Source organism: Molothrus ater, chromosome 26 (assembly GCF_012460135.2).
Source record: "Molothrus ater isolate BHLD 08-10-18 breed brown headed cowbird chromosome 26, BPBGC_Mater_1.1, whole genome shotgun sequence".
Lineage (NCBI taxonomy): Eukaryota > Metazoa > Chordata > Aves > Passeriformes > Icteridae > Molothrus > Molothrus ater.
The window spans coordinates 141,829-268,151 of NC_050503.2; the positions used below are offsets into that span (position 1 = coordinate 141,829).

Genomic DNA, 126,323 nt, shown 5'->3' on the forward strand with positions numbered 1-126,323 from the left:
AAATTCTGTCAGTCTGCTCTTCTTTGTCATGTATTGGTGGAGACTGCTTTGTAACTTGATTGGAGGTCAGGTGTTGCCATGGTGCACCTCCTAAGCGCCAAGCTTTTACATTCCCAGCTGCCCCATGCAAGGGACACGTGCAAACCTTCTTTTTACTTATCCTAGACAACCCAGGCTGTCTGATGGCAACAATACGGGGTGGGAAAGGGAACTATGGGGAGAACAGAGGACATCTAAACTACAATAACATAACTATTCATCACTAAAGCTTTTCTTAATATTCACACAATAGTTATCTTTTAATTGCAAGAGCCAATCATCTCATTATCCATCTATAACAAGTGGGAGACCCAAATAGAGAGAAAGGAACCCCAGCTTCCAAAGACAGAGACAAAGAGAGCCCTTGCTTCCAAACTAGAGCAGCCTATCCAAGGACTGCATGCCTTGGATGAGTGACCCAAGCCACAACAGTTTTGGGATGATTGTTTGCCCATGGGAGGGACCCCATGGCATAGCAGAAAAAAGACTCCTCTCCCTGAACAAACAGAAGATCTTGAGTGACTGTAAGAGACAGTCCTAAGTTTCCCTCATTCGCCTCATGACTGTTGCAAGGACAGAGACTAAGACCCTGAAGACCCCAATTGTAGTTCTGGCTCGGTTGAGGTGGATGCTTGCCAAGTGATTATTTGCAGGTGAGCTTGCTGTGTCACCACGGTAGACTGCTTTGAGCAGAGACTGGCAAGGAGCGGCTTGCCCTGTATGATTACACCTGCTTCATGATCCCCGCTCAACACAATAGCCCATGAATTTCCCCACCTCTTGGCCAGATGCCACTTGCTTTAGAGAAGGTAACTGGTGATTCCCCATGGAAGATCCTTCATCTGCCTCAGGACTGCCGTCAAGGACAGAGATTGAAGCCCCCCACCAAGGACTGAGACTGAGATCCCTATAATTCTAACACAGGGGTGCTGGCCTGGCTGAAGTGGGATGTCTGCCAAGTGTTGCCTGCAGGTGTGTTTGCTGGACCAAGACTGGTTTCCCATGGGAACCAGTCCTGAAATAACAGGTCCTGGTCACTGCTGGGACTGGTTTGTCCTGTTTGGAACTGGACTGTCTGTACTTTTTCCCAACAGACTTATTCTCTACTGTTCTGTAGCTGTTCCCTCAACATACCACCCTGTTCCCAACCCCTGGCGGAAGACTATAAAAGACCTCTGAGTTAACCAAAGACTTTAAGATTCTCCCCAGTGTGACAAGACAGATCTATTGGCTGAACAACAAGGATTTAGTCTCTCCGTTGGTAGCTATTTCCCCCCCCCCCCTTTTTTCTCTCTCTCTCTGTCTTTTATCTCCTTTCTAATCCTTCTATCACATTTGCTGTGGGCACTCAATAAAAAGTGCATTTGTTTTTATTAATACTGAAAGTCCCCCTTCTGTGCATCTTTTGCACTCTGAGATCAGTAAAACAAACCATCCTGACCCCCGCTTATACTAGGGGATCGTGACAGTGACAAACTGACCAAAACCCCCACATCCTGTCTCCCTCTGCTGTTGGTGGTAAGGAGGGAGGGGCTGGGGGAAAAAATGGTGTTTTAAAGGCTTATTTTACATCTCATAACCCTCCTCTGATTCTGCTAATGATAAATTTATACCTTTAAATTTGAACTTGTTTTGCCCTTAGTGTTTTTTTCCTCCAAGTCCTTATCTCAACTCATGAGCCTGTTGTTCATCTTTTTACCTCTCCTTTGCCCAGCTGTAGCAGGAGAGGGTAAGCGAATTACTTTTGCGGGTGCCTGGCATTTGGTCAGTGTCAAACCATGACATATGGCAACTTAACCTTCAGTACTACCTGCTTCTGCAATGTTATCTGCACTCGGTTGTTGGACATAACAAGTGCTACATATATCATTCCACATGCAGATAGCATTGCAGATCCTGTCACTTGTGTTGATAGCATTGCACAATTCTGTGGAGAGAGCAACATTATTACAGATATACACACTTAACACACCAGGGCTCAGCACTGCTCAGACCAAATATACACAATACCACACCACGTATGGTGTTTGCCCCCTCCATACCCACATATTCCCCTCCTCTTTAGTACTGGAGGGACATCAGCCAGTAGGGGACACTGCTGCAGGAGAACGGTGCACAAGCACTCACCGCCCAGGGAGATGCTAAGGGCACAAAGCACCTCACCCTGGGCAGAAGGCTTCAGGGATCTACACAGTCCACCAGGGGGCTTCAGCCAGACTCTTTTTTTCTGGTAGCGGCAGGAGGACACGCCATGGATCACAGTGGAGAGGACATACCCAGCAATGCCCTTCCAGCCTACTGCTGGCCTAGCAGCAGCTCCAGCTGTAATGATCACTAGAAGACACTCACAGCCCATACTGCATTTGTTGAACATTCCCCAGAGAAATCCATTCATTGCATCTGACACTCAAGCAGCTTCAACATGGACCTGACTACAGCTTTACCTCACTCTCTTGCAGAAGAGGATAAGGAGCCACCAACAACTGCAGTGGAGCCAGTGTTTGTATCTCCAGACCCCACTGGAGAACACACTCTGCAATTCCTTTTTGCAGTGACACCACTGTTTCAGCAGTGGGCAAACAGATGTGAGCCAGGCAACATATAAAACCAAAAAAACAGGGGCAAGCCAGTTTTACTTATCAGCATGCTTCTGCTATCTTTCTGTTACTAAATGCCCCAACATCATCAGGATAAATAAAACCCTCTAATACTGTCTTTTCAGTGTTAACAAGTAAGGCATTACTTTATCCTTGGTCCAGAGGTGTGTGTATGGCCAACAAAATTCCAGCCTCCATACTGACATCGATGCAAAACTTTTTCACTTATTTATATGTTGTTAGCAAACAAAGAAATTAATGATAATTTATTCTAAATTACATAACTCTCATTCATAATTACTATTCTATCTTCTATTGGCCATTGAATTCTTGCTTCTTATGCTAATCAGTCCTTATTTTTAGTCTTTTTGGTATCTTTTTCCTCCAGTAGGGACTTTCCAACACATATGCTGAGTCTTTGTTAGCCCTTTATCTTCTGGTTTCTGTGAAAAGGTCCTTATAGTCCATAATTTCTGCATTCTAGATGTCCAGCTTCAACAATATATCTCACTCTCCCCAGTTTTGTTCATTGAAGCTTATCTGAGTTAGTTTAGCAAAATGTAAAGTTTCAGTAATTTTCCAAAGCTGTGTTCCCATTAAAGGAGCATATGACAACTTTACTAAATGCTGGCTAAAAGTGATTTAAGACTAACACACTACCTACCTACTACTATAACTTACATACTGGTTATGATTAATTTTTAAAAATAATTAGAAGATAATTAAAACCATTAATTTAAAAATTAGAGAAGTTATATAATTTCCAACATTTGGGTCTAGGAAAGGGAGCAGCCAAAGCACACAGGTGTATCTGACTGTAAAAATGAAAAGAAAAAGAAGGAAAAAAGCCTGGGGAATCAGAGGCTCTAGTTAAAATGATACCTCCTGTCTCAATCCCCAAAGACTCTGACCATGTTTTTTTTGTTTGGATGAGGGAGAATAAAGGGAGAAATAAGAGAATTTTAAAAAGAAAAATAAAATTAAAAGAGGGCAAGAATATTATTAAGAGCAACTTATATTCCGAGCTTAAGTAACTCATATGTTGTAGGCAGACACAGATGCCATTGCAATTACTGTTGTAAATGTAGGTATCATTTCAGACTTCATTTCTTCTGCAGATGCCATTATAGATTAAGATTCCATAGCAGAGGGAAATGCATCTGCAGATGAGTACCCCAATGCAGTTAACATCACACATACCATTCATAACTTGCATCTAAGCTCTGTCTTCCAGCAACCAGGCATGTTGTGTGACCACCTGCACAGGTTGAACATATTCCTCCTACCTAACTCCCAAGGCAGAATGGTGGACACTCCTTTGAGAGCAAAGGCTGCAACTCCAACGCAGAGGTCTGCACCATCTACCCTGGCTACTGCCAGCTCCTCCATCCAGACAGAGCTGCTAAAAGGAGAAGCTGCAGTGCGGATCTCTCATTGCAGGAAGTGAATAGATCTTTCTCTAGGGCAGGAACAGGCAGCAAACTTACCTGTAAAAGGTGTGCCCAGGTGGAGGACCAGCCGTTGTTAAGAAATGTAAGAGGCAGTGAGAGGGCTGTATAGTATCAGGAAGGCTGAGAAGGAGTTCTTTCCCAGGAAGGAGAGAGTCTGCTGGTTCCAAGCACAGTTTGCAGTAGACCCACAGCCCAAAGCCAAACAGCAAGAGACTCCCCCAGCGACACACATAGAAGGGAAGAGGACCAAGAGAACACACAGAAAGGAGAAAGGCTGGTGTGGAAGAATGGAAACTTGGAACAGCAAGGACCTGCAGTAAGAACAGTCTTCCCCCAAAGCCACAGGTGCTCTTGTAGAACCTTTCCAGAAAACAGAGGTGCCCTTGCAGAACCTTTCACTGATCTGTAGAAAAGACTCCGCAGGAGAGGCACTGAAGATGAGTAAGGCAGCCTCATCTACTCCCCATATAACAACCAGTAAGGCAGCATAATCTGTTCCCCATATAACAATCAGCACAACTAAGAAGAGGGTAACAGTAGGAAGAGACTCCCTTCTGAGAAGCATGAAGGCACTATTTACTGGCCTGCTGCATTCTCCAGATTATGCTGCTTACCATGGACTCCTAATAGATTTCACTGAGACACTACCATGCCTCGCACAGTCCACCATTACCTGCTGCAGCTGTTTCATGTGGGTGCCAGTGAGAAGCATCAAGGAGGATTACAGATCCCTTAGGAGCAGCAGTAGCTGCTGACTCTGGAGCACAGGTAGTTTTTTCATCAACCTTCCCAGTCAAAGCAAAGGGGTTTGAAAGAGCCAGTCTAATCTGAGGAATCAACAAATGGTTACAGGACTGGTGCCACAACCAGGGGTTTGGCTGCTTAGACCATCAGACTTGCTCTACTTGCTCAGATCTGGTCTATTGAGGGCAGATGCAGTCCATCTGTCAGAAAAGGCAAAATCATGTTCACTCACTGACTTGCCAAGCTAGAGAAGAGGGCTTTAAACTACAGCTGCTGAGAGAGAAGAGCTTCAGTCCATCCCACTCCTATCACAGACAGCAAGAGACATCCTGAGCCTCATGGCATCCTGGTCCAGATGGGCCTGCCTGCATCCAAATGCAAGGGCTTCTCCAGCAGCATGGACATGGAGTCATTTTGTTATCACCTCAGCCCCTTCTCAGAAGCTGTGGCCAATGTTCCTGCCCCTTTCCTCTCCAGAAGACAACGGAATTATTTTCTGCAAGCACTCCTGCAAATCATAAGGGGAAAACTGTCTTGAGCAGCAGAACAAGCAGGATCCAGTGCAGACTGCAAGACCTTTTGCTGCTGGGGCAATGCCTGCTGATCCTCGACATTTTGCAAAGAGAGATGGTGATGTGGCAGTGCAGCCAAAGCAAGGGCTTTGTGAAAGGACAGGAGATGGGTTTGGCTGCTCAGGAAACCACAGCTCCCCTCCCACAACTGCAGGTGCTGATAGAGAGCTGGGCAGCTCCCCACCAGCACTGTCCCAGAGCACTGCCTGGTGTGTGGGCAGGAGGAGGCAGAGCAGCAGGAGAGCAAACACTGGAAGATCTGCAGGTGAGTCAGAGTGTTCACAGGGGCCTGGTTGCTCATGGAAGACACATCTGTGCACAGGAAGCTCCTTTCTCATGTTTCATGCTCCTACCCTCCAAATCTAACAGAGGGCTTAGCTGGGTAAGAGCATATTCAGGGAGATTCTTCCAGCACATGATTTGTCCGGGTTGAGCTGAGTGTGGGTATACTGGGACACAAACACTGCAGAGGCATGGCTTTTACAGTGGTGAGGGCAGCAATGCTGCCCCAGTGGAGAAGGCATTGCTGTGAAGAGGCACATCAGTCAGATTCTCCCCAATATGGAAGAGAACAAGGAGAGCAAAAGGGCCAAAATATCATCTGCTGGCCTCCAAGGACAAGATGGCAGTAGGTGTGGAATTCATTTCTCCCTTCCACCATCCCAGGGAGGAGCTGCAGAGCTCAGAGGGTGCCGGAGGGTCTGGTAGGGGATATCAGTTTTGCTGTAAATGCTGCTTGTGTGGGAAGAAAAGCAATGTGTAGATGCATGCCTGCTTGTACCCACACCCCTTGGTTCTCCCCCTCCAGGTGATGGAGGTCCTTGCCCTGACCCTGGTTACACTTCTGGCTCTGCTGCCGCCAGCCCAGCCCTGCTCCTCAGAGATGAACAAGGTCAAGGACCTCCTGGAGGTGAACTGCACGGGACAGGCTCTCAGCGCAGTGCCCCCAGACCTGCCTGCAGACACAGGCATCCTGCTGCTCAGTGACAATCGCCTGGAGTCCCTCTCCACCACTGCCTTTCTGTCCCTCACCCAGCTTCAGGACATTGACCTGGCCAACAATGGGCTGGTGGCTCTGCACACAGGGCCGCTGCTGCTGTCCCTGAAGGAGCTGACCCTCTCCCACAATGCACTGGCAGCCCTACCTGTCCTGGAGGGCCTGCCTGCACTCACCCACCTGGCTGTGGCTCACAACAGCCTGGAGACCTTGGCCCCAGGGGCTTTCCGCACAGTGCCAGAGCTGCAGAACCTGGACTTGCGAGGGAACAAGATGCAGCAGCTGCCCCAGGAGGCCTTTGCAGGGCTGAAGGCACTCAAGGAGTTAGACCTCTCAGACAATCTCCTGAAGGAGCTACCCAAGGAGTTGCTGCAGGACCTGAAGAAGTTGGAGACCCTCTGGCTCTCAGGGAACCAGCTGCAGACCCTGCCAACTGACTTTTTCCCAAAGGGGCACTTCTTCATGTATGTTTTCCTCACTGAGAATCCCTGGCATTGCAACTGTGACCTGCACTACCTCCAGACCTGGATCCAGAAGAATGCTGACATTGTTTATCAGCCAGAGCGGGGTCTGGAGGAAACAAAGGTGGAGGTCGCACCTGAGAAGGTACTGTGCCACAGCCCTGCTGAGCATAGGCAAAAGCCCATCATTCACTTTAAGCTTAACTGCAGCATTGTGGAGGATGCGGATGAGGAAGGAGGGGATGAATATAATTATGAGGAAGAAACAAGAGAGAAAGCTACCATGACCACCTTCCCCCCACATCCATTCATCCCCAAAGAGCACACTACCATGCCCTGTGCTATTACCTCATCTTGCCTTCCTACCCTTACTACCACAAGATCTCCCCTCACCAGACCTTCCCTCAGCACCCCTTGTACCTCCACCCTTTCCCCAAACCCTTTGCTTGTGGTGCTGACAAGCATCAGAGCTCCCGGCACCACCATTCCTGTACCAGCCAGTCTCACTATGACACCCACACAGACCCCCAGTACTGCCACCATTCTCACGGCTGCTACCACCATCACCCTGCACAGACCTGCCACCTTTGACAATGCCCCTTCACTGCCAACAGCTATGAGCAACAGCCCTTCTAGCACCAGTGGCCATCCCCAAACCACCCTTGCTGCCAACAGTATCTATGGCAGTCTCGTGGGGTCCACTGGAACATTTCCCACCACTTCCACAGCAGTGCCTTCCACTGCCATGCTAGAGGCCTCTTCCATTGTCACATCTCCATGTCCAACTCTGATGTCAGCCAACACCATGCTTTCCACTCATGCCCCAACACTACCACCTCCCTTGGACACCACACACTTCACCCAACCTGCATGTTCCCCCCTACCTGCTCCTCCTCCCCTCTGCCCATGCTCCATCCCAGGACAGGCTGTACCTGTGCTGCGTTTGCAGGCAGGTGGGGAGGCTCTGCAGTGGGGGCAGTGGGTGCTGAGGCACTGCTGCCTGTTGCACTGGGTGCTCTATCTGGCTTCCTTGGCTCTGCTGGTCCTGACCATGCTGGCTCTAGCAGGTTGGCTGACATGGATGTGTCTGGTGGGACAACCCTCCTGGCACCAGTCCCTGCAGACCCAAGAGGTGCAGTATCCATTGCTGGAATGGAGGGAGTCAACAGGAAACCCTATGATGCATCTCAGCAGCTTCAAAATCCCCCTCCAGCAACCTAAATTCTGTACAATCAAGGAAGTGGAGTTGTGCCCTGAGGTTACCTACTGCACAATTAAAGATCTGGGGATACAGCGCAGTTGTCCTGCAAGCTACTCCTTCTGCACAACAAAGGAGTTGTGGGTTCACCAGTCCTCTGCATGCATTAGTCAAGCCTTTCTCCAGGAAGCTGATGGTCACAGACCTTAGCTTCCTGTGGACCCCATCTGCTTACAGCCTAGACAGGGGTGTTGAGACTATCGGTGATGTCAGAGTGAAATATGCAGGTAACACCATGTAAATGTGTTACACATATGTGTACACTCAGAGAAAGAGATTGAGAGTCATGGCTCTGTTTTATATGCTTTGTTTTACAAGGGAAAGTTCTGCTTGCCTAGGAGGAAGCTATCTAGCTCCTTCCTCTAGTATTCTCAAAACAACCTGAAGTTTCCAGAGCTTGGGTATTTGGCAGAGGAAGATAATGTCCTAAACTGGTCATTGATAGTCCGGGGCTGCCACTGCCTGGTTTTGGGGTGATTGAGGGCAAGCAGAACTTATGTTGTGCTCTGTCGCAACTGCTTCTGCTCAAATTATACACACAAAGATGCAATACACTTTCCACTCAGTGCCAGGTTCTTAATCACATAATAAATACTCTGTGTCTGAATTTAAAAGGGGTGCTGGTTTGATTTCACTGGACCTGCCACAAGTCCTGGTATTTGGAATAGTGAAGGCAGGGAAGAAAAGTCCATGGAATGTCAGAATCCTAGAATATCCTGAGTTGGCAGGGTCCCCTGAGGATCAAGTCCAATTCCTGGCCCTGCACAGACACCACAGCAATCCCACTCTGTGCCTGAGAGCATTGTCTAAACGCTCCTGGAGCTCTGGCAGCCTTGGAGCTGTGACCATTCCCTGGGGAGCCTGTTCAGTGCCTGACCACCCTCTGGGGGAAGAACTTTTTCCTAATATTGTTTCATTGGGATGCCTCCATGAGGGGGGCACATGAGGGTCCTGCCCCAGGTCCCAGAGAGCAGAGATCAAAGCTGGCCTCTGCCTCCCCTCAGGAGAGGTCTCCATGATGAGGTCTTCCCTTGATGTCCTCCAGACTGAATATGTCAAGTGCCCTCAACTGCTACTCATACCCATCCCCTCTAGACCCTTCCCCATTTCTGTGGCCTCCTTTGGATACTCTTTAACAGCTTTAGATGCTTTGTGTATTCTGGCATTCAAAACTGCACACTTACACTCCTATTCCTGACTTTGGCCCCAAACCCTGAGGTACTGAATCACACGGGAAAAAGCATTGCACTGGCAGGTAATAAGGAAAGTGTTGATGCTTCTGCATGACCCCTTATGGGATGGCCAGATATGGAAGAATAGGGTGGGAGGCTTTGAAGTGCAACAGATTGCAAGGGATTATACTTGGACAAAGCACTCCAGAGCTGGCCAAACTTTGTGACCACCTGTCTAGATGTCATTCTAACATTTTGGGAGGTGTGAGAACAAGGCAACAGTCACCATTGGTGGGGGTCGAATGGCTCACTCCAGAACTCATGCATAAATGCAGCAGCTGGATCCTATGAATCGTTTTTCCAGCCTGAAATGCAGTTCCAGTTCTAATTGCCCCAAACATATTGTCAAACTGCTGTGAGTCAGCGTGGCCTTCTGCTAGATTAACTGCTGGAGTGTCCACAGGTGGGAACATGTGCCTGTGCTTGGCCAGCATGAGTATGTATGCTGGTGAAGGTCTGGTGTGCAAGTGTGTCTGTGGACATATACATACTACGTTTGTAAGGAGGCACTTGTCTGACTGTTAATCCTGTCCTCTAACCACACCATCCTCTCTATCCCTGTTCCCTGAGAAAACAATGAGGCAAGCAGCTCCAGTGCTTGGCACAGTTTGAAGGCCCCAAAAGTGGGGCACAGACATCTGGGGAGCAGACCTGTGGAAAAAAATCTGTGTATCTTGGTGGACAGAAAGGTGAACAAGGTCCAGCAGTGCACCGGGCAGCAAAGGGAGGGCAACAAAACTTGAACTGGGTTAACAGAGACAGGGCCAGCAGGCCAAGGGAAGTGATTATCCCCTTCTCCTCAGAACTTTTTAGACTACATTTTTTTGTCTTCTACACATCTGAAGCCACCCAGTTCTCTCCCCACAGGCATTACTGGTATCCCAGTATTTCTCAGAATCCCATTACCTTTGTCTCTCCTTGCAACTCCTCCCTGGAATTCTCCCACCTCTTCACACAACAAGCACTCCAGGTCACTCAAGGAATCCAAGACCTCTCAAAACCACCTAGGAACCCCAAAGCCCCCAGAAACCCCTATTCTACCCCACCATCAACCTCCACAAATCCTGGCACCCCCAGGACTTTATTCCCTCAGGATCCCCTATGCACCTCAAGACCCCTCTCAGTTCTGAGACACACATAAACGCACTCATGCCCAGTGAACGCAGGCACACAGAGTCCCAGTGCCCAGCATCACCTACCCAGGACACTCAGGTCACTGGTCTCCTGCTCTCCCGTACCTTGTGAGAAGCACCTGGATGTCTGGGTTCTCCACCAGAAACAACAAGACCCAAACCCAGACAGACAGTTCAGGAAGCACTTTTATTCAACCCAAGTGTGGGGGGAAATTGAGGGATTCCTAGCTCCCAGTGAAGGGCTCAGACAAGGGGATTGAATATTCCTGGAAGCAGATGGCTTCATGTGGGGAAGCTTTATGTTCCACAGGTTCACAACAGTCTAGGTCATGTATTCCTGAGGGTGAAGGGTTGCTGGAAACCACAGAAGGTACCCACTCTGGGAGGGGGATCTGGACACTTTTGTCCCTTAGAGGTACCCATGGATGCTACCTGCATATCCCATGGGGTGCAGAGAGTATATCCTAAACATTATTGGGAGTTTCAGTTGATCTCAAGGGGTCCTTAAGGCAGCTGGGGGCACGCAAGGCAGAGGGTACAGTGAGAACACAGGCTTGTAGGTCAGTATAGGCATGGGGCAATGTGCCTCGGGTGATCCAGCGCCGGGTACCCGGCTGGTAGGCGTGGATCAAGTGTGTGTCCTGGTAGGTCTCATGACTGTACCCTCCCAGTACAAGCAGCTCCCCTCCCAGCACAGCTGCACCCCCAACTACGTGTGCACGGGGGAGAGGGCTAAGGAGGACCCAGATGTTCTGCTTGGGGCTGTAGACCTCAAAGGTCAGCTGGTCCTTGTAGCCAGTCTGCCCAGCCCGCTGACACAGGCCCCCAGCCACATAGAGCTGCCCACCTGCCTCCTCCATGACATGGCCAGCTCGGTGACCATTCATGGGGGCCAGGAGTGTGACAGGTGCACCTGGGACATAGCGGAGCAAGGATGCCTGACACTGGTATGCTTCATCACACCCACCCGACACGTAGAGCTCACCATCCAGGGCACACGCCGCATGCCCACACAGAGCCATTGGCAGGGGCTGGCACCTCCTGGGCAGGGAGAGAGGGAGAGGTGAAGGACAGGTTAAGCAGGGCTGTCCTGCAGTGACTGATTACTTAGGGGTTCCCTGGTAAGCCCTTCATTGACCACTCAGCAGGCAACACTTGCCGACACCCAATGAGCCTCAGTGGACAACATCAGCTGACACAGAATGGATGCCCCACAGATGGGGCCATCACTGTTCAACACTTTGTAGTCGCCACACCATTGGTCAACCATAGTGGGCTCCATTAATGGGCAACATTGGCCATCAACCCATGAACACTATGCCGATGAGAGGAATCAAACTACTTATCTCATTGGCAGATGGCCAACAAGACCTGCAATGAACACACTGCCGGTGTGTTCATTGCAAAAAACTCATTTGCCACCCACTAGGTAACACTGGCCAACACCCAGTCCCCAAAGGACGTGGTTGTTCAACACCCAGTAGACCTCTCTCAAATACCACTGCAGGTTCATTCTCCACCAGAGGCTTAGTGACACAAAGCACCCAGTGGGCACCATGGCCAAGACAAGGGGCTCTGAGAAAAAAGGAAAACTAGGTGTCAGCTGGAGCAGCCTCACCTCCAGGTGTCATTGGCCAGGTCGTAGCACTCCACAGTATCTGTGCAGTAGAGCTCTCCTGAGCTGCCCCCCAGGGCATAGATGAAATTACCAAGTGCCACAGCAGCAAAGTAGCTCCGTCCACATGTCATACTGGCCAGACGCTCCCAGGAATCATCCATAGGCTGGTACCTGGGTTTGAAAGGCAAAGGGGCAAGAGACTACCTGTTACCTACAACACCATGAGCTAATGTTGGCACTGCTGAGGGCAACAACCCACCTACAACTTGCCAGTCCCATAATGCCTTGGGACTTGGTCACATGGTCACCTTGCATGGGAATATCCCCTCCTTCTGGACAATATCAAACCCGTAATGTCCTGGGGCATCTCCAGATAGAAGCCTCCCACTCCTACTCCCAAAAAGCCTGTAATACCCCAGAGTAGGAGGACACCTCTGAGTCCTACACCCAACCCTTCCCAGAATGTCTTGGGGCCACTTGACCAGCTGCAATGCCACAATGTCTTGGATCCATGGGGCAGCTCTAACTCTTGCTCTAGCAATACGTCCCACAATGTCCAGGTGCCACATGCCAAGTCCAAGTCCTCTGTAGCTCTCACCTGTAGACACTGGCTAAGGTGTCATGGACCCCGTAGTAGTGCTTTCCACCCAGGATGTAGAGGTTGTTGCCCACCACAGTTACAGCATGACGGAAGCGTGGGCCATCAGGAAAGTGTCCCAGTGCCCTCCACTCAACCTGCTTCACCAGCCCCACAGCACTGAGGTAGCGGTCTGCAAACCAGAGGTGTCTGCTGGGCTTCCGGGCAGTCAGGTTGCTCTTTACTTTGTCTCCACCACAAACCACCAACACCTCTTGCAAGGAACGTACCCGGCATGGCAGCTGGGCCGTGGGGGTGAAACTTGCTACCATGAGCTCGCGAAGGACCTTTGGGTCAGCTACCCCTGCAGTCACAGATGGGACCTTCTTCAGCTCCAGGCTGGACATGAGGGCAAAACGAACAGATGACAGGATCTCTTTGGCTATATCCTCCTGGCCATCTCCATTGGCCATAAGCCACCGAGATGCTGCTTCCAAGGCTTCCAGTTCATGGAGGACATTGAGACCATCAGAGCGGAGGAGGCGGATGAGAAGATGTGCAGGAAGATCCAGGAAGGCTGGCGTAACCACCACACAGGGAAAGGTGGCCAAGATGTAGTTCTCTGCTACATGGACCACCTCATCCAACCCATAGTCCACAGCAAAGGCCAGCACGTCAGGGACAGTTTCTGGGGTCAGGCCATGGGTGAAAACATCCAGGCAGAGAGTGAGGAGCCCCCAGGCCTGGTAGCGCAGGGAGGTCTCAGCTGCCTCCAAGACCATGGGCCATGGCCCTGCTACAGCTCCTGTGTAGGCAAAGGAGAGGAGGAGACGCAGCTCCGCTGGGGACAGCCCCGTGACCAGCGGGTTGGCAGGGTCATGGGTGGCTTCTCGCATGGGGCAGGTGAAAAGGGCCCGGAAGAAGTCACAGGAGCAGCTCAGGGCCAGTCGCTGAACTAGGAGGAAGGAGGAATAATGGTGGGAAGCAGCAGGGAACCCTCTGCAGTGTGCAGCCCCTGGAACTCAGGTGTCCTGGTCCCATGCCCATTAAAGTCCCAGCTCTGCCAAAGGGAGCAGCCCTGCAGGCACCTCTAGAGCCTGATCCCCACCTGGAGCTACAGTCCTATCATCCCCACCAGAGGACTTGGCTGTCCCAGAGCACCCTGTCCCACTCCTCAACCCTTCATAGGGACCCCCACCTCCTGCCCACCTGGGATGACCTCATTCCCTGCCTGGAGCTGGAGGTCACAGCCCACACCATTGGCATGGAGCTGCTCCATGGCTCTTAGTGTTTCCCACTGCTCCTCCAGGGGCTTAGGACCTTCTTCCTGGTGGTCAATCTCCAGACGCAGGGCACAGGCAGCCACCAGCCGGGGGGCACCCAGGGCCCGGGCAGCCTCCTCCACCTCTTTCACCTTGCCATGGGGCACAATTCCCCCATAGGCAAAGGTGAGCACAGCCCGCCAGCCCCACAGTGTGGCCCCAGGTGGCAGGGGAACATGGGGGAGAGGATCTTGGCAGACTTGTCTGGTCCTGCCCTCCAGGAAGCGGTGGAAGAAGGAGCTGATAGAGGCCAGGACCACAGCATGGGCCATGTCACCCTCTGGGCCCACGGTCACATCCACCAGCTGTCCTGTGGTGCGGAGATGGTCAGCCACAGCCAGGAAGTGTCCAGCATGAGCCCCATCCCGCAGGTTCCACTGGTCTGGGGCTGGCCCCTCTGCAACCCACATCTCGCCTGTGGAAATGTATGGAACAGGGTGTGAGGGAGCTGTCTTACAGCTGGAGCCTCTGGCCCATGGCAGGAGTACTGGATGGGGACATGGGGTCTTGCTACTGGCACTGCCACATAGCAAAGCCACCGGATCCACCACCAAAGCCTCTACCCCACAGCCAGGGCCACCATGCTCTGCTACTGCTCCATTACTGAATTTGATGCTTCTTGGCAAAGCTGCAGCTCCATAGGTGAGAACAACATCCCATTTCACTGCCCCATAGCTGAGCTTGATCTCACCTGCTTCATCTCTGAACCATTAGCATGAAGCTACTGACCCACAGCCAATGCTGTTGCCCCACATAGCTCAGGCCACTGTCACCACTCAGAGCTTCAGTCCTATAGCACACACAACCACAGCCTTCCTCAGCCATTGCCCCATAGCTGAAACTACTGATGGTCCAACAAGCAACCAAGCTGCTGGCCCCCACTGAAGTGCCTGCCACTCCTGCTCGGTGCATGGTAGTGCCTGCTGTGCACTGCCTGTCGTGTGTCACACCGTCTGTCACACATTGTGATGCGTTATCCTGCAATGTTGTCTGCAATCTCACATGTCATGCTCCCCTGCACTGCATACTGTCGAGGTGTGCTGATTATCATGATATTACTGCCACCCCTTGCCCCCACCGTGTTGCTTGTCCTCGCTCAGGCCATGCACTGCAGCCCTGTGAAGCGCTTGCTGTATTCCGTGCCCCTGCATTACTGTGTGGCCTGTTAGGCTGTGCCATGCACTTGTCCCCCTTACCGCCTGCTGCTGCTCTGCAGAACTTCTGTGACCCCTTAGGAATGTGCCTGGGTAATTATAGACTGGACAGAACACGTGGCCGCAGCCAGGAGCTGGGAGAGGCTCAGACGGAGGGAGGTCCAAGGCCCCAGAGTCCCCAGGCTGGGACAGTGGTCACTGAATTCTCTGAGGACAGGCAGCAGGGCCAGCTGAAGCTGACAGGAGCTCTGTAAACCCCGTGCTACCCTGGGCAGGTACTGGTGGGGACCCCTGGCCCCTCAGGCCCCTCTATAAACCTTGATCTTCTCCAGAGCACAGGGTGAAGCAGAACCCCCTCACAAGCCTTCGGGTAGGAAACAGACAATTGCCTACTCCCCCACTCCCATTACAGGGTAGATAGGTCCACCACCACCTGCTGTGCTCCTGAGAGCTGTGCTGTGTTACTGACTCCCAAAGAGTTGGGGGTCTCACGTCCAGGAGGATACCAGCCCCTTGGCTCAGCCTCAAGTGCCCCCAGGAGCACCCCGCAAACACCCAGGACCCCAGCAGCCCACACAGAGCACATACCAGAGGAACACAGCCTGCCATGGCTGCGACTGTGTCCCAGTACCACCGTCCCTCCCTCTGCTGTCCTCTAGTGCTCCAATCTCATCTTGTCCCCTCCCCTCGGATCCCATGTTCCCCTCTCCCATGTACCTGCGGCTCCCATGTCCACATTCCCCATCTCTGTAACTCATGCACCTATCCCCTAAAGTCCCATCTCTGTACCACACTGTTCCCACATGTCCAGTTGAATTCTGTGTCCCCAAAAATGTTCTCACATCCTCTACAAGTCCATTTTTGAGCACTTACCTATCGTGCTTGCGATTTTTTTTCTATCTAGTTGGAATTTCCCTATCTTGTTATTTCTCATCCTTCACAGCACACCTGAGCCTCCACTTTCTGTAGCCACAAAGTAGTGAAAAAGTGCTATCACATCAAATCTTGACCTTTTCTCCAGGCAAAATGATCTAGTTCTCACCTCTCTTTGTGCATCCTGTGCCTCCATGCTCTCCATCTCTGTAGTGGGTTTGCAGGACACACTTGTTTGTTCATAGAAAAGTCAACCAGATATAGCTATAAGCAACCTGTTCCAGTTCTCAGCTGGCATTCAGGGGTCCCTTCCAGCCTCAGATATTCCTCACTTAGACCCTGAAGCACTTAGCTCTAGACCTTCTGAAATGCTTTTTGGAGAAAGACTCCAGGCTCTCAAACGCATTGTGAGCAACCCACGACCTCTTCCCTACCCCACCTTCCCTATCTTCAGCTCAGAGCCAAGCACTTCTGCAGAAGCTTTGGCTCCAGACCCTCACTGATGGGCTCAGTGCAGTGTAATTCCACACCTTGTCAAGAAGCCCAACAAGGCCCACTTAACTACAAGAACCTCACCAAAGCTACAGCATAGTGCTCACACTTGAGTACCCAATACTGAGACATGGAGGCCAAGTAACTTGTGCACAGAAATCGCACCCAGACCAGAACATGCTGCTTCCTCTTCAGCAGCTCCAGCTTTCTGCTCCTCAGCCCAGATGCCAGGAAAAAGCCGCATGACACCACCATGTTGTGACAACTGCTGATTGGACCAAATCTTTATTACATGACGTCCTAAGTACATACAGCATTTGGAAGCCAGCTCACAGGGGGAAAGGTGGCATTTACAGCTTGGGAGGTCCTGTCAGTCTCCAGCCCTCCTTGTTACCGATCTTCATGAGAGCTGCAGTGATTCCGAGCCCCAGACATGCTGTGGTGCCAGTGAGGTAACTGTGAGCTGAAGAAAACACATCAAACCAGAAAAGATCCATTAAGGCACAAGTCCTTTGCAATAGATCTTGATACACTGCCATTTTTCATAAATCCTTTGACCATCAGCAACATTGTTTGGCCAGAGGAATTGGAAAAGTGACCTTTTTATAAAATTGACTTCTCATGCTTATGGCTTGCAATTTGAAATATCAATTTCAGTAATCCACTGCCCCATCCCCTTAAGTGGCAATCTTAAATGGCTCATTTGAGTGATAAAAATAGCAATCACTGCTTTGAAATCTCATCAGCTCACAACCAGGACAAGTAAAGATTAATTAAAATAATTAATTAAGTAAAGATTAATATTTCACCACAATTACAACTTTAAAAAAATCCCTCACTTCTTTAGGTTCGAGGATGAACGTCTAAAGAAAACAGAGTTGTGTCAGTATCTGCAGGAGCTGTTTAAGCCTTACAAAGGGCTATAGGAGCAACAGCAGCAGGACACAGTTTGTCCCTCAGACTATGTGACGAATTCACAAGGCAAATACTAGATTGTACTTGCTGTCTAAAATAAATCACACTTGTTGCCAAGAAAACATGGATTTCTACAACTATATTTTTCCTATCCTGCTATTTTAAGGTACAACTGGCAGCTCTAACTGGCAGTACTGAGCAAGCTCTCCTTTCATTCTGTGTATCAGTTCATGTCCCATTTGGTATCCTCCTCTCCTGCAGCCATATTTATTTTAGCAGGCCCACACAATACCAATGAAACTGGCATGAATAGAGGCTGAGATGAATCATTACCAAAGAAGCCTGACATCAACATTCTCTAACATTTTTCCCTGATTGAAAAGTTTCTAAAGCCAGCCAGGGCACATTTCAATGCAGGCATTGTCCACAGTTACCTCTCACTCCCAAGACAGCTCCTGATGCACAGCCGCCTACGAAATAGTTCAAAGGATCCTCTGGCTCTTCCCGGACTTGGGCACTGAGACAGGTACTTAAGCCAAACACAGCTCCCAGTGTAGCTGTGAAGAAGTAAAAAAATAAAATCAAAATCCTCAAGGACCAGAGAATTCACACTGAGCACAACTTCAAAATTCACAGTGACTACAATGGCAAATGAAGATCCATTTCCCAGGGACATCCTATCCCAGCTGCTACAGTGAGACTCAGCATTCACTCAGTCCTACCCAGCTTCCCTGGGTTTCTCTCCCTACACCGCTCTGAGCTGGAGCCTCAGAGCACCCCACACCCACTGCCAACAAAGAGCACCACATGCTGACAGGGTATCACCTAACAGCCCTTCCCAACAAGGCATGGGGCAACCCTGACAGCTGGGGGTAATGGAGGGGAGCAGTGGTGTCTGTGCAGCCACTACCCCAGCTTTGCCTGGACTCTGCACTGTAACTCAGCCCTCAAGTCCCTGTGAAGCCACCTCACAGCACCAGGCAGAGCAACCCCAAGGGCTCTGCTCTCCCTGTACATTGCTAGTCCTGGCACTTTCCTCCTCTGCCTGCCTGGGGCTCACAATGATTACTGGATAGCAGGAAAATGAATTGAGTTTGTAAATTATTCTTGTTTGTAAACTGACTTTGAAATGAAAAATTTTGAATTGAACTAAGAAACTACAAAGTAAAGCACCCTGTCCACTGAATTACACACTTCATCCCATCAGACCCTACACTGATATAATTGCAAACTTTGGCAAAGAGCTGTGTCAAGAAAAGCTGGGTTTGTATCTAATATAAACTCTTGACCATGAAGCATGAATCTGTCTACCAGTCAGCATCTGCAGATTTCAATTCATCTTTCTTGGGAACAAAAAAAATATCCAGGTTAAAATTTTTCAATCCCTATATAAAACCAGCAGCTCCTGTTACAAACCTATGCAGAAAATTAATTATGCTGATGCCAAAATCAACTGAAAAGAACACTGCAGAAACAAAACCCCCAGACCTAGGACTGCATTTCAACTTTCCTGTTCTCCCTGCTTTGGACCAAGGCATCTGTAGGCAAAATGCACAGCTTGAGGCCATGAGGTGTGGCTCCTGAACAGCAGGCAGGACAAACCCTTCCTCAGGTATGAAACTGAGGATCCAATATGCCTGTTTAGGATTAAGGGATTTATTGAAATCACAGTTGATTACATGATCCAGTGCCTTCATAACGATCTCAGCTCATTAGAGGAGATGCCAGATCCTGGTTTAGAGTCAAACTACTCAAAAACGCAAACCTGGACTCACTGTGCCCCATCTCAGAGCACCAGCACTTGGGGAGAGGCAGAGATGGCACATTGAATTAGACTGAAAAGCAAAAGTCTGCTAAGAGGAAAACAGCACTTGACAAGGGACAGAGTGAGCTTCAACCATGCAGACCCTTCAGCTCCCTGCTCCTCTCTTCAGCATCCACTTTCTCCTCCAAAGACAATTCAAGACAACTGCATAGTTTCTCCTTGTCTGTAGAACATGACGGGGAAAACCCCACGTTTATTTTCCTTTTGCCACCAAAAATATTACATTGTTCTTTAGCAAATGCACTTTATTAAATGCAATGCCTAAATATATTAAGCAAAAACCTAAATTTGCTTATACTATGTTGTTGCCCACAAACTGAGTATTCTAGAAGTACAAAAAACTACAATGGACCTTTTACTCTAGATTGCAAAAAATATGTTACCTCACCTGCAAATCAAGGATATATCTTTCCATTTCACTGTTCTGCCTCTTGGCTAAACAACGACCCAAGCCCAGTGGAAGAGAGAACCACCGAAACCACGCAGGGGCAGAGGCAAAGGCAAAAGTGAGGGCGCAGCCACACCGGGCGCAGGCGAGGCTGGCGTCCCTGCGGAGTTCCATCCTATAGTTACACTGCCGAGGGGCCCGGCCCTTACCCATCGTGACACTGTCCGCCGCTGCCGTCTGCAGTGCGGCCAAAGCCGAGCCGGGCCGCAGCAGGATGATGCGATACGCCGCCCCGACCAGGCCTGCAACACAGCACTGCGCGTCACTGGCCGGGCCTGAGCCCAGGCCCCGCTCGGCCACCCCCCCGTGTGCCTCCCTTTCCCCGGTGCCCACCCGCGGCCGCGCCCACGCGCGTGGCGAGCCAGGTGCGCTGCGGGCACTGCTGCCCCTCGGGCCCGTCCCAATAGCCCGCCATGGCGGCAAGGGCACGACCGAGCTATCGCGAGAGGACAGCGGGGCCCCGCCCCGCAAGGGGGCGAGGCCAGGGATCCTCCCACGGGCACGCGCGTGACGAGTGCAGCGGCCCCGCCCCGCCCCGCCCCGCGGGGAGCCGGGACCCCTGGCTGGGCCGGGCCTGTGCGCTCTGCGCCAGCCGGGACCCCCGGGACGGGCCGGGACTTTGCGCTCCGCGCCGGCCGCTGCCCGAGCACACCCGCGCCGTCACTGGCCTAAGGGATTTCTGCCTGGTGTTCCCAGGTGCCCCACCCGCGGCTCCCAGCTGTTTGCCTAATCCCGGGGCTGTGACCCTCCCTTTTGTCTTTGGTGGCTGCTTGCAGGGTGGGGAGATCAGTGTGGTTTTGTTTTGTTGTGGGTGTTTTGCGTTTTTGTGGGGCAGGGGTTGTTCTTTGTGGTTCGTTTTTGGTAGGGTCTACAACTCTTACTTATTGGCGCTTGAAATATTTTTAATGAATTTTCAAAGATTCTGATTTAATTCGCTGTCTATGTCTATACTACTGTATGGTTCCTATTTCCTGCCGAGATAATAAACATACTTTGACACAGGTTATAGAGATGCTGTATACATTGATTTTTCTAGTTCATAGTACACCAATGAAAAGACGACTCTCTACTGTGCTTCTTGGTGATATATGGAAAATCACATAATGAAAGTCCAATGTCCATAAAGGAGACTGAGGAGTCCTGCAATTTTATTTGAATAAAGGGAGAAGATCCACTGGGACACACGCCCATGGCGTTTTTTTCTCTCAAGGTTTCAGGGGACGCAGCTTCCTTTTATCCCAAATTCCCGGTCGCATGTTGCCCTCTTCCTTTTCCCATTGGCTGAGGTACGAGGAAGGTAAAGCCTTCCCGAACCGCCTTACCACATATTCCCCCTTGAAGCTGTCATTTTACCCCAAAGTTCAGAAGTTCAGGTTTGTCCTCCACTTGTCTGTTTCAGAAGTTGGGCTATCTGGGCTCGGTAACAAACTTGCTTGAAGTTAGTAGAGAATTTAAGAGCCATTTCAAAGACGTTAGCACCCATACCCTCGCCCATTGAATAGGTTTGTAAAGACATAAGCATGCATTTCCCCTATCAGTGACATCCCTTCAAGCAAAGCTGTTCCAGTTGTTTTCCCGACTCTTGAAATAACGCCAAAATCTGAGTGAAGAAGTCTACAACTGTATCTTTTTTAGCTCAAGCCTTCTCACCTCCCTACCTCTTTTCCCTGTATGTGATTTCTGCATTTTCCAGTATGCTGAGTCTCCCACAGTATCTCTTTTCAATAGGAGCTCAAAACAGCTGGAGTTGGGTGCTACTGTTCCGTTATCCAAAGGAATTTTTTGTAGTGCTCTATCCTGCTGGCAGTAAAGTTGGGGCTTCACGAGCCCTGCAGCAGGAAAAGGAGAAGGGACATTACTGGGGTTCGGTAGCTGTGCTGTATCACACCAGAGATGTGCTGGGGTGTGCTCACAACACTGCAGGCAAACCCCCTCCATTCCAGAGCTGTCTCAGGGTCAGAAGGAGTGGGTGTGGAGTGCATTCACAACACAGGGCTTTCCACTGACCCTCGGCTTGGGCACTGCTTCCTCTGCGTGCTGGAGAGCTAGCTGTTCTTACACACAGAACCAATGCCACCATCAAGCACTCACTGGTGCTTTAATAAAGGATGCATTTTTTAGAACAGCTTTACCCCTTCTCCAAAGCTCTTCCTAAGTGTAATATATGGTAGAGATAATTCATGCTATATAGATATATATATGTGTGTATAAAATATTGTGAAGGTCCAAAGTTATGCCTTTGACCACTCTGGCTGGGAGCAGAGTTCTATTCTCATTGTAACCAGTTCCCGGACAGCGTTAAGATAATATCAGGTCTGTTACCGTATGAATGGGACAGTCCCGGACCATCATGGATGATTTCCTCTGGCATCTGCACCTGGGAGGTAGCATCTAGACCTTCCTGGACCATGATTAATGGAATGTCTCCAGAAACCCACAAGACCTGCACCTGGGCATGATTACATCTGCAGTACTCAGGAACTGGTATCACTCTACTACATGTGAATACAGCTTCTGCCTGAAGAGACACAAAGAAACGTGTGGTCATCTCTGCCTCAGGTAGAATAAACTGTATATAAGCTAGCCACTGGAAGCACTTGGGGTGAACTCCTGGGGAAACGCTGTCACTTTGTCACTGGACCCTAGTTCACCCAGTGCCTGCACCCAGAGCTGACGCTGTCTTGGCTGTGGTGATTCTTTTTCGAAATTCTATTTTTTGTTATCGATCCAATAAATCTTTGTTAAATTTTTCACAAATTTGGCTACCGATTTGATCATTTATAACACTAAGAACACCAGATGAAGGGCTGTGTGACCCTTCAAGACAGCAGGATGGAGAAAACACTTGCCTGCAGGGTGGCAAACGCTCCAAATGTTCTTTCCCCAATAAAAACCATACAGAAGCCACTGAATCTTGCACAGGGCAAGACTCTACACCATTAAGTAACAAATAGTTTTCGAGGATCCAAGCAGCTGTTAAAAGGTCTTCTGAGACCATATGCCATGCAGCAAATTCCTAACGCGTCTTCCACTGACAAGGGAGGCGGGACAGAGAATTCTCCTGCTTTGCAGCAGGTACAATGCCTGTAGCTGCAAGACTCAGCACACTGCTGTCTACAGCTTTCCACTTGCCTCGTGGAGAGACTGCAGCTCACCTGCTGCACACTGCTGGTAGTGGTTCATTCAGCAGATACATATCCTTGTGCTGCAGACCCTCCCTGGGCAGTCAATGCTGTTAAGAAAGCTACAGTAAGAGAGAACAGTTACCTTACTATAAACAGGCAAGTTCCAGGGAAAGCAATGCATAATTAATGTAACATTATTCCTAAAAGACTAACTTGGTTCCGAATGATTTTACTGCTGATAAACTTGCTGATACAGAATATTTGTTCCCTTAAACAGGGAGAGGGGTGTTGCAGTGTGTTTTGTTAAGTTATTAGGTTGGTTTGTTCCAATCCCCTTCTGTCTGAAAATGGTTCTGCCCCAGTTCTCCCTTCCCGCCTTTGGAGCTGTCTGTCTTCCTGGCTCCACCCCAGCCAACAATGTATCCCCTAAACTCCGCCCTGGTTTCCCTGGGAACTCTTGTATTTTTTTCTTCTGATCCCTCCCCGGTACCCCGCCAATCACTCTCACTCCCCACCCTTACTGCTAGAATGTTCCAGCAGGGGAGTTCGATGGTTGGCTGAGGAACCGGGGCCCCTCCCCAGAATGTTTCCTGTTGGTGTTGCCCACGTGTCAATCCCTTGGACCCCCATTGGCCCAATGCCTGGCACCTCCCTACCCCTTAAAACCTGTTGTCAGCCCTCCCCCCCTTCTCCTGTCGGTCCTTCCGGGATTCATTAAAGCCTGGATTAAGCCACAGTTGGAGTCCGCCGTCTTCTTTCCGCTGGTTGCAGCCTTTACCAGACTCCGTCCTGCACAAGGTGTGCCTACAGCCGCAAGCTGGGCACTGCCTTAGGCGCTATCCCGAAGCCAGCTCTCGGGAGAAGTGCCCCCTCGTGCTGCTAGCAGTGCTGGAGCTAGCCGGACGCTGACAATTGAGAGCCACTGCTGCAGAGGGAGTTTCCATCGTACTACAAGATGCAGATAACTGTGTTATAGATGAGTAATGCGATGGTTGACTCTCACAATTAAAGAGCAAATACGATGTATATGTTAAGAGAAGTTTTGTAGATGTATTGTATGGTTATGTTTCTCCCCCCTTGCATTGTTACCACAGAATGGCCTGGGTAGTGGGACTTTTGGGAGGGTCAGCTTGTTACTACGTGTGAAAAATGCATATTATAGGATTGGCTCTTTGCAAATATTAAAAGGAATGCTATATGTGTTATGTTGGAAAGTTATGTTGTATTAATTTTGTAGTACTGTATTAATTCTTGTTAAGTAGTGTGTAAATATAGTTTTAGGCTCTAACATATTATTAAAATAGAAACTATGTGATGTAAGATACTTTTTGTAACTAGCTCAAGGAATGGATAAGATAATCAAGAAATTCTTCACAGAGATAGCAGCAACAAGACACCAAAATTTCAAAAGAAGAATTACTGCCTCCCTATTGGGAAAAACCAGACTCCTTCCACCTCCTCCCGACTCTGAGGGGCCAAACAATGATTTACAAGATGAAGGGGGGGAAGTTGACAATAAACAGAAAAATCCCTAGCTTGAAAGGAATGTTGGCATCATGTATGAGATATATGAATATGCAACAGGCTATTGCTTTTAAGGGTTAATCGTTTGTTAGTGGTTATGCTTTTTGAGGGCTTAATGCCCGGGAGGCATCCAGATGTCTGTAACTCTTTGCTTTTTTGTTGTCCTTTATTGTCCTAACTCTGATTGTCCAAATTCTTACTGCTCTAATTGTTATTATTATTTTTATAACCATTTTATTACTATTAAACTTTTAAAATTTTAAGACAAGTGATTGGCGTTTTTCACACTATGGTAACATCTGACCTCCAATCAAGATGTAAGAAAATGATCTCCACCACTGGACAGCGAAGAAGGAGTTGATTGACAAAACTTTGGGAGTAGCTAACGGGTTGAAAGATGGAATATCCATTGTGTGGATGAGCAGATGGTGATAGAATCCTTTGCTCCTGGTGCGCTGTATTATTTTCTCTATTCAGTCTTCTGTTGTATTTTTTAATAAGGTTTTAATAAACTTCCTAAATTTTTTGAAAGTGAGTATCATTTCTCACAAATGGGGACTAGTCCGTGATATACACCTTGCCCCAGTGGCCCTAGGACTTTTCAAAAAAGACACACCCCTGCCACAAATTTGGCAGATTCTATCAGACTTTCCCAGGACTACTGGTGGTCACAGGTTGGAACCCCAAAGAAACCAAGAGACTGAATAAAGAAAAAGGGGAAGGGGAGGTGAGTGTCTTCCTCATAACTATATTTGCCCAGATTGTAATTCCGTAATGCCAATGTATAAAAGTCAGCTTCAAACAAGTAATACATGGGACCTGTCCTGGTCTGTCGAAGCTTCAGGATATTGGACAATCAAAATGAAAAAACAGTGGGACACTAGGGGGGAGGAAAAAACAGCAGGACACATGGGGGGGGACTCCATGGAGACTGACACTGTGGCTGGCGGGACGTGTGAGATTGAAGGATTTTGGGGGCTTGGGAGCGGGGCAGCCGCTGAAGGGTTTGCAGCAGGGGTTGCCCATCAGGGAAGACTGTGCTCGTGTTGGGACGGGGCTGCAGCTGAGCAGAGCCAGACAGGGCAGGGAGCAGAGTGCAACTGTGGGACCAGATCATTGAACTGAGGAGGAGAGGAACAGCAAGTACCAACCTGGTGATACAGAAGTCACTGGATCTTAGGTGGTTTTTTTTACTTTTTGGAAGAGAGGTCAAGTTTTTTACTCTATCTTCCCTTTCCTTCTCTTTCCTCCTTTCCTTGTTTCCTCCTTACCTTTTCCTTTCTTAGGAAGGTGGGCCTTCCTGGGAGGGCCTGTGGTTACCTGTTGAGATGGGATTGGGAACAAGCAGGGAATTCCCCAAGGAGGAAGGAAGAAGCGAGGAAGTACCAATAGGGACACTCCCAGATAGCCCCCTGGGAAGGAAACTAGCCCGATGGAAATGGTATGACCCCAATACCAGAGATAAGGACAAGCTCAAAATGATTCAGAACTGCATGGTAGAATGGACTAAAAGGGAAATTAGGAGCGATCATGCACACTGGCCAGGATATGGATCAGACGAAGGAAGGATATGTTGGGCTTAGCTCTGTGTAAGAGCTAAGAAACCTTTCAGTCAGAATGAGTGTGACTACGCTGCCTGCTGGGAGGGGGAGACTTCAACCTCGAAGGTGAGTGTGTTTAAGGTATCAGGAAATAAAGAATGGGAAGACATTAGAAAACTTGGCCCTCTGCACCTCCAGTAGCCCCAGCTGCACCTCCCTTGCCCCCTGATGGGTCTAGCCAAAACACTAGGAACAGAATGGCACAATGAGAGGAAAGCAGATCAGGGGATGGGAACCAAGCAATAGTACTATATCCTCTGAGAAAAGTACCACTGGGTGGGGTGCAGGGAGGAATTGGATTTGTAACCGTACCTCTCAATTCCTCTGACGTGAGAATGTTCAAGAAAGAATTAAAAGAAAGAACCATCTAGTTCAGGTATGACAATTCCCTATTGGATTAGTGGAACAGTTTGACCAGTTTCTGGGGCCCAATATTTCTACATGGGAAGAGATGCAATCAATAATGACCACGTTATTCACACCAGAGGAAAGACAGATAATCCAGGCAGCTGGGATACGGATATGGGAAAGGGAGCACATGCAAGGACCTCCTGGGGACCTGAAAATATCTGTAGTGTGCCCCAGTTGGGACCACAACAGCCCTGGGGGAATACAAGACATGGAAGAGTACAGAACATTAATTATAAGGGGTATCAAAGAAGTAGCTCCATGAAATCAAAATGCTTGTAAAGCTTTCAATGAGCAGCAAAAGAGGGAAGAAAATTCAACAGAATAGCTAGAAAGTTTGAGGAAATATATGAGGTAATATTCAGGGGTTGACCTGTAGGAGTCCTTAAAATCAGAGGGTTTTGGGAGAGCTGCAAAAGACAGGCCTCAGAGATAACAGAACTGCAATTAGAGCTAAGCAGTAGCCATAAGATTTGTCAGCAGAAAAATTATATAAGTAGAAAAGTAAGGACAAATAGAACAATGGTCTGTGTATTAACGCTTGTCTAGAATAACTCCCTAAGCTAGAGAAAAGTATATCTAGCCAGATGTTAAGAAGTTCTAAGCTTAATAATGGAGCTCTGTGCATTGTGTTTTAAGGCTTACAAGCAGTTGTATTCGAAAGATGCAGGCATTGTTTTAACAAAAGGTATGTGTGCTTATAGTGATTGGATAGAACTACTGTCAATATGCTTTTGCTTTGGGTGATTGGTCAAAAAACTTTTGAAGTAAGTTGAAGTAACAAAGAACTTTTGGAGTAATTGAAGTAACATTCTTTGCCTGCTGCTGGGGACGTGAGCTGCTGGCATTTCCCCATTGTCATAACCATGTAATGAGACTGATGCTAGAAAATAAACAACTTGAGACACGTTCCTCAGCAGTTCTGTCACATTCATGATTTGTACACAGACCCCTGGCCAGCAATATGACCCTGATACAATGGCCAGACAGATCTTACTAAAGATAAATTTTGTCAGTCATGCATGGCCAGATGTACGTAAGAAGTTAGAAAAGTTAGATGGATGGCAAGAAAGGAGATTAGAAGATCTTTTAAGAGAGACACACAAAGTGTATGTAAACAGGGATGAAGAGAAGGCCAAGGCGAAAGCCGAGGTAATGATAACCACCATTAGGGAAGGACAACAGCACGTAAAGAACAACCCATCTAAGGGAGGGGGACCCCAAATGTGAGAAAACGGAGGGGGGATGCAGCTCCTTGGGACTGGACACAAAAAAGAGAGTTTGGGAGATGGGGGAACCTAGGACCAGTTTGCTTTTACTGTAAAGAGAATGGGCATATCAGAAAGAATTGCCCCCAAAGGGAAAAGGACCTGAGAGTCTATGAGACTGAGCAAAAAGGAGAAGCAGAAGATTAGGGGTGTCAGGGGCTCTACCTCCTGGGGACAGAATACCATCCGGAGCCCTTGATAACTTCAAAAATGGGTCCCCAGGAGGAAGAATTGGAATTCTTGTAGACACAGGGGCTGAAAGAACTTGTGTTTGTAGATTCCAAAGAGGTGCAAAAAGGGTCAAGATACCATGCAAGTAGTAGGTGCAAAAGGGGAAGGGTGCAAAGTCTCATTTATAAAGCAAGTAAAGTTTGAAGGGACAAATAAAATAGGGATTGGGAATGTCCTATAAGTTCCAGAAGCTGGGTGCAGTTTGTTAGGATGGGATTTACAGGTGCAGTTGGACATTAGAGTACTCCCAGAGGAAACAAAAATGGTAGTTAAGCTTCTTCAATTAAGGGAAGAAGATAAGAAAAAAATTCATAAAATGGTATGGGCAAAACTGAAAAATCGAGGTAAATTAAACATGAAACCTATGGTAATAAAAATAGTTAATGAAAACCATCTAGTTCAGGTATGACAATATTCACTCTCCCTGGAAGGGAGATGAGGACTACGGCTGGTGATCCAGGGCCTACTTGAGGAGGGGACCTAGAACCATGTATGTCCCCCCATAATACACCCATATTACCAGTAAAGAAGTCAAATGAGACTTACAGGCTTGTCCAAGACTTAAGAAAAGTGAATAAAAGAACAGTGGATCGATACCCAGTAGTGCCTAACCCCTGTACACTACTGACATCCCACCAGTGGTTTAGTGTGATAGACCTAAAATATGCTTTTTGGGCTTGCCCACTAGCAGGATAAAGTAGAGATACATTTGCCTTTGAATAGAAGGACCCTGATTCAGGGAGGAAGCAATAGCTTTGGTGGACTAGCTTACCCCAAGGGTTTTCCAAATCCTCAAACCTATTCAGTGGTCAAGCACCAGGAGAAGTACTACAACTTTCTCCATCAAACCTGAGTTAAAACTTATCCAATATGTAGATGATTTGTTTCTCTCAGGACAGGAAGAAAAAGAAGTTTGGGAATCCACCATGGCGTTAAATTTTCTGGGGGACCAAGGACTTCAAGTATCAAAAGGGAAACTCCAATTTGTAGAGCAAGAAGTAAAATACCTAGGACATGTAATTTGTCAAGGGAGCTGGTGACTGAACCCTGAGAGAATTACAGGCATAGTGTCACTTCCACGGCCTAAAACTAAGAGAGAAGTCAGAAGGTTTCTAGGCTTGTTGGGATATTGTAGGCTACGGATTGAAAGATACCCGCAGGCCATCAAGTTCTTGTATAAAAAGTTAGTAGAAGAAGAGATTAGGTGGGAAAAAGAAGATGAGCAAAAGTTTGAAGCTTTAAAGCAAAACTTAGTCAGTGTACTGGCACTGAGTCTTCCTGCCTTAGACAAACCCCTTTATCTGTAGATATAGAAAAAAAGGTAGCTCATGGAGCACTAGCCCAAGACTGGGGAGGATCCAGGAAACCAGTGACTATTTATCAAAATTACCAGACCCTGTTAGCTGGGGATGGGCGACCGGCATTCAGATGGTGGCAGTGACTGCCCTACTTGTAGAAAGCAAAAAATTAACCTTTGGGGGAAAATTGAATATATACATCCCACACTCAGTTAGGAGTATCCTGAGCCAAAAGGCTGAGAAATGGCTCACTGATTCCCAAGTGTTAAAGTATGAAGCCATCTTAATAGCTAATGATTTAGAAATAATCGTGAGTAACCAAATCAACCCTGCCCAGTTTTTGTATGGAGAACTAGATGAGGAACTAATACATAACTGCCTAGAGGTTATAAACTATCAAACTAAAGTAAGAGAGGACTAACAGATCAACCACTCCAAGGAGGGAAATGATTGTACATCGCTGGATCTTCAAGGGTAATCCAGGGGCACCAGGTATCGGGGTACGCTCTAGTGGATGAGGGGTTGGAGCCATAGAAAAGGGCAAGTTACCTTCCAACTAGTCAGCCCAAGCATGTGAGTTATATGCCCTAAAATGAGCTCTGGAAATATTAAGACAGAAAAGAGGAACAACATATACAGACTCAAAATACACTTTTGGAGCAGTGCATACCTTTGGAAAAATTTGGAAAGAAAGGGGGCTATTAAATTCAAAGGGAAAAGAACTGATTCACAAGAAACTTATTTAAGAAGCATTAGAAACCTTACAATTACCAGGGGAAGTAGCAGTAGTATATGTTAAAAGACATCAAAAAGGGGTGACTCAAGAGGCACAAGGGAACAATTTAGCATATTTAGAAGCTAAAAATGCAGCTGAATCAGGGACAGAAAAATTAATGATGATATTACCCCCATGAGAGAAATGCAAGAAGTCCCTGTATTCAGTGGGACTGAAGAGGAAGATCTCCTTAAAACAGGAGCCAAGAAAGACAACAACGGGAAGTGGAGATTAGCAGATGTGAGGCAAATGTTGAATAAAAAGTGGACTTTACCGAACTTCCCCAGGTACCCTGGTGGAAGCTTTTGCTAATGATAGTAGGTCACTTGACTCATTGGGTAGAGGCAGTACCAACTGTTAAAGCCAATACCAATGTTGTGAGTAAAACACTTCTAGAATCAATCATCCCCTGATAGGGGATGCTAAACAGGATTGATTCAGACCAAGGAACTCATTTCACATCTAAAATATTGCAGAAAGTTGTTTGAACACTGGGAGTAAAATGGGAATTACACACTCCATGGCATACGCAGAGTTCTGGTTGTGTTGAGAGGATCAATCAAACTCTTAAAAGAACTCTAGTTAAGCTGTTGATTGAAACCCAGATGTATGGATAAAATGTCTCCCTTTAGCCTTGTTACAAATTAGAACCCAGCCCTGGTCAGATCTGGGGGTCTCAGCTGATGAAATGATGTTTGGGTTACCCTTTTTGACCTTGCCCCAGGAGGTTGCCTGTGAGGAAGGGGAAGCCAATGCCAAGAAATATGTCTATAGCACAAACCTTAGAAAGGCTAAGACATAAAGGGGCAATTCCTCAAACTACCACCCTGGATTTCAGAATCCTTAATATTAATGCTGGAGATTGGGTAATGATCAAGTCATGGAGAGACCAGCCCCTAACTCCTCAGTGTATCAGCCATGCAAACTGCAGAGCGGGGATGGACTCATGCTAACAGAGTTAAAGGCCCAGTAGAAGAACCCAAAGAATGGACTATAACATCCAGACCGGGTGAAATGAGATTGACTCTCAAGCAGAGACCAAGAGAAACAACAAGATGCCCAAAGAGTAGAGTCAAGTTTCCACCAGCCAGCTTGAGAACTGTTTTTGTGTTTTAATGGGCAAGAAATTACAAGCATCTGTTGAGGGAAAGTACACAAGGGACCACAAGAGGTAATGGGACAGCCTCCTTAAGAACAATAAGTAAAGTAAGACAAGGAATGGAGGGCAAGACCAGGTTGGTCCCTTTGTTCACTACCAAGAAGATTCCATAGCCCTGATGTGGGTAGCAACCCCATAGGCATGGTATGGTAGGGGCAAAAAAGGCCATACTGGACCTTTATTATTCCTCAGTTGTCTTTTAATACAAAAGGGATTAGAGGGCAAGACCGAGTTGGGCTCTGTACTCATCACTAAGATTCACCTACTCTGGGTAGGAACCCAATAGGCAAGGTAGATGGGACTCAAAGCCATACCGGACCTCTGTGATGTCCTTTTGTCCATTCCAAATAAGTGTGTCTAGGAAAAACCTGAGATTTTTTCTCCAGTTCTCACTGTCCTTGCCCACATCAATAGATGTTAGTATGACTCATTCAAGAGAAAAAAAATTTTTAAGTTAATTGTTTGAGCCAAATGACTTATAGAAAAGGAAAAGGGGGGTTTGTTATAGATGAGCAATGTGATGGTTGATTCTCACAATTAAAGAGCAAATATTAAGCATATGTTAAGAGAATTTTTGTAGACGTATAGTTATGTTTTTCCCCCCTTGCACTGTTATCACAGGATGGCCTGGGTAGTCCAGACACTTGGGAGGATGGACTAACGTGTTACTATGGCAACACCTGACCTCCAATCAAGATGTAAGAAAATTATCTCCACCACTGAACAGTGAAGAAGGAGTCGATTGACAAAACTTTGGGAGTGGCTAACAGGTTAAAAGACAGAACATCCATTGTGTGGATGAGCAGATGGTGATAGAATCCCTTGCTCCTGGTGCACTGTATTATTTTCTCTATTCAGTCATCTGTTGTACTTTTTGATAAGGCTTTAATAAACCTTCTAAATTTTTTAAGTGAGTGTCATTTCTCACAATTGGGGTTCCTATTATCTCAAAAACCTTTTCAAAAATGGCAGAACCATCCATCATCAAATTGCATTCAAAACATTATCCCATCCCTCCCTCTCAGGAGCTTTCTGTAGGGCCTTGTCCAATAGATCTCCTGGCTGCAGCAGAATTTGTGCTCTGAATTCTCTGAAACAGGAATCTATCTTGTCTGCTAAATGGGCTACAGACAGCAAGCTGCTTTTCAGAGGACAGGGTACAGTCAGCACACGGATGCTCAGTTACCAGCAGCAGACACCCTGCAGTGGGGGCTCAAAGACACCTCCTCGTCTCTGGAACAGAGGAAATCAAACATAATATCAGCATTTGGCTTTTCCAGTTCCATTAGAAGCTGAAGGTAAGCTACCAGAATTTGATCACGAGTGGTTCATTTAAAATAACCCCACATTTAATTCACAGATAACCCTGGAAAAAAGGCATTCACTGCACACCCATGCAACAAAATTACCAGTGTTCGCAGTGACAAATTCAGCTTTTGTATCTTTATAATAGGACAAGTTTTGGAAAGGAGTCTTTGAAAGAAGGTAGCCAAAAGGGAGCTCTGAATACTACCTTCAAATGAGACTTTTATTTACAGAAATTATCTGTAAGCATTTCTTAATGAGATACCTGTACTTTCACCTAGCAAAAAAGAATCAAGGCTGACTGTCCAATTTAGCAATTCTCTCTTGCACCTGTGTTGGTCTGTGATGATTTCACAGGAGGGAAAAAAAAAAGAAACCCTTTAAAAAAATTAAACCATCTTTGTAACATCCTGTCTGAAAATCTGCTACCCACAGAATGGACCAGAGTTCAATTTAAGCCAGTCAGTGGACAGAAAGACCAAGTAACACCGGGAGAAAAAGCACACAGTGAAAAGTCAGTTTAATAAAATCTTGTATGACAAATTATAGCAATTATCATAACTGGAATTCCTAAAACTAGAGAAGATTATGGGAAACATGGTAAATTTTGAAATATGTAACATGTTTCTAGAAAGTAAATAAACCATTTTATACACTCACTGGGAGAGCAAGAGACCAGTTGAACTGCATAATGGGATGTGTTAGGAGCAGTCATTTAATGGCAGTAATATCCGAGCAATGGCATCAATTGATACTTCAGGGAACAAAGAGGAGCCATTACAAAGTTGGACGGTTTTTATTCCTGCAGGCTTCTAACAATCTGGTCACCTCCCACCCTAGTTCTAGTGCAGGATGGCTGAGGACTCATTTATTGAGATCATTTCCTGCCCTGTCTTTTCTAAAGCAGTGAACAAGGAACGGGACTACAGAAAGATGTTGTTATGACAACATTCTCTTACCTTTATGTTTGTTTCCTGTGGGTGTCTTTTTTTTTTTTTTTTTTTCATTTTTTGCCATTTTATGGCTAAGAGGCTTAGTTCTGGTTTCAGTGACATCACCATTCTAACAACATTTTCATGGAATCACAGAGCACGATGAGTTGCAAGGGACCCATTAGGATCATCAAATTCAGCTCCTGGCCCTGCACAGGGCACCCCACCCTATGAGTGAGAGCACTGTCCAAATCCTTCTTGAATTCAGGTTGGTGCTGTGACCACTGCCCTGAGGAGCCCATTCCAGTTCAAAATCACTCTGGGTGAAAAGCTTCCTGATATCCAAGCTAAACCTCCCCTGACTCAGCTTCATGCTGTTTTCTCAAGCTCTGTCATTGGTCATCAGTGTACAGACTGGTACCTTCCCCTAACCTCCCCTCATGAGGTTGAAGACTGCATTGAGATCTCCCCTTAGTCTCCCCTTCTCCAAGCTGAACAAACCAAGTGCCCTCAGCAGCTCCTCATACATCTTCCCCTCTAGACCCTTCCCCATCCTTGTGGCCCTTCTTGGACACCCCTCTACTAGCTTAATGTCTTTTTTATACTGTGGTGCCCAAAACTCACCCCAGAACTCAAGGTGACGCTACCCCAGTGCAGAGCAGAGAGACACAATCCCCTCCCTCACCCAATTGGCCTGATGCCCCCCCATGGACATGGTTGGCCATCCTGGTTGCCAGAGTACACTGTTGAGTCATCAGCAAGCATGTTCAACTTTACTACACTCTTCAGTATTTTTTTTTCCACTTGGAAACCTGAAAGGCTGTACCTGTGTGGGTCAGCAGCCAACAGGCTATAAGGAATTGTCAACACCACACAAAAGTTAACAAGAGGCCTAAGGGGAAAGATGGAGCACAAGCACGATCAAGGGGAAGATCTGTAAGGCAGCAGAGCTCGTCAACATTACCCTCCCCTCGAACAGCCGCTGCTTGGTACAGGAAACACAACGCAGGGCTCAGGGTGTTTTGTTTGCTTGCTTGCTGATACAGGTTTTAATGTAATTCCCATGTACATTTTGATATGACAGTCTTACATAGATCTTTTGAGACACATGGGCATTATCCAGTTTTGCCTGTCACTGGCTTACTAAGGCTTAAAGCAGAGAGCTAAGTCAGGGTTTTGCTTTGGCTAACTGTATCTTGCTGGGCAGGGCCTGAACTCAACCCGCTGCCAATTCTGTTGGGATGCACAGCAACACAATTCTGTCGGGATGCACAGCAACATTTCTGCCTTCACTGTAAACATTTATGCAAAGCTTCTAGCTAAAAATAAAATCTACATCAGTAAATAGTTGCCAAAATTTTTAGAAAGCTGTAAGTGATTGTGTACCATCAAACCCCAAAGCAAGCATGCTTATTCAATATTTCTGAATCTTCATGCACCATCAATTGCATGTTAGGTAAAACACTTCAAAGTGAGACTCAGCATGGACGCCATAGAGCCTGGGACCAGGAAATAATGCCTGTTTTCACAAAAGTAGGCCATGCAGGCCAAGACACCTTATTACTTTCCCTTATGAACAAGCTGCTGACAAGAAACAGCTTTACGGTGCAAGGGTTTTTGAAAAGAGTAGTTTAAATCTGAGTATCTCAACAATGTAAAAAGATCCCAGATCGAAAATGCAGATCACTTACTCTAAAGTCCCCAGACCTTGTGATGCAGAAACAATTGTGTAGTGGGTAATAAGAAATCTGCCATGTTCCTGTTGAAGCATGCCAAGAGTAGGGAGTGCAGCAACAGGTCTGTTCATTGGTAAAAACCCCCATAACCCTAAGGAGGAAAAAAGAAAACCAAAATGCAAGAAGGCATGAGCAGACAATCCAGAGAGCTCAAGATGCAGTGGCACAGCTTATCATTAGCCCTTTCCAATTTCCACAAAAGTAATCACAAATGTTCCTTCAACTGGCTATCAGGAAAAGGGAAAGCACCCTCTGCCCCAACAGCATCTGTCTTCAGTGATGATTAACAACAGAAAACAGGGGAAAACTTGTTCTTGACTGCCAGTGAAAAGTGTGTTTCATTAAAATAGAAGCAATATGGACTGCTTTACTATTTGAATACAAAATTTCAAAGTTGATTTTGTGCTATAACCTGGGTTTCTGTTTTCAATTCATGCTACATCAAATGCTTCTTCCCCTTTCATTTTCTTTTAGGTGATGCCATTTTAGATTGTTAACCTACAAAAGAGCAAGCATGCGAGTCAGAAATTATCTATCAGCAAACTATTTATAAAGGAAATAGAACAATTTGGGGAATTTAAAGCGAAAATGACCTGGTGACTACCAAATTCCAACCTTGCTGGACAAGAACATACCATAGGTTTCAATAAGAAAATAAAACTCAACTTTCACATAAAAGGCTCAAATGATTAAAAAACACCCAAAGGAAGGGGAAAAAAAAAAGTTATTGTTACAGTAGGAGTACTTCAGAATTGCACACAGAAAACCACGTTTTTGCTTTTATTTGTGGTGGAACAGAATACAATAACCTTCAGCCCAAACTACTCAAGGCTGGGAGTATTACCTTTTTCTTCATGCTGCAAGACTTCAGGAAATGGAACAGGGACAAAAAGGGTTTAGAAGTTAAATTTTCTATTTAAGGCCATTAATTCAGCAAGATTTAAAAAAATGTCCTCAACTTTAAGCATGAAGAGTTGCATTGACTTCAGTAAGATTATTCACATACAGTTAAGTCAGGCAAGTGCTTAAATGGCTTGTTGAATCAAGCCATTAAATGAGAGCTGCTTTATTATACAGATTTATTTTAATGGCTGGCAGAGCTCATTACATGAGCCTATTTTATTCTTCCAAGGGCTAACAGCTGTTTTGTCATTAACTTTTCTGAAGGTGTAACCTGTATGCCTCCTGCACTTTACTGTAGCCACAGAAACAAAGTTTTCTAAGAAAAATTGTATGCAACATCTATCATATATAGTGGCTTAGCTCTCCCTTAAATAGTAACAGAAAAGAACAGTACAAAACAATAGTTTCACTTTTTTAACACACAAGAGCATCTTATTGAAAAACTAAAATAAAAAAGTCTCACCACAATATAAATCCCCAAAAAATAATAATGAAATGGGAAGAAAAAAGGAGTTAGCAAAACGTCCTGCAGACTTTAAAGTCTCTTATCGCATTAAAAAAGCTTTTCTGGTGAATCACAATGTTTTGTTTCTTTCTGTTTACAAACCCACTAGACAGCAAACAATGGTGTCCACATCCACAACCTATGTTGGGATTAAAAGGTAAAAACATAACCTGCCCCATCTACAGTCCAAAAAAAATAAAGAAACCCAAAAGGGCAGCCAGTGAGCATAGGAGCTAGTGAGGACCGGGTTTCCCTGCGTAAAGGGGAGTAGGGGTTATAAAAGCAGAATTCGAGTTGGAACCATATCGAAAAGTTCTATCTTGGAGACCTGCAAGACATGAACTATTGAAGAAACAGCCAAAAGGTCCCAATGAAAAGCTGTGACGTGACAAGCTGTAATGTGCCATTTTAATTACAAGGAAGAGGGGAAATGGTTGGGGGTGGTTGCATTTTGTGTTTATGTTGTTTTGGGGTTGGATTTTTTTTTTTTTTTTTTTTTTTTTGCTCATCAATATGATGAGCTTTCAACGTCCCAAACCACATTCAGGTAGTTTCCAAGTCTGCTATTTTTTGTGTGGAATCTACTGATCCAGACCAAAAACCCAAACAAACAGAACAGAGATGCACAGTTCTTAAGTCCTGGAGCTTTCAAAACCGCCTGAAAGAATTGCTGGCCTGGGGTATCCAGAGATGCCTGCAAGATGGTGTTCATAGCAGCCTTGCAAGCAGATCGGCTCACATCTGCTATGTGCTGCCAACGTTCTGCCCATCACCTTCATCATTAGGACCTGAAACAATAAAAGTAGTTCTTGGTCATAAGAAATATCTTTTGTTTCTTGCCTTACAGTAAGAGACCTATCCCAAGTAGCTTACGTAAGTCTCAGATTCAGGTGTTCAATGAGAGATGAAAACCGTAGAATTCCTCCTCTCCCAACTTGCATATGGCCTTCTCCAGACTAAGATCTGTCTACTGTAGAATTTTATGTTCTTGACTAATCTAGTTCAGGAATCCCAGCAGCATCCAAAAACCTAAAAGCTCAGTTTCCAAGCTCTTCAATCTTCCCACTGCTTTTGTTCATATTCATTCCTCTTTTTTTCCCCTTCTGTGAATCAGGATGGAGGACTGTCAAAGGCTCTATGTTCTCAGCCACAAGAAAGATGACTTCCAAGTTGAGAGTACAAAAGGAAGCCTTCCTCAAACTGAAGACTAGTATTTTTCTTAAATTATGATCTCCTCATGCGCAATAAAAAAAATTATACTCCTTCCATGCCCCTTTGTAAACCTTCTGCTTTCCAAACAGCTCCCTACCGAAAGGTCATTCTGGATGCTGTCTACTGATTCTGAGTCAACTCAGGTTTCATGTGCAACTCCTGGCCATGATGAAAGTAAAAATGAAACTCAGAACTACCCTTAGAAATCCTGTAAATGATAAAAAGCACAGAAAACCTCTACTAAACTGTAGGATGTAACTCACAGGCAGCACAGGGGCCTTTTACCAGTTTGGAGAAGAAGCAAGGAGTAGTTGTGCTCAAAAAGGAAAGCCATGCAATAGTCCTACTCCACAGACATACACAAAGAGCACAGGCTGCCTTAAGAAATTACACAGAAGAATGCATGGTAAACAGGAAACACCATTGTCTTTCTTACTTACCACTTCCAACTGATCCTGAAGGTGCAATGACATCATCATCATCACTGTCTTCCTCATTTGACTGCGTTACCTCTGGCTCAGGGGCTACATTCTTGACTTCTTGCTCTTGTTCCACTCTACTGCGCAAGGCCAAGATCCGATGGTGCAATGCAGCATACAACTGCCCTGTATCTTTAGAGCTTGCCTGCATTTTTTAATATTCAGAAATAAGAAAAAGGTGCATGGAATTATAACACAATAAAACACTGCTGACATAATACACAGCAGTCATGCCAAATTTCACAATATACTTTTTAGTTTTCTCATAAAGTGTTTTTCAAACCAGTCAGAATGGGCTGTGCTACACACAGCAGGACATTAGATATACAGAACTCTGGTGGTGAGAGTATATTCCTCTGCTTAGTTACAACTTTCTTTGGCTAACATACCCAGTATTTGCTGATCTCATATAGCCTTCTTCACACAGAAATCACATAGCTTTCTTGACACCTCCCAAAAGCTCATATTAAGAAGACCTTCAATTAAAATCTTGCAGATTTTTGCTGGCCTGTCAATAATTCAACTTCACACATTAGTTAATCATAATCAAGCCAACTGTTTCATGAGGAACTGGCATAAAATCTCAATATGAGATATAATGAGAAAACTCAATGAACAGACAGGCAATTATTCAAAAGTTTTTGAACAGTCTCTGTTTCAGAGGGAAGCATTTTTGACAACCTGTCAAATTCTTTCATAAGAAATAGTTTCCCCAAATTCTTTAATAAAAAATAGTTTCCACCCCATCTGACACTTGGATGCATCAACTCTGTATCTGCAAAATTCCCCTGCAATAAACTGAAATGAAAAAGTAATTCCAAACAAGACACTTTATATCAATACTAAAATCAAGAGTGAGTAACCTGATGACAGATTAACTCAAAACATTCAAAACTAGAAAAATATGGAGAAAAACTTATCCAATAATTTCACTTATTTTTCTTCATCAATGCATATTTGATATCATTAAGTTCAATTCTGGGACTCCAGATCCCAGGCCTACAAACCTAATGTCACAGGGAAAGCTGACCATTTGCTGATGCTCTCAATTTCTGATCCCTAGGAACACTAATTCTTTTGCAAGACACTTGTTCTCTTGCATCTTGTGTAAAATCAGTCTAAATCAAAAGAGTGTTCTCAGACCTCTCCAAATATGTTAGTGCTTTAGCCGGCATTAGGAATGACCTTTCTCCCTTGCTGACTGCATGATCAGATCTCAAGTGTTTTAGTAATTCTGATTGCGATTGCTGTTCCCCATTTAGTAAGCACAGAAACCACTTTCACTATCCTGTTACTGCTTTAATACACTGCATCAAAGGAAAATCAAATTTAAAATGTGTAAACCTTAAGTACTAAGGTTTGTTCCTTAGTGTTTCCTTTTCAGTGGGCACCTATTCATCCTCCCACACTGCAGACAATGACAGTTTCCCTGTGCTGAAAGTTCCACTAGATCTAATTTTAGTTAAACTACTGCATAAAATCTATTAAATAATGCCAATTTTTTTTTAATTCAGAAAAGAATCTGCATGAAACAGTCTCAGTATGTGTGAAGCAGATCCCCATGACTCCATGGGCAATGCTTTGAACAACCTGGCTTCCTAGGGCAGCCTTTGATGTGGCATTTGTTCACAATTAGCAAGACTTTTTAGACAAGCAAATCTGCCAAGTGTCTTGTCTTTGGGGCAGGGGTGATGTTAAGACAGTGTAGGGTGCAAATAAAAATGGAATGCTACCTCAGCTACAGTTTAAGTAAGCACCAACTTTAGTATGATGGTTAAGACATATACAGTACTCACTGATATAAGAAAAACTTTAACTCCTTGGTCCTCTGTATCCATGGCGGTGATCCGGATACTCTTTTCACTGGCTTTATCGATCTGCATCTGAGCCCAGAGCTTGGTATTTAAGATTAACCTGAGACTCCCCTGAGTCCTCATCACTAAAGCCAAGTTAGAAGATCAGTTAGGTGGAAAAAGACACATCAGGAAGCTCAAAACAGTCAAGACACTTGTTACTGTACAAGGTTTCAGTGTTTTTACAAATAAGCCCTCTTAGGCTTTTGTCACAACTGTAAATGAGGAGAATGTAGGCTTTGTGTGGGTTTTGGCCGGGGTAGAGTTAACTTTCTTTCCAGTCACTGGTATGGAGCTTTATTTTGGGTTTGTGCGGAACATACAGCTGATATTATAGAGGTGTTTTTGTTACTGCTGAGCAGTGCTTGCACAGAAATAAAGTCTTTTCTGCTTTTCATACTACTACACTGATGAGGAGGATGAGACATTATGGTCATAGGTTGGAGACAGGTACAATAGAAATTACCGATGATCATGTGACAAATAGCTCGGTTTATTGCTCAGTGTCCCCTTTTACAGGAGGTTCCCATGCTTGGACAACTGATTGGTCGGGATCTCTGCACTGCCTAGCTGTGCAATTACATGTCTGCATTCAGGATTGAATGGAATTGGCTGGGATTTTCTGTTTGAGTTCAAATCTATCCTATCATTGCTCACCTAGGGACTTTTTTTCTCTAACCAACCAGTCAAGCCGAATTCAATCTCTGTTTATGGGCAGATTTATCTGTCCAGCTACATACCAGCTGTGCTGTGACAAGTATGTGGGAGGTTATGAGCAGGCACAGCTGGGACAGGTGACCCAAACTGACTAAAGGGATATTCCAGACCACAAAACACCATGCTCAGGATATAAAGCAGGGGGAAGAGGAGGAAGGGAGGACATTTGGAGTGATGGTGTTTCTCCTCCCAAGTCACCATTACACATGATGGGTTCCTGCTGCCCTGGAGATGGATGAACATGTGCTTGCCCAGAGGAAGCAGTGAATTAATTTGTTTTGCTTTGTTTGCAAATTGCATGCACCACTTTTGCTTTCTTTATTGAATTGCTTTTATCTCAACCCAGGAGTTTTCTAACTTTTATACACTTCCAGTTCTCTCCCTGATCCTGCTGGAAAGAGAGAGCAAGAGGCTGCATGGGGCTTGGCTGCTGGCTGGGCTTAAACTGCAACGAGGCTATTGAAGATTATGAGTCATATCTAAAGCTATTTAGTCTGAAGCCTTATATGTTAATACCTTAAAGTTCAGCAGTGGTATCTGAGCAGATAATCTCAGGCTAATGCACATTCCTGCCAGCCTGAACAACTGTGCACTATTCAAGCAGACTTCCCTCATCACAAGCAACCCATCCAAAAGAGCCAGATCTGAATGATGTTACCATAAATTTCTAGGCAAATATTCTAGTTACTAAATATGGCTTGCTTTTATTGGGGAAAAAGTAACTGGAACATCTGCTGCAATAGAAGGGTATGAAGATACTCTCTTTGGAGGCAGTATTCACTAACTGAAGCAAAAGAAAAGGTCCAAACTGCTTCTGAGTTGCTGGAGCTATTAGAAACTTAACTGAGTGTTGCTGTGTGTCAAGAAAGAACCTTATGAAAACAGGATGACTGTCATCCAGTATCTCATTTCCCCTGGTTCCTCTTACCCAGCCGAGACTGCAATGTTCCATCATCTGTTGAGGCCATATCATTGAGTCTCAGGAGTCCTCGACCTCTTTCCACCCAAGACTGAGAGCTTTTATCAAATACAAACAGCTTGCACTGAATCTGTAATAGAAAATATGTCTATGGCATAGTGGTTGATTGAAGTAATAATATATTTCTTAGTCACCTACAGTTGAGTAAAAAATATTCAGATTTCATACTGGAATTTTTAATTGTTTATAGCTGTGGAAATCAAAACAGTCATCCTCTCTTTTGCAATAAACTTCTCAAAATATGCTGTCTGTTTTCATCAAGTTTTACTAAAAGAAGCTATACATTCTTAAAGAATAAGAGAGTTCAAAATCAAAACAACAAGTAATTTTCAAGTAATATATAAATTTTCACAGAGGAAACCTAATGTCATAGGAGACTGACTTATATCAGTCAATTCTTTTAAAAGCCTTAGGTACACACTGCACCACTGAATATGTTATTTGTTGCTGGGGAGACCCAGTAAATATAATGAAAGCAAAGCAAAATTCTTCCTGTAAGGAAGAAAGGATGAACAAACATGCTAGCTCATTATCGATTCATTATCAAAGCCTGAACAACACAAAGTCATTAATAACTGAGGTTATTAACTGAGGGTTCAGACGTTATAAAATTTAAAAGGTGTATGTATTTTTTCCAACAGTAGGAATACTGAAGGATCTTGACCTACAAGCTCCCTTTTTCTTCCATGCCAAACATCTCTATATCGCCCTCTCTAATCCAATTTCACTGTTACTGCTGAGGTTTTATACCTCAAACCATCACCCCTCAAGCTCCCCACAGATGAGCATGCACTAAGTGGAAAAGATACTTCCATTTCCATTCCCTCCATTTCTCATCTCCTTCACGCCAAAACATCTAGCTCTGTATGTTTTTGCAACATTAACATAGTTCTGTCTGTACAAGTCCCACTTGGAATTTTAATGCATTACATTTCACAAGAAAAAAAGAATTAAAGTTAAGCAAGAGGTCTGTTAAATTACAACATATTCAGGCAAGTCAGTCCTCTATTAAGTATACAACTGCCAAAAGTTGTAGTTTTCCTAAGTGAAACAGGATTCTTATCTCTTCAGTGTCTTGTTCAATTATGTGAAGCACCCAGACATTTCTGAATTAAATAGAAACAGAGATGTACCAGAAGAATCATTTAAAGACCATTTATGTCTGGTAAAAAGAAGTCCAAGAAGGTAAACATTATAGAGTACCATTTTGTAAGGTAACTGATAGGCATTAGATACTGATAGTGCAACTGTTTGGTCTCAGAAGAATAGTGCATTGTGTCTGTAAGAATAAAAAAGTTATCCTTGAAAATAACACAATTCAAATGCTGAGAAACACAATATCTCAAGGAAAAAACTAAACTATAATTGGAGTATAAAGAGAGATGGGAAAAAATACATATACCACTTCATTTTATATGAAAATCCTGCATGTTTTTCTTAAGGATACACTAGAGTTAGTAAGTATATTTAAGTTAATGAATAACTACAATGTTAAATATATCTCTATTAAAATCAGCAGTCTAAGTCATGACCAAATATCCTTCTACAACATCACTAATTCAATTAAGTATCTCAAACCAAATTCCTGAGTGTTTGTGATACAGTTTCTATTTTGCAAGAAAACTAGACTGCTGGCATAAAAAGTCCATTCCAAATTTTAGAAAATCTTCAGTAGTACAACAATTAAAGAACTTAAAATATTTAATTAATTTAAATTTTCTTCAACTAATTGTCTCACAGAACATAGAAGCTTCTATGTGATGGATTCAGGAAAGTATGCTTAAGAATCATCTGGATGGCCTATACGCTAAAATTTATTCAGAAAGAGGAAATTAAGAAACAATGGATAACAAGTTAATAAATAAGGATCTGATATAAATATCTAAATTTGCATTAAACACAAGAAAATACATTAGAGATATAGAGGAAGGCTGAATTGTAGGGAATCAGATGGTGTGCATGCACTGGACATCTGTTATGTGGGGTCAGAGACAGGGACGACACAAACTCTCAGAGATCCAGGCAACAAGAGCAATGGTTTATTATGGAGGCCTGCTGATATAGGGGGTTTGAAACTTCCTGGTTTAAACAGCTGATTGGTTGGGATCTCTCTCTGCCCAGATCTCTGGCCAGTGGTGTGCTTGCATCTAAGCTAAGGACAGGGTTGGCTGAGGATCCCCTGTATAGATTTAAATCCAACCGATCTGTGGACTTGTTACTGTGACAGACATCCATATGAATCCCCACAAACTCAAAGCTCCTCTATCCATTTCTTACCTGTAACACGTTACTTTCAGCTTCCTCCCCAGTAATCACTTCTACCTTCGCTAATAAACACTTCCTTGCTGTTGCTTTAGTATAGGCTGCTGCAGACTCTGCCAGTGATTCTGAAATATTATTAGCTGAACAACATTTTGAGCGTCTGAGAATGATTATCATAAAATTTTGTAAGATATATAAAAGTCTCACACAAGTACACCAGAATTCTGAGACCCTTTGAAATGTATAGAAAACAGACTTTAATGGAACACATTAAAAATTACTGAAATTTAAAGCAGAAGTTAAAGCTTGTCTTTTAATACTTGTTTTACAAGCATAAGGAACAAAATAGATACATTCTCAAGAAGTTATATCCATACATGCAATAGTTCAAAACCTTTGCATGGACACTTGCTTATCTGTAGATGCTCCAGCAGTACTGATACTCTTGCTAGTCATACAGCTGTGCCTACACATGGACAGTGCATTTAATTTTCTACTTCCATTTGGGCTTGCAAGCAGTTTACTTAAGAAAACCCATGGTTCCCAGAATTTCTGTAATATCTTGACAATTTGAAGTCACAGAATCCAGCAACCAGTTCTGAGTTCAAGCAACATGTGGGACACCCACTCAATGCAACATACATTTGACTCTGAAATTCAGTCACTTGAAATGAAATAGAATTGTTTAAAAAAGTTTGCCACATTTCTCCTAGGTTCTCTACCAAGTCCTACTACCAGTTCTGTTAATTCCCTCTAATTTTATTCCATTGAAGATACTCCCACAACCACAGACTGACAATGAAAAAGAAAGTGCAGCCTGCACTGTTTACTATTAGAGGATCTACAGCATCCAGCAACTTCCACACCCAGCCTGTATCTTTGGTTACAGGAGACAGAGTAAAAGCAACATAAAAATCTTATGTTTTTGAAAAGTAACAGGATATTGAAAAATGCAGTAATTTAAAAAAGGATTAACTACCATTCCTAATATAATATTTTGGTTTTCACCTTTTTCTGGCGTGGCCTCCTGAGAAGACGATTCAGACCCAGACTCTGTAGCAGCATTCTCCTTATTACTCTCTGTACTACCTTCATTTGATTTTGGTGGGCTCTATCACAGAAATAAGAGGAGGTAAACAGAAGGGAGAAAATATACACTAATTCTGCTAAACAGGACTAGTGATCAAGTACTGAGGGTAGCTCGAGTATTTATAAACCATATGGCAAAAAAAAAGAATCTCATGGACAACATGCTTTCACAGTCAAAACTATCCTACTATCTTAGCCAAGGAACTGAATGGAGTGTGACCTAAAAACCAGGTTGAATTATTTTCCCTGGAACTGATACCAAATTTCAACCCTTATTTTGAAGCTTTTTGACTTGCTTTGTTCAACATAGCAAGTCAATTTCAGCTACAGCTACTCATGTCATAATCGACTGAATCCTGCTTTGTAGTTAGACAGGTCTGAACACTCATCATTAAACGTTTCTATTTTGTTGCAGCACAGGAATACAAACAACAGCAGGAAACAGTGAGGTACTAGAAGTTATTCCTTAGGTTGGTACATCATGAACAGCATTTCCAGAATCATATCTCAGTCCTGAGGCAGCTGCTTTACTGCTGGGCTTGAAATCCCATCTGGGGGGAGTCACATTACTGAACTGCTCTGAATTTTGAGGACAAACATAAAATACCCTCTAATACTTATACTCCAATAGCCATTTTAAAGCAACGAGCTGTGCCATAAAATGCTTGGGTACAAGAACCACATGCACTACAGAGAGGGCACTGAATCTCCTTACACTGAGAGTTTGAAAGGGAAATCCTGGAAAGTATGGCTGGGCAGACAATAGCTTATAATGAACTTCCTGTGCTGCACTCAAAGTGAGTTATCTTCAAAGGAAACGACTGAAAAAACCCCATACTCAAGTGAGAAGTATAATTAAAGGCTCTCAAAATTCCTGAGTGAGAATCCATAACAAACTGCTGGCAAAATTACAACATATAAATAGTGGATACTCACTAGGACTCGCTCACTCATGTTCTGTCCAAAAACAAACTTGTTGCTAGATGCATCTGCACTGTTCGTAGAGTTCTCTACACTGAAAAAAACCCAAGAAATAAGCCAGGTTTTACAAGATAGAAAATAATACCTTTTTTATTTTCTACTAACAAAATTTCTCAGAAAGTGAGTGATTGTCACTGTCTTTAAGAAAGTAAGCACTGGTTGACACAAACCTAGGTAAAAATTAATCCAACTTAACATGAGAGCACATTCTAGTTCTACAGAATGAGAATTCTCTCAGAATGCAACAAATTATTTTTTCTCTGTCAAAATCTTCCCCTTCAGATAACTATTAACATATAAAGCAATGCTGAATGCTAAGTGAGGGCTTATTGTCTAATCATATAACATCCTTTTTTTTAAAACTGTATCCTACATGTACAGACTTGAACTACTACATAACTTTAGGTCAATTCTCTCAGAAACGGAAAGAATGGAAACAAAAGCACTTGCAAGATTATAACTGAAGCAAAGGTAGCAGGGATAAGTAATGCCTTTTATCAGACTAGCTGCAATACCACAGACTATCCAAGAAGTTTCACAATCAAATATCAGCCTTTACTTCTTCCTTACAGAATAAACTTCTTCCTCCCATTAGTATTTTTATTAACAGATTTTAAATCCTATTTAGGAAGAACAGGAGTTTTATTCTTTTAAAAGAATAAAATAATAATAAAAAACAAAAGAATTAAAAAGTCTTTGTTCCTGTCCCTTCCCATCAGGCTACCTTTTTAAGACACCAGTTTGCTCACAGAGTGAACATACAGAAGCAGACCATTCCAAATCAAGCCTACGTGCATTTCACCAAGTTTGGAGAATGGGGACTCACATCTACATGAAACCAAACAAACCTTTAAATTGTACTTATGGAGTTGCTACTTCTGATTAAGGAGATTCCTAGAACAAAGGAGATCCTCAGTGGAAGATAACTTTCCCTCCTAAGGGAATTAAATACCACAGTTCTGAGCTCCAAATCCTGGCAGAGAACTCAATGTGGCCTACCAATATCTGCCATGCCACCTAGCATATTTACAGTTTTTAAAGAATTTACAGTGTTATGCAAAGGGAAGAGCTTCCTTTTACAAGTTGATTACCATAATGCTTTGCCATCTCATCAGAAAACCAGAGCCAACTCCCCTTAGAGACAATATTGTTTTTAAGACAAGTTCAAACCTAGATTTCTTGCAATTGACTCACCAAGAATAAATCTTCCCAAAGTAAAGACTCAAATAAAATGACAGTAGGTGTCATATGAGTTGAAAAATATGAAAAAATAGTCTGGTATTTGAAGGCCACATATTAGTAGTTATTATCTGCCAAATCTGATTGAATAAGTCTGACTGTGTCTATTGGAAAGACACTGATCTGGCATCAAGAGGGAAAAGGTGTTCTCTACCTCTCCGGTACAACATCTGAAAAGTTCAGCATCAAAAGTTCATTGACTGCAAAACTGCCTACTGCCTCCTTCATGGTGAACAACAGGATCTTAAAAATGCCAAATATAAAGACAAAGAAAGCATGTATTGGTGCTTTTCCTACAATTATTTCCTTGCCTCAATCTGAATTTCAGCTTATGCCAGGAGCAGAGATGTTGCTCTGCTTCATCACTCTTGGTGGGATTTCCCCTCACATTTTTCCATTAATTCACAGCTCTGTATCTTCTGTTTTCTTATTCTTTACACTACTTAAATTTTTTCACCACTACTAAGCTAGCATCTTCACAGAGATACAGATTTCATGTATCACTACCTTAGCCACAAGTGAAGGCTGTCAGTTCAGAGGTCATTACTACGTAAGACAGGATTAGCAGTTTTCTCCTGGCTGCCTCACTTTACCTATACATCATGTTTCTTCTGATGTTACTGATGTTATTGTTATTCTTTAGAAGTTCTCTCAAAAACCTCCCACAGTTAGGCTCCTATTTATTCATACAGGCCACTCTGAAAAGGTTACTATCATGGAAAAATTTTAACTGTTCTTCCTTTTATCTGTATCTTATATGAAACCTACTGAACAACACAAATACGGTGCAGATCTCTGTTTCTGATCATTCATGAGAAGAATGTCATGCTTTTTGGTGCCATGCCTCTCATGTCATGCTTTTTGGATTTCTGAAGAGGTGTTGGTGAGGATGTGGTCAAATAAATAATATCAAATGCATCTCCCTTGAAGAGATGATTGAGGATTCCCCCAGATCTGAAGATTGCCATCTCATTCTTCAGAAGTCTAGGTTCCCACTGACCCAGTCTAAGCCCTGCATCCAATAAAGAGCAGAATCATACAGAATTTACGATAAGGAAAATAAAGAGTAAGGAGAACTGTTATATTGGTTTCCCTGTAGTCTCACCTGGAACTGATGTACTGTAGAAAATAGTTTGTTGCAGAAGGTATATCTGATGTCAGAAGGCCAGCATTCTGCACATCAGCAGTTTCATTGCTTTCATCTCCTAGCTAGAAAAAGAACAAGTATGTATCAATAATTTTAATTACGAAATTTTCAACTCACTCTACCTAAAGACAAAATTTCATCCACAAATGCTTTCTACAATAAAACAATATACGTCCCAATATTACACTTTGTTTTATCATGCTAGGAAACCTGAACAAACCCATCTTCAAGGGGAGGTACTAACAATCCAACTCAGTTATTCTATGCACAAGTTCAACCCCTGGCTCAGCCTATTTTTCCATCTTTTCTGTGAAGTCTTGGTAGCATGGGAACAGCTTAGGACCACATTTCAACTTCATTCTAACCCAAAAAGTAAGAGAAAACACCACATTCTACTGAGCTTTAGCTGTTACTCATGACTGCAGTAGATGCATTTTTTTAAAAAAAGCTTCTTATGTTACTTAACAGAATTCATTTATTAAATGTCCAGAAGACTAGTTTTATTAAACAGACAACTCTTCTGTGTTCATAGCTTTTAATTTTACATATATTCATAAACTCTTAGTCAAGAGAACAAACATGTGTTTACCTTAACTCTATCTCGTAAATTTTGCCCAAAAATGAATGCTTGCTGTGCATTTAGTTCAGCCTTCTCAGAGCAGTCATCATCTGAAGTATTGTTGGACTCCTTTTTCTGACATTCTGCTGCCTAAAGAAATTGAAAAAGGTAGCCAACGAAGTGAGTTTCGTTAAATAAAAACACCTTATGACGAGGTGAGTCACACATTCATTTACAATGACAAGCCAATAACATTTTCAGATCTACAAGGGATGTTTTGCATTTAAATAATGTCTCTGTTGTTCAGTGTTTTTCTTAGCAAATCACAGAATAGTTAAGGTTCAAAGGAATTTCTAACAATCACTTGGTCCAAACTCTGTTCAAAGCAGCACCAACTTCAAAATTCTATTAAGCTGCCCAAGATCTCTTATCAAATTTCAAAAACAATCCACGTGACAGTTTTACATTTTGGTAGTCTGGTTCTGAAACATGATTTTAAAGGGTTAAGATTTTAGCTAAGGGTTAGGGCCAATTCATATTGCAGTTAGATACACCAACAATAGGTTAATAATTATTAGATCCTTAAGCTAAACCTAATTGCTATATTACAAATAAGCCCACTTGTAGAAGGAAGTGGAGCAAGTGAACGATTATAGGAACGTACTGAAACCAGTAGAACAATGCCCAGCACCTGAACTCTATGTCAATCCATCATGAAGCAGGGGCCCTGGATTGTGCCAGAGAGTCACAGAGACCTGACAAAGACCTTCCTAACTTCATCCCTGGGACCACTGACCCAGTTCAAGACCACCAACCCAATTCAAGAGAAGAATTGAAGGACTAATAACCTCATTTTAATACAAAGCAGGAATGGGAGGTCCTGTGGTCATGCATATATATTATTTTGGGAAATAAATAGAAGGCAAAAATCCTTGTGTGATGTGGTCACGCATTTCGGGGATGACCCCCCCTCTCCCCGTGCCACCCACCAGCGTAATAAACGTATTACTTTCTAACTTTAATTAGTTAGAGAGTCTTTGTCTGTGATTTTTGGTTTTAACAACTTAATTGGCAAGCCATCCAGGAGGAGACTCTGCTCAGCTGTGAGACCACCTTGGGACATGGACCCCCTCAGGGCACCCCCAGTACATTCCTGGAAGAGTGGGCTCCACTGCCTGGACTAGTTCATCCAGCAGCAGACAAGGACTCCTGACTACTAAAATTCTGGACAAAACGGTATGTTTAAAAATTGAAGCAGTTTTAAGTAGTGACCTGTAAGGTGTATGCGTGGTCAAGAAAGGCCGTTGGTAAGTCATGGGAGAGGTCCCACACGCAACTTGTGCCTCTGTAGTGTGCTTGCAAGCTGAAGTTGCAGTTGAAATCTGGTTATCAGCAGAAAGAGTCGTTGAACTTTCGTACCGAGCTCAGGCTTTTGTTGCTAACAGAATGGGATTTTTGCCATTTGTTTTGCCGTAGAGGACTCAGTTTGCTACCAAGTGGGGCTAGCAGTCATAAGGGCAAATCCTGTTCAAAAGTTGTTATGCTGTTGTGTGAATGTGTCCTGACCGTGAGAACAATTGTGAGAGCGTTTTTTGGGACGTGCTGTTAGCGCACGACACAAGTGAGAGTTTGGACCCATGGTTCCATTTTCAGGCAACTGAAACAGCCAGGGAAAAACAAGGCGAGTGGGGTGCATGACCCTTAATAAAATCCTCTCTCTGCTGTGACTGTGTGTGTGTCTGTGTTTAAGTTATGGGGGACAGAATTTACTATAACACCTGGTGTTAACACTAAAAGGGTTCAGACTCTGAGAAATTATAGGGACGGTGCTTTGCTGTTCAGGTGTTTATATTTATGGAATTTGAAATGTAGATGTTGAGTGCTTTAGTGTAGTGTGTTTGTGTATTGTTAGACTGCACAAGGTGTTTCCTGTGGGCATAGTAAGATTGTGATGTAATTGTGTTTGGAGCTGTGGTGCTTTTTGAGGCAACACTGCCATCTTGTGTCAAAAGTTGTAAGTGTCACACGTTGAGTGCAAAGTAGTAAAACTGGTTTGTTTGGAGCCTTTGATAAGAGTTGACTTGTGGTTTTAGGTACAGGGATTGTCTTTGTAGATGCTGATTGCTAGAATCACAATAGGGGTAGTTTTGGTCTGAGAATCCAATCTGGCCAGACAGATAGGAGGAACTCCTTTTCTTCAGTGGTTTGGACTCGACTCCTGGGAGTTTGTGAGTTCAGTAAACTGGTGGATAGACAGGGGAAATGAGAGAGTATATTTAGAAGGTTTATATCAGACATCTGCTGGGGGACTAGTGGCTTTGGATCGGGAGCAATCGGCTGTAGAGAATTTAGGGTTGAGAAGGAGCGGATGGAATAACTTGCATATGTGGGAATTTTCCTGCAGCTTTTGGTGCATCTAGAGGTTGGCATTGTGCGTGGGTGTTACTGCAGTGTTTGTGCAGATCTGTGCAGGACCTTAGTACTGTTCTTCTGCTAACTGGTACAGAGAGTGTGCCCAGTGTCCACAGCTCCCTGATTGAGCTGATTTAGAATCAAAGATTTTAAAGCTGGTGTGTGGAAAGTCACATTTAGTACCCGAGTGGTAGGCTGTGTGAGAAGAAGACTGGGAAAGGACTGTACGAATCTGTGACGCCAGGTTCGGGTGGAAGTGAGACAAGAAGCAAAGGAGGACATAATAAGGATTGGCGTAGAGTGCTGGTTTTGTTAAGGAGAAGGAGAGTGATGGGAAGCAACCAGAGTAAAGAGATGCCCAAAAGTAGTCCTTTAGGGTGTATTTTGGCACACTGGAAGGAACTAGTAGGGTATGGGGGGATAGAAAATAAAAAGACCCTTGTGAAATTTACCACACAGTGGTGGCCACTTTATAGGTTTGAAGAGGGGGTAAGGTGGCTTCCAACTGGAACTCTACATTATGAGACTTTGTTACAGCTTATGTTATTTTTGAGATGGGAACAGAAATGGAAAGAGGTGACGTATGCTGACATGTTTTTCTCCCTCCAGAACCACCCTGAGTGGCAGAGGGATTGTGGGCTCAGGGCTCCCTCTGAACCCTTTGTATTGGCCCTGGAAAAAATAATGAGGCTAGTAGGGGGAGGCTGAAATGGTGCTGTAGGTGCATGCTCCATAAACCAACACTGCACACACCCAGACAAGGTACACCCTGCTGACTCAGTGGAGCAAGAGTTGGGGGATCTGTTTGAACCACCCCCTAGAAGGCAAGGGGGGCAGAGAGGGGCAGCAAACTTGGGAATAATCTCAACTCCAGCTCTTATTCCACCCCCTAAGACTTCACCCTCAATTCCAACTCCAGCTCTTGCTCCACCCTTAAACACCTCTGTCCAAATTCCAGCTCATATTCTACCTCCCACTCCAATTAAAGCCACTACTATTTCAATCCCAGCTCCAGTTTTAAGCTCAGCTGAATCAATTCCAGCTTCTATTTCAAGTTCAACCCCAGCTTTTACTCTATTCCCCACCTTGACTATTCCTAATCTTTCCAACTACCCAGCAGCGACAGTGAATAAGAGTTCACTGAGTTCACTGCCTACTCCAGAGGATCCTATAGCATTTTGGACTCAGAAACAAACTAAGAAAATTATACAGGCACTCTTGAGGGAGGCAGTAAGTCCTGAAGGGAAGACAATGTTAGTTAAAATCCCTTTTTCTACAATGGATTTAGAGGTTTGGAAAAAGATTGCTAAACATTATCGGAGTGAACTGATAGGTGTTGCAAAGAAATTAAAGTTTTGTGATTAAACAGCATCGACCTGATTACTCAGATCTCCAGCTGTTGTTGGATGCCCTAACAGAAACAGAAAAACAACTGGTTTTAAAGGTAGCTGAGGGTTTAGCAGAAGATGCTTGTAGAATAACACAGAGTAATATGAGAGATGTCTTTCTTCTTCAGGATCCACATCAGAATGCTAATGATGTTAGTGATATGGAAAGACTAGAGGATTATCAGGAGTTCGTACAAAGGGCAATTCCTAAAACAATAAACTGGTCAGCCCTATATACAATTAAGCAAGGTCCCTCCAAAACACCTTCTGAATTTCTAGAACATTTGCAGGATGCAATGCATCATTGTACAACCTTTGATCCTGAGTCTGAGGAAGGGATACAACATCTAGAGGGTTTATTAGACGCAAACTTCAGAAGATACAGGGTTTGACAGCGTGAGATTTAGCGACTTTGCTAAAAGAGGCATGGAGAATATTTAGTAACTGGGAAGAAAAGTGCAAAGAAGGGATGAAAAAATTATTAGCAGTAGTAAGGGAAGAAGAAAAAGGGAAATGTGGACAAGGGCCACTAAGGCAGGGACCACCTCGGCTAAGGAGAGATCAATGTGCATTCTGCAAGAGATCTGGACGCTGGAAGAAGCAGTGCCCGGAACAAAGAAAAGCTGATGAACAAAGACGAGATCAAAAAGGGAGGTGGTGGTTGCCCATGTTAAAGAAGACTGATGTGGACTGGAGGATCTTACCCTAGGAGACCCTCTGGTTATAATGAAACTAGGGAACAAGGAAAAGGAAATGGAATTTCGGATAGATACAAGGGCAACATATTTGGTGCTAAATAAAGCTTTAATACCGATAACAGATGATTATGTCATGGTAAAGGGGGCAACTGGCCAATTTGAAAGAGCTTATTTTTTGTAGGCCATTGAAATTTAAATTTGGGAAACAATGGGGAATTCACAAGTTCTTATATATGCCCAATGCTCCATCAGCACTTTTGGGTAGAGATTTATTGGAACAATTAGAAGCAAAAATAATATTCAAAAATGGAGAGATTACTTTGGAGGTTAAGGACCAACAATATATGGAATTGTTAAGCCTGATATTAATAACCAATGAGGCTTAAGTTGAAAGTGAAGATGAGATTCAGGAAAATACTGGATCAAGTATTTCCTGGGGTGTAAGCTTCTAACATACCAGGGAGAGCGAAGAATGCACCCCCAGTACAAATTAGGCTTAAAGAAGGAAAACAACTAGTTAGGGTCAAGCAGTACTGTTTGAGAAAGGAAGACAGAGAAGAGATTAGCCCTGTAATAGAACACTTTTTACAGATAGAGCTATTAAAAGAGTGTCAGTCTGAGTTCAATACTCCTATTTTACCTGTTAAAAAGCCTGATGGATAATACCAAATAGTACAAGATTTAAGAGCTGTTAGTAAGATAACTGAGGATTTATACCCAGTAGTTGCCAACCCCCTACACTCTGCTAACTCGTTTAACATCTGAACTAACATGGTTTACTGTTTTAGATTTGAAGGATGCTTTCTTTTGCCTTCCTCTCCACGAAGCCAGCCAGAAAATTTTTGCATTTGAATGGGAAAACCCCAAAACGGGATGCAAAACCCAGCTCACCTGGCCTGTTCTGCCTCAAGGGTTCAAGAACTGCCCTACGATATTTGGAGAATAGCAAAAGATCTGGAATCTTAGGAAGCTCCATCAGAAGGACAGCTGTTACAGTATGTAGATGACCTGGTGGTAGCTACCAAAACTCAAGAGGCATGTGCGGAGTGGACAGTAAGCCTCTTAAACTTTTTGGGCCTACAGGGATATCGAGTATCCTAGAAGAAAGCCCAGATGGTGAAGCAAACAGTTGTTTATTTGGGTCACGAGGTTAGTGCTGGACAAAGAACTTTAGGATGGGATCTCAAGGAAGCAGTATGCCAGACCCCAAAGCCCCAGACAGTAAAAGAACTGAGAACCTTTTTGGACTGGGTGGTCCAGGCTGTGGGTTTATAATTACGGACTGTTGGTCAAACCCCTATATGCTTTGATTATGGAAGGAAACAGAGATCTCCAATGGACAAAAGAAGCAACACAAACCTTCAGGCAGCTGAAGAAGGCCCTTATGTCAGCTCCAGCCCTGGGACTTCCAGGTGTGAGTAAACCATTCTTTTTGTTTTCTCATGAAAAGCAGAGAATTGTTTTGGGAATACCGGCACAAGATCTGGGCTCGTACTGCAGGGCAGTCACCTACCTCTCTAAGCAGCTGGATGCAGCAGCTGAAGGATGGCCAGGGTGCCTCAGAGCAGTTGTGGCAGTGAACATCCAGGAAGCATACGAGTTCACCCTGGGCCAGAAGATGACTGTGCTAGTGTCCCACACAGTGTCTGTAGTGCTGGAAGTAAAGGGGGAACATTGGCTCTCCCCATAGAGATTCCTGAATACCAAGCCATAATGGTGGAACAAGATGATGTAGAAATTGTGGTAACTAACATTGTGAGCCCAGCTTCTTTCCTCCATGGTAGTATGGGAGAACCGGTGATCCATGACTGCCTGGACAATATTGAAGCTACCTACTCCAGTCGCCTGGATCTGAAGGACACCCCTCTCAAGGACACTGAGACCTGATTTACTGATGGAAGCAGCTACGTCATCAGCGGAAAAAGGCATGCTGGGTATGTGGTTACCACAAGCCGAGAGGTAAAAGAGTCTGGATCATTACCAACCAACACCTCAGCACAGGAGGCTGAAATAATTGCCTTAACCCAGGCTTTAGAGCTGGCAAAAGGAAAGAAAATCAATATTTACACAGACTCAAGGTATGCATTTGGGGTAGTTCATGCACATGGATCCATCTGGAAGGAAAAAGGACTGTTGATGTCACAAGGAAAAAGCATTAAACATGCACAACAGATAATGAAACTGGCAGTCCAGCTACCTGAAAAGGTAGCCATCATGTACATCAAAGGACACCAAAAAGCGAGTTCTGAATTGGAGGAAGGAAATGAATTGGCAGACAGAGAGGCAAAAGAAGCAGCTAAAGGTGAGGTAACTGTTGAGACAGTTGAGGCAGCCTTAATCCCAAATGGACAAATTTCTGTTGAAGGTAAGCCAAAAAACAGTAAAAAAGCAAAAAAGGCTTGCTGAGAAAGAAAATGGAAGTTATAATCAAGAGGGGTGAGCTGTTACAGATGAAGGGAAAGGAAGGCTTGTGATCTCCTCTTACATGCTATGGTCATTATGTTCATGAAAGATGAACATGAGAAAACACACTGGGGAATAGATGCCTTGTATAATTACTTGAAAGACAGAATCCTAGCCAGAAACTTGCAAAGTACAGCGATTCAGGTGACTTGTCAATGTAGCCTTTGCCTCCAAACTAATCCCAAAAATATTCCTGAACCAAAGCTTGGGCAAATTGGAAAAGGATATGGACCTGGGCAGCAATGGCAAATTGCTTTTTCAGAACTACCCAGGAAAGGGGGGAGGTACTAATACCGACTGGTGTTAACAGATATCTTTTCAGGGTGGCCAGAAGCTTTCCCTACGAGAACTGCCAAAATGTGGGAGGTAACCAAAGCAATGTTACAAGAAATAATACTGCATTTTGGAGTCCCAGCCATGATGTCTTCAGATGGAGGCACACATTTTATTTCAAAAATTGTGCAGCAAACTAGCCACCATTTAGGCATAGACTGGGAACTTCATACTCCATATCATCCTCAGTCAAGCGGTCCAGTGGAGAAAATTAATCACTTGATTAAGCGGCAAATAGTAAGACTGGGACAAGAGGCAAAGTTACCTTGGCCTCAGGCTCTTCCATTAGCATTATTATGAATCTGGACCAAACCAAGAGCAAAGGAAAAATTGAGTCCCTTTGAAATACTGTATGGAAGGCCATATGGAATTCAAGAAGGGACAACAACCATTCAAGTAGAGGAAGAAAGCCTACACAAATATGTGGTGGGCCTTAACAAACAGCTAAGAGAAATTGAGAAACATGCGGCTAAGGCTCAAAGCAGATAATTAGATGGACCAGTACATGATGTACAGCCTGGGGATTATGTATATGTTAAGTGTTTTCTAGAGAAGACTCTGGAACTGCAGTGGGAAGGACCATTCCAAATGCTCCTCACCACCTTTACTGCAATCAAGATTAAGGGACAAAGCACCTGGATCCATCATTCCTGAGTGAGGAAGGCTTCCGAGGGACTCTGGAAAGTTATACCAGGTGACAACGAACTGAAATTGAAACTTTCTCAGGAAAATAAATAGGGTGTGGGTGAAATGATAAGCATAGTTTACGAATAAAAGTTTGTAGTTATAATGGATAATCAAGTAGGTGTAGCCTGGAGAGTTGTGGCATTTGTGATTATCACTATAGCCATGGCTAATGCAGTACCGCTTGCATATAATGTGACTGGTATAGATAAGTGCCAAGGGAAAGCCTATGACTCTGACTCCTTTAAGTCTGTATCGGATGCTAAAAGTTACAAATGAAACGGTGTGGGAAAGGAAAGATGTTTGGGGATGTGAATATGCGTTTGTCCAGGATGGGTTTCATAAATTTCATCAACAACCCATGACTTATTCAAATTGGTCCTGAATGCTGTGATAAACGCTTAACCAATTGTCCAGAGTTTAGACTCAAAATAGAAGGTTGTACAATCAAGGATTCTAAGACTGATTAGAGTATAACTCAATTTTGTACTGCTTCCTGAATGGACAGGGTTAATAACTCAACCAGTACCAACACTGAAAGAAACCATGACTACTCAAATCACCCTAGAACACATGGTTCCCATAATGACCAAAATGGGACTGTATGCTGTTAAGAAGACCAGAATTCAAAAATTGCTAATTAATTCAAAAATTGCTAATTAATCCAAAATGGTCATTAAAACAGGTAGAGATGGCAATGCAAGTGAATGCCTCTGCCATTTGTGCTCCATTTTTAAAGACCTCCTTTATGGACTGGACCACCCGGCTGCAGAATTGTATGCCTTATATGTCTAGACAGAAGAAACACCTTACTGGATTATTAAGAATGGGACATGGAGTTCTAAATACAATGGATTCAGAAGTATTAATGAACAAACTGACAGCACTTGGTGGTGATGTGGTTAAATTGCAACAACCCTTACAATCTTACTTGTTGGCATTAGGTCCCAAACAGCTGAAATTGTCCAAAATATTACCAGAATGGGAAAATATGGAAGAGTGAGATCATCAATTGATAATTCATATTTTAGGCACAGCTAGTGGGAACATTTCTTTGGTTTTTGGGTGTACACAGGCACAAATAAGGATGCAATCAGTGGCAGCCTCAATCATTAGGGACGGGGAAGACAGCATATTCCCTGCTGGAATTTATAAAGTTGTTTGGGATAATGCCTCGGATTTAGAAAAAGAGCTTCAACCCGGGTGGGTTTTAGTGAATTAAACTTATGATCCCATGATGAGTATGGTAACAGCTTTTGTTTTAACCATATACGATGCATCAGTGAGCTTGATATATCCAATTGTTCCTTCAGGGCTAAATCATGAGGGGACCATACTATATCCTTTTGAACACAGAATGTGGGCACTAAAGGTTGAAAGAATGTAGCAAACTCTTAACTTAGAACCCTGCTCAATGAGAGAACAATTGGGGTTCGTATGTGAAGGCAATGTAAGTGATGGTAAAGATACCTGTTTAGATAGAGAGCAAAGCATTTGTCACTTTGAAATGCATCCCATTAACCAGACAACCTTGCTAGTGTATACAGCACAAGGTTGTGCCTGCCTCAGAATAGCATGCTCTACTATAATGGTGGATGAAATCACTGTGAATGAAATTCAATTTATCTTGTCCATTTGTAACTTTGTCAAAATTGAGGGATGTGATTTTTCCTATCAGGCACCTGTCATACCATACCAACATAAAAAGGCAAATTTGATTACTGTGCAAGAAATATCACCCATGCCTATAGGGATGAACTTAGCTTTAGTTACCCAATTGTTGAAGCATCATGAATTAAAGAGAATTCTTAAAGAAATTAAAGATGAAGGAAGAAAAACTTTGATTACAATACACCATGACACAGAGACTATACGGAGAGTATTTAAAAGATTGGAAGAAGGTCCATCCCATCATTGGTGGGATGTGCTTTTTGGGTGGTCTCCAACAGCAACTGGCTTGCTCAATACCTTGGTTCATCCAATTATTAATTTACTTAGGTTAGTATAAGTTTGATTTTGTCTATTATAGTACTTGTTTGGAATTGCAGATAGTTGTGATGAGTAGCACCTTTAACTTCAATATCGAGAGCATAGGGTACAGTTCTAACAGACCCCTACTGTGCAGCTTTGCTAGATGAAGAAGATTCTGTATATCAGTAAAAGAATTTACTAACTTTGAAGGAGTGGGCAATGAATTATGATTTTAAAGGGTTAAGATTTTAGCTAAGGGTTAGAGCCAATTCATATTGCAGTTAGATACACCAACAATAGGTTAATAATTATTAGATCCTTAAGCTAAACCTAATTGTTATATTACAAATAAGCCCACTTGTAGAAGGAAGTGGAGCAAGTGAACAATTATAGGAACGTACTGAAACCAGTAGAACAATGCCCAGCACCTGAACTCTATGTCAATCCATCATGAAGCAGGGGCCCTGGATTGTGCCAGAGAGTCACAGAGACCTGACAAAAGACCTTCCTAACTTCATCCCTGGGACCACTGACCCAGTTCAAGACCACCAACCCAATTCAAGAGAAGAATTGAAGGATTAATAACCTCATTTTAATACAAAGCAGGAATGGGAGGTCCTGGGGTCATGCATATATATTATTTTGGGAAATTGATTTTTGGTTTTAACAATTCAGTTCAATGTTCAACTACACTAAGTATGACAGTTATGTCCTAAAACCCATCTGGAATCCCCTTCACACCACATCTGCAGCTTCTCACCTGTTTGATAGACACTTCCTTATTTTATTCTCATCTTGCCACCACCTATCACTTGAGAGCTGAGAGCTCTCTCCAATTCCCCTGTCCTAGTCCAAGCAGAACATACTCAGCTTTTTCATTCTCTCATCACTCTTCTTGTGCTCCAGCCACTAGTCACCTTAGTGATTTTTAAGTGTTTTTCATGTAGTGTCAAGCCCCAAATTATATATGGTATTCCTGATGCCATCCACCAGTGGCACAAAAAGGGAAAGATCACTTCCTAAGCCTAATGCATGCAGTTTTAGTAAAGCAGCGCATAAGTCCTCTTAATCAATAAAAGGATACACTACTTATTCATGTTCAATCTACTGTTCTTCACTGCTGCACAGCACCTGAAGGTTCTTGAGCTTTTTGTTCTCCTAAGGACTTTCTATTCTGCACCTCTGCCACCTGCTTTCCACAAGTGGCTTTGTGACTTCTCCCTGCACACGCCGTGGTGGCACATTTCCTGATTATTCCCATACCATAGTTCTTGTTCCACTATACTCAGAGCCTTGCACTTACAAAACTCTAAAGTAGTGTTGGAAAACAATTGCAACCTGCATGGGAATCACTCCCTCCTGCTTCTGTCCTAACTTCCTACTCCATAGCTTTTAACACTGATGGGAAGACCCAATGCTATGCACACACAAAGCCTCAGAAGTGACCTACATACAGCAATTGCCTCTCAGCAAGGCACACTTCCATCAGCATCAACAGCATCATAAGTAGAAAAAAACCCAAAACCACAGGAAGTCTGAGCATATTATGAAGAAAACTATATAGTTACTATGGGAACTTGGTTATTAGGGAGTACCTAATAATTAGGGAGTACCTGCTCCACTGGAGAGGACACTCAGGGGGAAGATGCCTGTCTAGGGAACTCATTACTAGCCTTCATGGCTGGCCAATGTGAAGTTTTTCTTTTTCTTTCCCTTTTTGATCTCCCTTCTTCCAAAATAAAATAACTGTCACTATCAGCTATAGATCTGCTAATAAATTCTGTACGTGAGAATTTGTCTCAACATTTTTCATGCAGTATCAGGATCTCCAAGACTTGTCTGCACAGCTGCTTTCAGGACAGTCCCTCTTCAGTCCTTGTGACACATGGGTTCTTTCACCTCAGATACAGAACTTTGCATTTGCTAACCATCAGCTAGTTTTTCTCAGCTTGTTTTTCCAACCTGCTGAGATCCTGCTGAAGAGCCCCTACCTTCCAACATACTGACCATTTCCCCTTCCCACAGTATACTAGTATCCACAAACATAACAAGATTTATTCCACCTTGCCAGGTTGTTTGTGTATACGTTGAACAGTCCTAAGGAATGCCTCTAGTGATTGACACTTGTCAGACTTCCAATCACTGGCTGCTACCCTCAAAGCTCATGGCTTCAGCCAATTTATCACCCACTTTTAAATTCCACCCAACCAGTACAGCTCTCTCCATTTTGGCTATGACAATGATACTTCAGACCATACAAAGATTTTGCCTAAAGTCAAAATCAACAAGTAGGACTCTCTGCAAAGCAAATAATCTCAGAGGATAAAAACTCATCAGGTTGGTCTCTGTTTTATCTATGCTGGCTGTTCGCAATCCCTTTAAGGTGCCTCATATCCTAGGACTCCTTCACCACAAAGAGAGAGGAAGGAGCTGAGCCATTTCTACTTTCCTAGAACCTCTTTCTTGCCATTTGTGGAAACGTGCGCCATGCTTTCTTCTTTCCAAGTAACTGGGACCCACCACAGTACCATAACTCTCTGAGGACAGCTAGTGCTCTCACACAAGCACCCCTCAGCTCCCTGTCCTGAATTCATTTTCTTCCCAGTACAACACTGGCACAACACTGTATTTTGAATCCGGGAAGAGAATAATCATGATCACACACTGGTATTTTGGTTGTGGCTCAGTTGTGCTCACCCCAAGTCAAGGACTTCTCTGTGTCTCATGCTCTGCCAGCGAGGAGTTGCACAAGAAGCTGGGGCAGGACGGAACACAGCCAGGACAGCTGACCCGAACTGGCCAGGGAGATATTCCACACCATAAAACATCCTCCCTAGTGTGTAAACTGGAGGAGCTGCTGGTGAGGGGCTGCTGGCTGCTGGGAGACAAGCTGGGCACAGATCAGCGGGTGCTGAGCACCTACACTGGGCATCACTTCTTTTCTTTGTGTTTTATCTGTCTCTCTCCCCTTTTCATTACAATTATTATTATTATACTTAACTCTGTTTCAACACTTAAATAACTGTTCTTATCTCAGTCCACTAGCTTTACTTTTTTCCTGATTCTTCTCACCATCCGAACTGAGTAGAGGGAGTGAACAAGTGGCTCCATGGTACTTGTGGTGGTACTTGGCTGCCAGCTGGGGTTAAACCATTACTCCTCCCTCTGCACCCATGGATACATCCTGTCTCATCCTATGGACCTGTGCATGTCAAATTGTCTAAAACAGTCCTTAATCAAATTTAGTGTAATAATTTTCTCCCTCAAGCTTCCCCTAAAAAGAGGATTTGGTAGACGTGACCGCAGACCTCTTCAGTAGAAAACAAGACAAAGGCATTGAGTACCTCGGATTTTTTTTCTTTTTTTTCACCACTAGGTTCCCTTTAACATTTTGCAGAAGGCCTACGATTTTCCTTCATTTTACCTTTGCTGCCAGTACCAGTGGAAGCCTTGTTTGCAGCTTTTCATTCCCTGTAATTCCCAACTCCAGCCAAATTTAGGCTTTCCCAGTTCTCCCACACATCCAGGCAATCCTTCTGTACACTTCTCAGGTATCTTGACTGCTTTCACGAGATACATGCACATTCTCTTTCTGGATTTAAGGAGCTCCCAAGCCCATACATGCTGGCCTCCTCCCAAACTTGCAGAGTTTCAAGCGCTTTGGGATAAGTTATTCATTCTCTAAGATGTTTGTCCATGCAGGTAATGAGTTCTCATGAGCTCTGCTGTCCTTCAGAATCCTACCAACCAGCTCAGTAAACAACCTGAAGCCTGGTGAAGGTTCACTTTGATCTCCCACTTGTTGGCTTCCCCTCTGGTCTTAATCTATAAAGCCTTGACCAATTCAGTGCCTTCCCAAAACAAAGCCTCTGCATTCACACAGTTTCTTTTAGCATAGCAGAACCTATCCTTGTCTGTCTTTCCAGCTTTATTTCCTAAAATATTTATGTCTGTCACCTTGAGTCTCCTTCTCCAACTTACCTTGTCTTCAGAGTCTGAACTTTTCAATGTTGCATCACTTGGTGATTCTGATGTGGCTGCAGAATCTGGAGGGATATTTACACCATTGGTGCCACTGCTGAGAACTGTAACACAGAAACAAAAAAAAAAAAAAAAAAGTGAACTCTCTAGATATTTAGACTGCCATAAATTTTTTTCTTATGCAAATAGCATGTAGTTTTCTTGTTTAAGTCCATTAAACGTTGTAATGTAAACTAAAAATTTCCCACAATATTTTGCAAGAGACATGAGGACCACAATTCAGCAATTCTTAGCAGAATCAAAATTCCAAATGCAGAAAACCAAGTCAGCAAATTAATCTATACAAATGTTGTAAAGACTTCAATATGTACAACTTCAAGCAACCATCCTTCTTCAGTCTAATACTGTTCACAGCCAGCAGGGTTTGTCTTCAGATTGATCTACCTGCTCACATACTGAACTCTCACTGAAAATTTTACCCCAATACTAAGTCCTCTGTAGAGTCCAATCTGTGTCAGGAGGCATGTCATGAAATCAAGCTAGAAATATTAGGTTCTATGCCAGATTCTGCATTAACTGAAGTTACTCCTGTTTCTGTTCAACTAAACTTCCACATAACAAACGGCATCAGACTGGGGAAACATGGGGTTTAGGATACAGGGACTTTAAACAGCTTTTCGCATTAACTTCCACACTTTTATCATGTGTATTTCCATCAGCTACATCAAATTCCATAATTCCATAATACAATAAAAATTATATGAATGACCAAACTTAAAAATTAAAATTCTATGTTCAGAATTAAATTTGTACTTCAAAGCCCCAACAGCAAAATGGTCCTCAAGCCCAGAGGCACCTCTCACTGATTTAGGTACTTTATTGTTGATCAATTACCAGTAACAGCTTATTACACCGTGGTCAATGCTGTCATTTGAGACTGACTGCTATACCACACTGTTAAAAGTCTTTTTATTTCAAAACGTAAGTATGGATTACATCAAAGTTAGAGGCCTGGCAACATCAGACAGTCACCCTACACAAGATCTGAAGGCTCCACTATGTTATCTTTCACATAATACAGATACACTTACTATTTAAGATGTTTCTTTTCTGAAAGGAGAAAACTAGAAAAACCAAGGTGGGTGTTGAGTAAAAGCAAGCCACTACACTAAACAAATTCACTGTTTTTGTTCTCTCTCCACTGTATTTAGAAAGCAAAAGCATTATTTACCCATCTGTGAGAAAGCTTTTGGCTGCGGTGCCTGTAGTACTGCTGGACGGAGCACACTTCGCTGCTGTTCCTTTGGTTTCTGGCTAGGGAGACCTGCAAGTGCAAGGTTTTTTCAAGAAGTATAAAGTTTTAAAGTTGGAAAATTCAACTTCATCTAATCTTCTCTAACTGCTTCCGACAGAACACACAATTAAAAACAGACACTAGAAAAGCTTCTACTCACTTCTTTTCCATCACTCCTTACTCAGCCTCAAAAGAGAGTTAGTCCCATATTTCCTAGCCTAAAAAGACACTTTAAAATATATTGTCTACCTTATCCAGGAAAGCACAGAAAGAAAGTAATCCAGAAATAAAAGCCAAAATGTAAGAGAATTCCAGTAATCCTATTTATGCACTGACATTTTATTCAACTACACATTACAAATCTTCTTTTCTCCTTCCAATAAAGTAATTTCCAGATAGTAGTAAAATATTTTTTTATCCATGCAATCAATCAAACATATTGGTACTATAATAGTTGTGTTGTGTCATTTAACAACTTTTTGGCTTTTTGAATTAACCTGGCCTCTTTGGTTGTTACAGTAAGATGCACAGCACTACAACTCTAATTCTGCTATGATTCAAAAAGCTAATTGACCTTAAACAACCTGATTAAAAAAATCCCAAACATTTTAACATCAACTCTAGAAGGTTATGGCAAGCCCAGAAAATTCAATTTTCTGGGCTTGCCATAGGTGAAGAAGAACCCTTGATCCAATAAAATACTGCAAGAGAACTCACTCATAGCAATTAGTTCCATTTCAGGTCACCCATATTAAATGGGCATGACATCAGATTATAAAGCTATCCAAAGTTCAAACACTCATAAGCTCAAAACAGCTTGTTCCTTTCTTAAATTTACCACTCTTCCTTCAAGTGAAATGAAGTTTCCATATAGTGATGCAATAATAGCTTTCATTACCTATATAGTTTTGGGTTTGTTTTTTACCCCCTCAAATTCCTAAGAAGCTGTAATACTAACATCTTTCTGATAGTGGCTGGGTCTACATCTGCAAATGGGAAACTCAGTCATAGCCAACCTGTAGTGCAGAACAGGCATGATCAGGGACCTGCCACTTACACTGCCACCAAAAGCCAGGGAGAGCAGAAGTGGGCACTCTCTTGACACTTCCAGCTGCCCTGGCCTGGTCGCAGACTAAACACTCAGTAATGGCCAGAACTTGCTCAAGGCACTCACTGAACACCCTTTTTCTTATAGTTTGCTACCAAAGGAATCAAATTCACTGTCTGTAGGATAACTCCAAGCACAAACAGAATCTCGCTAAGCAGCAACAGCTGGGAGATGCACTTCAAACATGCACAGCTGAGCCAATGCAAAACATGGGCACATCCATATATGCATTACACAATGGATATGGGCACAACCACCCCAGAGAAGACGAGATTTTTTTTCTGCAGACACACAGGTATTGCCACCTTCTATTTACCACCTTCTGTAGCTGATTGATGAAATTACTAACTAAATAAAATGCTTGAGCTGGTTTCTTTGTACTGTTGCAGTAAACAGTGAACTCACCTGCACTAGGTGCCTGACCATGGATAAGTATTGGTGGCTTCAGCCGGAATCCACTGCTCTTTTCCTCTGGAAGTGAAATACAAAATTACAAGGACAAAGCTGTAACATTAGAAATAGCCATTCAGTCATAAAATTGCTCAGGTTTTCCCGATTGTAACAACCCACAAGTTCTATAAATATGCAAAGTTATTAGGACCTTTCCAAATAACAAATTCTCTTCTGAAAGAAAGAAACCTGAATTTCCAGTGATCATCACAGCAAATATACACCTCAGACAAACACATGGTATCACAAGCAAGATGCTCAAAATTTTTTTCAGAAGAAACAAGGAAAAAGACTCTGTTCACCAGAGAAATGGGGCTCCTTCTGTGAAGGACTTAATAAAGATAATAAAGGTTTTAAGTGAGAATCAAACTAAAGAAAGAACAATCAAAACTATGACTGAACGTGACAGCTGCTAACAAGTATCTAACTGCTAATGATCATAAACTAAGTTAAACTTAATTGCTTAATGTTAGTTTCTTGTAATAAGAAGTTTTTACTCATGCTTTTGTAGTATAAACATAAAAAAACTCCTTTGCTCACACTCACTACAGTTACGGTTTTTAAATTAAATATCAAATCTCAAAAAAATGTTATAAATCTACAGCTCTTAAAAATTGAGTTCCTTACAACTTACAAAGAATAATTATACTTTTTTCCTTTTAGGGGCTTAATATCTGTACTCAGAATAAGACAACTCAGCATCTTACAGTCTCACTGTGCTTGGTTTTAAGCATATGATATTGATGTGCATTACAGTGATACCAACACAACTGAACCAGAACGATGGAGACTAACAAAATTAGCAGTTCTGTCAACACAGGGTTCACAGATCATAGCTGAACACAATCATGACCATGCCTTATGCTTGTTTTGCTTTCCAATATAAAAGAACATTTTTCCAAAGTAGATATATGAAGCTTTTCCAAAGGTTTTATTGTGAGGCTAGCAGGAAAGGGTCATACTGCAGTGTTCTACCATCACTCCCAAAGCATTTAACAACTTTGATATTATTTTAATTACCTCCAGCAATGGTGATGTTGAACAACGAAGTGAGCAAGAGAACAGCTCTAAAATCAGAACCATCATCACTTCTGTTCTCACAGATAGGGTCTTACTTCTGAAGTATCAGAGTACTTTAGATCACAACAAATTAACAACATTTTTTCAAGAAAAATGCAGAAAAATGAGGAAGCTCACCTGGTTCTGAGTCAGAATTGCCTGCAGAGGGTTCACAAAAGCTTGATGGCATAAAGACATTGTTCTTTGTCACTGCAGTCAAGGAAAAAGAAAAAAAAAAAGGGAAGTTGTGGATGTTGTTCTTTATTATAAACCAGTTCCCGGAATTCAAACTGAAGTAATTTTTCTAGCAATTTGTTTTATTTTGGTTTTATTTCTTCTAAATTAAAACAGCATTACAGCCGAAGTAGCAAACAAGCCATTGCCCATAAAATCCTCTCAGTGTCTCCTGAAACAGAGAAAGAAAAAATTTCATTTTTTCTGAATCCTGTATAAATACAGGATTCTCAATCTGAATTGTATCTGAATTAGGAATTAAAAGTGGTGTTAGTTTATATAATGGCATTGCAAAGTGTCTAATACCATTTCAAAAGGCCCTTGAGGAGAGAGAGCAGAAAGGTGTGTAATGCCTGCTAGAAAGTAGCGCAACATCTGCGCTCTGATGGACCGCACTGTTTTCACCAAGAGGCAACTTAGGTTTGAACTATCCTGCAAAGACAAAACTCCTACAGAAACAGAGAAGAGCACACCAGAGTACTATCAGATGTCACCTCGGCAGCATAATAGTCAACCAAAGGGAAAAAATGTTTGAAAAAACAGGCAAAAGACAGCACCTCTTTTCCACCCTTTTCTGGGTCCTAAAGAAGCAAACAATAGGGAGTTTGGTTGACACCCTGCCCAGCAGTTCTAGTACTTTTGGTATTATACAAAAATCACAATCCAGTTTATAAAATAGGACAATCAGAAGGAGACAGATTTCTCTAACAGATAATTTTGCATGAAGAAAAGCATTGCAGTATTTACTGGCTTTTTTAGTTTTTATAAGGCTGTAGAAAAAGTTCAAGTATGTTGTAAAGAGAAACGAAGCTCATCTCTGAACACCATTGTACTAAAAAATGTGGTATTCGCCGTTTATAATTAAGCCTGAAAATTTTTTTCTTCTTTCCTTCAACTCCACCTTCTCTCTTTATATTATTGTCTGCCTTAAGCTTAAACATGACACAGTTTTCATGTAAGCAAAATTTCCCTATTCTTGAGAGAAACATAACCCCACAAAAAAAAAAAAAAAAAGAAAAGAAAGAAGGTAGGAAAGTAAAAGATTTTCTGAAAACCAAAGCCATTGAATAATGTCAACAATATTCAAAGAGGTCTTCATGAAACTTGCAATTCAAATCAAAGTTGTCACTGCTTGAGAACAACACACATCAGAAGAGAAGAAAGGTGTCAATAAATCACCACATCCTCTCAAAATTCATTAGCTAAGCAGAGGTTTGAGAAAGGATACTGGACTCCAGTATCCAGTATTTAACCAAGGAAGAGTTGAGTAAATTGTTTTCCTCCACTTATTAACAGACGTAAGCATAGAGATTCTAATCTTATATGACAAAGACATAGCGGAATGCAAGTGCTAAGAGACTATGTGGAATCTGGTCATACACATACTATGATTCTAACCTAAAATCTACAAAACCCTGTATTCATTATTTTTGTGCATTCCTTTACTAAAAGTGGTTGGCAAACAGATAGCAGCAACACTGATCATCCAATTCACAGGATGACATCTGGAGACCCACTGAGCTGCCCAACAGAAAATTTGGATCTGAAAGAGAAGAGCTTCATCCCCTGACTAGCATTGGCACATGAATTTAAAATGGTATGCCCATAAAGTATCAGCAACTACATCTTGGATTTCACAGTCATTTATTTCTTTCAAATTAAAATCAAAACAACTAGGCTTTCACCTTTTAGTCACATCTCCAGGCTGTGTGCATAGGAGAGGAACATTTTTTTACTTCTTTCCCTCAAGGTTTCTCATCTTCTTTGTTTCAACTTAAGACATTAGAAATAAAGTAGCAGTCTCAAAATCTGCCTCAAACACTGACATATCTTAACTAAAATAAGTGTTGACCAAAGCTAAAACCTTCATATGATCTGTGAGGAGAGACGGCACAAATCAAGACCGTTCCTATGAGTGAACAAATATCAAACGTGACCATTCCCATGCAAGTGAACTGCATGAATTTACCCCAGTGAATTCACGGCCCTGACTGTGCACACACACAGGCTGTGGTCATTCTCTCTTGCATATGTCAGGTGTTTAAGAAGTGCACTGAATCCTCCCCATTTTAAAAGTAACGGGAGAAGAGAAAAGAGGACTAAAACACAAGCTGAGACTCGAAAAACTTCCCTGGCAGCAGAGTAACTAAGAAAAAGGTAGCACTTATATAAATTTGGAAAGAAGTGACCTGGTCACAACAAATCAAGAAGATTTCTGGTTAATTCTGCAATTTAACAGCACAATAGTAAAAGGTAAAACTACAAATACACAAACTTACAGACAGAAAACATTTTTAAAAACTATCTATAAGCTCCTTTGGGCTTCGCCAAATTTGCTAACATGAGTGCATGGCTGCTGTGGTCTTAACCCAAAGCACAACAGACAGTAATAAGACTGCTTACATGTCCGGAAAAAGAATTTCTAGGTAGGAAAATTATCCCTTCATTTATAATAGCGCAGCAACATTTACCTGACTGAGAAGGAGGGAACTGATTCAAAGATGAAGTTCTCTCTCGTTTTACAGGTGGACAGTAGCTTCCATCCTCTCGATCAGATTCTGTAGAAAAAACTTTATTAAAGAAAATGCAAAACATCCCAGCAAGACACACACTCACGGCTTTTAATTTTACAATAAAATCTCTTACCATCTCCATCTTCTGGACTTGATCCATCTGCAGATCTCTGAAATCAGATTACACTGATCAAAGAAAGATCAAATACTGAACATTTCAGTCTCTTCTGTTTGATCCAAATGTTTTAAACATCAGTTAGGAGAATTTTTCTTTAATGTCAATGATACACACTCAACGCAATAACCTTCCATGACTTATATGTGGGCAAAGAGTTTCACACAGATACTATCAAATGCAATTAATTCAAAATATTTCATTTGCAAGTAAGATTCCTGAAGATTCCCAAGCACTAATATCTTTAGGGACTGTGTACCAATTACTACAGTTAGATTTTCTATATACTGAAAATTTGAAAATGACAGTTTTCAAAATTGGTTTAATTTTTAAAATATGAAGTTTCAAGCTCAACATAAATATACCCATTATTTGTGAGTTCATTCCAAAGCACTTTACCTAATTACTAAGTGACATTAGTTCTTTCAACAAAATTATAGCATTAGAGGAACACCTTTCAAAGCATGCTCTATAAACCAGTATGACAGTATTTTTATTGGAATTAGCAATGGATAGTCCCCCTAACATGTTCCACAGTAGCAGAACAAAAACAGAAGCACCACAGGCTACCAACTATCATAGATATTTAAAAAGTCTTTGAACAAAGATTTTATGTATTTTCTGAGGATTTCTATGACTCCTTCCTCCTATCTCTCTGCCAGTTCCTCAACTAATATAATCTCCTTTGCTCCTCCAAAAAATAACCCCATGACAGATTCCTTTCACTATGGAAGGTGATCATGGCCGCATCACATCTTCATCTCACTACAAAACATCTTAGAATAATCAAATTGCTTAGGTAAGCAAGAACCTTTAAGATAATCAAGTCTAAGTGATCCATCAGAACTGCCATGCCCAATGCTAAAACATGTCCACAAGTGCCACGTCCACACATCTTACAAATCCCTGCAGGGAAGATGGCTCCACCACTGCCATGGGCAGCCTGTTGCATGGCTGCACAAACCTTTTGTGGAACATGCTTTTCCTAATATCCAATCTAAATGTTCAACTTGAGGCCATATCCTTTTGTCCTGTAACTTGTTACCTGGAGGAACAGACCAAGCCCCCACCTTGGCTACACCATCCTTTCAGACAGCTCTGACACACTGGACCATCTGCCTAGTCCAACATTACAGTTTCATCCCACTCCTGCCCCAGGACATGCAGATGGACACCTCCCCTTCACTCAGTCTTACTTCAGAGATTGGCTGATAAATGGAAGAATGGCAGCTCATGGGCAGAGCCCACTGATGCCCCAAAACTCCTTCTCCACCATGATTTGGCCCACTTGGACACTGAGAGCAGGTAGACACACAGAAAGACTGCACAAATCTGCACAGTACTGATATATGAGGCATACCTTGGGTGTAAGAATATCAGAAAGTAAAAAACTTTCTATTTAGCATTGCATAGATTTAGAACCCAAATAATACTGTACTATCAGTACTCCATCAAACACTAAATAAAAACACACTGCACTGTGTCTATTTAATTGCCTTTAAGGGCTTTTCTGTTTTGTTTTACGTTCATAGAAAAAAAATAGCTACCTCACTAGCACCCAAGTTGAGTACTTTTGAAACCTTTAGCATCAGGAATAAGAAGCTACTGACAGGTGCGTGTGAATGCAGGGAGCTGCATTCCAGAACTATCAGCACAGCCATGTTAATACTGCACTTGATGATCCATGGTTCTTTCCACATAATTAGTCAAGTAGTCCATGGTACTACCAGAAGGTCGTCTTATTAGTCACTGACCTTGCCAACACACAATACTTTCCCAAAAGATGAGGCTAAAATGGAAAACCATGATACCGTCTATTTCAACAACCAGCATCTGAACTCAAAATTATTCCATTTTGCCCATAAAGTGCTGTCACATACAAAAGCAATTTGTTTCCACTTTTATCAAAAATCCTGAAAGCAAAAAGAAAACACTTGGTGGTAAAAAATTTGCATGAGTGGAACTGCAATCTCTATATGCAAAAAATCCTTAAAAATAAACAAATTATTTCCACCTAAATGTCAAAAACTTAACATATGCTTCATTCTCAATGCTCAAGTAACACATTCAAAAGTCAAACCTATATGATTTGAGGCTTGTGCCTCAAATCATCTTATCATTGTAATTTTGTAACTGACAAGCACAGCTAATGTACCATCACCGTGTTTAGTAGGTAACAGGCATCAATATCCAAAACCAACTCTGTACTCTACTGAGGGCAAAGCAGAACAGAGAATCTGCTCCAAGTTATTTCCATGCTTCCTAGCCCAAGAGTTCTGGGAGATTAAAGCTGCGTACCTGTGGACAAATAGATGCCAGGTAGATTCTGTGGGGGTACACAGATCTACTGTATTAGCATAAGCTTCACTTTTCTATGAAACCACAGCTAAAGTAAGTCACCACTGCAGCCAAAATTGCATACCAGTGCTGCTTCAGAGGAAGCTGGGTACACTAGACAAAAAGCAGGGGTATATATATGCATGACAAACCTGACAGACTGGAAAAGCAGCAAATTACATTTAGTGACAATGAACAGCAGTCCAGCCTCTCCATTTTACACTTCTCAACCTACTCATTCTGTACTTTACAGCAACAATATGCTTTAAAATAATGCTTTAAATAAGTACCCCACAAAATGGAAACAAAAGCAAGGACCAGCTCATCCTGTAAGAAACCACTAAGGTAATTAAATTTATCTCCAGTTCTTTGGAATTAGATGCTGATGAAACACAAACTGGTAACAGCAAAATCCAACCTAGAATTTTCTCATTGAAGAGCAGAAGCCACTTTTCACTTATTCCCTCTGTCCCCAGCTTTTAGAAATCCAGCTAGAGAAAAGTTACATATATGCCTCTATTTATAGAGGCTCCTACAATTAAGACACATGTCTAGTTAAGGAAATTAGCTTCATAAAGGCTACCAACTGCTTCTTAAAAGCATACGTCACAGTAGTTAACTAAATACAAACACTGATTCGTCACACAATTGTTACATCAAGCTAAGAGAAGAACTTCAAAACTTTAAATTGTCAGTTTTTGCTTATTTACACTAGTGAGGAGAAACAGGGAGAGGAAGGGAGAATTTGGCTAAAGCAGAAAAGGTCAATGCAATTCAGGGAAAGCTCTAGGAGCTTCTAGTGTTTATCTTTGAAACATTTCTAGTGCTTATCTTTGAAAATGCATTTTAAGATGCAAAAATCATATAAAATGGACTTCAGAGCACAGTAATGCAAGTCTTCAGTCCAGACACTCTGCACATACACAGGCATTATTGAATTGCCATGATTTGCTTAAAGCTGTTCCAGAACCTCTTAATCAGCAGTCTTGCTGGGATGGTCATGTGCTGTGGGAGGTTGGTGTGAGATAGCAATGAGTTAGGACATAACCATCAGCTCTGCAAGGGGTTGTGCTTACAGCCACACTAAATTCATGCCATTCTAGAAATATCTGTGAGTGTGTATACAAACAAGTAAACAAGAAATATGCAGTGTCTCTTCTTCTGTCTTAACTCATCCATCTTCCCAGGCCCTGAGAAGACTGCATGAAAACTGACGCTCCAATGAGCCAGTACAAGCACTCTTAAGATGCATCAATCTCCTCCAGATTTCAAGGTAAGGGATGATTTTGCTGTAAGACACTGGAATAATTTGAAGAGTACTTGCTAGTCCATGCCAGTTACATGCCCATACTGAGCACCATACAATTCAGTACATTTAACTGAATTGAATCAAGAAGAATGCTGAAACAGATGTTTTGTACAGCCACTAATTTCTGCATATGATCCCCAACAGCATTTGTGGGTTTTAAATTTCTTTCAGAACACAGTTAACTGGGGTAAGATTTTCTGCTCTCTAAGAACAAGACGAAGATAACCACTTCCTACTGTGTTCCTGAAAGTCTGGTTAACACCATTCTCTTGGATAGTTCTAGTAACACTGCAATTTCAAATAACAGAAAACTGAGATGAAAGTCTGTGATTATGTTTGATAGGAAAGATCTTTACAAAGAATTCCACGGGTGAGGGTATGGGTGTTAACGTCTTTGAAATTGGTCTTAATGTCTCCCCTAAGTTTAAGCAGCAGGTTTGCTATGGAGCCCAGACAGCCCAACTCCTGAAACAGACAAGTGGGGGACTCAGCACAAGCCTGAACTTAGGAACTTTGGGGTAAAATGACACTTTGAAGGGGGAATATGCAATCGGCAGTTCGGGAAGGCTCTACCTTCCTAGTACTTCAGACAATGGGGAAAGGAAGAGGGCAACATGCGGCCAGGAGTTTGGGATAAAAAGAGAGGCTGCACCCTCCAGAACCTCAAGAAAGAAAACCTGGTGGGAACGTGTGGCCAGTGGACTCTCTCCTTTTTTATTCAAATAAAGTTGCAGGACTCCTCTGTCTCTTTTATGGACACTGGTTTTTCAGAGCGTGATTTTCCGCACATGCTTACCAGCTATATTTTAAAATATTAAGTCTCGAAAATGTCAAGCTTCAGAAAAGAAAGAGTTCTGCAATTAATCAAGCAACAGTCTGAACATTGAGAGGTGCTTAACCTACAGCTATTGGCACCTTATCATGACAATCCACTCAGTACTAGGTTTATTTGAAATGGCCAATTCTTGGACAAAAAAACTCAAAACCAACCAGTGCAAGAAAAAGGTCCAGGTATTGGGTGAAGCAGCCTTAACAAAGCTTGAGCAAAGAGCACAAGCCTAGGGTGTGATGCCAGAATGAACACTGACACTCATCGGTACTGAGAAAACATGGTCCACCAACCAGAAAGATTAGGAACACTTAAAGTTGCTCTGAAAGACTGTATGGTAGGAGTGAGTCATTTAGTCATCCAATCTTTCAGAAAAGATTTTGCCACATCACCAGAAGAAAAATCAAATTATGAGCACTGACAGCTTTTCCACAAGATACTGATTTCGTCCCAAAGCCAAACACCCTAATCCAAAACTCTGCTATGATGCTTGGTGCTTTTAGTCTGATAAATACGTTATGGGTTGGCATGGCATATCCAGTGAAAGCTGTATTACCTGCTCTCTTGGTCAAGCTGCAGCATATTATGGCCCATAGAGGGAACAAAGAGTCCTCCTCTAACTGCTTGAAGCAAATCCATCAAATATAGACCCACTTTCTCATTTATTTAGAAGTGCTCTTTCCCTTAGCAAACACACAGTTAACACTTTAAATGTTAAAATACTTTAGGTGTCTTCTACAGTTACGCTACTATGGAGACTCACAAATTTCATTACTTCTAATTGGAACAAGGGTTTAGAGAAGACTAACACTTGAAATCAAAGAACCAGACAGACTGTGATTTGCACTACCTACACTGAACAGTAACGGATTCCACCTAACGGAAGGGACTTTTTCCTCTAATCCCCTCAGCAGCAGAAGTACTTGGTAGATTGACACTTACCCCTGCCAGTTCTTGTTGAATAGGAGCAAGCTGGGCTTCAGAAGCAGGACTCAGGGTAGCACTGACTGAGGCCACAGCAGGAGCAGGGTGCTCAGAGTCGCACTCACCAGCTGGTTCTGTGTGACCCAGACCATGGTAGGGGGGCTCAACCTCTCCCTGGGGGTCCTCGCCTGAATCCGACAAAGCTTTTTGCTCTGCAGGGGACTGTGAGCAGAAAAGACAACGTCCCTTCAATGCAAGGCTGCAACATGAGATTGGTCGTCCTAGCGAGAGGATCCATTTGTTTAATTTTCACTGTTTTCACAGTAGGGCAGAAGGAGCTGCTTGTTCCTGAGACACCAATTAACATACATAGAAACTCTGTAACACAACGTGCTGACAGAATTAGTACCCATCCTTGAGAAAAGCCTTAGTTGGAGCAAATGCACTCTTGAAAGCTACCAAAATCATCTATGTCCCCAGAAAAGAGGATTTTGCCAGCTACAGGCTTGTTGGGGTTTAACCCCCCCCCCAAGGACTAAAGGACAGTTGATAGCTTTCACCTTCAGATATAAAAATTAGACAATTACTCTAAATAAGTGTCCTCCACTGCCGCCTCAGCCCACTTTTGAGGGAGGTGAGGTTGGTTATAAAATTCTCACAGAAATTAATTATTTTAACATTCACACAAGACACAGGATCCTTTCACATTTACATGACAGCGAATTATCTGAAAAGCAACACCAATGTTTTTTTCATAAATTAGCAAGTTTCAATCTATTTCAAGGAGGGAGGTGACTGGATAACTAGTGCATCCTAATGGGATTTGGTATTTGCTGAACTTCTGCCACAGACTTTTCATTCCTTCACATCATTTAATGTTGCACATCCCTGCCTGCGCAACAAAAGTTAGCATTATCATATTCTGTACACATTTGAAGAACAAACAAATTATAAAAAGGCTTTGAGCACAAACAACTGTATTGTGATTAAGGACTGAATTATATCCATGGATAACATGCAGGCCAAGGATGTGCACTTGCAATCTGTGGCCTGTGCTTCCCAGCATCTTATGGTGAAGTATCTGAAGAATTATGCAGTAAGGAAAAGATGGCACTCAAAAGGACACAACCTTGGTTTGCTCACAGAAAACACTTGGTAGAATGAAGAAACTAAAAATGCTCATCATTGCCCAGGTCTGTGCAAGAAAGTAAGGAAAAGCCTGAAAAATAAACAGCAGCACTTAAGAGCCAAGTTCTTCAAGTAACACTTGCCCTGTCATGGTAACAAAAGCCAGTGATACATGAAATTTTATTATGCAAGAAATTACTATAATTAAGGCTCAAAATAGTAAAAATATATTTATGGGGATATTACTATGGATATCAGGTAAAAGTTCAGGGTGCTGGGTTTTTGTACTGTCAAAGTTAACTAACATTTTGATATTTAGTTGTTAATAACAGACCCAAACACTAACTTAAAACTCCACAGAATGAGAAGAGTTAAAGAAACATTTTTTCACCAAACATTTAATAAAATCTAGCAGTCTAGCCACCTATCCTTACCTTTTCATCTGGGGAGAACAGGAGGAAAGGCTACCTGGAACTGGGCATAGCACTTAAAATATTTGTAAAAAAAGAGCCTTACCAGAAATTTAGACTGACTTCTAGGTACAGTTTAGAAAATTGCTCGTAAGGAAGAAGAGGCAAGAACATGCAATGCACACTTGTGCTAAGCACTTAAAATTGGAAATGACAAAATATTTTGCAAGTAATTGATATTGCCACAGTTTAGAATATCCTAAAGTAGGCTAAGTAAAGATCCAACAGATTTTAATAACTCCTGTAATACTTGAAGTACTTGCTGTCAAGCATTTTTAAAGGTGGAAATAAGTATAAATCTGACTTCTATCCTAAGCAAGACTGGAATATCTACTTCAAGACCCACAAAACAAAGAAAAATAACTATTGCAAATCACCACTTCAATGAAGAAAAATCTGAATCCAATATAAGAATTTCATGGCCAATATATAAATATATTTTTAAAAATTAAATTATATTAGAAAAAGTATATTAATCAAAAACTACTGTAAGTTTCAGAATTCTGTGAATAGTAAATGGTTTAAGTCAGGGAAGACAAGACCAACAAAGGACTAAAGGATTTATCTATCAAACCAGAACTGCTCCAGGCAGATGTTTGTACAGCCTGTTTTTTGCTCTCAAAAAAGCATATCCAAAGGAAACTGTGAACTCTTAAAATTAATTTTAATCCTTGGTCATGCATACTATTGAAAGTGTTTCCTAGTCTCTTAGCTTCATTAATTCTGATCTAAGCTCTTTCTGGAAGTTCTTTGGAGCTGGTGAACAGCTCACTCTCTTCATTTTTGCTGGAGTATTTTGCCTGAGAAATGTATCACTCCTTGAGCCTCCTCTCTCTAGAGAAAGCATTCCTTATAAAATACAGTTCTAGTGAGAACTTGACAGAAACCTGTTCCTGCCTCTCAAATACTATGGCAAAGATCAAGGGAGAAGCCACCTACACAAATTCACCTTGCTCAACCAGATCAAACAACTTCTATTTTTTTAAAACTAAAAATAACACACCCAGACTAAATACATCTATTTGGAGATTTGGTTTCCTCTGTATTGCAGAAAATAAGGAGAGACATGAAGGAATAATTAAAAGCTAAGACTCACATGATACCACAGTCACCAAATATAGGCAAGGAAATCATATTATTTTTCAATAAAGACTGGAACAGGCGGTCTTGGACCAGCTTTTCCTCCCAGTTCTGAGTTGAGTTATTTGCAACCCCTTTCCTCATTTTCGTCACTCTAGCACCTCTATCCAATGGCCCAAAAAGACTACTCTCAGTATATCTTTTCACATTTTTTACCTGCTTAGAGCCAAGGACAACTCTTGCCTATATGCCTAACAGCCTTTATCAACCTCTCTATATTCCTCCAAGCTTTTTCTACACAACTGTCTCTCCAAATACTTTCTCATGACTGTTCTTTTAAGTACAGCAACATATTCAAAATTATGACCTCTTAAGTACAAATTTTAACTCCTTAAGTATACTATGGACTTATAATACAGTTCCACTGGGTATCCATGCTAACAGTGCTGAAACAGACTGGGAAAGGGAATGCTCTGCCTCTCTGTACACAAATTGCTTCACAGTTCTCTCTCTGTCACTATCCTAAACCTGTAAGTCATGGCCACAGCACGAAGAATCTTTTCTAGTCATTTGCCTCCCCAAACCACCAAAACCCAAGCATTTCCAAATAACACTGCATCAAAGCAGGACTTCCACTAACCCCTACTTTACATATCTTAAAAAAAAAAAAAAAAAACCTCATGATTTTGCTCTCCAGGCTACCTGGAAATGCCATCTTCCAATCACATCCATCACTTTTACAACTCTATACCTAGTTTTAAAACTCCATAGTTAAGACCATGATGACAGCTTGAACAATTTAACAACATAAGCCCTTATTGACTCCAGAAGCTTTGCATTTAGGACCCCCAGTTACCTGTTGAAATCTTTGTACCACTTTGGTATGGAACATGACCCAGGTATCACATAAATTACCTTCTTTCAGAGTCAATCTTAGAAGGCCACCATTATCAACTCACATATGGAAAGCAGTATACTGATCAAAACTAGCTATACAACAAACCAAAGTGCTCTTTTCTATATTCTATCAATACCTCAACACAGGCTGGTGGAGGGAGGAGGACAAGGTGCAAGCTACATCATAAACAATGGTGTTTTCAAGTGCAAAAATTTTTTAAATCTGAGTGGAGAATCTACCTTTTCCTATACTTGTGACTAGGGAGGTCATAATGATCCTATGTGATGACAATGAGTAACGACCAGTTTACCAACAGTTCATACTAGCAGAACAAGTGACACTACTTTAAAAACATTTTTGGACAAAGTGTTTCTTTAGGCTATTACTGATCTTATTTGTTTGAGCTAATATACTTGCTTGAAAATGTGTCAATCCAAAAATGACAGAATACTTTCACCTCAGAAATGCATGTTAAAAGCTAACATCAGAAAATCACTTAAAGTCATCTATGGCCAGAAAAACCATTGTCATGAAATGGTTTTATGGCAGAAGCCAAAATCAGTTTCAGATCAGAAACACCAAAGTGTCTAATATTAAACACAGATATAAGTTGGATCCATCAATTTAAATATTTAATTCAAAAAGTGCTATGAAAAACACAGCTTAGCTCATAAAGAAGTTATTTGGAGTAACAGAAATACTCCATGCCTAACATAGTGAGGTTCAGACTTCATAATGCTTTCAGATCTCAGTAGTTTGAGCCTTAAGCTGATGCAATTTTCCAACTCGTGTCAGCCTTAGGAACTCTGCTTGTCAGAAACACGGATAGCACTGCTACTATTCAGATATTTGCAAGAGTATATTTCACACTTTGTAAAAATAGTTCTCAAATAGTTAAGGAGATATAAAAATCATGAAAATGCAGACTCACTCATATTTAGTAACTACAAACTTGACATCCACCATTAATTGACATCTAAATTGAAAACCAGGACAGACTAATCCTATCTTTTCACAGTATTCACAGAATTATGAGGTTGGAAGAGACCCTTCAAGATCATCAAGTCCAACCCAGCCCCAACACCTCAACTAAACCATTGCACTGAGTGCCACATCCAGTCCTTTTTTATACACATCCAGGGATGGCCACTCCACCACCTCCTGGGCAGACCATTCCAGAACTTTATCACTCTTTCTGTAAAAAGCTTTTTCCTAATATCCAACCTAAATTTCCCTTGGCGCAGCTTGAGACTGTGTCCTCTGGTTCCATCAGTTGCTGCCTGGTGAAAGAGACCAACCCCCACCTGACTATAACCACCTTTCAGGAAGTTGTAGAGAGTGATAAGGTCACCTCTGAGTCTCCTTTTCTCCAGGCTAAACAACCCCAGCTCCCTCAGTCGTTTCTCACAGGGCTTGTGTTCCAAGCCCCTCACCAGCCTTGCTGCCCTTCTCTGGACGTGCTCAAGTGTCTTTAACTGCAAAACAGAATTCAAACCTCCTTATGTAAAGTAACATTAAGGGGCAGCATTATGAACACTATGCATTTTTTGTCCCCTCTAAATAAACATGTCAAATTGCAAGGTCTGATGTTTTATTCAAGTGTATATATCCCTAGCTGGAAGATGCAGTTAAAAAATTAGTTTCCAGACTGGTATGAATTTTGTCCTAGAACATCCTGAATATTTTCCAATTTCTAGTGGAGAAAAAGATCATAAAACCATAGAATTGTTCAGGTTGGAAAACTTCTCCAAGATCAGAGTGGAGCCATTCCCTCATCACTACCAAGTCTACCAGTAGCCCACATCCCCAAGTGCCACATCCACACAGCTTTTAATTCCCTGTAGGTATGGGGACTCCACCACTGTCCTGGCTAGCTGTGACAGGGCTGGACAGCCCTTTCAGTGAAGAAATTCCCAATATCCAACCTAAAACACCCCAGCGCAACTTGAGGTCATTTCCTCTCCTCCTGTCCCGTGTTCCCTGCTAGCAGAGCCTGACCCCTACCTGGCTCCACCCTCCTGTCCAGGAGTTGGAGAGAGTGAGAAGGTCTCCTCTGAGCCTCCCTTTCTCCTGGCTGAGCCCCTGCAGCTGCTCCTATCAGCCTTGTGCTCCAGACCTTTCCCCAGCTCTGTTACCTTCTCTGAACATGCTCCAGCCCTTCAGTAACTTTCTTGTCATGAGGGGCCTAAAACTGAACCCAGGATTTGAAATGCCTCAGCAGTGCCCAGTCCTGCTGGCCACACTGTGGCTGGTACAGGCCAGGTGCCACTGGCCCTCTTGGCCACCTGGGCACACGGGCTCACGTTCAGCCACTGTTGACCTGGAACACCAGGTCCTTCTCTACCAAGCAGCTTTCCAGCCACTCTGCTCCAAGCCTTCAATGTTCCATGGTGTTGGTATGACCCAAATGTCAGACACCCACCAAGCACAAACTTATGTCAGGATTTCTAGAAAAAGAACATTGTTTAACTTAATAGTTGACATTACTGTTAGTTCCAGAAAAATCAGTAAGAGCACTGAATTATATCAACCCAGCTGTACTACTGAGAGGATCTGTAGACGCTGCAATTAAATACTTCTGCTTAGGACATCCAGGTTCATGTGGAAAAATAGTAGACAAACATATATAACCATCACAGACAGTTAACCGAATACACAATGCAGTGCTTTTTCTTCCCTCAGCTTATTGTCAGACTGCTGTGTCAGCACAAAAAAGCCTCCACTAACACTTTTGCTCACAGAAAAGAGTGACTTGACTAGACAGACATTTTGCTAAATTAAAATTATAATTTACATTGAGAAATTACATATCCAAGTAGTGTGTTGTTTGACAACTATTTTGAAGTTACTTTTGCATTTTCTTCAAAACATTGCTCAAGGAAAAACTCCTCTGTTTACAGGATTTCCCTGATAACTTTAAGGAGGATAGTCTTTAGTGGTAGGCAATGCACTTAACCAAGCACCTTTTACAGAAACAGTAATGGAGTTTACCCTTCTTGGGAACACCTAGCTATTAAGTCTTTCTGAAAACACAGTGATAGATCTCAACCAGTATGTAACCTGATGCACTTTTCCTTAATTAAGTTGATTAAATGCTAGGTTCTGATATATACAGCATAGTATATATGCTGTTATTTTGGGCTCACAGCATCATGTTCTGACTATACTACTACTATATCTATACTACAGAAAACAACTACTGGCACAAGAAATAAGCTCTTAATCCAATCAAACTGCAAGAAGCACAGCACTGATACTTCTACAAGTCCTGCTCTGCAGTGTCAACTACACCACAATAAAAGCTACTAAAATTATTAACCACTCCCCCTTCCCCTTTAAAAATCCTACATCTCCACACAACACACAGTTTAGCATAAGCATTTATGTCTGTTACTACTCTGAAAATTGGCAATTGACAGATGCTGCCACTAGACTCTCTGATCTGTTTCAAGGAACAGGCCCTATTCCCCACTCCATGCCCAAAGCAACAGTGGCTAGCCCCAATGACAGCACCACCACCACTTGGCATTTAAATAAATGTATAACTTATCTCTAACTCCTGTGCCTGCAAGATGCTGAGAAACCCACAGACTCTCTACCAAACAAAGCCAGACTTTCTGTCTGTGCCGAGGCAGAGGTGGTCCTGAATACAGCTATCTGTTCAGCATCACCTCAGCATCCTCAGAGGTAGCTGGGCAGATTAAAATCACAGATGTCTCTCCCTGGATCATCTCTGCTAGCCCCAAAACACATTATCCCTTTAATTAATATATTTTTACAAATATTTTATTGACACCCATCAGAGCACAACAGAACTGTCTCACAGCCCAGTGCAGGAGTTTGCACAGCTTAATGCTGAAGGCATGCAGTGTGAAGGCTGCTGAAGGGGTGCAGAAGCAAAGGTGCATCATGAAGGAACTTGAGAGTACAAGAACTTCTATCTTGGCATATAAAGACCAGGCCAGGTAAAAAAGGACACAGGACCATGTCACTCTGCCTGGATTGCACACTGCTATGATCACCACCATGGTAAAGGACACCTGCAGAGAACACTCACCATGATGCAACTCATAAGGGACTTCAGAACAGTCTAAGCAACAGTGGGTGACTGGGAGCTGTTTCCTAAAAGGAAACATGATCAAAATTGATAGTGCAAACACTACCACTCCTTCATTCCACAGTATATGTAAACAGTCACTGTAAAAAATGTAATTAAAAGAATGTCTTGAAAGTACTTACTCTCTAGCAGATTTAATTTGATTAGCTAATATTGGGAGGACAGCAGACTTAAATCCTTTCCAAGCTGAGAAACTATTTCAAGCTTCTGCTGAGGAATATGCCTATTGAATCTGTGAGAAAGCTTGAGTCTGGTACTTGTTCTAAACTAAAGAAAAGCTATCAACTGAAAAATGATTCAGTATTTCAATTCAAACATTTCTGACTCCACAAACAACAAACCAATCCTGTGATCTGACAGAAAGTGTATCACATACTTCTCTTGGTTCCCACCATCTTCAACAGAAACATGGATAACCTTGATTTTTTTCCCACATAAATCTTACTTGCTTTTACTATTAACCAGACAGAATTAAATACCATATTGAGATGTGGGAACAGAATTACCATTTCCCAAGGTAACTAGACACTTCACAGCATACAAACCAAAGATATGAGAGACATTTAAGTACCCTGAGGTGAAAAGCAATAATCTGGACCAGTTTTCTTTGCTTTATCTTAACCCTATTATCAGAAAAACAAATTCTGTAGCTTTGTCATGCTGAGTGCATCAGCACTCCTCTGACTCATGTTCAAGATACACCTTCACCACGCTTTTTCTTCCACATTGGTCCGTCTTCTGTCTGAAGAGCTACCCATAATTGTGAAACCACCATACATCTTCCCACTTTTAGCCCTTCAGTACCTGCTTGCCCTATGCCTATTAATGATGTTAATGCTCTATTAGCCACCTTCAGCTCCACAACAATACAAAGGGCTGATCACCATGGAAGGAAGGGGTCAGGGCTAAGGACAAAACCAAAAAAAGGTACCAATATCTCCTTACCTTCTGTGCTTTATCCTTTTGAAATACAAAGACAGGTGGGGCAATGGCAGGTTTTTCTGTAAAAAAAGAAATCATTGGAGTTTTTTCCAAGCACATTCATATTGACTATTATGAAAATGTTATGTTCTATGATGCTTTTAGCAACAATGAATCCCTAAGCCGTTACACATATTGTTTCTACCAGTTCCTGGTAACAGATGTTTATAAGGACTTGATCTTCAAAAGTAAAAAGGGGGAGTGTGTGTGATAAAGCAGAGGTGAGAATTCCTGAGCATTCAACAAACTGATGCATCTTATCTGTGAGTTATATTTTAAGAGAAGCTGCACACACACTAGGCAGTCAGCAGCCCTCCTGTATGTTTGTATATAAAGATGAGTACAATATTTCAGCCTGTCTTTCAGTCTGGAAATGGGATTTACAGAGAGCTAGATTTGCAAAGAAATTAAATAAATAAGTTCCACCTTTGCAATTATCCAGTCTTATAAACAAGTCTAGACACCTAAGAAAACTAAAAATTTTAAAACTTTCAGAGCTTGAAAGGCTAGCATAAAAGAAAAAGGCAATATAAAGCTATAATGAGCTACCTTGCACCAAAAAAAAGAACAGTATCACAAAATCTTGCTTAAAGTACTTGGATCACCATATAAGGAAAAAGGGATTAAACTGTCAATTTGGGAACTGCTATATTAGATCAGTTTGGCTGAAAAAGTGAAACTTTAGGTGACATACACAAAATTATGAAAATTATTACCAGAACTGTGCATTTAATTGAGAGAGCAGAAGAGCCTCTATTTTTTGGATGGATCTTTCTCTATTTTAGATGGATCACTGCAAGACTGATCTAGCAAGACTGGCATAATTTGTTCTACAAAAGGTAAAACTAATCAAGAAACTAAGCTACTTATGACATCATTTTGCCTGATATCTTTTTCCCTTTATTTTTTAAGTTCATCTATCCAGCAAATACTGCTGAATCTTAAAAATGTTTATTAATAAGAGCAATGTGCAGACAATCCATTTCAGAAGTGAAAACAATATAGACCCTTATATGTAATACCTGTCCCAAAACTCAGAGTGTGTTGAAACAAGACAGGGATCCATTTTCATTTCCTGCCCCTCAGTATAAACTGCCTATGGGGGGGCTTCACTGAGACAATAGCCAAGCCTTTAAACCCTGACTTCAAAGTGACAGTTATTTCTTAATACCATGTGGTATACTTGTCTTAGGTTGGAAATGTGGGTGTGTATTCGATTCCCATCTGTTAGAAGTGGTGCAGTTATCTTTTGTTAATTGGGGAGTTTTCTTTATCTTTTCCACAACTAATCCTCCCTCGGGGAGATATCTTCTGTTCATGGGCCATTGAGTCTCACTGCATGACTGATAAAAATTACATCATCCCATTGTGAGGTGTGCCACCCAGAGGGAGGAGCCAAGCATTCCTATCTGGATATAATCAGAAATTTGGAAGACCATAGTCAGCCTTTTCCACCAGATTCCCAGAGGAAGACCAGGCCCATCTACACCACTACTGGATCTTCAGAGGAAAACACAGGATCACAGCTCCAACAGAATCACACCTGTCACTGCAGGACGACTGCAGCCATCATTTAATGGGACTGCTACCAACACCCTGACCCACAGGGTTTCAGGTTATATCCTGACTCTGTCAGTGTTGTTTTGTATTACTGCATTGCTCCTTTTATTTTTTTTTAATTTTCTTTCCTAAAAAAAGAACTGTTATTCCTGCTCCCATATCTTTGTCTGAGAGCTCCTTAATTTCAAAATTATAACAATGTGGAGGGAGGGGGTTTACAGTTTCCATTTCAGGGGAGGCTCCTGCCTTCCTTAGCAGACACCTGTCTTTTCAGACCAAGACAATACTTCAGTGCTCATTAGTGCTACTGCTAGAGCAGCATGCCCTCTGCCAAACCAATGAGTAGGGACATCTACCAGAATGTGGGACTTGATCGTCATGCACACCTTATAAGAGACTCCTACACCAAATTCCACAAATACCAAGGAGAACTGAACAAAATCTACTTGTCTCTCTAGTGCATAACAAAGGACTCAAGTAATGAGAGAGAGCAAAGACAAACAGATTCAACCACAATGCAGAGTGCAGAGAAAAGCACTCTGGGACAGCTGGCAAAAGATGGAATGAGCAGCCAGAGAAATTGATGCAAAGTAACACAAAATACAAAATGGAGTCCAGTGATTGAAAACTAAGCACTCAGGAAAAAAGAAGACAGATGTCAGAAATAGCAGAAAGCTCACAGGAAAAAAATAACTTGATGAAAGAACAAAGAGCAAAAGCGAGTGAAAAACCTCTAACTATTTGAGATTGTGTCCAGCTATGACAAATGAGAATGGCAAAAGGATGTAATAAAGCAAACTATGGCCAGGCCTGTCAGTCAACCTGACAAAGGGAACACTGGTGCAACATCTGATAGGCTTTGTCCACTGAAGGAACACAGTCATCCAGTATTCAAGGTCCAAGAATCTCACTACTGCTCTTGCTGACTGCGAGACCAACTGACAGGGTCAGGAGTGATGATGAGACAACAGGCACTCACAGCTAACAACTGTACCAGTGCATATTCAGGAACAGACACAGGGAACACCTGTCCATTTGTGTCCTTTCTGAAGTCTGCAACAATACCACAGTGCTGAAAACACCTTCCTAATTCTAGCCTAAGGCAAGAAGGGATCACTAGATTGCCTCATCTGACCACCTTCATTAAATACAGTCTATTTTGTTAAGCCTTATTTAAATTTTGGGTAAACATTTTCATTGAAGGCATCAAAAGCAAAGTAATACTGCCCTCAATCATCCATTTCTGCATCAATTTTTTTCTGTTAAAAAATTCTAGTATCAAATTTCCCATTCAAATGCCCAGCTCCAGATTTTGGTTCCTATTTCTAGTTATCTTTTCAAATGCATTTACATAGAGCTCTCTAGCATTTAATGTTTTTCGTACAAAAGCACTTACACATACCATGTTTCCATCAACTGAAGAACCCCCATACCAGGTTTTATTTTTGCAGATCACAAATGCAGATGTTAGGTAGTTCTTTGGTTTTTCCAGTCAAGCGCTGATTCAAAACAAGAATTCCACTGTTATTTGTACTAGCCAACATCTGGGCCAGACAGTCATGTTCTCAAGATTTTGTTATACCAGGGTGTCTGAAGGATGACCTATGATAAAATAAATCTGCCAGGTCCACTAAACTGTCAGCAACTTAAAAAGAAAATAAAGGAAAGGAAGGAAATATATATGAAGGAAAAACCCTCTACCTTTAAACTTCAGGTAGAATGCGTGTAAGAGAACATGAGATCTCTCTCACCAAGAGATGAGCAGCCAGAACACACAGTTCTTAAAAACTGAGGATTAGACTTGGGTTTTTTTCCTTCAGAAAAGCAGACAGAAACATGGCAAAACAAAGATCTGGAGAAACGTCAGTTTTCTAACCAAGCCAGTCTTGATAAAGGTATTCAGATGAAGTCCAAGCATGTAAGAAGGAAAGCAAAACTTCAGTAATTAGCATCAGAGATAGTACCTCTCCAATCTCAAGATCTGGAACCATACAAACCTGAATGGTTTTAGGCTGTCAAATCAAATTGAATCCACAACTGAAAACCAACTGAATCCACAGAACTCCTTCCTGCAGTTTATTCACTCTGCAGATATTTCAACCTGCATGAATAACTACAAAAACCTCAAGACCTAGATTTCACAGGCTAAGTTTCTTTAACATATGTTACCATCCAGTCATTAACTATTGATAAATGCCCTATGTGATGTGAGAAAAACATGTACTATTAAATCTGCTGAGCTTCCTTCACAAGCTGTGGAAATCAAAATGCAGAAACAGAAAATACTCCATAGTTCATGCAGAGATATCATCTTCAAATCATATATACTATTTACTATGAGATTTTTAACTTAGATACATGATCACTAGTAGCTGTAGCAAACTCTCCCTTGTCAACCATATTTCCCACAGCTAAACAAAACATTCACTCACATGATGCACCTCTAGCAGCCACAAAGTGTCAGACCTTTATTGCAGCATGAAATGATTCATTGAAAAAAAATCCAAGGGGTCCAGGGCAACAAGAAAAGCTTCTGTAGGTACATTGGTGATAAGAGAAAGGCTGGGGAAAATGTGGGCCCTCTCCAGCAAGAAACAGGAGACCTGGTTTCCATGGATATGGAGAGCTGAGGTACTCAATGATGTTTCTGACTCTGTCTTCACCAAGAAGTGCTCCAAACCAAGTTATAAAAGGGGAAAGCAGCAGGGACTGGCAGAATGAAGGGACCACATGCTATAGGAAAACAGGCTTCAGACCATCTAAGGAAGGTGAAGGTGCACAAGTCCATGGGAACTGATGAAATGCATCCATGAGTCCTAAGGGAACTGTCGGAGGAAGTGGCTAAGCCACTCTCCTTTCATTGAGAAGTTGTGGCCATCTGAGGAAGTTCCCAGTGACTGGAAAAGGGGAAACATAACCCCCATTTACAAAAAGGAAGAAAAGGCAGGCTTGGGGCACTACAGGCTGGCAAGCCTAACTTCTGCACCTGGCAAGATCATGGAGCAGACTCTCCATGACCCTCCACCTGGGAACTCTGCTAAGACACATGGAAAATAAGGCAGTGATTGTAGAGAGTCAACATGGCTTCACGTAAAGCAAACCACACCAGACAAATTTGGTTCTATGATTGTCTTGCAGTGTTGGTGGACAAGGGAAGAACAACTGACAGTCTGCCTAGACTTGTGCAAAACATTTGACACTGTCCTGAAGGAGATCCCTTGTCTCTAAATTGGACAGATGGACCTCTCCTTGGAAAAGGAATTTGCTGGTGGCTGCACTCAGGGTTGCAGTCCAACAGCTCAATGTCCAAGTGGAAACCAAGTCTGGGACCAGCACTGCTTAATATCTATTTTGGTGACATGAACAGTCAGAGATTGAGGGCACCCAGGAAGTCTGCCAATGACACCAAGTTGTGTGGTGCAGCTCGTATGCTGGAGGGAAGAAGGAATGCCATCTGGACAGGCTGGAGAGGTGGCACTATGCAAACCGTATGAACTTCTACAAGGCCAAGTGCAACTCCTGCACGTGTCAGGGCAATCCCAAGAACAAACACAGGTTGAGGGGAGAAAGGATTGAGAAAAGGCCTGGGGAGAAGGACTTGTGGGTGCAGGTGGATAAGAAGCTCAACATGCCCCAGCCACAGGCATTGGCACACAGAAACCCACCCTGTGCTGGGCTCATTGCCCAGCATGGGCAGGAGGGGATTCTGCCCTCTACCCCACTCAGGTGAGATCCCACCTGCAGAGCTGCTTCCAGCCCTGGGGAACAACAACAGGAGGATGTGGAGCTGCTGAAGCAAGTCCAGAGGAGGCCACAAAGATGCTCCAAGGGCTGAAGCCCCTCTGCTCTGGGGACAGGCAGGGAGAGCTGGGGGTGTTTAGCCTGTTCTGGAGAGACCTTCGAGCCTGGTCCAGTACCTAAAGGGGCTCCACAGTAGAGGGACTTTGGATAAGGAGGAATGGCTTCAAACTGACAGAAGGTAAATTTAGATGAGATATAAGGAAAAAATTTCTCCCTGCAATGGTGGTGAGGCCCTGGTACAGGTTGCTTCATGGACCTGTGGATGGCATCCCTGGCAACATTCAAGGCCAGACTGGATGAGGTCTGGAGCAATCTGGTGTAGTGAAAGGTGTCCCTGAACAATAGGGATGGGGGGGGAGGGGTAGATGGCTTCAAAGGTCTCTTCCAACCCAAACTATGGATTCTTATGAAAATAGAAATAAACACCTGCAGGAGTGTGTATCTCTGTCGAGTTCTCAGGCTCACAGAGTATATCTCATGGCACAGCAGTGACAAGGGCCAAAAAAGCAGTCACTTTCTTCACTGCTGAGCCTATTTTGCCTCTACCATAAGGATACAGCATAAATAAGGTTGGAGGTCTCTAGTCCAATCTCCTGCTTCAATTAGGTCAATTATGATGTCAGGCCAGGTTAATCAGGTTATTCAGTCTGGTCTTAACATCCAAGGACAGAGACTGAGCAGCCTCCCAGTGTAATCTCTTCTCTACTGCTTGACTGTACCTATGGTGAAAAAAACCACCACAAAACCCAACCCTTCCCCTATTTCCAGTCTGAACATCTTATTCCACCTCCCACCTTTTGTCTTTGTCCTTTCAACATACACCACTCTGATGGGCCTGGGTCTGTCTCTTTAACAACTTCCTCACAGACCCGGATAAGCTCCAGATATGCCTCTCTGAAGACTTCTTTCCTCTAGGCTGAACACACTCAGTCTCCTCACAAGATATGCAACTCAGATCACCAAATGTCTTGACAATTCAGGTAAATCTTTAAATTTTAGAAGGAACCATGGCATGAAAACAACTTTCCAGACTTCACCAGATCTGCTGCAGCCACGTTATTAAGAAAGAATTTATTTTTAAAGCTAAGAATTACAATGTTTCAAATGCTTTTTCTTTTTAAATTTACTCCAAATTACATTTAGAAATGGAATAGTGCCTGATGACATGGAAAACTACATGAGGCAGGGGAAAAAAATTCTACAGAGCAAATTCTTGGCAAGCAAGCCCTTGCTTCAATTTCAAGAAGCACTCTTAGATACCAGAAGCATACAAGTTGGGAATAGCTACTCCAACTGTAACTCTTTGTAATACATCACCTGAGAGAAAAAGTGTACCTGTGAATCACGAACAAGCATTAAAGAGCAGCAATTAGACTGTTACCTGACTTAAAATACTCATAGTGGTAATTTGTCACTTGTGAAGCACTTATCTAAAAGTCAAGAAAATAAAAGTTCTAAGTTAGGTTTAATTATGCTTATTGGAACATTGCAGGCCACAAAAAATATTCTTGGGATTTTTTTTCACCATTTACATTACAAAGAGCAGAATAATCATGCTAAATGTAACATATGAAGAGATACAGATAACTCACAGCATTAAAAAACTTCAAAAGGTGTTGATAACACAAGATTCTCTTCCAATAGCCAACAACAGACTGAAAGCAAAGAGCAAGCTGCCACTAAGAGCTTATCTGCAGAAAGACCTCCACAAGCAAAATCCAGCCATACCTCATGACAGAAACAAGAAACACAACTGGATAATTTGTGGCCAATCTTCACAAGAGATGTCATGATGAATAGAACTGACATGGTGAAAAGAGATACTTTTGCAAATGTTACAAGTCAGAAAAGAAAAAAAGTAGCTTATTTTCAAATCAGAGGGAAAAGCCATAAGGGAGGGCAACTATTTGGTAATGTAGATAAAATATATATAAAAAATTCAAAAAAGTGTTCACAAGAAGTATTAAAGCATTTAGATAGCCCTGTCTTGTCAATTAAATAGCTCTTTATGGTGTCTGGAGGTGAATTATTGTCACTCAGCCTAACTTTGCACCCACTAATCCATCTGAAGTCACCATAGGGAAAAAAAATCTTGTTTCTAGAGTCTGCAGACAGTCAGTGGTGAATGACACATTTTCTCTCAAAGTAACAGGAGATCTTCCTCTGTCCAAAAGCTACCATGAGACAAAGTAGCATAAACCATCAGGGCAACCCCCAACCCCTCGCCCCCACCACCAAAACAGCACAGAAGCAATGTCAGCATCCTACAAGTCTGGTAAAGAAATTATACTGATTAGTCTAAAAGGAACTACTTCAGTTTGCTCACCTTCTGTGTTTTCATAAAATCATAAAATATGCTGAGTTGCAAGGGACCCATTAGGAACACTGAGTCCAACTCCTGGCCCTGCACAGGTGTCCTGAGGTGACTGAACACTGGAAAAAGGGTGAGGCTCCAGAACTGCTGCAGTACATCAATGATATCATTGTGTGAGTGAACACAGCAGCAGAAATGCTTGAGAAAGGAGAGAAAATCATCCAGATTCTCCTGAAAGCTGGTTTTACCATCAAGAAGAGCAAAGTCAAGGGACCTGCTCAAGAGATCCAGTTCCTGGGGGTAAAGCGGCAAGATGGACGGTGTCAGATTCCCACTGAGATTATCAACAAGATCACTGCGATGTCTCCAACAAGCAGCAAGAAGGAAACATAAGCTTTCCCAGGCGCCATAGGTTTTTGGAGAATGCACATTCCTGAGTACAGCCACATTGTGACCCTCTCTACCTGGTCAACCACAAGAAAAACAGATTCCAGTGGGGCCCTGAGCAGCAACCAGCCTTTGCCCAGATCAAACAGGAGATCACTCATGCGGTAGCCCTCGGCCCAGTCAGGACAGGAACGGGGTGAAGAACATGCTCTACTCTGCAGCCAGGGGCCATGGTCTGTCCTGGAGCCTTTGGCAGAAGATGCCTGGTGAGACTCGAGGTCAACCACTAGGATTTTGGAGTGGAAGCTACAGAGGGTCTGAAGCCAACAGAGAAAGAAATTTTAGCAGCCTATGAAGGAGTCCAAGCTGCCTCAGAGATAACTGGCACTGAAGCACAACTCCTCCTGGCATCCTGACTACTGGTGTTGGGTTGGATGTTCACAGCAAAGGTTCCCTCTACCCACCATGCCACATGGAGCAAGTGAATTGCTCTCATCACACAGCACACCCATACTGGAAAACTGAATAGCCCTGTGATTTTGGAGATAATTACAAATTGGCCTGAAGGTGAAAACTTTGGTGTCACTGACAAAGAACAAGAGCAAGTTTCATGTGCTGAAGAAGCTCCACCATACAACCAATTGCCAGCAGAAGGAACACGTTACGTTCTTTTTACTGATGGTTCTTGTTGCATTGTAGGGATAAAACAAAAGCGGAAAGCAGCGGATGGAGCCCAACACAACACGCTGCAGAAGCTACTGAAGGAGAAGCGGATCAAGTCAACTTGCTGAACTCAAAGCCGTTCAACTGGCCCTGGACATTGCTGAAAGCTGAGAAGCAGCCAAAGCTCTACCTCTACACTGGATGGCAACCAATGCTCTGTGGGGTTGGCTGGAAAGGTGGAAAAAGGCTAATTGGCAGCATAAGCGAAAACCAATTTGGGTGGGTGAAGAGTGGAAAGACATTGCTACCAGGACAGAGAAACTAACTGTGAAAATCGGTCATATCCCATATCCCCAAGAGTCGAGCTAATGAGGAGCACCAAAACAATCAGCACATAGACCGGGCTGCAAAGATAGAGGTGTTAAAGACAGACTTAGATTGGCAGCACAAGGGGGAGTTGTTCCTAGCTCAATGGGCTCACGATGCTTCAAGTCATCAGGGCAGAGATGCCACCTATAAGTGGGCACGAGACCAAGGGGTGGACCGAACCCCTTGGTTAGTATTTCTCAGGTTATCCATGACTGCCAGATGTGTGCTGCCATCAAGCAGGCCAAGGGAGTGAAGCCCCTATGGTATGGTGGGTGGCGGTCCAAGTACAAGTATGGGGAGGCCTGGCAGATTGACTAAATCACACTGCCCCAAGGCAAGCGCTACGTGCTCACAATGGTAGAAGCCGCCACAGGATGGTTGGAAACCCACCCTGTGTCTCATGCTACTGCCCAGAACACCATCCTGGGCCTTGAAAAGCAGGTCCTGTGGAGACATGGTTACCCCTGAGAGGAATGAGTCAGACAATGGGACTCATTTCAAGAACAGCCTTACCAACACCTGGGCTAGGGAACATGGCATTGAGTGGGTGTACCATATCCCCTACCATGCACCAGCTGCAGGCAAAGTGGAGAAGTACAATGGACTTTTAAAAACCACCTTGAAAGCATTGGGTGTGGGATCTTTCAAAAACTGGGAGCAGCATCTAGCAAAAGCCACCTGGTGAGTTAACACCAGAGGCTTGATTAACCAAGCAGGCCCTGCCCAATCTGAATCTCTTCCCCTGCATACAGTACACAAAGTCCCAGTGGCACATGTCAGAGGTTTATTAGTTTGGATCAATTCTGCCTTGAGTACAGAGAAACCCATTTGTGGGATTGTCTTTGCTCAGGGACCAGGTTACACATGGTAGATGATGTAGAAAGATGGAACAACACGACACGTACCTCAGGGAGATCTGACTGTTGGGTGAGAACTAGATGTAAATATCACTGTCTGCTGAATGTCATTGTCATTGTATATAGCTGTATACTGTGTATATAAATGTATGGGTTGAGTTAGAATATGTATTAGCTTTGGTAGTAAACTGACAATATAGGGATAAGGGGTGAAATGTCCTGAGGTGACTTTATGATGCTTGTATCCCTATTAGTCTGTTTAGCCCAGAAATAAATTCTGCACCATTAAGACTGGTTCCAAGAGCAAAGCAGGGGAGAGAAGAAACACAGAGTTTGTCATCAGAAATTGCACTTGCTCCACTACATCCTTCTCCTGGACTGTGTTGTCTGCAGCATGGACAGAGCTTTCCTTTGCTTTTAGTTAGTTTTTAGCTCGCTGAGGCAGACAAATTCACTGGACTGTGGTTTTTCTTTTTCCTGGAACTGTTTAAACCTGCTCTGGACTGAACACCCAGAAGAGCACCAGCAGCTCACACCTGTGGCCCACCAGGCCAGGCCTGGGCTGCAGCATTTCCATCACTGGAGGGATGATAGGAGACTGAGTGAGCCAAGCTACAGCCCACAAAGGGGACTTTCGGAGTTTGTCATCTCTTCAGAGCGGCAAGAGGTTTTATTGTTTAATATTGCTCATTTTTTGTGCTGGTGAATGCTTTGCCTGTTAAATAAACAGGGTTTTTTCTACTTTCCTCCAAGGAAATATTTACATAAACCAGTTGGGGGAGGGGCCGCTTGAATCTGCTTTCGAGAGGAACCCCTTTGGCGGTTTTCTCCCAAATTTGTCCTAAACCGGGACAACAGGGCACCCCAAAAAGGCCACCATATGACAGAGCATTGTCCAAACACTTCTTGAACTCAGGCTTGCTGCTGTGACCACTGCCCTGAGAAGCCTTATAAGCTCAACCTCCCTCTGGGTGGAAAACCTTTTCCTGGTATCCAAGCTAAACCTCCCCTGACTCAGCTCCATGCTGTTTCCTCAAGCTCTCTCATTGGTCATGAGAGTGTACAGATTGGTACCTGCCTCTCATGAGGAGGCTGAAGACTGCATTGAGGTCTCCCCTCAGTCTCCTCCAGGCTGAACAAACCAAGTGCCCTCAGCAGCTCCTCATACACCTTCCCCTCTAGACCATTCCCCATCCTTGTGGCCCTTCTTTGGAGGCCCCTCTACTAGCTTAATGTCTTTTTTATACTGCGATGCCCAAAACTGCCCCCAGAACTCAAGGTGACACTGCTCCAGTGCAGAGCAGAGAGACACAATCCCCTTCCTCACTCAGCTGGCCTGATGCCCCTATGGACATGGTTGGCCATCCTGGCTCCAGGGCACTGCTGACTCGGATCCAACTTGCCATCAGCCAGAACCCCCAGGCCCCTTTCTGCATCACCACTCTCTAGCCTCTAATTAATTAAAGGTAGTTACATACAGTAAATGTGTTATGATTGTGAACTGTATACTCAGCAATTTCATAAAGCCAAGTAAGTTGCAGACACCTCCTGAAAGGAAAATGTTAACACATCCATCAAATTTTAGCCCCGAGAAAAATTTGTATCACCTTTCAGCCATTGAGAAGATGAAGTAATTCATTCCCCACACAAGGGGAGTCTGTTGTCTTAAAAATGCAGCTTCAGCAGTAGGTTATAGACAAGCAAATTACTAGTTGTGTTTTAGCCACAAGTTAATGAGAAAAGCATTCCAGTTCCCATAAATATATAGGACCAACTGGAAGGTGCTAGTTCTCTTTGGTATTCTAGCTGGATTGTCTTAAAACTGACACTTCACACATGTGGCAGTGAAGTACCAAAGACTCCAAAGAAAGTTTCTAAGAACATTCAGTAACTACTTAATGTATTAGTACCAATAACAATTGTGCTTACCAGACTAAACTCCTGCTTTTCAATAATCACCCTCACAATGACAGTTCCCAAAACCTTTATTACCATGTCACTAAATCTTTGCAGCAAAGTCGATCAAACTTCACACAGCTAGAGAGAAGCTACTCTCTCCTCCTCTTCATTAGCTCCACATTTATCAACTCATCTCCCACCATGACAGGCAATGCCAAGACCAGGATCTGTTCCTAGGAAACTTCACAGTACAAACTTCTTCAGAAAGTGTCACTGGGACTATGTCATCTTTTAGCCCCCTTCTGTGCAGTAGAGGACCCCCTTAAACCAACAACCTTCTCTTGTCAAGATACAGTTGGTCATCACTCCAATATAAAGAGGCAGGGGAGCAGTTTCACAAACTCACTAGAAACAAAGCAAAGACACGTGGATGAAAACGACTTGAGGAACAATAAGAATGACAAAAAATGAAGTAATTATTAGAGAGAATGCTTGTAGCTTTGAAGAAATGCATCAGAAAGATCATCCATTAAAATAGTTTGAAGTTACAAAGGACATTGGTAGAATGGTTACTTGGAGGCAGTACTGACAGCTCAGCAGTGATTTAAGACATTCAATAGTTTAAGAGAGATATCAGAACCTAGAAGGTAAAGGTACCTAATATACTGTTGGAATCAGAAACATGAATCAATAAATTTAAAGATGGGTGTCATGGCAAAAGTTACAGGTTAAAAGAGCTTTATATTAGTAAGATGAGAGGACACAAGCCACACAAATCTCAGCACTTCTCAAGGCCAGAGAAAGGTTTGTTGAAGTAATCAAACAGGTAAAAATCTTGAGTTTCACCTGCATGAACAGACAGTAAAAGCTGTCTGTCCACTGGACTATTTAAACACACCAAACAAAAACAGCCTGCAAGAATGACTGAAACCTCATTCTAGGTACTTGTGTCGACTATGTGTCAAAGAATAATTAGTTTCACACCTAAGAACAAAGTATGATTGAGACAGCACTGTTGTACAGATCAATTAAGATTCAGGAACTGTTAAGAACTTTGCTGTAATCACACTTTTTTGTGAACATGAACATTGAGCTATCAAAAGCTATAAACAATGTAAGACCAATATGAAGCAGAAGGTCAAAGAATTATCGGTACCAAAATAGTTACTTCACATATTTAGATTAAAATACCTGAGCACAAGGAAGTAAAGCATTCACCTAAACAATGGAAAAATAAAACTAACTGATGTGTTGAAGAATGAGGACAAAACAGTCACCTGAGAAGATCCTTGCCATGACAGAGACTGCAAATAAGTCAAGTAGAAAGACTACAGAATTCTCCGAGTTTCAGCAGAAAGATGCGAATTCTGGGAAGTGCATGTATTTCCACTGTTATACCAAGTACATACACCTCAAAAATGACACTGAAAGGAACAAAACTAGCAACAGTCAATAATATTAGAATGAGGAGACAACCGTTCCAAAGCAAGCTTATCTTACTTCATCTGAGAAAAGATTGTATCACATTCTTATTGCAAGAAGAAATAGAACAGCAACAGGCAACAACTCTGGAAAGACAGGTGAGTATAAACTAAAGAGGTTTACAGGTGAGGTAAGTCTCTGGAGGCAGGAAGGAGCACAAGGATGGGATCACCCTCCCCCTTGCCATCCTAGACAGTCTACAAGTCCCTGAAGAAAAAGAGAAGTAGAGACAGAAACACACGACAAGTCATCATCAAAAGATGCAATAAATATTGGTAAACTGTTGAGCTTAATGCTCCCCAGCAGAAAGGGGCGGTAAAGTGAGGGGCTTGCATGACTTAAGATAGCTACTGCCAAGCTTCTGATTTTAGGAGAACAAAAGAACCCATTAAAATTTACCATAAGGTCATTATAACGGCAGTATACAAATTAAGTACTGATGTTAAGTTTCTCACAAAAGTCATTACAGATCTCGCTACTACTATTCTTGAGACCACTTATCATGCCTCCTCAGGCGCTGACAACTCACCTTGAGTCTGGAAGCCAACAGCCCAAACCATACCACATCACAGGATTTGTTAACTTAAGTGTAATTTTATTTTTAGCTGTTTGTAGGCTTCATCTTCAAAGGCTGCACCTACAACATTTATTTGCTTCCTGTTGTTTAATGCTAATATCAGAACAATAATTGCCACCGAGTTCCAAAGTAAGAAACAGTCCTGAAAGAAGGGGCCGCACATACACTTTCATTCACCTCCTGCTGGGCATTTCTTTTCCTCTTCCACTAGCTGAGAGGAATGATGAGACACAACAGAGACAGCTGGGCAAACTGGCTTTTGCCAAAACACTGAGAGACATATGTCATTCCCAAAGGCAAAATATAGATACCCAATGCCACTTAAAACACCACTGTACACACCTTGGGACAGAATACCCAAATACTGCAGTATTGCAGCCCAGGTTCTTCTAAGGCTCTTCAGAAAAAATGGAAGCCACTTTACTAGCCCACCTCTTGATGTTTTCAGCTCCAAAAAATACAATGCATCTACTATGATACCCTGCCTTGTTTTACATAGGCCTTCAATCAATCCTAGAACTAAACAAAGTATTAACATGAGTGTAAGCAAAGGAAAGATTTACAGTAATACGAAAGCAGTGGACAATAACTTCAAAAAGCAACTGGACAAGGCGGGGCACAAAGCGGCTTAGAGCCGGGGCCAAGACACAGCGCTCGCAACCGCGCTCCAGGGGCCGTGCCCAACGCCGGGCCCGCTGTCCGCGTCCAGGGAGCACCGGCCCCGGCCACCGGCCTCGGGAATCGCCGCATCGCGAACCCGGAGCCACCAACCCGCGGGAGGCACCTAAGGACGAAGGCCCCAGCCTGGCTTCGTCCGCCCGCGCCTCGCGGACGGCGCGGTGCCCCGACCAAGGCGCTCCCTTTGTCCGGCCGCTAGCCCCACTAGGACCGGGACGGCCGCGGGGAGGTAGCGCTCCCGGACTGGCCCCTGAACGCGGATCGTAGGGCCAGGCCGAGCCGGGCTAGACTAGGCTCACGGCGGCGCAAAGCCGCTGTGGGCCAGAGCAGCGACGCCTGCAACTCCCGCCTACCTTCGTTCGCCAGGTCCGCCATTTTACTTCCTCAGCCGCGCCCACAATGCATCGCGCGGCCGGACGACACCGCTCACCGCGGGCCCTGCGCGGCGCGCACGCCCCGATTTACGGCCGCTACGGGACGGCGGTGCGCGTGCGCAGAGCCGTCCCTAGCGGAGCCGGGGACTCTGCGCGGTGCCCTGTCGGTTCCCAGTCGGTTCTGCAGCTCCGGGCGGCCGGTCTGGGCAGCGTCCCCGTGGGCTGACTCGTTATGGGGCCCCCGTTGGCCCGATCGCTCCCTGCTGTCCGCGCACCGTATGTACCGCGGCGGTCGGAGCGGGGCCAGTTGCTCGCGCGTTTCCGTCCCGTTCGCGGCCTTGCCGTCTGCACCTCTTCCCGCGCCTGCGGAGCCTAGGCGGGCAGGCCATGAGCTGCTCCTGGTGCCACGTCCTGCGCTCAACAGCAGCTGGCACAGGGCGTAGGAATTGGGCAATTAATGATTCTCATCTTACCCCTAGTGATTGCTTCAGGGTTCATTTAACAACAGCATGCACAGTGCCCTTCATTTGACTACATCCCTCACAAGCTATCACACTAGCCTAAAGCAGAATCCAAGGGCCAGACTCCTGATTCCTTTTGTAAGTACCATGAAATGAAACCATCTGGTTTACCTGCTAGGAGAATTGTCCATCAGGAATATAACAGCAAAACTTAAAAATAAATGAACGGCACTATTTAAAAACAGAACAAAACAAAAGAGGAAAAAAAAACCCAGAATAATCACAGAAGGATTTGGCTTCCAAGGAACCTTAAAGCCCATCTCATTCCCCTCGTTTCCATAGACAGGGACACCTTTCTCTAGACCAGGTAGCTCCACACCACATCCAACCTGACCTTGAACACCCAGGGATGGGTCAACCACATCTCTGGGCAGGCTGTGCCAGGGCTTCACTGGTCTACCAGCCAAGGATTTCTTGGCCATATTCCACCTAACCCTGCCCTCTTGCAGTGGGAAGCCATTCCCCCTTGTCCTGTCATTCTAGACTCCTGTCCAAAGACTCTCCAGCTTTCTTGAAGCCACTTTAGGTACTGGACCAGGCTCGAAGGTCTCTCCACAGCCTTCTCCAGGCTAAACACCCCCAGCTCTCCCTGCCTGTCCCCAGAGCAGAGGGGCTCCAGCCCTTGGAGCATCTTTGTGGCCTCCTCTGGACTTGCTTCAGCAGCTCCACATCCTCCTGTTGTTGTTCCCCAGGGCTGGAAGCAGCTCTGCAGGTGGGATCTCACCTGAGTGGGGTAGAGGGCAGAATCCCCTCCTGCCCATGCTGGGCAATGAGCCCAGCACAGGGTGGGTTTCTGTGTGCCAATGCCTGTGGCTGGGGCATGTTGAGCTTCTTATCCACCTGCACCCACAAGTCCTTCTCCCCAGGCCTTTCTCCCCTCAGCCTGTGTTTGTTCTTGGGATTGCCCTGACATGTGCAGGAGTTGCACTTGGCCTTGTAGAAGTTCATAAGTTCCACCTCTCCAGCCTGTCCAGGTCTTTCTGCAGGCTATCCCTTCCCTCCAGCATGTTGACCACACCACACAGGATACCTATTTTTAAATACAAAATACCTATCTGTAAGTAAATGTCCATCTTCAGCATATTATGGAATATTTCCATAGATCAGGCAATAGTCTTTGGAGTTTTATGATTGCTAGTGCAAGCTGCATTACCAGTTGAATTTGCAAGACAGTGGGCACAAGAAATCCACATGTTTTCTAAAGTGTGTTAGGGACAAATTCTTACCACACTTGCTAGACAGACCATCTAGTTCAACTGGACACCCAGCTGTATCTGGTACTCATGACCAAGAGAAGAATGTTTGGGGACATGTCATGTTCATTGTAACGACCATGAAATTGTGGCATTCGAGGTTCTGAGAGACATGACAAAGATAAATGGCAGACTGCAGCCCCTTCAAGAGAATGACTTTGGGTGATTCAAGTGAAGTAAGATTCTGTGAGAGTTAGCTCTGAAGGACAAAGGAGCTCAAAAGAGCTGGCAGTTTGTTAAGGACTTCCTCCAAGCATGAGAACAGTCTGCCCCAGCAATCAGAGGAGTAAGTAAATGTGTTGGGAGACAAACTTGGTAAACATAGAACTTGTGAATGAATACAAAAAAACTATACATGGGATGGAAACAAGGACAGACTACTGAAGCGGAATATAGGAATACTTCCTCAGCATGCAGAAATGGTATGAGGAAATCCAAAGGTCAACTAGAGTTGACACTGCCAAGGGACTTCAAAAGCTTTCCTAGTCTTACTTTCCACCAAGGAAGTCCTTTCTTTCCACCAAATCAGTTTCACCAAGCTCAGGTCTCTGAGCTTTGAGACAGGATTCAGAGACAAGATCAAGTCAAAAATCTCTTGAGAACTCTCAGCCCACCTGAGTTCATGGGATCCAGTGGGCTGTGTGGGAGGGGGCTGAAAGCTGGCTGATGTTACTGAACAGACACTCCATCAGCTTTAAAAGGTCCTGGAGATCAGTGAAGACCATGTCTGCATTCCAGGGGCACTTTAAGCAGCAGGAGGCTCCGTTTAACCTCTCACTCTCCAGCTACCAAGGCAGAAGGAAAATACCATTAAGAGTCTTGCTTTTCACCTGAGATGGGTCCTGTCATGCTTCCCTGGCTTAAATAAACTTACCACTAGTCAATAAGCTACATGGTCCTGAACAAGTCATCCCTGTTTTCCCTGAGGGTAGAGCTCCAGCCATGGAATCCACAGATATCTGGGGCTGCAGCATTTTTCATTTGATCCCAGATGACTTAAAGCTGATTTTAGCATATCCTCTGATCATGACCTGAGACTTTGAATAGCTTTGCAAGATTTTTTTATTTTATGCATGTCCACTGGGAGCTTACAGTACTGGACATTAGTGCTGGCAGCTGCATGATATCTGCATGGCAGCCTCAGTCTGTGTGTGGTTCTAGACCTTGTCTGTGCCTTTTCCCTGGAACATTTGGTGCAGACAATTTGCAAAGAATTTAACCAAAAGAATTAGCATGCTTCTATTTACACAAGAACTGTCATTTTCAGGGATATACAGCATGGCTGACTTAGCTCCAGTCTTTATGGAATTAAGTTCCTTTCCCAAAGCAGACATGTCCTACAAACTGAGCCAAACACTGGTCTTGAAAAGTGAGAGTCAGAGTAAGTACTTATTATGTGTCTAAAAAAACAACAATTACTTAAGTACTTATTCTGATACAGATATCCATTACAGAAAATTTCATTTTAGAACATTAAAACCTATTTAACCTATAAGAAACTGTGAACATGCTTTTATAATGAAAATGTTGGGCAACTTTAATTATAGGAATTGCTGTCCTGTGCTTCTCCAATGAATGTGTGGTACCAGCATAGTGAGTGATGTGACCTATTTAAGGGGAGTGTTTTAGAAATAACGTACCTCAGAAAGTTGCATACACTGAAGAATCAGCAGGTCACGGTGTGTTCTCTATACATGTTCTAATTAGAGCCCATACTTCTCAGAATCATTAACATGAGGAAAATTAACAGTTTTATCCTAACAGTGTTGGGAGGTTTCTGATTGTGATTTAATTTACCATCAAGTAAATCTGTGGTAATACCAGGATAGATGTGATTCTAGCAATTTATTATTTCAATAAAAAGTAAACTCCACCTACACCAACTTCACAGTTCTTGTGACTTTTAGAAATTAATTACAAGAGTTATCTGTACCCTATGAGCTTGTCAACTTGCTGATATAACTAGAATCTATTTTGGGTGCATGCCATTAAGATACTATAAATGCCATACTTTCTGATTAGTACTATTGTTAGGTCAGTATTTCTAAGGGGACATGGCCTAAAAGTCACTATGACTTTGACAAATTAAATATTTTTCCATAGCTGAGCTCTCAAAAAAAAAAAAAAAAAAAAAAAAAAAAAAAAAAAAAAAAAAAAAAAAAAACCTAAAAAAAACTTCACCAAAAAAACCCCACACAAAAAACCAAACAAAAGAAAAACAAATGAAAAAAAACAAACAAAAAAACCCACAAAAGCAAAAAGCCACCACCTCACAAAGAAAACTCCAGCCAAAACCAACCCACTTTGTTTGAAGACTTTCTGCTTCTGAGAGCATCATTTGGATGGACTCAGACTCCGGAGCATTCACAGTTGTTCCATAGCATGACAGTGGCATTTTGATCCATTGTCATAAGCATTCATCAGCAAAAAAAGAAACAGATGCTCTAGAGTGAAGACAGCACCACAGGTAATCGCTGTCTCATTTCTAGCTTTATTGCTCTATCAGTGTCCTGGACAAGAAGGCAGTTTCTAGATGCTCACACCATGTAGGTCAGTTAATATACTATCTTGTCTGCTTCTGGTAGCAGACCTGTATCAAGCAGAAAGTTGTACCTGAGGACTCCAGAGGTCCATTCTATCACCATCTCTATGATTTTCAGCATTACAGTTATTCTTATTAATTGGGAAATATATCCAGGACTCTGTGTAAGTTAGGTTCTGCTGGAGTTGATTCAGTTGAAACCTATTTTTTAACTTGTTTCTGAACTGATGAAGTTATTTCTCAGATAACTCATTCTTTCCAGCATGGGGGAGCTGGCAAGGACAAGCAACCTTAAGAGGAATAGGGCTTCCTTTTTCAACAGCAGCATGGATTTATGTCACACTCAGCTAACCAATGTCACATGCTTTCCCAGTTGCCAGACCATTTCTGTGGGTCTTACAGATCCATTTCTGAGTATTTTATTAAGGTCCTACTCTCTCTTGTGGCAGCTCACACCTCCTGTGACATCATCACCCTGAGCCAGAAACTTCTATATTAATGCCACTGGGTGACTGAGCAGTGGCCAAGCCATGTATTTTCAAGCACTTGTTAGCTGGAAATTACAAGAATAAAGAAAATACATCTGCTAACCTGTTTTCAGGCAACATACAATGTGAAGCCAGTGGTTCATCCCAGGAAACTAATAGTTGCATGTAATCCTAACCCAAAATTAGTCGGGGTGTGGTCTCCATGCATCCCATGTCTGAGGGTCTTTAACAACATGACAGTGATGTTGATTACCACCATCAATGTTTTCAGAGGTTCTAACTCAGCAGGGGATTTCTTATGGAGCATTTTTTTCCTCCTTTGTGAGGACTGAATCATAATTTTTTCCCTGAGGAAAGAGAGCCATCAATCTTCCTCCAACTGTAAGGAAAGACATCATGTTGTGACAGTTTTGAGGAACCAACCAGCTACACAGTCTAGACCTTGTCTTTACTCTGGCATCTAGTGCAGTTTCAGAAGGTTTTCAGGTTGTTATTAAATTCAGTTCATCTAGTATCCTCATCTTCAAGGATTTACAATAATTTCAGTGTGAAAATTCACAGGGTAAAATACTTGCTAAAGTGGAATGATCAATATGTCCTGTGAGTGACTTGATTCATGAGTGAAGCTACTTACATGCTCAACACACTCTAGAACTCAATCTGGCTTTATAAAAATAGGGGGATATTTGTGGGCTTGCTCAGCTTTTCCAGGAATTGCATGCAATTTCAACTGCAGATCTTATAACAGCATGGGCCAAGGCACCACTGACAAAAGGGAAGGTTTTTTTCTGTTAAAACCTTTGTATGTAACCAAGAGCCCAGCTGAGTGAAACTTCAAAATTCCAATGATGTCCCGCTGGCACATAACTCTGCTCATTCAGACATCACTTAAAGGCTGTTCAAAAAATCAGCCTGCTGTCCTTAAGCCATGGCATAGCCCTCCTCCCTGGCTGTGGTGGGATCTCCAGCACCCACTAGATGGTGATCTGGGATAAAAAGAAGGAAGCTTATGAGGCTCTGAGAGCAAAGGACTGTTCGACATGAGGGACTGAAGGGATTGTCAAAACACAAGACCTAGGGCTAAAAACACTACAAGAGGGTCATTAAAGTGACCTTCCTGATGTTTTTTCTCAGAGGAAGCAAGCTGGGTTTTTACAAGTTGTGGCTTGCTTCTCGCAAAGTGCATCTGTGCAAGGGCAACTAAGTCCACTCACAAATACAAAGAAATGCTTTAGAAGCATTCACAGTCTAAGGTTCACTTCTCTAATTCTTGCAATGTCAGTGCCACTCCTGAGCTGTGACTCTCCAGGCACACTGGCCCAGGACTCTAGAGCCTGAAAGCATGAGCAAGGCTGTCAGTAATTAGAGCTATTCAGGGCCTGAACTAAAAAGCTGAGAAATCTCTCTCACCACCTTGCATTGCTGGGAAACCCTGGCAGTTTGAGCCTGTTCTTGGCACAACCTAAGAGCTGAAATACAAACAGCATCTTCTTCTGCAGACATCACAGTGTGCAAGAAAAAGGGGAGCTGCACTCCCATTCCCTGGCAGGACTTGGAAGCATTTTTCTTGCTAGGACTTTGTTTTCTTCAAGTGATTTCCCATGCTGGTGGAACAGTACTGGTATATGGACTGAGGTGGTATATTCACTGAGGTGATGAATCTCCATCCTTGGAGAGTTTAAAATTTGACTGGATCAAGTTCAACTGAATAACCTGATCTAACTTTGCAGATAGCTTTGTTTCAAGCAGGAACTTAAAGTACAAAGTGTCTTGCCCTACCTATACCTTTATATGATTTTGTGATATATTTGATTTCTTTCACTCTTGAAAGATTCTTTGAAAAGAACTGTGCAAGTAGAAGGGGAAGAGGAGATGGACACTTATAACTGCAACTCTTTGTCCATTTAAATAGGATCAATGTGCAAAAACACGTGAGAGCACATTTGTGGTGTCTGATCTTACTGCATGCGCTGCGCATAGCCCCAGCCTCCAGAGACTGGTGGCTTATATTTATTGGAAGATTCTTCCTTCTGAATATAACCACTAGATGGGGAAGCAAGCACTTGATTTTTCACAATTTCTTACTGAAAAATTGTACTTCCATGGTTTTAGCTATGCTGATACAATTCACTGTGTTCTCACCTCTCTGTTTAGCATCTCTGACTGGGTACCTGCTTGAGTACCTTGTATTGTAGCACCCGACCTTGGGATTTCAGCCTATCAACATTTAAAGAAGGCTCTACACAAGACCACATAAGAAAAACCCTTAATCTGGAGGTGTACAGTCATAGAATCACAGACAGGTTAGAGTTAGTAGGGGCCTTAAAGCCCATTTCGTTCCATCCCGTGCCACAGGCAGAGACTTTCCATTAGAGCAGGTTTCTCCAAGCCCCATCCCACACCTGGACTTGAACAGTTCCAGAGATGGGGCAGCTACAGATTCTCTGGGCAACCTGTGCCAGGGCCTCATCACTCTCACATGAAAGAATTTCCTCCTAAAGACTCAGCATTATCTAAACCTCTCCTCTTTTAGTTTAAAACTATTCTCCCTTGTTTATCACTATATGCCTGTGTAAAAAATCACTCTCCCTCTTCTTACAAGCTCCCTTTAAGCACTGAAAGGCTGCAGTTGAGGTCACCCCAGGGCCTTCTCTTCTGAGAAAGTTATGAGGCAGCCAGTATATTTCAGCTTGAGCTGGTGCCTCCAAAGAGGGACCCTGAACAGCACAACTCCTGGGCTTTTATCTGCTCACAGTCTGTGCACCTGACCTTCACATGCTCTTCACATGCTCTGTACATGCCCCTTCGTCCAATGGCAATTTATGATCTGGGGTCTTCTAACACCTCGTTGGATTTTTTCCTCATGTCCATGTGACCAGACCATTAACTGCTCTTCTCTTCCAGCTTGGGGTAACCTTGGGGCACTCCAGCGTCTCAGCTCTTATCTGAAGATCTCCAGATCTCTGTCTCCTCCCCTGCTCAGCTGTTTATATTTACAGAGTTCATTTACAGCTCACCTCAAAGTCAAGCTTTGAGCAGGGCCCACTCATGCTAAACTGTAAGCAAGTTACAATTAAACTTCAACCTACACAATTAATTTCTAATATTCTATAAGTAAACTTTACTTCTCAACAGACCACATACCTCTGGCTGTGGACTCCAGCCAACTTCTTAGCCACCTATCCTGGTTTCAGATAGTGCAGGGTTAATTTTTTGCAGTAGCCAAGAGAGGGTGCAGCTAAGGTCTGGACGGTTACTTGACACAAAAGGGACACACTCTCTGTCTTGTCCAGGGGGAAGGGGCTCCTCCCAGCCAAGAAAACATGGTGGACAGAATGGTCTGGTATAGGTTTTTTTGGGGGGCTTGCCATGTAAATAATTTATTTTTCTTGTACCTTTTGTTAGTAATATTGTTGCTGTTAATGTTCTTATCTCACTGCTGTTTCCAGTAAATTGTTCTTATGTCAACCCATGATCTTTGTCTTTTGAGCCTCCAGTTGGAGGGTGGTGGAGGGAAAGCAGCAGATAGTGTCAGCAGGAGTACTAAACTGGAGAATACCATTCTTAAACCACAACACCACCAAAGAGTCCACTCTTCAAATCCATGTCTCCCCAGTTTAGAGATAAGGATGCCATGTGGGACCATGTCACAAGCTTTACAGAAGTCTAGGTGGACAAAATTGGTCATCTTCCCTTGACAATTGTTGCAGTAGCATCGTAGAAGGCCACCAAAGCGGTCAGGCACGACTTGCCCTTGGTGAAGCTGTGCTGGCCATCTCGGGTCAACTCCTTGTCCTGTATGTGTCTTAATATTGCTTCCATGAAGATCTGCTCCAGTCCCTTCTGTATCAGGGACCGAAGATGTGTCTAAGCCTGCCATATTTGGTCCGCTGTTATGTACGTTAACAAGATAATGTAGAAGAAGACCTTATTTTTAGTTAGTAAGACTTTAACCTTCAGAAATGAAACTATGTATTGGTCATCTGGCAGGGGATTCAATTTGTGAAAGGGGAATAGTATACAACAAAGCCATTGTTGGTGTGGAGGTGTTATCATGGCCCGTTGTGACCCCATCTCACACACTGGCCCCACGTGAGATGATGTTGAAACTGGCCACTCCTGTGGAAGAGGTATAAGGTATGGTCCTGGGGTGGAGGGGAGAGGAACACAAGATGCATTCTGGTTTCATCCAGGGGATGCCCTGAAGGTGCGCTGCCTCCCTACCCCTCCCCCTCAGGAGCCATACTCCATCTCCTTCTCCTGTTCAGCAGCTTCTCTAGAATCCAGGGGCCAGCATGTATTAATTGCTAGTGCAACTAATAAAATTAATTTGCTTGGCAATTTTGAGTGCATCTTGAGTTTTTTGTGCACGGGCCAAACCTATAACACCCAAACTTATAACACCTTCCCAGGCACAGAGGTGACAGTCACTGGTACATAGTTCCATGGGTCAAGACAGAGTTAATGTTCTTGCAGTAGCTATGAGGGGGCAGAGCCTGGATCTGTGTGGGTGTGCCCAGGTTGAGATTCTGTACCATCCACTTCAAGTCAGGGGAGGTGGGGTGAAGTGGGGGATTCTAATTTTTGAGAAAGAAGGGGTAAAAGGTGGTAGGCCCAGGGGCCATTTTCCTCATTGTCTCAGAACCATGCAGCACCTGCTGGGTTGGTTGGTTGGTCTGTGAACACTTTTTAAAATGTAAATTACCCTCTTTTTGTATACTTTTGTTATTAAAATTGTTGCTGTTACTGTTCATTTTCTCATGGCATTACTGTTTCCAGTAAATTGCTGTCTCCGACTTTTGTTTGTCTCTTATGGAAGGGGGTGAAAGGAGGTTGTAAGGCTGTATAAGGCTGAATTTCCAACTGGACTTAAAAGCAGGACAACTTTTTAAAAATAGGATTGATGTTTTCCTTTTTCCAATCACTGGGACTTCACCTGATCACCATTTTCAAATAGGATGGAGAATGGCTTGGCAACTACATCAGCCCTCAGGACCTTAGGATGCATCTAATCAGGCTCCAAAGATTTATGCCTATTTAGTTCCATCAGGTGGTCTCAGACCTGCTCTTGCTGACGGCGGGAGGGAGGGCTGTGGTCCCCCAACCTTCACCCAGAGGTTCAGCAACTTGGGAGAGGTAGGAAGTCCAATGGCCAATGGAGTCTGAGGCAAGGTTGTGCATGGGTTCAAGTCTCTGCAGGTTGTGCAGCAGGGGAATGACTTACAGGGAAATTATTAAACAGACAGGCTTGCTGATAACACCTTCAAACAATCAATACCTTGGGTCTCTTCAATCTTTACCTTCATTATGTTTTTAAAGATCCTTCAGCATCCTGGAACATAACAAAAGCAGTTGAAGCCTGTCTTAGCTTCAATCTAGTACTTGAAAAATACCATTAACTACAATTTGGAAAATTGGAATTGCAGACTCTGGACATTTAAAACTGTGGTGCGTATTAAGGAGGAAATAAAAGTTTTGGGGGATGGTTGTCATGTGCCTCATGATCAGTGTCTGTCCCAAAGGCTTTTGCTAGTTTGGGTTATCCAGTGTGACTTTTGCCACAAGTTTGTGATTAGTTAGAATATTTTCTTGGGAAATCACTGAGTATTGAATTCCATCTTGTATTCTAAATGGCATCTTTTTAGACTTGAGATGTCAGAGAAACATCTGAAGCAAGCAGAGCATGAAGCACACAAATGAAGCCATCTAAGAATGGGGATCTGCTCATTCAGTTATGGCTCCATCTCAGGAACAGTGTTTCTTCCTCTGGCCCTGCTGAGCAGGGCACTCACTACACATTTGTCAACAAGGGCACTAGACCTATGTTAACCATGAACTAGAGCAACCCTGACCCCTCTCAGGACCCTACCTGAGCAGCTGCAATTCATCACAGGCTTCCATGTGTTTTTACTTTTCCAGTATGAATTCAAACACACTCTTCCTTGGTTAACACCATGGCGGCCTTAGCCTCTGGGGGCAATAGGCATGGACACAGCAGCTTTCTGCTCAGCCAAAGTGGACAGGCTACACACATGCTCTCACACCAGGAAGCATGAAGGGTCAGGGTGCTGGAAATGCTGAGGTCAGGGTGTGGGGGGCGATCCCAAGGTACCAGGATGGCAGCATGCCCGCCCTAATTTCTCAAATCAATTTTCTTTATGGCCACTGGAGAACGCAAGTGCAGAGAGCTCAGATAACTTTTCAGAAGGCTACCTTGACACTGCTCTTGCCACCACTTACACCAGCACATATTATCTTCAGGAAGATTACACAGTAGGCACTGTGCAAGAGATGTCATATTGGAGATGCAATGGGGGGATATCAGCATGTCAGAGCTGTACAGGAAAGAAATATGGTCAGTAATGAAAATCCTGCAGTGATACAGACAAGCAACAACACCAGCCTCACTGACAAATTGGGACCAGCTCCAGCTCCCTGCCTCTAAAACTTTATTCTGGGGCCAAGCAGAGGCCTAGCGTCAACATCACCTGGAATAATGCAGGCAACTTACACCACTCAGAGTAGATGGCACCAAATATTCCTGGCCAACTTATACCCTGTGCTCCTGTACTGGAAACTTAAGAAACCAGCAATGCTACATTTGCCACCTCTGCCAGAAAACAGCACATTTCAGGGAGCTGAACTGGACAGTCCTCTGCAACTTGCTCTTGAAGAGGGGTCTGCCAGTGTAAGCAGAGGGGTCATTACATGGAACCCCCTCAGCACCAAAAGCCCCTTAGCTCCACTGAAGCTTCCAAAAGACTTTAAAAGATGGAATAGGCTTCCCTAAGGGAGGAGCTGCAGGGTTAGACAGCAGAGCTTTCTGCATTCCTGTCTGGGACTAAGAGTGGGGGGAGTGTTTGTAACCATAATGACTGATTCTCCAGCAAAAATACCTTGATCTCTGCTGTTCAGTAAATATCACAAATACCCAAATTGTTACATGCTTTGCATATTTGTGCCCACAGCAGCCACACTCCTTGCTCCCATTGCCATTCATGGACGGGGTGTCACTTCCCATGCTGGATGTGATCGGTGGTCTCTTTCCTTCTGCATCATGTTTGCTGGGTGCCATCTCAGAAGGTGAGTTACCCTTTTTCCAAGCTAAGTGCTCATGTGCAAACTAGAAATGAGAAAGTGCTAGGGGGGACAACAGGAATTTTCAGATGTGAGATTTATGCAGAGGAAGCAACCGTCTCTGTACAACAAAAAGTTTCCTGAAATATGAAAACATGAATTTTGATGTAAACAAAACCCAAAGGGAACACTTTTGCTGCTCATTTTTAATTAAAAAAAAAAACAAACTTTCAGGACCTTTAAAGTTTGATGTAAACACACTCAAAATGTACTATCAGCCTCCTTCCTCAGCTTTGCCAAACAACCTTATTCAGACTTTCACAGCAACATTGTACAAATCCAGTATCAGTATCCAGCAGTCAAACTTTTAATGTTTCAAAGCAGAATAAGTGAGCATTTTCTACAAAGATTATTCTGATTATTGTTGCCATTCTGCTGATGAGATCCATCAGCTTCCAGCAGATCAGAGCCACAACAAGTGTTTCTATGACAGCTGGCCCATGCTATTGATACTTGTTTATTTCTAGAGCCAGAAAGGAAATGTTGCAAGTGGAAAATTAGGCATCTAAGATGCAGGGCAGTGGTGGACCTTCCTCAGGTATTGTTCTTCTCTGCAAAGCAGCATTACTGACTGCCTGTACCTCACTGGCCTGAAATAATTAGAAATACAAAACTGCTGAATTGAGCCTATGTAGCCATTCCTTCCTTGCTAATAGTGTGATCCTGATGGAGGTAGGAGGGCTGCAGATGATATGGCTATAATAGTGAAGGCAGGCTATGAAAAGTGCAGAGTAACGTGGCAGATTGTTTCATTGGCTTTCACCCACAGTCAGGTCTGTGGAAATTGGTTCCTCCAAATTGGCAGAGAAGAAATTGTGTGTAAAATCTCGCTATGAAAAGCCAGTGTCCATAAAAGAGACAGAGGAGTGTGAAAAACGCCAATCACTTGTTTTTAAAATTTTAAAAGTTTAATAGTAATAAAATGGTTATAAAAATAATAATATAATTAGAGTAATAATAATTTGGACAATTTGGATTAGGACAATATAAGACAATAGAAACAAGAGTTATGGACAGTCCGGGTACCTTTTTCTGGGCAGCATAAGCCCAAAAAAGGGCCCATGTTAACAGAGGATTAACCCTTACAAACAATAACCTGTTGCATATTCATACATCTTATACATGATGCATAAATTCCATTCAAACACAGGATTCTGCCTGGTCATCATCAGCTTCTTCCTCTTAATCCTAACCAGCCTCGTCATGGCTGAGCAAGGAGGGAAGAAGTTCATTTCTCCTGATAAAAGAGCAATAAATTCTCTTTCTCTGAAAGATTCAGGTGTCCTGTGGCTGCTATCTCACTGTGAGTCCTTTCTTTAAAAAAATATCTTACATAGCATAGTTTCTATTTTAACATTTTGTTATAACCTAAAACTATATTTAACACACTACTTAATAAAATTAATACAACATAACTTTCTAACACAACACATATAAGATTCATTTTAATATTTGCAAAAAGCCAATCATAAAATACGCATTTTTCACAGGAGTCCTGCAACTTTATTAAAATCAAAAAAGGAGAGAGTCCACTGGGACATACCCTCGTGGGGTCTCTCGAAATTTTGGAGGGTGCAGCCTCTCTTTTTATCCCAAACTCCTGGCCGCATGTTGCCCTCTTCCTTTCCCCATTGTCTGAAGTACTAGGAAGGTAGAGCCTTCCCGAACTGCCGATTGCATATTCCCCCTTCAAAGTGTCATTTTACCCCAAAGTTCCTAAGTTCAGGCTTGTGCTGAGTCCCCCACTTGTCTGTTTCAGGAGTTGGGCTGTCTGGGCTCCATAGCAAACCTGCTGCTTGAACTTAGGGGAGAATTAAGACCCATTTCGAATATGTCAACCCATAGAATTGTTTGAAAAGACATTAGCACACATTTTCCCTGTCAAGGCCTCCTGGCTTGTGTTTGTGTCCTGCCGCTGCAGCCCAGCAGAAGCCCAGACGCCGGTACCGGCGTTTCCCTGAGCCCGACGAGCGCCTGCTCCAGCCGTGCCGCTCTCCACAGAGCGCCGGGGCCAGCCCGGACCCCGCTGTCTGCAGCCGGCCCTGACCGCGTCCACCCGGGCCTGGGCAGCGGCCCCGTGCTGGGCGTGGAACAGGCCTCGCTCGCTCGCTGGGGCCAGTGGAAGTCACGGGCACAAAGAAGGAATAAGGAACGAGCTGTGGATATGATGCTTGTGGCTAACCCCTCCTCTCCAAAGGCTTTCTTTCCATCTTCAAAAACTAGTGCCCGGCGTTACCCTGCAGTTGGAAGTGGGCAGAACCTGTCATTCGACCTGAGCAGGCAGAGCTTGGTTCCTGAAAGAGTCTGAACTCCCCCCTTCCCCCCTGCCCTGCACAAGCTTTACTCCAGGTCTACAATTTGAAGGTATGGTGAGCACCCTGTAAAGGTAATACTCTGCTCAATTTTGCATGAAGACTTTGCTAATCATACAGGAGATCCCAAATGTGGGCAGGATTCCCGATCCAGGGAATCATTAAAGATGTTAGGGGACTTGAAAGGATCAAAAATACTCTTTTTTATTTTTGGTTTTCAGAGATCTAGTGCATTTCCCACTATCATAGGAAGAGGGGAAGAGGTATCACTAATATAATTTGTCCTTACAGATTTTACGTGAATCCAGGTTTTGTGAACAGACATTCATACACTTCTGACATTCAAAAAGCAGCCTGCTCTTGGACTGTGAAGGAGCTGAAGTGCCTAAGGCAATATATTGGCTATGCCACTGCTTTCTATCAATCTTTTACATATTCCTCTGACAGCTATGCAAAATATATATTTTAACCAGAACTCAGTATGTAATTTTTTTGTGCTCAATGCCTCGTTGGTTAGACTGACCAAGCACAACTTCTTTAAATTTCATTCTCTTTTCTGACACCACATTTCAAATTATTTTACTCGGAAAGTGCTAACAGACCTTCCCATCAATTGGTTTTTGAAACAGCGTTTTAAACATGTGGATGAAACGTATATGCATATAAAACCTCATCCAAAGGAAGCATATAATGGAATTGAAGCCTTACTAAATAACCTTGTTACTGCGTACCTAAATAAGATCCCTCAGAGAACACATCTTTCCTCAGGCTCGTTCCCCTCTTTGGCAGTGCCTAAGCATGTTTCCGCTACGAGATGGACGACTAGCCTCCCCCCGCCCCGCCGGGATCGGGATCGTTTGTGGAGGCACTTGCTCTGCATTTTCCCTGCTGGGGTCGGAGGCAGCGGTGCCTTGTGGCCATCAGCAAGGGGGACGCTCCATTGTATAGGAGTGTTAGAGGAAACAGTCTAAATAATATTATATGTTAATAATGGATACTTTATTTGCTGGTTTTGTATCATTTAATTGCATAGCATTGCAAGGGAACCAGCAATAGCACATTCACAGTGTGTAGCATAGTTGCCAGGATTTAAAGCTGTGTAATTCCCATGGGGTTCATTCCCATTGGTTGGCACTGGCTGTATACTGGTGACCTGAGTGACATTGTAGCGCAAGGCATTTCTGCCCAGACACTCGCACGCTTTTCTCACTTCTTCACAGGGAGCTAAATGAGCCTGCTGTGAGCACAGCTGCAGATTAGAGAGGTAAGAGTGTGTTTGTGTGTGGAAAAGCACCGGAAAGAGGGGCAAATAAGTCAAAGGGAGAGGGCACAAAGGTTCTCAGACCATCAGCCGGGATTCCTGAATTCTTGAAAGGCTGGCATTTATTAGTCACTTTGTCATTCATATCTTCAAGTAAGAAGAGTCTGTAAGTCTATAGGTTTGACCAAGTTTACAGGGTTTGAGTTAACCTGGGATGAGGAGATGTCCAGAGCTGATCACTTAGCAGAGGTGCAAGGAGTGCGAGCATCAGGGAACAGGTTTCTTGTGCTCAGCATGCCCAGAGCTAAAGGAGAGGTCTGTTCTGTTGGTCCCCATGCTGGAGCCTCACCCTTCATGTTGCACTGCATTGACCGTCAGCAGTGCTAAAAAAATATTCAAAGCAGAGCAAACTGTGCAAGATACTGTTCTAGTGGCACTTCTTATCACAGTGCTAAAAGAGGGCTGAGCAGATAGTGCAGGTATCCTGGCAAATGTACACAATTCATGGGACCAAAGCAGAGCAGCAGCCTGGCAAGCAGATAAACACACTGCTGGTTTGCTTCCCAAGTTCTTCAGCATGGTGTGCTGTGATGAAGAGGAGTGGAATTTTCCATCTGGTTAATCAGACTTTGCATGCCATCCTGCCGTCTCCCCACCATCGATGCTTGCAGATGCCCATTTAGCTGCAGGCTATGAACGGTGAGATTTCTCAGGGGCTTCTCCTAGGTCAGGAACAATCACTGGAAAAGTAGATCAGAGAGCTCACAGAGGAGGTGGCCTGATAAGCTGGGAACGTGCCTTCCCTTTGGCTCAGTTTCTGTAATGAGCTGTGAGATAGCTTGTGTTGCCTCTGTTGACAGCTTGCAGCCAGCACAGCACCACTCCAAGCTTTTCTGAATAAGGACTTGAGACCCACATGCCTGCCTGAGCTCAGCCTAACACCTACAGGCATCTGGGGCCACCTCATGACACATATGCTTTATGACCCATGAGAGGGGAGGGGGAGAAAACTCTCTATGTGGGAATTGGGAAAGGATGCTTGGTTGGAGGCAGGAGTGATCCCATATACTGTGACTGCCTGTACATGACTGTGCTGTGTGCTGGCACAGGACAGCCAGCTTGGAGCACCCTTCCCATCTACGGAGACCTTCCAAATCACAGCCCAGTACTGTCTGTGCATGCTGCCTGCATGGGCCAGGGAGATCCAGGCACCAGATCTGTGCAGTCTTAGTGGGTGAAGTGTGCTCAACAAATCCTTCTGTAGCACCAAAGGGGGCAAACCAGTCCCTGAGACACAGCCCTGGAGAACTGTTTGAAGAGATGGCCATGCTTCCCCCTGTAATACTTCAAAGATGTAGCAGAAGGGGCAAATCTTATAAAGCTGAACCTGTTCAACTGTTAATTTGAAAGCTGCTTTATTGACTTCAGACTGCATTAATATGTTAATATATTAATATATAAAAGAGTGATTTGTCAGAAATCTTGCTGACAGGACAAGATCCAAAGACAGGCAGATAGCTACATATGCCTTTGGTATAAGATACCATTTGACAACAAAAGCAGTTTGGCAAGGAGATGCACATAAAGCCACCTGCAGTCTGAAAGAGGAGATCCTGTATCTTTCTGATACAGCTTCCAGGAGATACAGCCTTCCACAATGGGAAAGATTTGGAGATTCCTGCTGGATCAGGGAACCTTTGAGTTCTCTGCCTGGGATCTTATGGCAAGGCTCTACCGCAAGGTGAACAGATATTTTGTCAAAATTAGGAGCCTAAGAAACACAGAAGAGTGTCATTAATGGAGTGAAATAAAGTGTCTGAAGAAGAGTAAGTTAGAATGTGGTTTTTCTAGACAAAACTTGAGAGAATGAAATACAGTCCATGAGGAATGGTTGAAAGCAGATGGTTTTAGGGGATTCTGCAATTCAGTGAAGGAAAGCAAATGGGTAGATTTCCTCTAGAGCTGTCTGCATTCTCTGAAGTCTTGTGCATTTTAATTCTTCTCCTTCCAGAAAGCCATTCAATAACAGGGTAGACTCCCTGTTATTGAACAGAAATCAAATTGCAAAATCAAACCCCAGAAGTCAATATAATGCTTCAGTCTGTAGTTTAAGATCTCACTTGGAAGGAGAGGAAGAGGAACCATGTGAATCCATGCTGAGGGAAGTGGTGATTTGAGGGAGCATCCGGAAAAAACTTGGAGGTGCTGCTGTCCCAGTGACTGCTGCAGGATCATCCACCTTGATTAAGACTTTCATACCACAGATCTCATTTGCATCATGTCTAACTCTGCCTGCAGGTGCTGTATGCATGAGTGTTTGCCTGTCCGTGGTGATTAAGCTTCCGCCTCTTGGTGTGTCAATGTCAGCATTACCATAAGCATTAGTAGCTTCAGTTCAACTCCTCTACAGCAGCAGCTGACTGCTTCTTCATAGTGATTATGCATCATTTCCAGGGTCAGGCAGACCCAGGCTTATATAATTTGCCTGAAACTGTGGTGAATTCATGACCACCAGAAGACAGTAATGCAGGTTCTAAAATTTCTTTAAAATAGTATATTCTACTTAAAAGAAAATTAATTAAAACAGGGCTATTCCTGTCCTGAAAAAGGAGGTCAGATTAGATGATCACACAAGATCCCTTTTGTCCTTGTAATACATATACAAATACACAGCATTGGGTGCTGTTGGAGAAGAGCACAATGCCAATGGTAATACGATATGGAGAATGGCAAAGAAAATTGGCCAAGTTAAATCTGGACAAGTATATTATCAGAGCAGCAGAAGTGAAGCCTTTCCATCCTGTTTTCCCAGCTCAGAGGAGGCAGACACCCCATAGCAGTATCAGACCAAGCTACTTAAAGCAACAGAAAGGCTTTGTGACATCCTCTGGTTTGTACAACTTATCCATAGAGGATGCCCAAATGAAAGTGACATGCTGTTGTTGCAAAATCATGCAAGTTATTCCCCTGAAATGATTAAGTCCTAGTTCAGACATTTCAGTCTATTGGCGTGGAACAAGGTGTATGTGAAAGGTGCTCTATTGCAGAGTCTTAGCCACAGAAACAAACCATGCTCAGAACAAATAATAATTGTGTCCACTACTGTTCAGAAGAGTGTTGCTGCTACTGCCAGTGATTGTTTGCTTTTTTTTTTTTTTAATTGCTTGGCTACATCAAACAATATAGTGTAACCTAAACATAGCTCCTCTCAACACAGCTGTTCTTCCAGTTTTGGCCTTCCTACTACCATGGTTGTCCTATGGGATAACAGCACTCTCTACTGAAGATTCTTGGGTTACCAGGGACCTTCTAACATCACTCAAGCCAGAAACTCTTCCAGAGTGATTGCTTCCAACACAATAATCTTTGCTTCTTAAGAACCCAATTCTTATTCTTGGGTTGGATTCCCTTCTCTCTAATCTCTTGTTACCTCATCATCACCCACCTGTGGTGGCAGGGAGTCTGGGGAGTTAGGGAAGAGCAGCAGGAAAGTGCTGCTGAGGAGGGAACAGAGCAATGAAAAGACAAAGTGAGAAAAACTACAAAGGTGAATAACCCAAGCTCACTAGAAATAAGTCTGGGTGCACTGTGCCGATGTCAGAGAGATGGTGTGCTAGTGAGATCCTTCAGACTGTAATCTCCATGCTTGGGGAAGGGATGGAGATTGAAGTGGCAGCAAAGAAGCAAGGGTTATTGATGGGTTAGAAACCATGGAATCATCTGAGAATGGTCACACAGGAATTAGGGCTTCTCCCTCCAAAAAGATGGTGGGATCAATAGGCCAACTGACGTGCACCTACACCGGTACCCACAGCATGGACAACAAACAGGAGGAGCTGGAAGCTATGGTGCAGCTGAAAAACTATGGCATAGTTGCCATCCCAGAGGCATGGTGGGATAACTCACATGACTGGAGTGCTGCAATGGGTGGCTGTAGACTTCTCAGAAGGGACAGGCAAGAAAGGGGAACTGTTGTGGTAAACCTCTGTGTGAGGGAGTGGTTTGACTGCCTCAAGATTAATGATGGCAATTGATGCCACAAGACTTTTGCTTTTTATATATATTTAATATATTTATAGCTTTGTAGACTATTGTTTTATTATATAGTTATATAGTTTCATAGTTTACTTCAGTACTTTTCCAGTACTCTGTTAAAACAGATACATTCCTGGAATCCTATTCTAATCTTACTTCAGTGAACCAAGGCCATTCTTCTGCTTTCCTATGTATGTAGACTTAAACAATGTGGGCCTAGAACCAAGAGGGGAGGCTTCAGTAGGAGGCTGAACCAAGGGGGGAATTAACTTCTTATTGGGGATTCTTGTCAACTATGCTAATATACTAAACTTATAAAAGTGTCATAGCCCTATATCACATGTGCATTCAGTGTGCATTCTGCTGTGCATTTTGGGCTGATAAAGGCATCTCAATGATAAGGTTGAATGGTTATGTTTATGGTTAAGGGAGAATGTCAATGACTGTCATAGACTGACCAACCAGGAAGAAGAGGCAGACAAAACCTTCTATAAACAGCTAGATATTCCCCACAATCACTGGTCCTTGGTCTTGTGTGGGACTTCAGCTTAACCAGATATCTGCTGGAAATACAGATAGACTTTTCTCTCAACACAGTGGAGAGAAAAGAGTCTATGAGGTTCCTGGAGTGCATGGGAGAGAAGTGCCTGACACAGCTGGAAAGTGAGACAACCAGGGAAGCTGCCCTGCCGGCCTTGCTGTTTGTGAGCAGAGATGGACTGGGGGGGACGTGACAGCTGAGGCCATCCGGACACAGCAATGATGAAGTGACAGAGGTTTTGATATTGGAGAAATAAGGAAGGAGGACAGCAGAACTGCCACCCTGGACTTCTGGAGAGCAGACTTGGGTCTGTTTAGGAGACTGATTGAGAGCCCCTTGGGAAGCAGCCCTGAGGGGCCGAGGGGTCCAGGAAGGCTGGACACTTTTCAAGAAGGAAATCTTCAAGGCACAAGAACAGGCTGTCCCCATGTGCTGAAAGACAAGCTGGTGAGGAAGAGACTGGCCTGGCTGAACAGAGAAATTTGGCTGGAACTCAGGGAGGAAAAGAGCATTTATCACCTCTGGAAAAAGGGGCAGGGAACTCAGGAGGACTTATGAGGATGTTGGGAGGTTAGGCAGGGAGAAAGTTAGAAGGGCCAAAGCCTAGCTAGAAATTAATCTGTCCCATGCTGTAAAAGATACCAAAAAGTGTTTCTATAGATCCATCAGCAACAGGAAGGCCAAGGAGACTCTCCATCCCTTATTGGATGTGGTGAGAAGCATTGCCACAAAGGATGAGGAAGAAGCTGAAGTACTTAATGCCTTCTTTGCCTCAGTCTTTAACAGCAAGAACAGTTGTCCTCAGGGTAGCCTGAACTAGAAGACAGAGATGGGGAGCAGAATCAAGACCCTAAAATCCAAGATTGAATGGCCTGTAACCTGCTATGCCACGTAGACCAGCACAAGTCCAAGAGTACAGCAGGAGGTGGCAAAAGAGCTCACCAAGCCACATGTTTTACCAGCAGTTCCCAGTCAGCCAGACAGGTCCTAGGTCACTGGAAGTCAGCAAATGTGAAGCACACATATAAGGATTGGAAGAAGGATCCAGTGAACTACAGGCCAGTCAGTGCCATGAAGCAGATCATCTTAAGGTGTCATATGGCATGTGTAGGACAACCAGAGTATCAGGCTCAGCCAGTTTATGAAAGGCAGGTCCTGCTTAATCTCCTTCTATGACAAGGTGACTGTTTAATGGATGGGGGAAAAGCTGTGCATGTTGTACACCTCAACCTTAATAAAGCTTTTGACACTGTTTCCCACTGTATTCTGGACAAACTGTCTGCTCATGGTCTGGACAGGTGTGCTCTTTATGGGTAAAAGCTGTCTGGACATCTGAACCAAGAGGGTGCTGGAGAATGGAGTCACATCCAGCTGGAACCAGTGGTGTTCTCCAGGGCTTAGTTTTAGGCTCAATCCTGTTTCAAGTTTTCATCGATGATCTGGACGAGGAGATCAAGGACACCCTCAGTCATTTCACAGATGACACCAAGCTGGGTGGCATGTTGATTTGCTGGAGGGCAGGAATGCTCTGCAGAGGCAATTTGACAGGCTGGATCAATGGGCCAAGGCCAACAAGGCAAAGGGCCGGGCCCTGCCCTTGGGTCACAAGAACCCCATGGGACAATCCAGGTTTGGGGTAGAGTGGCTGGAAAGCTGCCTGGTGGAGAAGGACCTGGGGGTGCTGGTCAATAGTGGCTGAACGTGAGCCCAGGTGTGCCCAGGTGGCCAAGAAGGCCAAGGGCACCTGGCCTGTACCAGCCACAGTGTGGCTGCAGGACCAGGGCAGTGACTGTCCCTCTGTGTTAGGCACTGGTGAGGCCCCACATCAAGTCCTGGGGTCAGTTTTTGGCCCTTCACCCCAAGAAGGTCACTGAAGGGCTGGAGCATGTCCAGAGAAGGGAGCAGAGCTGGGGAAGGGTCTGGAGCACAAGGCTGATAAGGAGCAGCTGAGGGAGCTAGGGGGGGCTCAGCCTGGAGAAAAGGAGGCTCAGGGTGACCTTACCACTGTCTACATCACCCTCACAGGAAAGTGGAGCCAGGTAGGGGTTGGGCTCTCTACCTGGGGAACAAGGGACAGGACAGTAGCAAATGGCCTCAAGCTGCACCAGGTGAGGTTTAGACTGGAAAAAATTCTTTACTGAAAGGGCTGTCCAGCCCTGTCACAGCTACCCAGGGCAATGGTGGAGTCTCCATCCCTGCAGGGTTTAACGGCCGTGTGGATGTGGCACTTGGGGGCATGGGTTAGTAGTGAGCTTGGCAATGCTGGGGGAATGGCTGAACTTGATGATCTCAGAGGGCTTTTTCAAACTGAAAGATATCATGGAGACCATGGGAAAAAAAAAAACACCTAAGGTTTGATCCTCGCTATTTGAAAGCATGACTCAGAAGGAATGGAGTTAGATCAGACAAGGCAGGAGATGAAGGGTTAAAGTCAGATGGCATTCATGTCACTCTACTGTGTGTATTCAGGTAACCTGATGGTCTGAAATGCCTCTTCCTGAGCAGATAGCAGTTTTTGGAAATAAAGGTCTGGAGAAAGGGACAGTCTTCGTATGTACAATGCTTTCTTCTGCCTCTGTGGCAAGGCACATCCAACTTGTACTGTATTGAAGTCTATTCTTCTCCATAGCAGGAAATTCTCTTATTGGAAGATTTTGCCTGAGTTTCACGAAGAAATAATATATTTGTAAGGGCAATCCATGGGAGTTGTGCCGCCTGTCATTCTGGCAGAATGTATTTCATAGTGCTTCAAAGGGTGTACAAAGATGGGCCCTGATAAATGCTTCTACCCACTATGAATTTGCTTGCATTGCACTCTCTAAAGAGAGTCTTTAGAGTGGCCTGAGCAATTGGGCACATGTAGAATTCAGCTGTTCAGACTTATAAGAGGTGCAAGAAAACTTACTAGAGTAATAAAGAAGAATCTCATATAGGTATAAATAGTTATGTAATAGTTAAAATGCCAAAAACACACAGAGAAGGCACCTCTGGTATGTTGCCGAAACAGACAGTGATCTTCCAGCCGCTGTGACAAAGAACATAAATCTTGTGCTGATATTCAGCCAGGCAGCTGATGACTGTTGGCATCTTCACTGAAACTTCATTCTGCACAGGAACTGCAACAGTGCAGTGGAGAGAGATGCTAAACCTGGGAGTCTGAGAACCAGGGAGGCCAATTGTGTTGTGGAAAGCACAGCCAACCACAGGCTGCAAGAGGCAGAGCAGAGGTGGGAAGGAAGGAGAGATGCAGCCTGATCATGGAAAGGAAGAAAGGAAAAGACAGTACCACATTGGCATTGGAATTGTCTCTGTGCAGCATAAGCAGTGGAAGAAAGCTGCATTCCCAAGTCATGGGAAAAACACAATACAGTAGAATAATACAGTAGAATAAATGTACAAATACAATAAGGCAAGTGATAATAAAAAGGTTTTAAGAAAGAACTTGTTTGTGACATCAAACCTGAATCAAGTCTCAAGTAGCTTAGGGAGAACAACTGCTAGTTTGTAGGGCAGCAGACAAGCACGGGGCTGGGAGGAAGAGTCAGAGGTAGATTAGGGCAGGGAAGAAAATCAAAATGACTCCTCACCCCTCTTTTCATGCTATGGGAATCAGGTGAGTTTCCACCAGGGAACCTCTCAGGATGGGAGCAGGGGGTTTATTTTACAGTGGCAGTGTAGTTTCTCAAACTGTTTGAAGAAAATGGTGGTTTTGAAAAGTCAGGTATCAGAGTAACCACTGTAAGAATCTGCAGTTTGCAATGGCTGTGCCTCTATAGTGATTTAAAGGGATTGCTAAAAAAAAAAAAAAAAAACTACATAACAAATCACACAAAGTCCCAATGCAGAACTCCTAGGAGTGTGCCACACAAGTTCCCAATTTCCCAGTGTACCTGGAAGAAGCAGGGAGCATGAGCTGGGATTCAAAATAGCTAAAATGCCTCAGTCACACATACTCTCAGTAGAGCCAAGAAGAAAATGAGGGCACTTTAGAATGACAGAAACTTCAGCAATTCACAAAACTTTGTCTCACTCATCAGTTGAACTTACCCAGACAAAATTTGGGGGTAATAATTTTTGTCATTGAATATACAATTTTTAGTTTCACTGTCTTTGTTTTGTTGTCCCACCAGAAATTCTAACCAAATGTCTTGGCAGGTGCTGTCAGTGAGAACAACATCACGTGCTCTTTCTCTTTTAGGGCCCTGTTCTCCTTGGCCCTTGCTCCTCCCTCCAGGCTGCATGCAGGAAAATTCACCATAGCAGCTTGGCTACATGGGGACACTGCAGAGCATCATGAGACCTTGAAGTCTATAAAAAATGAGGTAAAAAAATTATGAGAGGCACTCACATGAAGAAAAAGTACATCTCGGGTAGGAGTAGATTTACATCAGTCTGATCCAAACCAAAATATTTGTTTACACTTATGAATTTTCATAAGCTTCATGTATGGTAAGAGTTGAAATTTTGACTTTTTGTTTAAAAATAGGGCAAAAATAGATGTTGAGAGATTGGTATTTCCCATAGGAAGGAAATTCCATTATTTGAGTAGCTCTGTGAAACATGAAGGAAGTTCATTTGCAGAAAGTCTGCTAACTTGTAATGAAGGTCACAGCTGCATAATTGGACTCCGTTCCCAGGGCCAGTGAGCAATGCAGGAGAAAGAATTAATACCAGCCCCCAAATTAAGGTTACTGTAACAAGGAGAACAAGACTATAGAATTGCAAAATCCAGGGAGGGGAGGGCTGTAGGATTGCTTAATACAAAAAGAAATCACAGCTTTCCTCACAACAATTAGCAGCAAGGAATATCCCAGTGGCTTTTTACACTCCAGCAGAAAGTGTCCATGTCCTAGGACAGGTCTAGGTATGGATGGTCCATATGCATCCTCCCAGTCACCACATGTTCAGTTGACAGGGCTGTGACAGTTTCCTGCCATTCATTACATCATGGTCCTGAAGGGTTTTTTCCCAGCAGTTCAGAAAAACCAAGCACTTTCAAAAGACTGATATGCAAAGTGCTTGCTGGAAGCCAGGAAAGTCATGGGACAGTGGATGCAACCATCTGCTTGTGTTTTGTGTCCCAGCCCCACAGCCTCAACGCCTCCTCCAGGTTGTGTGTCCAAACTGGACACTCTACTGCATGCCAACAGAGACTGACATGGGAGATTTACCTTATTACATTATGAGTCAACTCTTAGCCCATTTATAGGTGTTTTGCTTTTTAAAGATCCAATAGAAATTAGTCTTTCTAAAAAGTAGAGGTGATAAAGAAGGACTTGTTCTGCTGGACCTGCAAACCTGTCCTTTAGACACACAAGCCCTTTGTCAAAATTTGTCTCAAGAGTTATTTGCCCAGAACTTCACTCGTTTAGGATCTGGGTCTTTCCAATTTGGGCAGAGATACTGATGCTGTCTGGATTTATACCTTTCTTTCTTTTATATATATTTTCTGTATTCTTTACACATATATTTGTAGCTTTGTAGTCTATTATTGTAACTTAGTTTCAATATTTTCCTAGGTGGAAAGACAAAACAAATTCCAGTACCCTTATGCTGTCTTGGTTCTCCTTAGAAACCAAGGTTGAAACCAGCTCTTCGAGACATATTTTTATAAACAGGGCCTGGTCCTTATCTGAGGGAGGAGGATTTAGATGGTGCTAGAGCTAGGGGGCACTACTTTATGGAGTGTACTTCTAATTGGGGGAGGGTCTTGTCAGATATATTAATTTGCAGAATCTATAAAAATGGTACATGGGTTACTTGGGGCAAGCATCTTCAGCATTTTTCACCTAATGGATTGTGGACCTAAGGTTCCTTATATAAACACACCCCTTTTTATCATCCTGTGTCTGGCTTCTGTTTCTAGGACTAGAGAAAAGGGCATCAATACAGACCAAGGACGCATCTAAGGATGGAAAGGGTGCAAAACTGCCCTGTCCCTATGTAATATATTTTGTCTACTTGTGGAATTAGCTGAAATAATTTTGAAAGGTGCTTAGTGGAGGAAATTTCCAGGGGGCTGATTTTGGAAAGCTGTTTCCCATCAAGCCCCTCCTTTATCTTCAAGCAGCTGTGCAAGGATAGCATCAGAACACACTCTGGAAGGTGACTCCATGACAGGAGGTGCAGTTGCCATGTCTTTTGTCATTGCCTCTCACAAGGTGACATTGTGAGTTTTCTTTTTACCCATTGTTGAAAACTTAGAGCATCATGTGGCCTCTGATGTGGATGATCAAGTGGGCCTGGCACTTCTAGAATGAGGAGAGACTTGGGAGAGTTAGCTGACCATGGAGTTTGTACCCAAGGATTGCTCTACCCTGAAAAGACTGCCTAGGCATCAGGCAGCTCCGTCCTGAGGGAGCAGAGCTCTTCACCTCCTCCATAGCTTCAGGCTGCTGCTCTGTGTCCTATTTAATGACTTAAAGTTGCCTGGAAATTGCCACAGGTACAAGTCAAAATATGGAAAAAGTTACCAAAAGAGAAGGTTTAAGGCACTTGTCACTGCAAGTTTATGGCTTAAAAAGGCCTGTGGGTGCTAACCAGGGGATTAAAAACCAGGGTAGGAATTAAGAGAGATTCTAGGAGCCAAGCTGGACTTCAGGCATAGGAGGTGGAAAGGACAACCATTCACTGTTAGCTAAACACTGCTGTCTGAGGTGGAATCAGGCAATAGAACAGCATTTGAGGGGTGGCCAAGTGTGCAGCTGCTCTTCCACTCTGGGTAGTACCAGAAATGCACTAGTCCCACATGGGAGTGCTCTGCTACAGGTCATCAGCCTCCAGCAGTGCCAACAGTGCTGTCAGGGGCCCTTCTGCCACGGCAGCTTCTGGTCAAGCTACGTGAGCAGCAGGGGCATGAGGAATAGGAGATGCCCTTTCTCTGGGACTGCCACAGCAATGGCCAATGTGAACCATCAGAAGAAGCAAAGAAAATCAACCATGTACCAGGCTGGGCCACCACAATCAGTCTCCCTGTAAGTCTGCGGCTGGACTGCCTCTCAGCCATATTTCTGCAGGGTTTTGGTGCATGGTAGAGCACACCTATTCCCCAAAACTAGAAGCATTAATTTGGGAATAAAAATATTTTCTTTGGTAGCCCATTCCAATATGTGTTTTTCTGGAAAGATGACTGAAACCTTGCAGGGCACACTACTTGAATTTACAGTCCCCAGCTGACGCTTGCATGACCTGAGATGTTCTTGAACTTTCAATAAGAAGATTAGAGAGTCATTAGCCATGGAATCATGTGAAGATCAAGCAATTTATTGGGTTCAGAGAGTGTGTCCTTGTCTCCTAATGCAGCGATGCCTTGTGTCTGGAACAAGTTTAAACAAGGGAGAATGACAGACACAGTCATGACTCCAAATGGCTCATTGAGCAAAGTACCATCTAATCACCATCCTGATTTATGGTTGCACTCAATGATTTTAAAGTTCTTTTC

The 126,323-nt window shown here is 43.3% G+C and overlaps 4 protein-coding genes across 7 annotated transcripts; 1 reads left to right on the forward strand and 3 right to left on the reverse strand.

Moving 5' to 3' along the window:
• Nucleotides 1-6,214: 6,214 nt before the first annotated feature.
• Nucleotides 6,215-8,389, forward strand: LOC118697081 (platelet glycoprotein Ib alpha chain-like). The gene is given in 2 exon segments (XM_036399557.1): nucleotides 6,215-8,208; nucleotides 8,210-8,389. Coding segments are annotated over 2 exon segments (2,145 nt in total). The 3' UTR covers nucleotides 8,361-8,389.
• Nucleotides 8,390-10,652: 2,263 nt separating this feature from the next.
• On the reverse strand, nucleotides 10,653-14,414 carry KLHL33 (kelch like family member 33). Its single transcript, XM_036399201.2, has 4 exons — nucleotides 13,889-14,414; nucleotides 12,701-13,634; nucleotides 12,103-12,273; nucleotides 10,653-11,525 (listed from the first exon to the last, which is right to left on the reverse strand). Exons 1-4 carry the CDS (start codon nucleotides 14,409-14,411, stop codon nucleotides 10,949-10,951), a joined length of 2,205 nt encoding a protein of 734 aa, XP_036255094.1. The 5' UTR covers nucleotides 14,412-14,414; the 3' UTR covers nucleotides 10,653-10,948.
• Nucleotides 14,415-16,789: 2,375 nt separating this feature from the next.
• NDUFA11 (NADH:ubiquinone oxidoreductase subunit A11) lies at nucleotides 16,790-20,169 on the reverse strand. Its single transcript, XM_036399681.2, has 4 exons — nucleotides 20,042-20,169; nucleotides 19,858-19,950; nucleotides 17,870-17,992; nucleotides 16,790-16,983 (listed from the first exon to the last, which is right to left on the reverse strand). Exons 1-4 carry the CDS (start codon nucleotides 20,121-20,123, stop codon nucleotides 16,871-16,873), a joined length of 411 nt encoding a protein of 136 aa, XP_036255574.1. The 5' UTR covers nucleotides 20,124-20,169; the 3' UTR covers nucleotides 16,790-16,870.
• Nucleotides 20,170-32,896: 12,727 nt separating this feature from the next.
• RANBP3 (RAN binding protein 3) lies at nucleotides 32,897-98,858 on the reverse strand. Of its 4 annotated transcripts, none has more exons than XM_036399278.2 (18): nucleotides 98,772-98,858; nucleotides 83,796-83,851; nucleotides 75,176-75,379; nucleotides 69,717-69,753; nucleotides 69,542-69,628; nucleotides 66,975-67,046; nucleotides 65,733-65,798; nucleotides 64,157-64,249; nucleotides 62,926-63,029; nucleotides 49,026-49,145; nucleotides 48,395-48,498; nucleotides 46,006-46,084; nucleotides 44,989-45,091; nucleotides 43,996-44,120; nucleotides 41,668-41,788; nucleotides 39,966-40,108; nucleotides 38,131-38,314; nucleotides 32,897-37,266 (listed from the first exon to the last, which is right to left on the reverse strand). In XM_036399278.2, exons 1-18 carry the CDS (start codon nucleotides 98,791-98,793, stop codon nucleotides 37,223-37,225), a joined length of 1,764 nt encoding a protein of 587 aa, XP_036255171.1. In that variant the 5' UTR covers nucleotides 98,794-98,858; the 3' UTR covers nucleotides 32,897-37,222. The 4 variants fall into 4 exon arrangements, with proteins under 4 accessions (XP_036255171.1, XP_036255170.1, XP_036255173.1 ...); XM_036399277.2 differs by having other exon boundaries at nucleotides 69,542-69,640; XM_036399280.2 differs by lacking the exon at nucleotides 75,176-75,379 and having other exon boundaries at nucleotides 98,772-98,850.
• Nucleotides 98,859-126,323: the final 27,465 nt, after the last annotated feature.

Bases quoted from the DNA above. Each gene is read 5' to 3' on its own strand.
- KLHL33 (XM_036399201.2), bottom strand. From the start codon at position 14,411: ATGTGGGTTGCAGAGGGGCCAGCCCCAGACCAGTGGAACCTGCGGGAT. The intron at 12,274-12,700 runs GTGAGAGCTACA...TTTCAAACCCAG, and splicing joins ACCTTAGCCAGTGTCTACAG to GTACCAGCCTATGGATGATT. The intron at 11,526-12,102 runs GTGAGGCTGCTC...CTCCCTGCCCAG, and splicing joins CTGGCCAATGACACCTGGAG to GAGGTGCCAGCCCCTGCCAA.
- RANBP3 (XM_036399277.2), bottom strand. From the start codon at position 98,793: ATGGCGGACCTGGCGAACGAAG. The intron at 75,380-83,795 runs GTAAGGAGATAT...TTCTGCTCACAG, and splicing joins AAAAGGATAAAGCACAGAAG to TCCCCTGCAGAGCAAAAAGC. The intron at 49,146-62,925 runs GTAAGTTGGAGA...CAATTTCTTTAG, and splicing joins GTTCAGACTCTGAAGACAAG to GCAGCAGAATGTCAGAAAAA.
- NDUFA11 (XM_036399681.2), bottom strand. From the start codon at position 20,123: ATGGCGGGCTATTGGGACGGGCCCGAGGGGCAGCAGTGCCCGCAGCGC. The intron at 17,993-19,857 runs GTAAGGGCCGGG...ACTTCTTCACAG, and splicing joins GGCGGACAGTGTCACGATGG to CTACACTGGGAGCTGTGTTT. The intron at 16,984-17,869 runs GTAACTGTGGAC...TGTTTTCTTCAG, and splicing joins AGCTGTCTTGGGAGTGAGAG to CTCACAGTTACCTCACTGGC.